The following is a 121,896-nucleotide window of genomic DNA, read 5'->3' on the forward strand; positions in this document are numbered from 1 at the left end:
CTCAAATGACCTCTATACACTCTATGACGGAGACCACAGCAGATCTTTCCCAAGGCCTTAAGATAATGCATGTGGCCTAGCTCTGGAAGCCCTCGTGGAAGCAGTGACATGTTCACTGGGTTGAGTTTTGATGTAGTTATTCCTCCTTGTGCACCAGGGATTGTACTATACCAGGAAACCTTTTCCAAATTGTACTGTGTTTTAATATGCTTACAATAAACATCCTGGCATCAGACTCCAGTTTGATCCAGCCTGGCTGAACTGAGTTCTCCTTATTGCCTCTCTGTGGATTGTTTCACTGCTGGCCCCAGGTGCTTGCAGGAACCCCCGACTGAGCAGAGCACAATTGTTTGACATTAGAAAGTCAGAAGCAATCACAGAGGCAGCTCTGGAGTTTCTGTGTGTTTGTTCTTTGTCTTGGGTTCTTCGCTCACACATCTGGTTACCTGGCTTTTCTTCCATAAGCAACAGAGTCATCCAAAGACACTGGAATCTGGGGGTTTGAGAGACTCCTTATTTGAGGCCCACCCCCTTAGGGGTGGCAGGAGAGAACTACTCTATTAGAGTCTTGCCAATGCCCTTTGAATTTCAGTAGCGTGCAGCTTTGATAAGTCTTCCGTTGGACTCAAGTGTTTTCAGCCTTCTTCCTGGGTTTCTAGGGCTGCAGTGGAGTAAGGTGTTAGTGCGCATCTAGTTTTCCTACTCTCTAGCATCTGGCACAGCGCTCAACCTTGTGCTAGGATTCAAGTCTTCAGAGACTGCTCTACGCCTGTATTTAATGTGGGTCGAGAAGGTCTGGGGATCTGACAGTTCACTCTCATGACCTTTAGCCGACTTTTAAGCTCTGCTGACTCCTGTATTTTCCTTGGCATCCCATTCCTGCTGCCTGTGAGCTCTCCGTGTAACCCGAGGATTCAGCCTCTTCAGATCTGCTAAGCCACACGCACCTGCTCATTCCCTGACCATCTCCCAAACACCTGCTGAGATCTCCCACGCATTTCTTTTTTTTCTTTTTCTTTTTTAAAGATTTATTTATTTGTTATTTATGAATACACTGTAGCTGTCTTCAGACACACCAGAAGATGGCATCGGATCCCACCCCAGATGATTGTGAACCACCATGTGGTTGGTGGGAACTGAACTCCCGGTCTCTGGAAGAACAGTCAGTGCTCTTAACCGCTGAGCCATCTCTTCAGCCCATTTCCCACGCAGTTCTGTCCCATCTTTTATTTGCACTGTCCTGTAGATTTGTATAGCATTATATACCCCCAGGCACTCAGGGGTAGGTAAAGGCGATCTGTTCAGTCTGCGTGCACAATGCAAACATCGTTCTCCCATATCAATATATTGAGACAACATCTCTGCTTATTTACTGGGGGAGGACATGCATGCCGTGGTGTTCTTCTGGAGGTCAGAGGACAACTCCCTCTCTCCTTCCACTGGGTGAGTTTTAGAGACTGGACTCAGATCATCAGGCTTGGCGACAAGTACCTTGCATGCTGAGCCATCTTGCTATCTCTCATTGCTTCTTCTTAATGGAAACTAGAATATCCTGTACAGAAACAAGCTTGAACATTGCAAGCTTCCTGTTATTATTGGTTTTTCGCGTGACCAGTCCCCATACAAGAAGCTACCAAGGGACATTTCATTAAAGCAAATGCTATTCCTGTCACTCAGGAAATCCCAAGTGACTAGGGACTGTGTCAGATGCCAACGACAAAAGACAAATATCAGAATTAAAACCGTACCTCAGACTGTGTTCCTTAGGCAATATCAAAGGGTTAGGTGCTTTGTGCTGGTAACTGGGGGCAGAGCCCAGGATCTGACAGTTCACTCTCATGACCTTTAGCCAACTCTGCTGACTCGTGTATTTTCCAGGTGCCTTGGCATCCCCGATCCTGCTCTCTGTGACTTTTCTGTGTAAACGTCTTGTTATATCACTATATCACAGTGGGCCACATTAATTTATTCTATAAATATGAGTTAAACACACACTGGGAAATACTCTAGGCACTAGAGACTGTGTAAACAAGAGAAAGCTTACATTCTGGTGGTAGGAAAGAATAAATGGATGGATGGGTGGATGGATGGATAGATAAATGTATGGATGAATGTATGGGTGGATGGATAGATGAATGTATGGATGGATAGATAGATGGATGGGTGGATGGGTGGATGGATGGGTGGATGCACGAGTGATTGGGAAGAGCTCAAATAGGGGGAAATGTGTGAAGATTGCAGGGAAGGATATTCCAGGCGATAGCAAGGGCAGGTAGGAAGGCCTCCTCAAGAAACGTATTTGGAACTTTCCAGAGATGAGGTCAGAGAGCCGGTGTTATTCTAAATTCCATGGACGCCACTAAGGGGGTCATGGAAAGAAGCTAAATCAGGCAGGGTTTGATTAAAGTGTTCAGAGGGCACCCTGGCTGCTCGGAACGTGCCTGGCAGAGGGCAGAGAGGAAAGAGGGAACCGGATAAGAGGCTGTTGGTGTGCAGGGTACCAGCTGACACTACCGTGGAGCTGGGGGAGATAGACAGGAGGAAGGTCAGCCAGTGACACGTGGCCATTGAGGGTGGAGAAAAGGGGGTGTTTCTAGGTGTGATGGTTTACATATATTTGGCCCAGGGAGCAGCACTATTAGAAGGTACAGACCTGTTGGAGTGGGCATGGCCTTGGAGTAGGTGTGTCACTGTGGGTGTATCACTGTGGGTGTGTCACTGTGGGTGTGGGCTTAAGACCCTCATCCTAGCTACCAGGAATTGAATATTCTGTTAGCAGCCTTCAGATGAGGATGTAGAACTCTCAGCTCCTTCTGCACCGTACCTGCCTGGATGCTACCATGTTCCCGCCTTGATGATAATGGACTGAACCTCTGAACATGTAAGCCAGCCCCAATTAAGTGCTGTCCTTATAAGAGTTGCCTTGGTCATGGTGTCTGTTCACAGCAGTAAAACCCTAACTAAGCCACTAGGTGACTGGGGAACTGGGTGCTCAGTGATGCTTCTCTCTGGTGTAGGGAAGAGATGACATTGTTGACACCCACTGAGAGCTCACCCCACTGCTGACCCCTGAGGACAGTAAACAGAGTCTAAGGACAAGCCCAGCCATGGGGGTGGCTAACTCAGCTACAGAGATGAGAAGCTTCAGCATAGCACGTGGGGGGTTGGGGGACATCACGTCACAGCTGCAGCATCTGAAAGAGACCTGACTGGGTCCTGGCCAGGAACAAAGCCTTTTCACACCTCATCCATTTGGTCTACAGCACAAGCAAAAAGACAGTTTTGCCTCCATTTTACAGAGGCAGAAACAGGCCAGGGGAGACTGTGATCTGCCAGCTCTGCCAGCTAAGATGGATGCTAACCACAGAGGAGGCTGTTCTGCAGTCAGGACTGGGGACTGGTCTGGAATCTTCCTTTTATTCCACATTAGATGTATTTGCATTTGTTTGAGGAAAGCTTAGGAGAGTAATGGGAAACCCAGTAGATTGGAAGGGAGGATTTCAAAGCCCCCAAAGTAATTTCTTAGGGATCCCCCTGGGACACCCCACGATGCCTGTCTAAACATTAGAGCTTTCTTTGCTGTTCTAGACAAACAGTTATTAAGAAGTTGGGGAAGGCTGTGTGAGGTACTGACTAGGGAGTCACAAGAGATGACCCAGAGGGTTCTCAGTGAGATTTAAGGGCACAACAAAGGCATGGAAATTGGAGCTGTCTGTCTTCTCCAGAAGGTGACCTGGTTTGGGGACTGAGATCTTTTTCTTAGATAGAATTTTGGGTTATCCCTGGGGACGCTGCCTCCGCTGCTTTGCTGGCTGTGGTCCCGCCTCCCACCTCCCGCACCCAGCCTCCACCAGGGACTGGTTATTCCCTGATGTCTGTTAGGAGCAGGCCTGGCCAGCAGATCACTCTAGAGTCTCCAAATCAAAGCCTGGACACAATCTCTAAGTCAGCTCAGCACCACTCTCCTGCCTCCTGTCTGCCTCCGTCTACCCAGAGTTCCCCAGGAGCTCCTCAGCATGTCCAGGGCTGAAGAGAGATGGGGGAGCAGAGAGAACGTGTCTTTTGATGGCTGTCTTGGCCTTGTTTGTGTGTTCCCTGTGACCTCCTGAGTGTGTTTATAGTTCTCTGTATAGATCTGAGAAAACACAAAGGCATCAAAGTGACAGGGACTGATACACATCTTTCAGCAATAATTCTGAATATTAATAAAGGTCTCAACTCCTCCACGAAAAGAGTAAACTCCTTCCTCACAGCAGAGGACACCAGCATTTGCATGAAGGCAGTCTACAAAACGTGGGGAGACTCTTTACCAACTACACACCTGAGGGCTAGTGTCTAGACTATGCAAAGAACTCAAAAAGTTAAACATTAAGAAAACAACCCAATTTCAGACGGGGCATAAAACTAAATAAAGAGTTCTCAGAAGCTGAAACACACGCGTGGCGCGAAATATTTTTTAAAATCCTTACCCCCCTTAGCCATCGGGGATATGCAAATTAAAACTAATTTGAGATTTCTTTTTACGTCAGTCAAAATGGCTGAGATTGTAAAGCAAAAAGAAAACCTGGTGACAAATGCTGGCATGGCTGTGGAGAAAAGGGAACTTATTCACTGCTGGTGGGAGTGAAAACTGGTGCAGCTACTCTGGAAGGCAGTGTGAGCTTCCTCCGAAAGCTAGAAATAGATTTACCACAGGATCCAGCTAGACCACTGTGGGGCACACCCCCAAAGGCCTCTCTATCCTCCTGCAGACATACCTGCTCAACCAGGCTCACTGCTGCTGTATCCATAGTAGCCAAGAAACAGAAATGGCTTCGCTGTCCATCACTGATGGATGGATCATGGAAATGTGGTACATTTACACAATGGGATATTACTCAGATGTTAAGAAAAATGAAATTATAATATTCTCCGGTAAATGGGCAAAGCTAAAAACAGGCATTCTGGGTAAGGTAACCCAGACCCAGAAAGGCAAACAGAACGTGTTTTCTCTCATTTGTGGGTAAATCTTGAGCTATGTGTGTGTTTCATTTGGAGCACCCATAGAGGCCAGGGAATTAGCAAGAGTCTGCGGTGGGTATTCAAGGAAGGAGAGATGGAACGTGGTGGCATAGAGCATTGAAGGGGTGAGAAGAACAGGAAGGGTTAGCTGGGGGAGGGGAGGGGAAATGGTAAAGTAGGGAACACAGGGAAAGAAAGCTAACACTAAAGACATTTTCTTAAAAAGTCATATGGAAATATTGCTGTAGAAGCTGCCGCATGTGCGTGTGCGTGATTTAAATGGAGTCACCCTATGAGAGGGTAACAATTCCCCTACTAGACACCACAAACAAGCAAATAAAAAGACCCTTGTCAGGAACAGGTTACCTCTTTTAGAGATGTTGGGTTCGCCTCTAGAAGTTGATGGTAAGGCCCTGTTGTTGAAGCCACCACATACCTGGGTCATAGAACATGGGAAAATCATTGTGATTTTTTTTTCTTTCTCGTGGGTGTAACAGTTAGTATCCCAAAGGGAGTAAAAAAATAACACTGTGAAAATAGCTTATCTTTGTGAGCTGATTGTCTTAAAGAGGGAGGAACTAAGTTCAAAAGAAGACTGTAAAAGAACGGGAGAGTTGATCTAGCCCACAACTGCCCCTGGCTCGGGAGTTGTATGTCTTCTCCTGGGCCCTGTGCATGTGAGCCCCATGCAGCTTGGGGCCCCCGCACATGGTCCGGTAAACCCACAAAGAGCAGAATCGTGCTTGCCTGTGGCAGGAAGACTGGGCCCTTCCCGCTTTCTTCACTCTGCCTCCTGGTTTGGTAATAGCAAAAGCCCACGTTTCACCCTGAAATCGTTCCAGAAAAGCAAGAGTTGCCAAAGACCACTGTGTCAGGTTTGCTCAAGCCGCAGCACTGGGCATCACTACCCGCAGCCCTCCTCTCTCTCTCTCTTCCTCCCTCAGGCATTGATTTCAACATTTCTGGTTGTACTGCTGCAGGCCCGACAGAGGAGGGCAGATCAGGACCGGTGGAGCCGGTACTCACAGAGCTGATATCCCCAGAGCCTTCATCATGGTGCAGTCCCTGGCCTGGGCAGGTGCGTAGGCTTGGGCAGGGAGAGTGGAATCCATGGGTGCACGAGCCTGTGGCTCCCTCATGCTATGCAAGGAAGCAAAGGGACTCCTGAGATCTTTGCTTCACCCCACATGGCCCTGACTCCTGGCTTGGCTGTTTTCAGCTCAAGGGCGCTTGTTCCAGAAACTATAGGCCCTGTTCTGAAAATACAGTCAGTGAGCCTCTTCACTGGGAGGTTTTTGGTGTTCATTTGTCTGTTTCCCTCCTGACTATTTAGTTCAAGAACCACCAGACAAGGGTCACCTTCCCTAACTTTATATAGCTTGTCCTCCAGGAAGGCAGCCTGGGGGGCAAAGAACTCTAGATGGTCTTACAAAAATATTATTTTATATATGTATATTATATATACATATATTTATCATTTACTTGATTATGTATGTGTGTGCCTGGGTGAGTTTTAGCATACCACATGCATCCAGGTGCCCACAGTGGCCAGAAGAGGACGTCAGATCCCTTTGAATGGAGTTATAGGTGTTTGGAAGCTACCTGATGTGGGTGCTGGGGTTGAACCCAGGTCCTCTGCAAGAGCAGTAAGTGCTCTTAACCGCCAAGCCATCTCCCAACCTGTCCTTGAAAACTTAATGCAGATTTATTATTATTATTATTATTATTATTATTATTATTATTATTAAAAAGAAAAACCGGGCTGAAGAGATGGCTCAGAGGTTAAGAGCACTTACTCCTCTTCCAGAGGTCCTGAGTTCAAGTCCCAGCAACCATCAGTAATGAGATATGATGCTCTCTTCTGGTGTGTCTGAAGACAGCTACAGTGTACTCATATACATAAAATAAGTAAATAAATCTTTTTTTAAAAAAAAAGAAAGGAAGAAGCAGAGAGAAAGAGAGGAGAGAGAGAGAGAAGCAAACAAGGTCACCAGAAAGGTGGAAACAAATTCTCTGAAGGACTCTGACAGCCCTGGGTCTCCAAGGCTGCTGGGAACAGTCTTAGCCTCTTGTGGCAAGTGGTAGGAATGTGAACCTTTGGGACCAGGGGGATCAGAAATGGGGTCTCCCATTTCTGGGGTCTGCCCAGTCCTTCCAGGTGGGCTCTTCATAGCCGTGGGGTGGATTTTCCTCCTCTTCCACAGAGATGCTTTTTCTCTGCATACATGTCTGCTGGTTTCCCATAATCTCCCCCAAACCCACACCACTCTCCACTGAGGCTCTAGAGCAGCCCCAGAGCCATGAAAACTCCCACCAGTTTCCAGGATAGAGTCTGGACAGAAATGGGCCCCTGGCTGCCAAGCCCGGGTGAAGAGAGGAACGGTCTCCTCTGAGTCTTCTCTGGAAGGAGAAAGCATGGCCTATGTGAAATCATCTTTCCTCGGCTACCTGTGGCTGCCTTGCTTCTGCCAGCACAAGAGGCCTGGGCCGGTGGCTCTGAGAATGACCTCGTGACATCTGTCTTCTTTTCTTGGATTACTTCAGGTGTGATGACTCTGCTGATGGTCCAGTGGGGTAAGTGGAATGTGTGGGAGGACAGTGCTTGCTCTCTCAACCCATCCCTGTTTCTCTTATACTCCTCCATTCCAGCCACTACACATACTTGTGTGCATATACACATATACATGTGCACATACACATGCATACATGCATACATGCTCACACACACACAGTTTCTGTTTTACTCCTCCATTCTAACCACTACATACACACACATGTGCACATATACACACACATACATGTGCACAGACACATGCATACATGCACATACACACACACACACACACACACACACACACACACACACACTGTTTGTTATACTCCTCCATTCCAGCCACTATACATACACACATGTGCACAGACACATGCATACACACACATACATGTGCACATACACATGCATATACACACATACATGTGCACACATACATGCAAACACACACATTCAGTTTCTGTTATACTCCCTCCTCCATTCTAGCCACTACACACACATGTGAACATACACATGCACACACACACATACACACTGTTTATGTTATATGCCTTCATTCCAACCATTACACATACATGTGCACATACACATGTATGTACATACACACATACACATACCTGGCTTATATTCCTCCATTTCACCCACTACATATACACACATGCACACATGTGCACACACATACACTGTTTCTGTTTTACCCCTCCATTCCAGCCACTACACACACACACACACACACACACACACACACACACACACACACAGAGAGAACTCTTGACAAACTAGGAAGACTATACTTCAAAGCTCAGCCCCCTGACCTTGTTTCCCTACGACACCACCGTTCCTTTTTCTAGAAGGTTTTTGCCTCTTCCCCAATAGCCCAGCTCCCTCCAGCCCACAGCACCAGCTGTGTCCTCTTCTCTCAAGTCTTCCTTGAGGTCCCTTGTCCCCACATCTGTGTCTCACAGCCTTGGCACACTTGCTAGTATGTTTAGCAGTTGCTATTGCTCTCCCCTTGAACTTTTTCTCCCACAGGTTCTGAGCCCAGAGGTAAGGGAACCCAAGACCAGACCTGTGGTCCAGTCCTGTAGCCTGGCAGAGATATTTGTGCTTGCAATTTACTCATGAGTGCAGAGCTGGAGAGAGTCAGAAGGGGGCTTGCATGGCAAACAAAAAAAAAAATCTAAGAGATCTCCATTGGCAACTCAGACTCCCAGGTCCCTTTCCCATCCCACCTGCTTGCTGGGCATCAGTGGTCCAGAGACGCTGGCCTCTCGGGCTCTTATTCTGAAGATGCTAGACATGCTAGGCTTAGCACTGGGTACCCATCTTCCCTCTTGGTCTCAGATGAGGAGTCAGGCAGGAGTGTGGGGTAACATGGATAGTGAGGTAGCAAGGCTGGGAATTTCTCCACATGCTGACTAAAGTCCCAGCCGCTTCCAGGCTCCATCAGTGTAGCATAATAAGAGGACTTTGTGTGCACCTGGGCTTAATGTCTGTAAGCACCTGGAACAGAGCTCACCCTATGTCAGCACTCATCAGAAGAGCAGCCATAGAGTTATCCTCTGGGTCACACTGTGTGGGCAAATACCCCCAGTTCAAGAGGAGAGAGCTAGGTTGCCTGGGCAGTAGGCTCACATACTGTAGAACCTGCTCTCACCTGCCCACTGGATCACCTCTACTGAGGAAAAGGTTTTTGTAGCATTTGATGAATGATGGCTGAGATATAGAGCCACATGAACATCCCGATTCCCTCCTGCGTGGCCCTGGGCATGTCTTCTCTGGCCTGGTCTCCTCTCTCTTTTGCTCCGAGGAGTTCACTGATCCTTGTACACACATCCCTTCTATTAAGCTCTGTTTCTAGATTACTTCTGTCAGAGCCACTGACCACCTGAAGGCTCTTCTTTCTCAGAGCTGACTATGTGCTCGGGACTGGGGCTTCATGAAAAGAGTCTCCACTTACACCCCGTCTCCTCCTCCACCTTCTCATTGACACTGGACAGAGAGGGACAGTTGGGAGGTAGTAAAGAGATCCTGTTGGAAGAAAAGGAAGTCCCAGAGCCTAGACGCCATGCTCACCACTCATCAAGCCCCTGTCATAAAATGAACGAGAGATGCCCCCAGAGTTTGTTCTGAGTGATGCAGGAATGAAGACAATTCTTGCTCTCCGATGCCCTGATCCTGGCTCAGGGATGCCCTCCAAGGGACCATCCATCAGCACTGCCCCCCTCCCCCTGACCCCCCTTGGGCAGGGGGCGTCCCTCACAGCCTTTCATGAGTTACAAGTACACCAGACACAAGCTAACTTTCCCTGCATAATATAGGCTCTTCACTAGAATCTTAGCTGTGGCATTGATAAATGTAGGCTCTCTACAAGGAATAACAAATAAATGCAAGCTACTTTAATGGAAGATTAAAGAAACATGAGCCCAGGCCTGTTGCCGGAATGCCTCTCTCTGCTACTGCACGCATTTGCATTTTAATTGGCATTGTGAAGTATTCCCAGCTGTGTTGTGACGGTTCCACCTCTCTTCCTTTGGCAAAAGAACATGTCATGTTAACTCCCTTTGGACCTTGTCTTGTGATGGGGCTGCCTAGGGCTGCCTGGGTGGGTTTCAGGGTCTGAAGCAAATAAGAAGCCTGCCTGTAGGCCCTGGCCCTAGGGACCTGGACTGTGGGCTCAGGATGTTAAGGGGTCAGGAGACCAAGATCCTAGCACCTGCTCTGCTCTCTCAGGGGTCATGCTGACTGAGAAGGGTCCCCAAATCAAGAACCTCAGGTTGTCCACGATGAAATGAACTTGATAATGAGGGTTCCAGCACTGACGGGCAGCCTGTGGCCCCCGTGACTACCCTATGTAAATGCTTTCCTTACCATGAGGTGTTTGTCTAAACAGAAGTAAGCTGTGTTTATTTCTACCTGTCAGCCCTTAGCCTCGGTACCTAAGACACTCAGGGGTGCTGTGTGCCTGGGGCAGAGGCTACCAATTCCCAGGGGCTCTTCTGACAAAAAAAAATGTTTCCCTCCTCCCTTACTGGCCAGGCTCTGCTGCAAAACTGGTCTGCTACCTCACCAACTGGTCCCAGTACCGGACGGAAGCGGCTCGGTTCTTTCCCAGGGATGTGGATCCCAACCTGTGTACCCACATCATCTTTGCTTTTGCTGGAATGAACAACCATCAGCTCAGCACTGTGGAGCACAATGACGAACTTCTCTACCAGGAGCTGAACAGCCTAAAGACTAAGTGAGCCGGAGGGGGAAAAGGGGTGATGGGTGGGCAGGTTACCCCACTCCCCACCCCAGCCCTGTCCAGAAAACCCTTCATCATGGCAGCCCTGCCGTTGAGCTGCTGTGTGGCACTGGACAGGTCACCTCATCCCTCTCTGGTAACCTATGCTTCTCTCGAAGAGATGGGGCTCTATGGGAGAACTGTAAAGGGTCCTTCTAGTTTAAATCTAAAGAAAATCGGGATTGCAAAACTCTTTCCTACTCTGGAATTTTCTTCCTCTTGGGCATGTTCTAAACATGATCCGTCTTCAGCTATCTTACAAAGCCCCTTTGAGGACTCTGGTTACTAAGTCCTCAGTCCCTTGTGTACATGCACCTGTATGAGGCTGCCCCAGTTAAGACACAGGGTCCTCAATGTCACCCACAAAGTCTTTCCTCTCCAGATCTGCTGCTGCTTGCACACTTAGGGCAAGCTAGGTACCCAGGGGCCCCGTGCAGGCTCAGGCAGGTTCCTACTGCCCCTCCCACTTATTGTTCTTGTCAGTCCTCAGAGCGGGTGAGACTCAGCCTTGCACATCTCTTGTCTTTTCAGGAACCCCAAGCTCAAGACCCTGTTAGCCGTTGGAGGCTGGACCTTTGGGACCCAGAAGTGAGTAGACACAGACACGTGGGCAGCAGAACTCGCAGATGGGAATGTGGCACACAGGCAGACAGAGTGGTCCTCAGGGAAATAGGTCAGGCCACAGCATGACAAGGGGTGTGGTCCCAGACCATGGGGCTTTTCCCTCTGGTTCTAGACCCTCAACAGGGCACAATGGCAGCTGCGCAAGCATGACTCCTGGTTGCCATAGAGATAGTCTCATCAGAATCTAAAACAACACAGAGAGTTCTGACCTCTCTAGCCCCAGTCTTCTCCTCCAGGAAGTGGGGGGAGAGAGACCAGGGATTCCATTCAGCATGCAGTGTGCTTTCTGAGTTCTCAATGGGATATCTTGTCAGTGAGATTGAGCTTGGCCGCTAAATTATTGTCCATTTCTGTAATTGTTTTTATTTACAGTGATAATGAAACTAGAAATCTAGAAAAAAAAATCTACAATATCTAGTTCCCAAAGCTTTAAACATTTAAGAAAATATTTTTGGACCATAAGACCTTTTGAGAATCTGATTAATGTCATGACACAATTTCCCAAAATAACACATATTTTTTTTATTAACATTGTTAGGATTTTTAGCTTGGCATTACAAGACATGGACCTAAGAATTGACACCATTCATTTAAGTTAGAAGTTAATAAAAGTAAATCAAAATAGAATCAATCTGTAAAAAGTTACAATTCTTAAGAAGCCTAAGCATTCTTTGGGGTCCACTGGGGAAGGAAGATGGGGGAGAGGGGTCCCCAGGCTAATGTGGAGATTGGGGAAGAGCTCTGTAGAGTACAAAGGTAACCTGCCAGGGAGCTCAAATGGGGGTCCCCAGCTCCCCGCTAGTCTCCTTATTTGTCCCCCTAACTACATGGGAGACAATCTGTGCGGGGAGGAGGAGAGGGTGGGGATAATTTTGATTGACAACGAAACAGTCAGGGACTGCAAGGGGATTGGAGCAGCGCCAGTGACAGTGACATTAGGGTTAGAAGGCACTTCTGTTGTTCCTTTTCTTAACCAGGCCCTTAACCTGTCAGCAAGTACCCCAGCTGCCCCCAGGTAGCTATCCTAGAACCCTTTCTTGTCTAAACACATGATTGGGACCCCAAGAACTCTCCTATTTGCCCTTGAGCAAGACAGTGACCTGTCTAGCCCCAGTCAGGCCACACCCCTTCCATCATTCCACAGGTTCACAGACATGGTGGCCACCGCCAGCAACCGGCAGACCTTTGTGAAGTCAGCCCTAAGTTTCCTGCGCACTCAAGGTTTTGATGGCCTTGACCTTGACTGGGAGTTCCCAGGTGGACGTGGGAGCCCCACAGTAGACAAAGAGAGATTCACAGCCCTGATACAGGTATGGCTGGGAGGGACTAGGGTCAATCAGTCTGCTGAGTGACTCAGGGTGGTGGTCCTATCATGTTTGAGGGCTGCTCTGCCCCCAGGGCCAGCAGCTTCAGACTGCAGAATGTGAACACCTATCAGGGAGTGGGTAATAGCATAGAGGGTCCTGCTAGCTCCTGCCTCTACCTTCACCCTGTTCTTCCCACAGGACTTGGCCAAAGCCTTCCAGGAGGAAGCCCAGTCCTCAGGGAAGGAACGCCTCCTTCTGACTGCAGCTGTACCGAGTGATCGAGGCCTGGTGGATGCCGGCTACGAGGTGGACAAGATTGCCCAGTGAGTCTCACAAACCCCCATGTTCTCCAAGGCTGGAGCAGCCCAGGATGGTTGAGCATTCCAGAAACAAAGCAGATCTCTGCTTGCAAGGCATGACTTCCAGTTGTTATCACGTGACTGAGAAGTCACTTCTTTCTGTGTTGGCTACACTGCACTATTTCAGATCCTTTCTGTGGGTGTGTGAGGATGGTTAGGTGGTCTTTGTTCTTCCCTTCCTCTGGTACTCACAGGGTTCAAGAAAGAACACACTTGGGGCAGGAGGAGGGAGATCACAACCCTTAAGCATCTCCAAGAATATGGGAGGTCACGGGTTAGCTCCTCGGTGGGGTGTGTGGAGCTGCAGCCCCTATGACGCTTGAGAGATGGTACACCGGTGCATACATTTATTCCCAGCATTCAGGAGGTAAGGGCAGGCAAGTCCCTATGAGTCTGAAACCAGCCTGCTCTTCACTGATTTCCAGGCCAGCTACATAGAGAGAGATGCTGTGAGTGTGTGTGTGTGTGTGTGTGTGTGAGTGTGTGTGTGTGTGCAAGCTTGTTAGAAATGCAGCCTGCTATAGAGAGAGATGCTGTGAGTGTGTGTGTGTGTGTGTGTGTGTATGTGTGTGTGTGAGTGTGTGTGTGTGTGCAAGCTTGTTAGAAATGCAGCCTGCTGAGTGAAAGCCTACATTTTAGTGAGATTCTCAGGGGACTTGTGAAATGTTAAAGCTCTGGAAGCACTGAGCTAGATTGCTTCCAAAATGGTAAAATCGAACCAGTTCTCTTGCATAGAACAGAAAACACCTGAGGGTGCTGATGTGGGCGGTGGGGGGCAGGACATCGAAGACAATGTCCAACACCACAGTGGGAATGGGAATGGTCTGAGGGTAAGAGATAGAGAAAGTCCTTATCTCTCCTTCTTGTTCCCACCCCTTCCCATGTCTCCTGCAGGAGCTTGGATTTCATGAACCTTATGGCCTACGACTTCCACAACTCCTTGGAAAAGACCACAGGGCATAACAGCCCCCTCTACAAAAGGCAAGGAGAAAGTGGGGCAGCTGCTGAGCAAAACGTGGTAAGTGGTTGGTGGGATGAGGCGGCGGCAGGGGAGGGGGGGGTCTTCTGTCCAGCAGGACCTGGGTAGTGGCCTTGTTTGAACCCAATTTCCTAATGGAAAACAAAACCAGGAAAACCAAGGACCAGGCTTTTCCTGTTGTCTCGTTTGCTGGCTTTATTCTGTCCCATGCCATTTCTGAGGGGAAGGTGTCACTTCTCTGCAGGATCTTAGCTGACAACAGAGAAAGTCACTTTAATGACATCAGACACACAAGGGACTGATGTGGAAGCTTCCTTGGAACTTGACTCTATAGCCAGTATGACCCCCACATGTTTCACATCCATCCCTTGCCCAAGGTTGATAACACTGCAAGGGACATCACTTGAGGAGGAACAACCAGGCCCTGGAAGGACAGACTGGTCTTAAACTGGAGCTGGGATTTCCTGCCCATCTCTTTTTCTCTGAGAAGTCTGGATAGCTTATATATGCCCAGACTATAGTCACAGGTCAAGAATAACAATACTATTTCTCTTTCTTAAGACAGCCACCACGGCGCTCCCTAAATTTGGAATGCCTTTTGCTTTTGGTGTCCTGTATCTGAGAGGGCAGGAGTAGGACATTTTTATCTCTCTGGCTCTTTCACAAAGTTGATACTGTGGGTTAGAGGGCCACATCAGACCAGACTGTGTACCTCATCTGGAAAACAGAATGGGTTTTGAAGGAAGTTAAACAGCTCAGTTCAGTGGAGGACACAAAGACACAAAGCCTATTGCTGTTTGGGGCTGACGTCCATCAGCCGGGTATTCTCTGGGCTGGAAAAGGAAGGGTTTTGCCTTTGACCACATGTCTTCTACTTGCCAATTGTGTGTCTGAGAACTGCTTCCGGCCAGTCTCCCCTGACTAAACATATGTAAGATGTGTCATTCAGGGACCCGAGTTTTTCTCTCAGAACCTTGGGGTTTGGTCATGGGTAATTTATTCAGACTAACAAAAAGAAATCAATGCAATGAAAACTGCCTTTACCGAAGAGGCCCAGACTCACCATGTGGACACTGAGCCACAGTATCGGCCAGAAGGACACATTTTCATTTTTCAATAGTGACTCAGCATCACTAGATCCAATGTCTCTTCCAGCCACAGGCCTAGAATTACACATCTGTTATCACACGATTGTGGGTAGACACCAGGGATGCCAACCCAAGCCCCCGACCTTGTTCCCAGGTGAAACGTCTCACCATACTAGTTAACAGAGAACATGCTCACAGTTTGCTGTGTCACTTCTGCTAGCCTCACGTATGCCCTTACATTGCCAAGTGAGGCAGGGATCTCTGCCTTCTTTCTACAGTGATGTATTCCAGGCCTCTGGGAAAGAGCCTGGTGCATAGGGGACTGTCGGTGACTACTTGTTGGGTACATGGTTGACTGGTTTCAAATCCCCAAATCTGGCTATTGAACCTCGCAGCTTCTCTCATAGGGTGTAGGAGTCTAAAGTGGAAATGAAAGAAGATGGATATAAACGGATGCCTATGAAGAGCCTTGGGTCTAGCAGGGGAGATCCAGCCCCCCTTGATCCCTCTAGAACCCCATTCTTAGGCAACCAAAACCAAGGTAAAGACAGATAAGCAGGCCCCCTTCTCTACCAGGATGCTGCTGTGACGCTCTGGCTGCAGAAGGGGACCCCTGCCAGCAAACTGATCCTTGGCATGCCTACCTATGGACGCTCTTTCACCTTGGCCTCCTCATCAGACAATGGAGTTGGGGCCCCAGCCACAGGGCCTGGTGCCCCAGGCCCCTATACGAAGGACAAAGGGGTCCTGGCTTACTATGAGGTAAGAGGACTTTTAGCTACCCTGAATATGCTAGAGGACTCCTGATCGTTAAGAGGGCTTCTCCTGTCATTTCTGAGGAAGGTGGCTTGCATGGAGAATTTCGGCCAAGGGAACTCTATCCCACCCTGAGCCCCTTGTGTATATCTTTAAGCTCGGAAGCCTGGAGTTTAAATCTGCAGTCCTAGGTGACCCCACAGGCCTACGATGTTCTCTAGGCTTCCTCAGATGGGAATTTCTAATCTCCAGTCTCCTCTTGGCATGAGGGGACAGGAACTGTTAATCCCAAAGATTCCAGAAAGACCACTGACCCAAACCATCCAAGCCAAATTAATTAAAGCAAGCAATTAATTAAAACAAGTTTTTTTTGGTTTTTGTTTTATTTGTGTACACAGCCGGCTTCCTCCTAAGGAAGGGTTCAAGAAGTCAGCAGTGGGCATGGGGAAGATAAGGGTTTGTATAGTTTAGGCATAGGGAGTTTCCAAATGGGAGATTTGGCAGGCAAACAGGTGGGGTCACGGAAGCAGAACATAATAAGCACTACAGACCAATCATGACACCTCCCAAAACAAAGGCGTAACTGCAAGGTGGTCTTACCAAGGTGGTCACAACAATGGGTGGTCATAACAACATTTTTGAAACAAAGTTATGGCTGCCATTTTCTGGAACAGGCAGTCCAGAACCATTTGTAGTTAAAGTTACAGGTGGGGCCTAGAAATAGAGATTTAATCACAAACAGGAATGAGCCTACTTTGTGTTTACTAGAAGGTGGTTTTTAAGCCTAAGATGGAGGCAGGCTTGTTTGTCAGTACCTAACTAGTGTTATTCTTTCCTAACACACCTCTGTTCCTGCAGGCCTGCTCCTGGAAGGAAGTACACAGAATTGAGGACCAGAAGGTGCCTTATGCCTTCCAGGACAACCAATGGGTGGGCTTTGACGATGTGGAAAGCTTCAAAGCCAAGGTGAGGCCCAGCCCTGCTGGGAGAAGGCGGCCCATCAATAACACCAGCACTTAATCTGTCTTCAAGGATGAGTGTTCTTGTAAATGCCCCAACATTTCACCCTCTTCATGTGACAGCATCCTGAACATTTATCATCTATTGATAAAGACACAGTGAAGGCTGGGGATGTAGCTCAGGGCTAAAGCATCTGCCTGGCACGTACAAGGCCCATGGTTTAAGCCTCAGTACAGAGAAACACACACACACACACACAGACACACACAGACACACACACACACACACAGAGAGAGAGAGAGAGAGAGAGAGAGAGAGAGAGAGAGAGAGAGAGAGAGATCTACACTGAGTAGTCCTCTCTTGGCAAGATTTGTATTTTACCAAAATACTAACTCTACAGACACATGGAAAGGAGAAATGTGCATGGTGGAACCTGTGACTTTTATCCAGTCTGTTGGCCACATTTGGAACATATGTGTGCCATTGATTTACTTATAGGACCCTTTCATCCTGTCTAATATGGGCTCCTTAATGTGTTTCCCGGCCTCTCTTCCTGAGTTGATGCTTAGCTCCTGAAGGAACAGCGACACTTGTCTGTGAACAGACCTCTTGGGGCAGACAGCAGCAGGCAGGGTCTCTCAGAAACGCAGATGACGCGCTCTGTGGGAATCTAGAAAAGAGTAGAAGCTGTTTAGGGAGGAAGGATTGTACGGGAAGTGTGCTTGGGGCAAGCCCTAAAGCTCAGAAGATAGGCAGGTGTCCAGGGAGGAGACTGTGGGCAGTCGGGAGGGAGCAGGAACGAGTGGACCACGAGAACAAGGTGACCCGTGAAGAAGAGGGGGGTCAGCTCCCAGCCCTCTCTGCAAACGTCATGGTGCTCTCTGAGGGAACGCCCAGCTCAGCGCATTCCCTCAGGGACCCTCAGGGTAACAAGGACCTGAAGCAGTGAAGGCCAAGCTTGCTTCAGAACTTTAGGGAAGCTGAGACCTGATCCCCTGTGGTAACTGAGCCTGTAGCAACCAGTAGACAAGATTTTAATCACCCACATCTGCTCACACCCACAGGCTGCCTACCTGAAACAGAAGGGGCTGGGAGGAGCCATGGTCTGGGTCCTGGACTTGGATGACTTCAAGGGTTCCTTCTGCAACCAGGGCCCGTACCCTCTCATCCGGACACTACAGCAGGAACTAAGTGAGTAAAGGGTTGAATTCAGAGAGTGGGGTGCACACTCTCCCCCCCTCATAAGCCTTTCTGAGGAAACACCATTACCCAAAATTGTGATTCCTCAAAGTTCATGCACACGAGTAGCTAGGGAAACTGTTGAAACCCCATGCTTCGCGCTGTTTCCCGTTTCCTGCTGACAATACCTTACGGGGGTGTAGTAACAGGGATTCCTCCCAAAGGTCTCTGCTCTTATCAAGAAGAAAGCCAACCCTCACCCTGTCGTATGCAGCCCGTAGGTGCCCCTCGTTGGTATATGGCTGGGTATGTGGTCACCAGCTGCCTACTACTGTGTGGCACAGGTTGTCTTCCAGACAGTGCCCGGCTGCAGGTTGTGGCTGCGGTCTGGATGTGGGGGCAGGGGTGCTGGGCTGCCTCCTCCAGTGGTTGCTGCTGTGTGCTCCACCTGTGGTTTGGAATCTTGTTGGGCCAACATTGCTTGAATCATCCTTGTCTTTCTAGATCTTCCATCCGAGACTCCAAGGAGCCCAGAACAGGAAATACCTGAGCCACGCCCATCTTCTAAGCCAGAGCAGGGACCCAGCCCAAGGCTAGATAACTTCTGCCAAGGCAAAGCTGATGGGGTCTACCCCAACCCTGGAGACGAGTCCACTTACTACAACTGTGGAGGGGGGCGGCTTTTTCAGCAGAGCTGTCCCCCAGGCCTGGTGTTTAGAGCCTCTTGCAAATGTTGTACCTGGAGCTAAGTTCCTGGAACCCCATCCAACTCCAGTCTGAGGCCAGGCTTGGGGTCCCCCACCAGTCTGCCTCTGCTTTGCCGGGGGCCTGCAGGCCTCTCTGTTCCTTCCATGCCCCTGCCTCTGGCCAGTTTCTTGGTTTCCTTTTTGTCTCTTCTGGGCTTCCTCTTTACCTGAAAAATAAATATATTTTTCACCCCTGGCATTGTGACTTAAAGAAGCTCTCTCAGGACAGTGTTTGTTGGGGGTTGGGGGTGGGGGTCGGGGGAGGGGGTATGGGGAAGGACCAAGAGGAAAGGGCTGCACACAGTAGGCAAAGGTCAGAGGAAAGGGCTGCACACAGTAGGCAAAGGTCAGAGGAAAGGATGGCACACAGTAGGCAAAGGTCAGAGCCAGAATTGCATTTCCGATGTGCCTGGCCCCATGAAAGTCTCCTCACTGAGTCCACCAGCCAGCAAGCATCCTCCAGGATACGGGTGGCTGCGTACAAGGCCTGGCCAGATCCACTTGTAGGAGCCTTTGGGGAAAGAGATGCTTAACCTCTGCTAAACTGTTATTTCCCAAATGGACACAAGGTGGCAGCAGAGAAGAGCTTTTCCCAGTTTACTGCTCTGCGTCCACCAGTGAAGCCATCAGTCCACGGAGTCACTCATGAGCCTGTCAGGGCTTGGGAGCTCCATAAAGAAGACCCTGAACTAAACGCTCACTTTGAAATGAACCCTGTTGGGGGCCTTTCACGTGCCTCACCTCAACCACCACTCCCAGTAGGTAGAGGACACAGAACGATCATTATCTGCATTTTACCAGCATCTCAGATGAAGTCTGATTCTAGCCAGTTCTGAGTCCAGAACAAAGGCTTAAAATGGGCCAAGGCAAGCGTGTGCCCCCAGGGTCATCTATTAAAGAGTGATCTAATAGGCCGTGGGGTGCCTACAACCCCAGTGCTGAGGGTGAAGCAGGAGGAACTTGAGCACTAGGCTAGCTTGGGCTATGTAGTGAGACATTGTTTCCAAAACAAAAAACAAAAACAAAACAAAAAAAAACAAAAAACAAAACAAAAAGAAAAGAATAAGCAAGTAACATGTATCCCTGCAGCACCTTGATTGTTGCGTTTAAAGAAAACCTTCATTCCCTAAAGTCTATCTTGTTACGCACTTGCTGGAAGCCTGGTTTGGGGTTGGGAATGAGTTAGGTGGGAGAGAGGTGAGTTGTAACCACAAGAGTGTCTAAGTGAGAGGTGACACATGGCCTGGGCTGAGGCAGGGACTGTGGGTCTGGGGAGGAAACAGGGGCGTGAAGACCAGGGAGAAGCCATGGAGCCTACGCTCCTATGGATAAAACCAGCACTTGCCCACTTGTGCCCACTGCCTGTCCTCTGGCCTTCTCTGTTTAGAGCAAGATCCAGGGGCAGCTTCCTATGGCACACGTGTGACAGCAGAGATAACTGTAGGCCCACTAATGGCTTCAGCTTGAGGTTCCCTCTCTGTGGGATGGATGGGGCCACTCCTGCTGTCTGCGTGACTGAAGCAGGTATCCACTGTCTTCCTGGGAGTCCGTATTCTTCCCTCTTTCTTTATCTTGCGTCTGCTGGTTAAATCATGAAACAAATAGTCTACTATCAGTAAAAGTGCTCTCCTGGGTGGGCAGATGGCCAAAGTCCTCCCAGATACCAAACCTTTTGTCTGTGCTGGTTTTATCTATAGGAGAGTAGGCTCTGTGGCTTCTCCCTGGTCTTCATGCCCCTGTTCCTCCCCAGATCCACAGTCCCTGCCTCAGCCAGGGCCACATGTCACCTCTCACTCAGATCAGGCTTTTTCCTGGTCTCTCTGCTCCCTGATCCTCCCTTCTCTAGTCTCTTCTGCACACCTAATCAGCTCAGTCTTTAGAAATGAAGGATCTAAGCCAACCACTTCCCTTGCTAAGAACTCCAAACAGCTTTCCCAACCCGAAGAATAAAGTCCGGATCGTCGACTGTGTCAAGACCCCTTGTCAGCCCCGCCTCCTGCTATCATGCACACTGATTGGGTCCCCTGGTACCCAGTTTTCAGCCTTAGTTAACCTTAGTCATCCAGATGCCAGCATGCAGCCTCCGGGCAGCCACCACTACCCTGTTTACTCTGGAAGGATCCTTCTGAGCCTGAAGCACTTAGCAAACCTAAAGCCAACTGTGCTTACCCTGATCCTTCCACCCCTACCGTGGGCCCTGGGCCCCTCTGGCTCTGTGTCCTTCCATTACAGTTGGGTCTCTCGGCACAAAGCAAGCATCCATAATATTTCAATCCATATGCTGGGTGGACATAGCAGGGTGGAGCAATGTGCAGCATTGGGTGGGGGTGCAGAGAGGGTAGTGTGAAGTGTTCAGGGCTGGGCTTTCCAAGGGCCAGGATTCAATATTCAGCAGACAAGGAGCAAATGAGACCCTTTCGGGTGATGGTGAGGGCTACAGTAGGAGGCCTGCGTGGCTCGATATTGAAACCCAGTGTGGGTGTGACCATTGTGCGGAGCAGTTTGAAAGATCCCTCAGTAGGGGGGTCCAGGAGGACCTGCCCATCTCATCCTCAGATGTTGGGTCATTGTGGGTGGCCAGCCCTTCCCTGGTTGCTTTGTTGACTGAACCCCAGAGCCCCAACCTTGGCCGCTCTTCTAAAATGCCACTTCATTTGATTTGCCCTGGCTGTGGTCCTTCCTCTAGCATGAAGGATCCCAGCTCAGTGCCCGTGACTGTGGCCTCATGCATGGGTCTCCAAGAACCATACCTACATCCCTGAATCTTAGTCCAATAGATGAGACCAATCAGGCCAGTTTTCACCTGAGTGGTGGCGTTGTGGGTAAGAACAGCCGTGGTTAGGGATCCTGGGCCACTGTTTTGTTTGCTGGCCTCAGTTCAGGCTAGCTCAGTCACTGCCCAGGCTCTGCACACTCCAGAGCTGAACCAGCTCTGCACCGCGTGGCTCAGTTCAACATCCCTCGTAGCCACTCCCTGCTGCACTGGCTCGCTTGTGTCTTTCTCTGGCTCCTCCCTCCACCCTGTGCTTTAACATCTGTCCTTGATAGTTCTAGTCACCCTCACAAGGTCAGCCTTGGTTTTTTCTCCTGAAGGCACCTGGGCCTGGGCACATCAAAGATGGTTCCTGCTACCCTGCAGCACGGGCTACATCATTCACATCTGCCACTGGGGTTCCCCGTGGACAGTGAACTCTGCTCCCAGAACATGGACACTGGTCCTCTCCTTCCATTACACATGTTTGAAGCTGAATAAGAATATGATCACTTATAGTGGGAAATAACCTTGAACTTTTGATCCCACCTCAACCTCTCAAGTGCTGGCATTGCAGGTGGGAACTGCCATTCCCATTTTATGCATTGCTGGGGATTGTACACCATGGTGTGTGTGTGTGTGTGTGTGTGTGTGTGTGTTATCTTCAGGTACAGAAACCACTTCTGCACCCTAGAGACACCCCCCCATACCGAATTACCCTTGCACGACAGGACACTGCCCTCCCAAGCTTATCTATTAAACATCATTTGTCCTTTTTTTCCTAAGATTTATTTATTTAATGTAGGTAAGTGCTCTAGCTGCATTTACACCTCTAGGCCAGAAGAGGGCACCAGATCTCATTATAGATGCTTATGAGATATCATGTGGTTGCTGGGAATTGAACTCAGGTCCTCTGGAAGAGCAGCCAGTGCTCTTAACGGCTGAGCCACCTCCAGCCCCCATCACTCGTCCTTTTAATAACTCTTCTTACCTGACTGACTGAGGACCACACAAAGCATGACTTAGTCACATGACAAATATTTACAGAGTGAACGGAAGTCCTCTAATACTCCCCATGTCCCTATAACGTATCATGCCATCATCCTCTGGTTGCCAGGTCAATGTGTGGCGAAGCTGTGGTTTAGATGCTGCTCTAGGTAAGACCCACAGCCTAGGTTTGTGCTCACCCACAGTGGACATTGTCTTCCTGGGTTAAAGCCTGCACAATGTGATTGTCTCCTTTATCTTCTGTCCTGGGCAGACCTGAGGCTTTGTGTGCTGGGCATCTATCTACTCATGCATCTGTGCTGGGTTATCCACACATCACTGTGTGCCTTAGTGTCTCACTGTCACTCCTATAGGACCTCCAATGCCGGCACAGGTTCTAGGGCCATATCCAAGACAAGACAGTGAGGGAGTCAGGGCCTGTCCCAGGCCTACCTGTTGCTCCCTATCCCTCTCCTGCCTTTAAACTGCAGCTCTTTTCTCTAAAACATCTGGTTATACAGTTTGCCTCGGTATATTAGATTTATAAAGCCAAAAGCTATAAGCCTCTCTTGAACATTTACCATGTGCCAGCAGACGGCTGGGGCTTGTGAGGTGGCAGTGGGGTTACAGGAATGGGGCCTGTCTAACAACATTTGCAGTTGGTGGGAGGGCCAGCAAGGTCAAAGAGTAAGATAGGTCAGTCCCAGAGGGAGGGGGAATGTGGGGCACTGTGTAGAGTGCAGGCCCATGGGGGTGATAAGGGGCAGGCCAAGTCTGGTCTTATTGTAACTATTATTTAGTTCTCTACATACAAGGTGCCCTGGGTGACTTCCTGCTCAGCCCTCCTCTCTTTCTGAAGTTTCGCAGGCATCACCCTAAGCCAGCCTTCTTCTCGGTACCCACCAGTCTGTTGTTGACTCAGCAAGCATTTAACGTATATAGTAGCTAATGAAGCCCAGTGTGACCTCTGTGCCCAGGCTTGAATCGTTAGTGCTGGACTTGAAGTGCAGAGTTTGAAGAGAATGCGTGGCTAAGGGCCTGAGAGATGCTCAGAGGTTAGAGAGCACTGGCTGCCCTTCCAGATGACAGGGCCTGGGTTCTATTCCAGCACCCACGTGTTGGCTCACAACAGCCTGTAATTCCAGTTCCAGGGGGTCTGACGCCCTCTTCTGCTCCTCCATGGGCAGTGCACGCAAGCGGTGCACAGACACACATGCAAGACAGAACACCCATACACACAAAATAAAAGTAAATTTTTTTTTTAAGAAAAAGAAGAATATGATTTTTTTTCGCTTTTATAGCTTACCCAGTGAACATCTAGCATTTTTCTGACAGTGAAGCCCTCTCATGACCTAAAGACGTCCCCGTAGCTCCATGTGACAGATTCACTACGACTCCAGGCAGAAGAAAACCCAACTCTCCCGGCTGAAGGAAACTTCCAGAAGGCCCCGCCTCCTAAAATGGATCATAACCTGCCCAGAGCGGAAACTCTTCACTGTTTTCATTTTGTTTGTTTCCATTATAAACTATATCACCATAAATAAGACAATTTGGGCTGGAGAGATGGCTCAGAGGTTAAGAGCACTGACTGTTCTTCCAGAGTTCGACTCCCAGCAACCACATGGTGGCTCACAACCATCTGTAATGGGATCTGATGCCCTCTTCTGGTGTGTCTGAAGACAGCTACAGTGTACTACATAAAATAAATAAATGAAACAAACAAAGCAAAAACAGAATGTTCAAAACACTTGTATTTATAAACTGTCATGAATCCATCACCCAGGTAAGCACACAGCATTACCCACACCTCAGAGCCAGCATCACTAAAACATACTAAGGGGGCAGCTGGTACCACATTATGTGTCTTGCATCAATATGCATCTTGTGCTTAGAGATGTATGGGTTTGTCCTCTTGTCCACAGGGTCTCCTGTCATTTTCTGTTGGGTGGCCTATCACATCTTATTGAAGCATCAGAACTCTTTACATATTCGAAACTTAAAGTCTTTGATAGTTATAGTTTGCGCTCTCTCTCTCTCTCTCTCTTTCTCTCTCTCTCTCTCTCCCTCCCTCCCTCCTTCCCTCCCTCTCTCCTCACTTTCTGATCCAGGCTGACTTGCAGCGTTTAGGATTCCGATGCTAGATTAGAGGTGAGCATCACACTTCTCTAAGCCAGAGATGGTGGCTCGCGCCTATGACCTTGGCATTTGGGAGGCAGAGACGGGAGACTCACAGATCTACACGGAAATTTACACCAGCCAGAGCAACATAGCAAGACCCTGGATCAAAAGACCAAAACAGAAAAAAAAGGAAAAGAAAAGAAACCTTCTCTAAAGTCAGAGACTTTTCTATATTCTGACAGTTTTGTGTGTTTGGTTGTTTTTCTTTTAAAGTTTAGTCTTTCTGAAATTAACATTTGCATTTGCTGTGAGGTAGAATCTATTTTATTGTATTTTATTTTTTTTTCCCCAGCGCAATCTGGTAGCCAATCTGTACCCTTTCTGTGCATCCTAGCACAGAAATCTTTCTGTTCTCTGAGTCTAGATCTTTCTCTGCCCCAGGAACTCAGTTATCAGTGAAACTTGACAGTAGATCTTAATGTCGGAGACAGGAAGTTCTTTCATGAAGCCTTCGTTTTAGTAATGCCTAAGCTCTCCTAAGCCTTGTTTTTCTGCATAGATATTAGAGTCATCTTGTTAAACTCCATAAAAAGGTCTTGTCAGGCTTTGATTAGAACTGTGATGAGCTATGGACCTGTTTGGATAAATCAGTGTCTTTGGGACATTGTATCTCCTTGGCTACAGTAACGATGTGTTTCTTTCTTTATGCTGTGTTTGTTTATGTTTCTTTGCTGTGCTATCTTTTCACAACATATTTTAATGGCATTTTATAATTACTGTCTTAAGTATCTCACACATCATTTCTAGGTTTAAGTTTTGATTATTACTATAAGTTTCACCTTTCTCTTTAGCTACTGCAGGAGCATGCAGCTAACTTTCCAATGACTTTTGTGTACTAACATTGTGTTCAGCAACCTCTCCAACTCTCTCAGTAATTTCCTGTTTTGTTTTGTTTTTAAGATCTATCTATCTATCTATCTATCTATCTATCTATCTATTTATATGTATATAAACACACTGTGGCTGTCTTCAGACACACCAGAAGAGGGCATCAGACCCTATTACAGATGGTTGTGAGCCACCATGTGGTTGCTGGGAATTGAACTCGGGACCTCTGGAAGAGCAGTAATTTCCTATTTTGTTTTGTTTTATTTTGAGGCAGGGTCTCTGACTGCCCTGGGTCCTATACCTTGCCCCCTCCCCACCTCAGCCTCCTAGCAATCACCATCACACCCAGCTTGCTCCCATTAATTTTGCTAATTACGCAGCAGATCCTGACGAGTGCTCTATGTGGTCACCCACATGCTCTTCACAAGTGACTTTTCTTTGGTGCGTTCCAAAGCCTTTTGTCCATTTTCTTACCCTCTGATCATAGACAGCTCTCCAGGAGGAGCTGAATATTAGCAGCAAAGTAGGCCCTGCAGTCCCGTTCTTAGTCTAAACAAGGATGTTTTCATAGTCTCTGCATTAAACACGTGACGTGTGGGACTTGCTGAGTCTATTTTTACTTTTGAGATGGAGCCTCAAGTAGCCCAGGCTAACCTCAAACGTACTGTACAGCTGAGGATGCCCATGAACTGGTGAGCTTCCTCGAGGCCCCAGGGCTAAGATCATAATTGTGCATCACTGTGCTTAGATTAATATGGAGTTTATCAGAGCAAGGGAGCCTCTTTCTGTCCCTACATTGCTAAGGGTGTTCATATGCCTGAACAAAAATTTTGGTCAAATATTTATTTAAAGATTTTTTTGTTTTATTTTACTCTAGTAGTAAGATAAATTGTTATCAACTATTTTCCCTATTAAATTCTTCTGATAGTCCTAGGATTATCCTAACTTGGTCATGATCTATTACAGGCATTTAGGTACACTGCAAGATTATGAGTATTTTCTTTTCCATTTTTGCACATGTAAATTACTACATAAAGTAGAACTGCAAGGGACTTGAGAGATGGCTCAGTGGTTAAAAGGTTAAGAACACCAGCTCTTCTGCCAGAGGTCCTGAGTTCAATTCCCAGCAACCACATGGTGGCTCACAAACATCTACAATGAGTTCTGATGCCCTCTTCTGACAAGAAGTGGAACTGCACATATCTCATGTTCTGGGATACCCCTGCTGCCCCAGCCATTGTCTCTGGCAATAATGAACTAATGTGAGTTTCAAGGCTGTCATTGCCTCTTTCAGCTTGGAAGCTGCCTCTTTCCCTTCTGAAGATTGTGTGAAAAGGACTGGTAGCAGCCACTAGTATGGGCCATCTTGGAGCAATGCTTTATTTTAATTTTATTTTTAATGAATTGCTTTTGATGGCTCCAAAGCCTTTGCATTTGTCCCTTGTAGGCTGAGGACTCTATCAGTCTGACGATCATCCCTTTCTAGCCCCAAGGGACCTGGGAGTGACAAAAGGCAGCACCAGAGCTCTAGTTTTACTGAGAACTCAGGGTCTCTGTGTCCCTAAATAAGATATAGTCAGGAAGGGCACTATCTCTTTCTTCCATCCATATGTCCCTCCCAAGGGTCTCCCCAGGAGCGTTGTCAGGTTCTGTAAATCTGCTGTTTTCCCAGAGGTCACTGGAGTAGCCCTAGACCATTCAATGTCCATAGACCAGAGAAGAGCCCTTCTAGGGCAGCTCCTCCTCGGATGCCCTGTCCTCACCCCAGACCAAAGGGATGCAGAGTCTTCAGGGATCCATTGAGGACCATGTGCAGTGGACCATCTCTGTTCCTCTCTCCTTCATCCTTTGCTGGGATCTCCAATACCACCTCATGATGTCACATCATTTTCCTATACTGTACGACTCTGGTGTGGGAGCGACCTGAATGTCCTTGGACTCTATGGCTTGTTGTCACTGAGTTTGGGGACCCAGAAAGGACTCTGGGGGAAGAGCTGCACCAACAGAGAGGCAGACTGGAAGCACAGTCTCTAAAAGACTTGTGCAGCTATGTGTCTCGGGTATAGGAGGAGCCCCTTGATTCCCCATCCCTTGACACTGTGCTTTTTCTGAGTCTTTTCCCATGTTGTGAAGGGTGGCTTTACCACTGAGAGGCACTCTTTCTGCTTCTTCGTCTTCTGGCTGGGAGGAAAGCCCACTCCTCTGTGTCCAGAGCTTGCCTCAGACAAAAAAAAAAAAAAAATAGACTCCTCTTAATTTGTTCAGCTATTTGGGCAACACATATTTTCCTGACATGCCGGAAAGAGAGAGACCCCACTCCAAAGACCTGCTCCCACATTTCTTCTCAGCCACTCCTCATCTTGCCCAGGGTGTGTATGGGGGGGGGGCACGGACAGACATTCCTGGCATGATAGCCCTTCTTGGCCCCCGCCAGATGGCATGGGGGATCTTGGGAGCTTAGAGTAGCCCCAAATCCATTCCACACCCTCCTCCTGCATGTTCTTGCCATTCCCAGCTGTCTTCCAGACCAATAATAACCTGAGGAGGTCAGGCAATCAAAGCCCAGGCTTAACCAGAGGCATCCTCCTGGGTCTCACACCCTATCCTCCCCTTCATTCCTTGGCAACCAAACTCCATTGTGGGGCACTGGGGAGGGGGGGGGAGCTGTCTGGGAAGGAGAGACATCTAAAGACAAAGAACTCAAGGACCCATTGTCCATCACTCTTGCCCCCCCCCACCCCCATCACTTGGTCCTCACTGTCCTCCCAATCAAAGCATCCAGGGGAAGGGTGAGCTAGCCCACCCTATCAAGTGCAGACTAGTTAGCTAGCAATCTTGTCTTTCCTGAACCTACTCTTTGATAGCTTATCACTTAATCCTCACAATCCGAGGTGAGGTCCAGCATCAGACCCTCACCCTGGCAACAGTTTTGTAGGTGCCCTCACCTTGGTATCCGTAGAGGCGGGATCTCCACCCTGCTCATGTTAGGAAGTGACTGTCAGTACATCACATCTGGCTTATCTACACCTATGCGTAAGTCCTGGGTTGCTTTCTGTGCACAGCCCAGAATTCATTCTCCCAACCTGCCATACTGAAGATCTCGAAAAAGAAAGGAGTTGGAACAGGGACCCTTAAAGTCAGCATAAAGAGAGAATGTCACCCTTCTGCAGTCCTCACATGTCACCCCTGGAGTAGAGGGAAGGTGACATTGCCTTTTCTTGCTCTGTTCTTCTGTGACCTAGAGCAAGACCTTTTCTCATTAGAGTCCTACTAAACAGTGGGCTGGTTACCACAGCCAGCCACTGCCGCCACTGGATGTCCACTCTCTAAAAAGAATACAGGGAAATCTCCGTACTCCACTTGATGTCAAATACAGACTCTGTGCCCTGCTCTCCCAGGCAGACATTCCCTTTAGCTATGAGCTGAGTTAGATGTGGGAAGCTGGGTCCACAGTTCCTCCCCTGGCATCCCGCACATTACACAGAGGAACATTTGTCTGTCTTGGGCAAGCACAGGGCTCACAACAATGGGTGGACAGGTGTCTAATGCCACCCTCTGCCTTGGGGCCGGCTTTACCAATTACTCAGGGCCTCTGTTTCCACCGGTGACCTCAGCTGGGCCATCTTGCCTGTCCAGCCTGAGCCACTTCAGCCAAAGGTAGCCAGCAGTGGAATATGACGTCCAGGCTGTATCCAGAACACCTCTGGGATGAGTCAGAGGTTACTGGCTTTAGAGAACATCCTGAGTGCTCCCCTCAGCCTGCTGATAGAGAGATGTCTGACACAGCACACAGAGGGCCCCAGATGCCTGGAGACAAAATCTTCCTAATCCTTTAATCCAGTGGTGGGAGCCATTTTCTATTAAGGGACTGTGACTTCAGTGGAAAAAGATAACCATTCCAGGCCATACCATTGTATATAATCACTTTTTTTGTTGTTCTGATGCTGGTCTTTTAATTAAGAGGGGTATGTAAAACATGAAAAAATTTGATTTTTAAAGCAAGACAAAAAAAGTATGAAATAAACAAGAGTAATGCCGTGTATAAATTATCTTCCAGATTTGGGGCAGTTGAGATGACACAGCTTGGAAGAATGTGAAGGGGAAAGTGAGATTGTGTCAGGAAAAGAGAGAGGGGAGAGAGAGAGAGAGAGAGAGAGAGAGAGAGAGAGAGAGAGAGAGGCAATGAGGGGAAAAGGGCAGGGGGCACAGAGGGGACTATGTGAGAGCAAGGGAGAATGGATGCTCAGGACTCTGTTCTCAACCTGTGGGTCGAGACCTTTGGGAGGGGGGGGATCACAGAGGTCACCTAAGATCATTACACATCATAGATATTTACATTCTGATTCATATCAGTGGCAAAAATTACAGTAATGAAGTAGCGATAAAAATAATTTTATGGTTAGGGGGGTCACTCCAACATGAGGGACTGTGTTAAAGGTCACAGCAGTAGGAAGGCTGGGAACCACTGCTCTAGAGGATCCTCGCACCCCAGCTTCTTCCACAGTGTCTGACTTTCAGACTGTCACCGGGAACCAAACAGAAGCCATTATGGCTAAGTGTTCACTGTTAAACCACTCAGTCCTCACACGAGCTCTAAAGGACAAGGGGTTTGGTTTGGTTTTGGTTTTGGTTTGTGGTTTTACGTTTTTGAAACAGGGAGTTTCCCTAGGTAGCCTCTTCCTGCTAAATACTGGAATGCTAGACCTGGGCCACCACACCTCCGAGATTAAGTATACAAATGAATAAAGTAAGACCCAGAAAATTTGCTCAAGTTCACACACAATTAACCACGGGGCGGGTGTTAAAGAGATGACTCAGCTGCTCTTCCAGAGGGTCAGAGTTCATTTCCTAGGACTTGAATCAAGTGGCTTATAGATGCTTGCAAGTCCAGCTCCTGTGGGCTTTGATGCCCTCTTCTGGCCTCTTCAGGGACCCACACTTACACGCACGCACACAGAAATGCTAAAAAAAAACAAGTCCTGACCTAAGGCAGACTTTCTGCTCTTCTCTGAACCACCTCCTGTTGACCCCCTTCCCATGAGCCATTCACACACACACACACACACACACACACACTCATACACACTCATACTCACATACACTCTCACACACACACTCACATATTCATATACACTCACATACCCACACACACTCACATACTCACACACACTCATATACTCTCTCCCACATACACACACACACTTACAAACACTCACACACACACACACACTCTCTCACACACACACTCTTATACATACACACATATTCACACACACACACACACACACACGCACGCACACACACTCTCACATACACATACAGTAAACTATAATACAGCCATTCTTCCCTTCCCCTCTTCTGGAACTCATTCAGTCGTCCATCTCTTCTCCCCACCTTTCCCAACCTCAAAGGTTTGCCTGATCTTTCCCTTCTGGAATATTCCTCACAGACCTTCTTTGGTCCAGCAGTTCATCCTGGGTCATTCACTAAACAGGCATCCCAGGGCTGACGCCCCACTTGGGTTTACTTTTCACCTGGGACTCTGTGCTCTGCAGCAATTCCCCCCTGTGGCTGACTCCCCATTGGCTGGAAGAAGGTTTCCACATAAGCAGAACTTCATCCGCCTTGTTAATTATCGATCCCAGTGTCTCACTTCACTTCTGGCACATGGTGGATGCTCAAAGTGTGTTTGTTGGGATCAAAGCACTTTGGTTGGCAGACGCTGGTGGACCGCAAGTTCCAAGCCAGCCTGTGCTATATAGTGAGACTCTGTCTTAAAAAAACAAAAACAAAACCAAAACTTGTTGAATGAATGAGTGGATTTCTCTGTAGCCTGGTATGGATGGCCCCAGCTCTTAGCTATCAAAAGGCATTTTCACAGAGAAGCGATCATCAGGCCATACGTCTGTGTGTTGCATTTCCCACGTAAGCTTTAGTCAGAACTCATCCCTTGCATAGAAAAGACCTCGGCTGAGGCTATAGATGGAGGTTAAGGAGATGTGACCAGGCTCAAGGCTTGATCTCCTGGAGTTTCTAGAACACACACCCACAAAGGATTGTAGTTTCTGACTAAATGAGCCATAAACAATAAGAAATGAACAAACCAAATATATTGAAAGGAAGGAGAGAGGTTGGCTGGCTGGCTGGGCAATCCCTGGGGCTTTCACATAGAGATTCGGTGTTGAGCTAGAGAGCCCTAAATGAGGGTCAGCTCACAGAAGTTTCAGTCAATAACCACCGCCTCAGGCCTGAGTCAGGACCCCCCCCCCCCCGTGTGTGCTCCAATTGGAGGGCTAAAACATAGGCAGGAGATGACAGGGAAAGTGTGGCAAGCCAACAGAAAAGAGCCAGCCAGAGCCCTGAGCTGACTGCAGACTGGAGCAGCTCAGAAGGGAGGGTTGCAAGCAAGATAGGGTTAACCTGTTTCTCTCTGTGAACAGTTCTGTGCAGGCAGATCCCTCTGTTTTCAAGTAGTGTGAAATCTAAGAGGGTCAACAAGCCTGATTTCCCAACCCCAGGAAATGAGGCAACTGTTTTTGAGAAAATATCCCGCCTTGGTGAGGGCAGGGCTCCAAGCTGTGTCTCTTTGCCTGACACAGTAATCCTGGTTTTAGACAGCAGTTCTGCTAAGGAGCCTTGCTTGTCCGGGAAGGGGTGGCGACCAGCACCTCGGGATGGAGATGGAAATGAAGATAGACAGGACCCCAGGGCTGCGGGTAGAGGGCAGGGGTGGTGAAGGGCTACAGTGTAGCAACTAGGCTTCCTCTGAGAACTCAAGGCTAACCACCTGCAGACAGGAGCTCAGCACCGGGAGGGGTAAGAGCTTTCCATGGGACCGGGGGAACCTCCAGGGAATCTCCAGGGAAGAGTCCCGGTCTGAAACTATTACCAACCTCTCCCTTCTTAATTTCCATCTTTCCTGGTTCCGTGACGCCTCCATTACACACATTACACCAGCCCCCAGCTTGGAGAACCAGGAACCACAGACACTTCATTTAGTTCCTTTTCCTGAACCCACATGTGTAACATCTTTACCTCATTGTATTATAATTGTGAGCTCATACAACTGTCACCTCGAGTCCAACGGAAAACATATTTCCAATAGTCTTGGGATCTGCCTGACACAGTAATCCATAAATTTATTTTCGTTGTTACTTCATAACTGTAAGTTTGCTACTGAACATTGTCTGATTTCCTAAGACCATCAGAAATATGGTTTTGGTTGTTTTGTTTTCTGGTGGTCACCACACACATTGAGGACTGCTGCTTTATAGAGTCCTTCTCGCTTCACATTACCTTCTCTGGCCCCACCCTCCCTCACCTCCAGCACCTGGAACATTTGGAATTGACCTATGGCTACATCAACACCTTGACCTGGTCTCTGAATGGCAGGGCTCCTCCGCCTTGGCTTGGGTGTCTTCCTCTCCTGAGGAGCGATTGTCCCTTGGCTGGATTTTTCAAGCATCTCCATGCTACTGACCCTCATGTGTGCCTACCTCGAGCTTAAGCCTCCTGCGTAACCTCAGATGTGCAGCTACTCTGGTCTGCTTGCTCTTTCTGCACAGAGGAAACACAGGACTGACTCTAAAGCCAGCTCTGGAGTCCTACTCTAGAACTTACCAAAGCCTGTCCACCTAGCTGCAGATAGGACCAACCCTGTGGGTCCTCCTGGATACTCTGTAGTTACTCCTTGAATCTAACTCACCACTAAATTTGTTGGGTTTTCTCTTCATCAAGTGTCTAGAGCCTACCAACTTCTTCCTGCCTCCATCTCTCCATCCCAGAATAGGTGTGGTGGTGGTCTAAATGAGAATGGCCCATAGCTTGTGTAGTTGAATGCTTAGTCACCAGAGAGTGTCACTGTTTGAAAAGATTAGAAGGATTGAGTGTTATGGCCTTGTTGGAGGAGATGTGTCACTGGGGGTGAGCTTTGAGGTTTCAGAAGTCTATGCTATACCCAGTCTCTCTCTCTCTCTCTCTCTCTCTCTCTCTCTCTCTCTCTCTCTCTCTCTCTCTCTCTCTCTCTCTCCCTCTCTCTCTGCCTGTGGGTCAAGATGTAGCTCTCAGCTATTGCTCCAGTGCCTGCATGCATGCTGCCATGTTCTCCACCATGAGGATAAGGGATTAAAGCTCTGAAACTGTAAGCAAGCCATGTGTGATGGTTTGTATATGCTTGGCCCAGAGAGTGGCACCATTAAGTGGCCCTGTTGGAGTAGTTGTGTCACTATGGATAAGGACTTTAAGACCCTCATCCTAGCTGTCTGGACGCCAGTATTCTGCTAGCAGCCTTCAGCTGAAGATGTAGAACTCTCATCTCTGCCTGAATCATGCCTGCCTGGACACAGCCATGCTCCTGCCTGAACCTCTGAACCTGTACACCAGCCTCAATTAAATGTTGTCCTTATAAGAGTTGCCTTGGTCATGGTGTCTGTTCACAGCAGTAAAATCCTAAGTCACCATGGGTTAGGTGAGTTCATGAAAACATGGCCCTAAGGGCTGGCCAATTGGAGTTAAGAGCAGCCAGATGAAACACAGTAAATGATGACTTGGGGTTATCGATAGGAAAGTAGATTCTGATAGCATAGAGGGTAGATCTCTGCCCAGCTCTTGTGCTATTTAGGGCTTATTGTAAAAAATAAAAGGGGTGTATGTGTATGTGTGTGTGTGTGTGTGTGTGTGTGTGTGTGTGTGTGTGTTTTATCTGGGAATGATCAAAGGTGGGGTAGAAAGTCAGGATTGGGATTAAAATTTTCTACAACAGGCCTTGCTAAAGTTCAAAGCCAATTTAGGCAATGTAGCAAGAACCCGGCTCAGAAACTTCGAATTACTTCTTCATACTCTGACCTCTTCTTTCTTGTGCCTCTTGCCTATTTTCCACAGGGCAGCAGGAGTGACTTTGCAGATGTGAATCCTATCCTAAACCCCCACTTTAATGTTCAAGGATGTCCAATTACAGGAAGGACAAGACCTCTCCCTGGTTTACGAGGGCACCATGACCCAGATTCTGCTTCTGTCTCCACTCTGCCCCTTGCCTCTCTGGGCTCCATCTGCTCTGGCCACAATGAGCTCTTTGCTTGTTAGTTCTTCTCCCTCTAGGACCTAGCCTGTGGTACTCTGTACCTCGACCACTTTCTCCCTTCTAGGCTAATCCCTAAATCCCCCAGATTTCACCTTAAGCCTGTCTTCTGGGAGAGTCTTTCCTGACTATCCTAGCCACACAAACCCCCAACCAGACTCATCCCTGACCCAGCTTAGCTAAGCACAGGGCGCCTAGTAGCAGCTCAGCAAACCTCTCCTGGACCGATGAATGTATATAGCCGCTGGTCCCAGGTGACTCCTGGGAGCCCTTTCCCTCTTCCTAAGCCAGCAGGGATGTGGCCACCTCTTCCCTTAGCTGTGGATTTTCCCTAAATCGCCTGGCCAATACCAGATTTCTCTGTCTTCCTAAACAAATTCACAAGTGGACAGACTGCTCACCAACGTCCTAGCTTTCTCTCTCAGTTTCTAGATTTAAACGCAGGACACAGCAGGGGAGGGCGGGAAGAATGGAAAATAACCAGTGGGAGATTTGAGAGTCCTGAGGCTGATGGGTTTGTCTACCTCATCTGCAGTCTATAGTTAGCCTCTGACTTCCTGTCTTGGCAGAGCTGTGCTGGTTATCTAGGCCAGTCCCAGCTTCGACTTTTGCATCCTATTGTCTGCCGTGCCTCCTGGACTCCCGTATTCCCGTTCTGACTTTCTTCTCCTGTTCATCAGTTTCCCCAAACAGGGAACACAGCAGCACCCGAGATCTGTGTGGAAAGAGTCAAATCTGGCTTGAGCCTTGTTCTTTCATATAAAACCTGCATGACTCTGGGAAAATTACTTATCTTTTCCAGGGTTCAGTTTGCATCCCTGTAAGAAAGAAAAGGGCAACAGGATCTGATAGGGGGCAGATCAGGCACAACGCACTGGTACCCACAAAAAGCCACTTCTCTGCCCCCTCAGGGTGTATAAACAGTGTAAAGTCGTTTTTCAGAAACAGGAGCACACACACACACACACACACACACACACGTGCACGTGCACGCGAGCGCGTGTACACCCTCCTGGGCTACAGTGAGCTGATGTTTAAATTAACAATATAATCATTTCATTGACACAAATGTCAGGTGATTGCTCTATCATTGCCTTGTTCCATGACATAGGAGGAGAACTGGGTCACATCTATAGGCAGGGCTCTCCAGCTCCATGAGGTGATACCAGGCTCTAAAGGCTGTCTTAGGCAGATAGGAGAGTGTCCCTTATCTCTTGGGCTGGGACTCAGGATCAGGGTGTGTCTCCTATCAAGGAGTCCTGGAAAGATGGCTCTTTGTGGGAAACTCAGCTCAGAGCCCTGGCCACTGACCACATGCGCTTTCCCACCATCTTTCTGGGCCACTCCCTTCAAGACTTTTGGAATGTCCTGACATAGGCTCATCATTGAAGCCCAAGCTCCCCCTTAGTAATTACCTCCTAAAGGACAGAGCAGAGTCACACCGTCCATCTACCTCTGAGAGAACTCTTAGTTCACAGACAACCTGGCCAGTCCTGCCAAGTTCATACATAAAGGCAGCGGACACTTTTCCCACACCATCAGGGCACTGTCCCCTTACAGGAGCTCTGTTCCCTAGGATGAGAGTCCCTTCCAGTCTTGCTCTTTCTCCCTGTACTATGGCTGTCTTCGTCTCCATCTTTACCTCAGACTGCTTTGACTAAACGAATCCCAGAGTCCAGGCTCAAAGGCCATCAGCAGCTGAGGCATAGAGCAATCACCTGTTCTCTGTCAGTGTTGAAAGCAGTCTATATTAGCTTCTCCTGACTGCTGTAACAAATTGTCACAAACTTTGAAGGTTTATGTTGCAGGATATTTGATCGCACTGTAGCACTGTAAACTCTAATATTGTGTCATTTACTGAAAAAACCTGTTTCCAGTTGTGGAGTGGTTCACCCTTAGCACACACCTTTAATCCCTCTGACTAGAGCACAGACACACACACACCCCTTAGTACACACCTTTAATACCAAACAATGAAGGTAAAGTTAGTTTGTAGAAGGAAGCACCCATTTTTGGAAGTGATGTCTAATTGAGTGGCAGACAAAGTGACGAATCAGAGAAAGATTTGACAGAATAGGATCTGCCCAACTCTCCTAGGAAGAGTGAAGAGAGGGAAGCCACTTCAGGGGCTGTGCAGAGAGAGAGAAGAGGAAAGAGAAGCCACTTCAGGGGCAGTGCAGAGAGAGAAGAGGCAGTTTTACCTGGAGACAGAGACAGGTTGAAGAGAAAACAAGCCAGACACAGGTAAAGACAAAATGAGCCAAAGAATAAGAAGGAGCCAAAAAAATTAGAACAAATTGCTAGAGTTAGTGTGAGGTCAAGCAGAGCAATTCAGGAGAGGAGGGGAGAGGAGAGGAGGGGAGGGGAGGGGAGGGGAGGGGAGGGGAGAGGGTGCAGATTGAGTCAGTCATCTTGGAGAGAAGTTTGACCCAGAACAGCTGAGTTGAATCAGCCAGCCAGAGATCAGAAAGAGCAAGGGTGAGCTTATTCAGCAGCAACTCAGAGGCTGATAACATTCTAGGCCTAGGTTAGGTTGTTCTGTGGCTAGAAGCTTCCAAGACTCAGCCTAGATTAGCTGATGGAGGAAGTAGGGCTCAGAGACAACAATTACATTAGGCAATAAAAGTTACTTTTGCAAGTTCAAAACAATAACGAATAATGGTATTCTAAGCTCTGGGCCTCAGAAGTCCAAACTAGGTCTTATGAGATCGCATCAAGGTATCAGCAGATCTCCACTCTCTCTGGAAGCTTCTGAGTAGAAACCACTTTTGTGTTCCACCCTCAAAGCAGCTGCATTCCTTGGCTTACGGCCTTTCCCTCCACCTTGAGACGTCCCTCTATCTCCATTTTTATTGTCACTTTTTCTTTTGTGTGTCTGTTCTTCCATAACTAATCCATCTAAAAGAACATTCCACTTATCTCAGTTCCTTTTCTACAGCTGTGACCAAGCACCATAGCTAAGGTAGCTTATAGAAGGAAGAGCTTATTGGGGGATTATAGTCTCAGAGGGGGAGTCCAGGGCCATTATTATGAAAAGCACGGCAGCAGACCAACAGGGAGGCAGGCATGGCACTGGAGCAATTGTTGAAAGCTTACATCCTTATCTGCAATTAGGAAGGAAGGAAAGAGAGAGAGAGAGAGAGAGAGAGAGTAACTGAGAATATCATGGGCTTTTGAAACCTCAAAGCCTGCTCTGAGTGACACACCTCCTACAACAAGGCCACACCTCCTAATCCTTCCCAAACAGTTCCACCAACTGGGGACCAAGTATTCAAACATACAAGCCTATGGGGACCATTCTCATTCAAACCAGCACACCATCTGAGAAGCTCAGCTTCTCCAAAGTCCTCCTCCAGGAAAGGCGACATTTGCAGATCCTGGGGGTTGGGATGCAGGCTTCCTGGGAGCACCATAATTACATCATCTTACATAAAGCTTCTCCCCTAAAGCTCATGCCCCCAAAAGCTCTGGAGAGCATTTCCTAGTCTCACCTCAGGCCAGAGAGCCTGGTTTAAGGATCCCAAGGACAGAGGTTATATAGACGCCGTTTGTGCCTGTTTTTGAATTGAAGGCCCTTGAAGGGAGTTCTTGCTGGTGTCTGGCTGGCTTCTTTGTTATGATGGAAGAATTTCACATATGGCCTTCTCCAATTCAGTTTAGTGGAAGAGCCACAGAACTTCTGAAGGTGGGAATAGACTAGAAAAGCAGGCATTAAGGTAGTGGTGGAAGGGGGAGGGGAACTGACTTCCAGAAGTATCTACAACACATAAACTCTTCTTGACAGTGTGTCTTATCCTTGCAGCAATCCTGTGAGCAGGTGAGGAAGCTCAAAGGGGCTCAGTTCTGGTCCCTAAGTCATCAAATGCAGAGCCGAGTAAGGATATATATATGGCATTCTCTCCTGGCTGAGCTATGTTGCCAGTCCATCCTTGGCTTTTTTGAGGCAGAGCCTCGAATTGGCTTTAGTCTCATCAAATCCTGCTAGGCTGAGCCCTAGGGATCTCCTGTCTCCACCTCTCCGGAGCTGGGTTACAAGCCTGAGCCATTGCATCCAACATTTTACATTGGTTCTAGGAACTAGACTCAGGTCCTCGTGCTCATGGAACAAACCCTTTACCACCCGAGCCATCTCAGCCCTGATGGAAATGTTAAAATTTGTTTATCATTAGGCATGGTCTTGAAGCATTTAGAATATACGTTCATATCTTGTTCTTATCTTCTGACAGTTTAGTTTGGTTTTTTTTTTTACCATGTCCTTATTAATTTTCCTTATCTAGAACAATAAAACCTTAAGATGCAGATTTCACTGTGGTGTGCTGGGGAAGGAACCTAGGCCAGGCTAGAGAAATAGGCCACCAAGAAGTCGTACTTCCAGCTGCTGCAGGTTTCCCAGATTGCCACAAGTAGCATAAAGGTATAATCTTTCACCTCACAAAAGAAAAAATGTTTTTTAAAGTAATTATTCTGGTCCTGGAAAGATGGCTCAGAGGCTAAAAGCACTTGACACTTTTATAGAAGACCCAGATTCTATTCCCAGTGTCCACATGGTAGGTCACATCTTGTTCTAGGGAACCTGATGCCCTCTCCGGCCTCAGTGGGCACCAGGCATTCGCACAGTATACACAATACATGCAAGGAAAAGTTATACTCATAAAATAAAAGATCAATAAAACCTTGAAGAAAATAGCTATACTTCATATTTTTCAAATGATGGCTTAGAGCAGCCTAATTATGAGATCAATCTTAGGTATGCCTGATTGCCAAGAAGAAACAGTGGTTTTATTAGGTTTTAATTTAATTAATTCAATGATTCTTACCAAAACCAGAAATTAAACATTCTGACATTCAGATATAAAGATTGACACACATACAAAAAAAAAAAAAAAAAAAAAAAACAACAATCTCAATACATCCATTGACTTTAAAATCTGGGGCCAGAGAGATGGCTCAGCAGGTAACGCTTGCAGGCGGCGACCTGAGCTTGATTTCCTGGAGCCACATGGGAAAAGCAAAACCTCTAGCAAGTCGTCCTCTGTCCCTACACGCGCTCTGCGGAATGCCTCATCCCCCCACTCACTAAATAAATATTTTTTTTCAAGTGCTATTTTAAAAAATCTGTCTTGAGGTTTAAGTAACACTGACAGGGAGTTCTTGACTCTCTGGCTGGGACGGTTGCTGCTGCTCGTACTCTGACACGAACTGGCTGCATAGTAAATCTTACCATGGGACAGACTCTCCTCTCCTCTCCTCTCCTCTCCTCTCCTCTCCTCTCCTCTCCTCTCCTCTCCCCTCCCCTCCCCTCCCCTCCCCTCCCCTCCCCTCCCCTCCCCTCCCCTCCCCTCCCCTCCCCCCCTCCCCTCCCCTCCCCTCCTCCCCTCCCCTCCCCTCCCCCCCTCCCCTCCCCTCCCCTCCCCTCCTCCCCTCCCCTCCCCTCCCCTCCCCTCCCCTCCCCTCCCCTCCCCTCCCCTCCCCTCCCCTCCCCTCCCCTCCCCTCCCCTCCCCTCCCCTCCTCCCCTCCCCTCTCCTCTCCTCTCCTCTCCTCTCCTCTCCTCCTCCTCTCCTCTCCTCCTCCTCCTCCTCCTCCTCTCCTCTCCTCTCCTCTCCTCTCCTCTCCTCTCCTCTCCTCTCCTCATGTTGCTCAACCGGAATGGTCTACCCTGCTATACCCAACAGTAGCTCCTTTTTCCTTATATCTATAAAGTTCTCAGCCACAAACTAGGGTAGGGAAGCAATAACAAAAGAACATCAACGAAGAACCTGCCTTGACTGGGCACAGTAGTGAGGGTTTGTAATCCCTCACTGGAGAGGTTGGGGCACAGAAATAGTGAGTTCAGGTTGGAGCAGAGCTGAATAAGAAACTCTTTGTCAGCAAAACGAAGTACAAAAACCAAATCAAACTGGGAGTCTCGCCTGTTGACCCTGCACAATCTGTCTCTCGGCTATGAAGAAAGGCTTTTCCGCAAACACTAGTGCCGAACCTGCCAGACTCATTCTAGAACGAAGGCGAGCAGATCGCAGCTCTCAGGACAACCCCTGACTAGCCATCCTGACTGGAACACATCCGCATTTCCAGAGTCGATGTTAGCTATGGCCGCTTTCCTGCTATAAGGACGGAATTGAGCAGAAAACAGATTAAAAGGTACCCAGCTTTGTAGCAGTTGACCCCAAGTCAGAGAAAAAAAGGAATTGCCCAGGACTAAATAAATGAACAAACTGGCTATATTATGATTTGGCTATGTCCATTCATCTGAGGCACTGTGTAGACTTGGCTGGCCCAGAATCATCTGATCTTCCTTTGCCAGGAAAAACCCGTATATATTGGCATGAGGCACTTATGTTTTTTTTAAAGTAATATATTTTACTTAATGTAATATATCCACAAGACTGACATTTCAATCTAAAAACTATTAATATTTTACCTTTCTATTCTCTCTTCAAAGCAGTATTTATTTTTTTTATACTTACAACACAGTGGAGCAGTCTTTAACTATCATTTTGTCCCATCTGAACTTTAAATTTTCAAAAGGAAACAATAATTCCACAGTAGATCTTTGGCATCCACTGCGCTCTTGGCGGATGGACCTTGAGCTCTCTGTGAACCTGTACTGAGGATGCTCCTGCCTCAGCTTCTGAAGTGCTCCTAATACAGCGTCTCAGATAACTCATCTTCAGGACAACTGGGAAAGAGCAGTTCTGTGAATGAAATGGTTCTGTCTGTGGAACACTAACAACGGCCAAAAAGCCAGCCTTCTGGAGCTCACTCACTCTTATAAGTTCAAGGGGGGCAATGTAACCAATTTAATTATTATAGACGTCTAAATGGAATTGCTGTTTACAGTTACATAGGTTATTTAAGCAGGTTCAATAAGAGTCTGTCATTATTTCTTACTAGAATGTAATTGGATATTGACTATGCCAAAAATTCCATTTAATTACATGTGTGTTAAGAGGGGGACATCTAATGACATTTGTTAAAGAATGATAAAGGAGACTTTTCTGGGGACCACTGTTAAAGGAACAGGGACCATGGCAACAAGATCTTGCAGTCAGAGACAGACTGGGCTCAAAGTCATATTATATGGGCAAGTGGGGACTGGCAGTTCTGACTTAATACCTGACAGAAAGCAACGTGAGGGAAGGAGGATTTATTGTGGTGCACAGATGAGGAGGACACTGCGCATCATGGTGTGGAAGACAAGGCAGAGTTGCTGTCGGCAGGAGCTTGCACTTGAGACCCTCCATCTTGGCTGACCAAGAAGCAGAGAAAGTGCTGGCACTCAATACACACACACACACACACACACACACACACACACACACACACACTTTTAAAAAGATTTTTTAAAAAAGGCTCTAAGCCAGGCAGTGGTGGCACACAACTTTAATCCCAAGCCCTTTGGAGGCAAAGGCAGGTAGATCTCTATGAGTTCAAAGCTAGCCTGGTCACAGGCAGGTCAGAGCTACACAGAGAAGCCCTGTTTCAGAAAAACAAACAAAACAAAACAGAAGTCAGTAGCACCCATTATTCCCAGGCCCAGGCCTAGCGCTGCTTTGCTTCTGAGACCAAAGGGGCCTGAGAAGGGTAGTGTGGCTATAGACTTTTCCTTTCTTGTTATGCAGTTTGGGTCCCACCCCCTGCCCCGCCCACGCTCCTGTCCACACAATGGTGCTACCCATGTTCAGAATGAATCTTCTCCCCTCAGTTAAGGTCCTCAGGAAACTCTGTCACATGCATAGCCAGAGGTGTATCTCCTAGATGATTTTGAAGCCAGTCAGATTGACAATGGAGAGGAAGCATCATTATTACCCAGGATGGGGCAGGATCAGGGATGGAAATTGCTAAGAAGAAAGATCAGGAAGAGGGGAAGGGGAACTCTAGACCAACAACAGGGTGATGCCAACTGTGTGATGCTGGAGGAGTCAGGAAGCAAGACAGCTATCAAGAGTGGGCAGATGTGGAGGCTCTTTACTTAGCAAACAACTGCATTCTACACTGAAACCACAAACACACAGACGGGTCCTCGGAAAAGGCTCAGACATCTGGCTAAAGTTTGGCCAGCCAAGCAGGCTGGCCTCAGAGCAAGCTCACCACAGGTTGGTGTAGAGTCAGTGGGCAGTTCCAGAGCACAGTGCTGGGTCAATCCCCAGCACCTCAAAAAGAGGAAGAGAAGAGGGGAGGAGAGAAGAGTGGAGAAATTTCTCCCATGGGGTTCTCTAGAAAATGCTCCTTTGCCTTTATGACTTAGAAATTCCCAGCTTTACAGTTTATAAATAATTACATTTCCCAGCAGGCCAAGAATATTAACAAATATGGGGATCTTAGAAAAAAAAAGTACCAACAAAGATGCCTAGTAATTACTTTGCCCACAAAAGCATTGTGAGGTTCCAGGGCTGTACAGAGCCTCGGTTCTTCAGCAAAAGTTCACTGAAAAGCTTCGGCAGCTCCAGGTCTAGTCTTTCCTGCACTTCAAAAAGAAAGTTTGTGTCTGCCCACAGCTCTCTCATGCCCGTGGAGATACGCTATAGCCAAATAAACAATATCATTTATTGATTCTGAATCAGAAAGCGGTGAAGTATTGTGTAGAGCCCAGTTCACATCTCAGTCAGAAGTGACCCCTAAGAAGGCACACTCTACACCTGGTTTCCTTCCGTGAGCACCACTGTGGGTGGGTGGGTGGGGAGAATCTCAGCTGAGGAAAACAGCTAACTAGCCCGCTAAGCTGACACTTCTAGACTCCAAAATACTAGGCTTTCCCCCACTTCCCATAAATGTGCCTCTCTGGCCAAACCAACTTTTTTTCTGGGCTGCCAAATGAAAGCATGCTTCATCGTGCAGAGCCTATGAGAACATTCCAGCCCACCACAGCCTGGCTTTGCTGTTAACCAGTTGGTCTTTCTGAAGTTTGGTCGCTTTTTTATTTTCATAAGTAATCGTTTCCTTGGTGTGGTGGGTGTTCCTGCCAGAGCCTTTGACCAGACCTGCGTGTGCTACTCCCAGCCAGGAATCAGTGTCCACTCCTGCAGACAGAGAGAGGCTCACCTGGAGGACAAAGTCAGCTTGTGAGAAAAGGCCATTCACAGTGACCGCCCCAGGCAAAGGGGGTCCAAGCAATTATGCCTGAGCGGCCACCCAGGGTTTCCAGGAACTTGTCCTTTGAGAAGTGGCCATATCCACCGCAAGTTTAGCGGTGCCTCCAGCCCTGTCCACGTTCTCTGTGTCTCAGGCTCTCTTGACAGCCTCTTCCTGCCTCTGCTTTGGCCATTTCACCTACCACATGTTCCCCTCCCCCTTCCCTCCTCCTCACTGGGCCTCCTGCATGCTGGACAAGAGCACCTACTGCTAAGGTTCCCCCGCTCCCCTGCTGCCTTTAACTTTTTATTTTGAGACAGGATCTCTCTAAGTTATTCAGGCTGGGCTTGAACTTGCATAGCCTAGGCTAGCCTTGTGCTCCTGAGAAGCTATGATCACAGGCCTACGCTGACTTGGCCATTCGTTCGTTTTTTCCTCTTGCCCACGCAATACATTTCTTCAGTCTCTTCCCTCTTCAGTGTAGAGACTCAGGACCCCCCCCCCCCATCACCGTACCCTCCACAAAACGTCTCCCACGCCCTGGAGAGGATCCCCTCTTTGGTCTTGTCAAAACAAGCAAGAAATCTGTTCTATCCCTTTGACACCCATCACTGCTGCCAGACTCTGTACTTCATAAGAATGGACCATGGCTGCTTCTACTCACTTTTCTGTCTCTGCCACCTACCGCAGTGCCAGGCATCGAGCATGCCTTAGTCAGCACTGATTGGACGAGCCCCTGGATAATGGGAGCCTAGAAAGGTCTAATGTGCGAAACCAAGTCAAGACTCTGGTTTTGTGGTTTTGCAATTTAATGGTTTTATGGTTTTGTGGTACCCCTTGAGTCAGCCATCCACAGGTGACAAGAACTGATGAGCACCACAAAAAAATTTGAGAACGCTGGGTTCCAAACTTAGAATAGCGTTTGGAGTGGTGCCTCCCTTCAGAGTCACGCATCTGCTTCTCTGGCTATTCCATACAAGCTTCGCTAAGCAAGTAAGGGGCATCGGGCACTGAAGTGGGTACACAGGAGGATGAGCGGCCAGGTCCTGGTGCATCATTAACATCACAGTCTAGCCAAGGATTTGGACATCCGTAAAATCTCACAGGTGCACACTGCAATTATAAACAGATCAGAAATTATTAGGGAGAGCGACGCGGAGTACTCAATCGGTCCCAGTGTGCTCCACCCTCCCTCCGGAGCCCGCCTTTCCTGGAAATGAGGAGCCTGCAGAAATGAAAAGGATGAGGTGGATAGATTGGCCAAAGATGGGCAGTGCTGGGCATTACTTCCGGTGCCATTCGCACCGTTCTGAGCGGCACAGCTAACGACTTCAGGCTTCCTCTCACTAACGCTGGCCACAACCTGTTTGCTGTGCATGTCACAAGGATAATGTCTCTCCCCAGGTTCAAGTGCCTACTGCTCTTTCTAAAAGACCTACGTTCTTCTAATGGCGTTTTCTTCTGCAGTGATGCAACCCATGGCGTAAGGCTTGGGAATCCCCGTGGAACTCACTCAGACATGTAGTTCACGCCACTTGCTGTTCCTGAGTGATAAAAAGCACTCTATCGTTGTCCTAATTAATTGTCAATTTGACACAGCCTAACAATACCTGAGAAGAGAGTCTCTGAGGCCTGTGGGTGTGACTGAACGGGATATCTCCATTGTTCATGGGCATAGGCGGGTCTGGCCATCCGTAAGCAGGAGTTCTGGGAAGGTGCCTCTGGGCTGTAGCAAGAGCTGCAGCAAGCACAGGCCAATTAGCCAACAACCAACATTCCTCAATGTCATTTCCATTTTGCTTCAAGTTCCTGGTGGAATTCCTTCCCTGACTTCCCTCAATGATGGAAGCTGAGATAAATCTAACCTTAAATTGCTTCTAGTCATGGTGTTTGTTAGAGCTTCAAAAAAAGAAACTGGAACAATTTCAAACATAGAGTCCAAGAGACTGTGGCTGCTGGCTATATCATAAACTCTCGAGCCTTTCGTGGGTTTTTTTTTTAACATGGTATATGCAAAGGCCCTGTGGTGGAAGAAATGTAAGCACAAAGTTCTGAAAGAAGATGCTGGGAGGAATATACCAAATGGAATGTGGTGTGAGATGAGGTAGGTGGTGGTAAGCCATGGGACCCCTAGCTAGTAAGTGCTGCCGAGGTGCCCTCCCCCTACCCCGGGAGGGACTGTGACAATGTTCCCTTCATATAAATTAAATGCTACTGAGGTGGCCTTCCCAGGGAGGGACTGTGACAATGTTACCTTCATACAGAGTTTGTGGAATTAATAAAGTGCACTTAAGGGCTCACAGGACCAAAAGGCTTATGGCAATTGGAACCCCTGAAAGACTTTCTAACAACGGAAAAGATGAAAGCAGGCAGCTTTTTCCTCATGTTTTGTGCCCTGTGGAGCTACTTCTGGTTGGCCTACTCCATACTATCTTCATCAGAAATGGGAGGAAGTCTTCCTCACCGAGCCTCAAACAGGAGACTCATCTCGATGGCTACTGTTGCCGTCAATCGTCTTTGGTTCAAAAAGGCCTGGCACCTTAAAGAACCCTGCAGAGAGCTTTGCCACCCACAGTCTAATTCAGGACTGGTTCGTGCTTGTCTGGTTATCTTACAGCGTAGGCTGAGAAGGTTTTGGGTGGGGGAGGGCAGTTGAGCGAACCCTCCAGGGAAGGCTGAGACTCTATCCTGGATAACATCTGACTAAGACAGATGGGGGGCCTACCTCTCCCTGGGGTGCTGGGCAAATGTTAAGTACTGCTAAAGCACCTTTAATAATCTTAAAATCATTTATTGTGTTAGTGATTAATCCTTATTGTAAGTACTCCTCCTAATGTTAATTCTCTTGTAAATAAGCACAGATATTAAGGGAAAGAGCATTTATGACTCCCTAATTAGCAGCTGTTGGGTTTCCCCTTGATACAAAAAGACTGTCAGTCTGAAAACCAGCCAGCCAGGAGGAGAGCGGTAATGTGTGTCTTTAGCCCCAGCTCTCCGGAAGCAAAGACAGGAGAGTCTCTGTGAGTTGAAAGCCAGCCTGGTCTACATGGTAAGTTCCAGGACAGCCAGGGCCACACAGTAAAAGCCTACCCAAACAAACAAATACATGAACAAACAAGAGAGCTAGTCGACCCTTACACCGTTCTGGATTCTTTCTAGGCGCCTTGAGAAAAGCGCACAGTTGATCAAAGTTGATTGTTTGGACTCTTGAAGGTCCCAGGGTCAGCCAGAGCTGTTTCAAACCTTGTTAACCTTGGTAAACTCGAGTTGACCCGTCAACCATCTTTACCTCATCCAGAAGGGAGCGCATCCTCTCCTGGCCTATCTGAAGAATTAAATGTTTTTAGTGAAACCACAAATCCCCATTGCATGTGAGGTGTGCTGTGATTGGTCCAAATGCTCCTTCTGTGCCTACATGTATGGCTGTTCAGGCTCTGTGACTTGGCTGAGAAACATCCTGCCATGTTAGCGCTGGTTGATGCAACTTTAGGCTCAATAAAAAGCTTCTCTTGGAGTTCTTTTTTAAAGATTTGTTTGTTTGTTTGTTTATTGTGAGTACACTGTAGCTGTACAGATAGATGGTTGTGGGACTTCATGTGGTTGTTGGGAATTGAGTTTTTTTAGGACCTCTGCTCACTCCGGTCAGCCCTGCTCACTCAGTCCCTGCTTGCTCCAGCCCAAAGATTTATTTATTATTATACATAAGTACACTGTAGCTGACTTCAAATGCACCAGAAGAGGGCATCAGAGCTCATTACTGCTGGTTGTGAGTCACCAGTGGTTGCTTGGGTTTGAACTCAGGACCTTCAGAAGAGCAGTCAGTGCTCTTACCCGTTGAGTCATCTCACCAGCCTGGAGTTCTTTTCTTATCTGCTTTTAGTAGTGTAGACTGAGCTGGTGGCACAAGAAAAAAAGCACCGAAGACAGCAGAACAGCAGAAATGGGGTGGCCAAGGGGCAGCGGCAGCCCTGAGAGCAGGCAGCAGGCAAGCTGAAGAAGAGGGAAATGAGCTACAGCTGAACAGAAGAGAAGGCAGAGCTGGACAGACAGAACAGCAGAAGCAGCACCGTAGCCAACCAACAGACCGCCTAACAGCAAAAGAAAAGACAGCAGAATAGTGTGAGAAAACAGCCAGGGAGGAAAAAGGGGGTATGCTGGACATAGGGGAGACACGAGCTGAGGTGGAAGGCTGTCGAGAGCCAGAGAACACACTACAGGCCCTGGTCACTGGAAGGGTTCCAAAGAGCTGCTAAGCTTGTAAGAGTCAAGGGTCTTAGATACCCAAGACCAGGGAGTGAAGCCCTAACCTCTGTCAGCAGCTGAGGAATCTTGATGCTTAGGCCTGTATGCAAGGCGTGATGCTGCCTGCTGCTGTCAAAGGCTAAGGGGCCCACGGTTGGCACAAGGGCTGTAATACCTGTACAGCTGAGGCCCTAGTCCTGGAGTCCTGAGGAGAGCTGGAGTTGGGAAGATTCCAACTTTTCTGTCTGCTGCCACCACTGCCAGTCTGCTGACCAATGCAGAGAGCCCCTGAAGCTGCTCAAAACCCACACTGGAAAAACTCCTTGCCTACCGAGGATTAATATTCAGGCAGAGCCAGAGGACCTCCAAGAGCTGACTGGTAGCACCATTACTACCAGGGGGGATTATGAAAACAAGAGACTTGACTAGGCAGCCCCCTCTCTCTAGTCCAGTCAGCAGTCAGGCCCCTGAGTTCTCAACTTTTCATTCACTGTCCTACTGCTTCTACTACTTGTGTGTTATAGATGGTCTGCAATGGATGGAATTACCCCTTCCCAAAACACACACACACACACACACACACACAGAGACAGAGACAGAGACAGAGACAGAGACAGAGACAGAGACAGAGACAGAGAGAATGAATAAGCAGGGACCAGAGGACACAGTTTCTAAGTCCAGTGGGTTTTTCGTTGTTGTAGTCATTAGGTCTTTGGAGGGCTTTTGTTTGTTTGTTGCTGTTGTTTAAGTGAACATGGTGGTGGACACCAGTAATCCCAGCACTCAGGAGAAGAAAGCAAGAGGGCTGGAAGTTTGAGGTCTGCCTGAGCTACTTCATGAGGCTTGTCTTAGAAAAACAATGGAAATGTTAGCTCAGAGGGCGGAAGCCAGGCCCCACAGGGCTGAGCACTTCTCACACCTGACTCCCCCTTACCCCACTAAGAGCCTGTGGAAGCTACTGGAGGGTTTCCAGTGGGATGCCTCACTGGGTTTGAGATCCCAAAGTATCACTAAGAGGAGAGGCAATTATTGATCTGAGAACTTGTTGCCGGCTTCCAGGAGAGTCCACCTCTGGCCATTACTGCCCCCGTTTTTATTCTGAGTCACATCACCACAGTCTCCAGCTTACCTCGGGGGGGGGGGGGGGGCTTTCTCAATCCTCCACACTGGCACGCAAATGAGGGGGAGACAGCCTCTGGGCTCCTGAATTTCTCTCTCCCGTCCCAATTTCCCAGATTCAATAATCAGCAACTGCTAAAAGGAGGGATTTGGGGCTCCCCTCGCCACTCCCCAAGGCCTCTGGCTAGGTATGGAAACAGCGAAGAGACAGAAAAAAATCTGAGGGGGAAGCCAAGCAGTATAATGGTGGCCTTGTTTGGGTGCCGTGGCTTACATAACTCAATTGTGCCTGCTCCAGCCTGGACAGAGAGCTGGAGCTGCCAGGAAAGCTGGGAGACTACTGGCAAGAAGCAAGACGTAGGAAGGGAAGAAATCACAGGAAGGGTTGGAGATGTGGCTGTCCCACCCAGGTCATCACCCCCATGACCCTTCAGCTGGCAGGTACTGCAAGACTTGGCCCATGGCTTTCAAAACTCCAGGGTTTCTCAATCCTCCTCCAGTGACTCCCCACCTCCACTGGCCAGCAATGGGGTTTACACACACACAGTTCCTGTAAGGAGGACAGTTTGGGGGGCGGGGGGAGTGAGTGAGATGGGATGGGTATAAGAAGGAGGTGTGGAGTCTAAGGAAGAGGCCCTGACTAGGAAGCTGGGTACTAGGAGAAGCCATCATGCACACCTCTACTGAAGCCAGGATGGGCATGAGGGTGGCACTGACAGGTCTCTGAGCTGCAGATTTTTCAGGCTAAAGGGGACTACCCAAAGAGCTACTTCACAGGGGGCCCAGCCTCTTACCTTCCTGGAGGAGGGGGAGGGGTGGGGGAGGAGAGAGCAGAGCCTGAAAGGGAGGAAGGAAAGGAGGCGAGACCTGGGGAGGGGGGCAGGAGGAAGAGCAGCCACCCCCCCCCAACCAGGTCTGACCCTGGATTTCTCCACAGGCTTTGCGGTCCTGATGCTGCTCCAGAGCTGTGAGTACCCACCTCCTCTCCCTCCTGCAGGAGGTCTTAGTGGGAAAGAGTACTCTTCCAGTTTCTTCTATGGCTCACAGGGCTTGGGAATACTTGTTCAGCCAAGGTGATGGGTATATGTATATTGCTTTGGTTTCCACTTCCGTTTACTTGAACTTTTTTGATTACAAACTTTAAAAGGCTCAGATTTAGTGAAGACTTCAACAAAGTGCCCTAGAGAGCAAGTATCAGTAGCCACAGGGTTGAGTGAGGCCTGCTGTTTCTTTCCACAACCAACTGACTCCATTTACAGTAGGGAGAATTAAAGTAGCGAGTAGAGTAGACTCAGCCACTGTGGTAATGAGCCCCAGCAATCAGGTAGGGTCACTCCCACCAAGAGACCCACAAAGCCATTCTTTAATTAAAGACTACCCCTCCCTTGTAGGGCAGGACCTACAGGCAGGGCATCTTTGACACTGGATGGCACAGCTGGGCCTCTGTCCTTTTTGGAAGCCACTGCCTCCAGGAAGTCCTCCGTCCTTGGACTGAGTCACACTTCACCCTCACTCATCAGCTTGTGCCAGGCAAAGGAGGCCGGCCGGCTCCTTTTCTTGAAGATTTTTAATTTTGCTCAACACTCTGTCCCCGCGCCCTGATGCCCCCCTCCCCCCACCACACTGGTACTCCGTCCCACCTCAGACTTCTCCTTCAGGCTCTGCGTACAAGCTGGTCTGCTACTTCACCAGCTGGTCCCAGTACCGGGAAGGCGTTGGGAGCTTCTTACCAGACGCCATTCAACCTTTCCTGTGCACCCACATCATCTACAGCTTTGCCAACATCAGCAGCGACAACATGATTAGCACATGGGAGTGGAATGACGAGTCGAACTATGACAAGCTGAATAAACTGAAGACCAGGTTGGGGCACAAGCTGACCAAGATAGGGGAGGAGGGACAGAAAGCTGGGCCGGTCCAGAGGTCCTTCGCTTCAGTGGGAGGGTATATCCTGGGTGGGTGGTGGGCTGTGTTGGGATGGTAACATGGAGACAAGGAGTATCACTGGGGCCCAGGGAAGGGGCCTCTCTTGTCCCCACAGTAGCTCCATGGAGCATGGCACCACTGTGGGCCCCTTTACCTCTCCTTCCTTGGCTTTCCCACTGTGGGGAACCTCCGAGTCACCACCGTGGAGCCTGTGCCTGTCTAGAACATCAATGTCAGGAACAGGCACTTAATCCGCCCCTCCCTTCAAGCAAGAGCTCTTCTATGGTGTGCAGACATGGGGTCCCCAACGTCATAGCCGCTTCACTCCAACCCTGCTCTCCCCGTTATTCTGCTCCACAGAAACACCAACTTGAAGACCCTTCTGTCTGTTGGAGGGTGGAAATTTGGTGCAAAAAGGTAGGACTCATGGCTGGGGCAGGATGGAGTAGAGAGGCAGAGGGAGGAGGCTTGGTGTCGAGGGTTCCTGTTGCTCCACACTTGCAGGGCACCGAGGCCCCAGTGTTAGTTGCCTTACACATATTTGAAAAACCAGGTCCAGAGAGGAAGAGGAACTTAGCAAAAAAAAAAATCGGCAAGTGGATATTAGAGAGAGAGAGAGATAACTTGCCAGGCTTGCCTCCTAGTTCAGGCTAGCCTCAAACTTGGGCAATTCTTCTGCCTTGAAACCCCACCCACCCACCCAGTGCTGGGATTATAGGCATGTACCAGTTTACCCATCTCTTGCAAAGCTCTTCTCACTACAACTCAGGCATGAGAGCAACTTCCCAGTTCCTGCCACAAAGGCTGGGAGTGGGCGTGTGGGAAGGAATCAACGGGAGATGGAGAGGGTTGAGACTCTTAGCTGCACCTTGGAGCAGTCAGAGACTAGGAGCAGCGAACAGGTTGGACTGGCTGTAATAACTCCTGCGGACTGAGTCCTCACTGGGCTGGAGCCCTTTCCCAGGGGATTGGGTGACCACCAGGACCCTCCCTTGTCTTTCTCCTCTCCACAGCAACAAGTCTTACAGTTATCCCATTTTACAGACAGGGTAGTGTGAGTCAGGGAACTGTTCAAAATAGCAGGCCGGCCTAGGACATTAGAAATGCTTGGCCCCTAAGAACATACCTCTCATCGCTTCTCGGCCTTTTGGCTAAGATCAAGTGTAGAACATACCTCTCTAAGTTCCCAGACTGGATGTTCTCCTATATCTGTCAGTTCAGGTCCCCTGTTCCCAAGCCCTGGGAGTCCTATTGTAGGGCCAGGGTCCCTGGCACATGGGTATCAAGCTCACTCTGCAGTGATTTTATTCTAGATTTTCCGAGATTGCCTCCAACACTGAGAGACGCACTGCTTTCGTCCGGTCGGTAGCCCCGTTCCTGCGTTCTTATGGCTTTGATGGGCTGGATCTCGCCTGGCTCTACCCTGGCTTAAGAGACAAGCAGTATTTCTCCACCCTGATCAAGGTGCTTGGCACTGGGCAGAGGTGGGAGGGGAACTAGCACATGGCTAGTGAAGTTCTCTTCCTCCAAGAACCTCCCAGAAATGAGCATGAGGGCTTCAGCACTCGTCATAACCACTGTAGGCGGTGGGGGCAGAGCCCTAAGAGGTCAGAGACAGTGGCTGGGCAGGGTGCCCATTCAGTGCAATGTCCATTGTCTGTTGTCTACTATCCAGCTCTCCAACTGATGCCCCCAGCTACCCAACATGTCCATAGCTCAATCTGGGGAAGGGGTCTAAGCACCTCCAGTGTTTAGAGGCAGAGAGATGGTGTAAACAGACTGTCTACAATACCATGGTGAATCTCTTTGACCTGTAATTTCACGTAAAAAAATGCAGACTGAGAGACATGTGTCCTCCAAGATTATTGCCCACCATATGATGTCCTCTCCAGGACAGGGAGTCCTTAAGTGCTTGCTAATGGGTGTACACTGGGTTTAAGAATGATGTTGGTTGTTGGGCATGGTGGCACACGCCTTTAATCCCAGCACTTGGGAGGCAGAGGCAGGCGGATTTCTGAATTCGAGGCCAGCCTGGTCTACAAAGTGAGTTCCAGGACAGCCAGGGCTATACAGAGAAACCCTGTCTCGAAAAACCAAAAAAAAAAAAAAAGAATGATGTTGGTCCAAACCATATTATGCATATATGTGCATGTTTGAGTGTGAGCGGGGGTTGAGTGTGCATGTGCACAGGGGCATGCATATATGTATAAAATATTTGTAAAGGCCAACCACAGTTGTCATTCTTCGGGGACTGCCCACCTTGTTTTGTTCTTTTGAGATAAGGGTTCTCATTGGCCTAGAACTTACCAAATAGACTAGGCTGGCTGGCTGGCTGGAAGCCCCAGGGACCTGCCTGTCTCTGCTTCCCCAGTACTGAGGCTACAAGCACACAGCACTGTACCTGGCATTTTATTCTTTTTGTGTGGGTTCTGGGGGCCAAACTTGGGTCCTTGTACTTTATAGACTATGCTATTTCCCCAGCTCTCCAATGATATTTTAGTAAAATCATGAGGTTAGCTGAGGAGGGGACTGTAGCAGATCATTCTCTATGCCTGAACTCCAAGCAGGACAGTGATCACAGCAGGTGGGGAAGGTCAGCAAGGTGCCCAGGACCTTGGTCTCCCCACATAAACCTCTCCTTTTTGCCTACCTGCCTCCCTCTCAACCAGGAACTGAATGCGGAATTCACAAAGGAGGTCCAGCCAGGCAGAGAGAAACTCCTGCTCAGCGCAGCTTTGTCAGCAGGAAAGGTGGCCATTGACACTGGCTATGACATCGCCCAGATAACCCAGTGAGTCCCCTGCCCTCAGAAGCTTGTCAGGCAATACCTTTCCCCACCCTGCCCTCTCATCCCATGAAGACTTAGGAGTTCCAAAACATTGATATATACACTTTGGCAACTCTCCCCTCTCTGTGACTCAGTTTCCCATCTGTTAAGTGGGCCACAATGAGACTTTACTTCCTTTTTCGCTTGGAATGATATTGGTTTGGACGGGGTAGTAGAAAGAATTATATGGTGCATCTGCCACTCCAAGGTACTCTCCCTGTGCTAAGCAGAGTGCTAGGCGTGGGAGAGGCAACCCACAGTGAGAAAACATCATGCATCAGAATGCAGAGGGAAGCAGTCCCCTTTCCCATCACCCAGTACCCTTCTCCTTGCACATGAGTTTGAACTTCCAACAGCTACACAGCATCTCTTCCAAGGGCTCAGGCAAGTCCATGGGAAACCCAGGAGCAAGGAGCAAGGATATGAAATCTCCTTTAGAATCTTAGGGGTATATAAGTCTGGTGCTTTAACTGGTGGGTAGAAAGGAGGTGTTATATCCATTTATTCTGAATCTCCAAAGCTCATACTACTGCCTTACGCCTAACAGCCCCTTCTCCATAGGGCTACTGAGCACTCGCTCCCCATGAGTGATGTAGGCTAAGTCAGCCTTTGGAACTTCTCCTTCCATGCTAGGCTGTCTATGGCATTTTTAACTGGCTTTTGCCACAACAAGCATGCCAGAAGTGAAGGCTTAGGTGAAGCAGAGAGTTCCTGTGTGTGTGTGTGTGTGTGTGTGTGTGTGTGTGTATGTATATGTGCACATGTGTGTGCATGTGTGTTTGCATGTGTTTGTGTATGTATGTACATGCATGTGTGTGTTTGTGCATCTGTGTGAATGTGCATGCATGTAAGTGTGCATGTACATGTGTGTGCATGTACGTTCATGGGTGTGCATGTGCATGTGTGTGTGCAGGTGTGCAGATGTGTGTATGTGTGTATGTGCATGTACATGCATGTGTGTGTTTGTGCATGTGTGTGAATGTACATGTATGTGTATGTGTGTGTGTGCACGTGTGTTTGTGTTTTGAGATCCTTGGAGATTAATGTCCATTCTCACTCTGAGGCACCACAACCCAGAGCCCACACCTGGGTATGCTCAAGAGAAGTGGACCAGTGCTTAGGACAGGTGTCTCTGAAGCTACTGGGCTTCTGGTGCCTGCGGCCCACATCCTACTGGGCCATGGCATGAAGTCAAGAACATCTTCAATATCCCACCTCATCTCCAACTCCTTTTTCTCAGACACCTGGATTTTATCAATCTCATGACCTACGATTTCCATGGAGTCTGGCGCCAAATCACAGGCCATCACAGCCCCCTCTTCCAAGGCCAGAAGGACACTAGGTTTGACAGATACAGCAATGTGGTAGGTTCCTGGAAGGAATGTGGGAGGAAGTTACAAAGCCCTATCACCTGCCAGAGCACACAAAGCCTCTCTTCTCTCTTCTCTTTCAATGCATTTTTTTTTTTGCAAGATAGGTTAGGAAAGACATTTCACAGATGGGGAAACTGAGGAAAGCCTGACAGTGTAGACCAAGTATAGGGTGGTACAGAATGGAGAGAGGCTGGGGACTTAAGAGGCAGGAGCTTAGCTTTAGCCTGTCCTTTACTCGCTGTGCAGCCTGAGCCAGCCAGCCAATTTCTGTCTGCCACACATTAATAATCTCTTCTTGTGCCTGCAAGGAGCTTTTCAAGAACAAACCTTTGCAAGTCATTTTTAACTGGCATGATCAGTTCCCTGAGGGATGGGGATTCCCAGTCGCACCACGTAACTGTCATCGCTGCATCTGTCTCAGCAGCAGGATTAGTGGTACAACCTATGTGCTTGCCACCCGGCCCAGCTAACTATCCCTGCTGTCTCTGCCCTACCCCAGAACTATGCCGTGCAGTACATGATACGTCTGGGAGCCCAGGCCAGCAAGCTACTGATGGGCATCCCCACCTTTGGGAAGAGCTTCACTCTGTCATCTTCTGAAAATCAGTTGGGAGCTCCAATCTCAGGGGAAGGATTACCAGGCCGGTTCACCAAGGAGGCAGGGACCCTCGCCTACTACGAGGTAATGATGTTGCTTCACAGGCTAACCCAGAAAAGACAGGCCTCCCTCAGTGCACACACTTTCTCCTTTGGGAATAAAAACATGCTCATTTGCTCCGGCATTCCCTGGGAGAAGGAAAGAGGGACCCTAAGCCTTTTATTCCTGAAAGCCTCCAGTGGGCACCAAGCCCCTAGAACATTCCTCTGACCTCAGACCTTGGGTCCTTCATTCCAGTCCAGGAAAAACAATGGTCAAGAATCTCTGGACATTTCATCTCTGCTTCTGCCGCTCCCAGTGGTCTGGGGCCAGCTCTGGGTGTCTGCTCGCCTTCTTCAAGTCCCTGTTTAAGATGGAGGAGGCTATCAGATCTCTAAAGCCCTTGGGCAATAGCAGCTGAACTCTGAGATATTTGCATCTGTTTTGCATAAATTTGCATGAAGCCAGCAGCCTGGAGCCTCAGGAGAGGGAGGCTACAGGCTGAAGGATGACTTCTACCGGCCTGACAAGCCTCCCACACCACCCTACTCTGTTTTTTCAGATATGCGACTTCCTCAAAGGAGCTGAAGTACAACGACTCTCCAACCAGAAGGTTCCCTTCGCTACCAAGGGCAACCAGTGGGTGGGGTATGAGGACAAGGAGAGTGTCAAAAACAAGGTAGGTTTCTCAGAAGCCACACCCCGGAACAAAGAAGGAGAGGTTGTTTTGTTCCAAGCTGCAGGAGTTGGTCTCCTGCTGGAGGGCTGAGCTTGGGTGTGTGGGACCTTCTGGGAAGGGCCCCAGAGCACAGTTTCCCTACCCCTCACCCCATCTCCTCCACCAGGTTGGGTACCTGAAGGAGAAGAAGCTGGCAGGAGCCATGGTGTGGGCACTGGATTTGGATGATTTCCAGGGCACCTGTCAGCCGAAGGAATTCTTCCCGCTCACCAACGCCATCAAGGATGCCCTGGCTTAGCTCCCCCTTTCCCATATGGTACCCCCCACCCTCTGGCCAGGAGTTTGATCTCTTGCAATGCTAAGTCCCCCAACTGGGCCTCAGTTTCCTTCTCATGGCACCTGTGTAAGGGGCCACAGCAGGCTCAGCTATGGAGAACAGGGAACTAGGGTAGGACGGTGGGGTTGTGAGAGTCACAGTGTGAGCAGATACACAGCCCTGTTAAGGAATGCAATTTCTCAGACTCTAACCTCCCTTTACCCAGCCTGACCAAAGGACGCCACTTGGATCAAGTAGGCAAATATCTTACAGGATTCAGGAACCATACTAATTATACCCTCTGCAAAGCCCAACTTGAATCCTTCCCTTAGGAACTTAATCGTCCCACTTCCCTTTCCCTAATTCCACAGCTGTTCAATAAAGCGCCAGAACCTAACCGTGTGCTATAATTGCGGCCGTCTCTATGGGTACGTGGGACCATGGCACTCACCTATCTTTTCTGGATTTCTTTCTCTGAGACTTGGGAATCAGAGCTGACAGAATTGAGGTCTTGATGCAAAATCCTGGGCCCTAAGGAGCCTTAATGAGAGGTGGGATCCTAGGGTTGGGGGAAAGTATAGGCTTTACCTAAGCACGGCTGACAGCAGACTTCCAAATTAAGTACCTTATAGAAAGAGACTGTTGCAGGGCCTGGAAAGAAGACGTTTAACCCTCTGACCATTTAGAACAGTGGTCTTCAGAATGTAGGTCTTGACCCCTTTGGGGGTGGCACATCAGATATTTACATTATGATTCATAACAGAAGTAAAATTACAGTTATAAAGGAGCAACGATATAATTTTCTGGTTGGGGGTCACCACAACATGAGGAGCTGTATTAAAGGGTCGCAGCATTAGGAAGGTTGAGAAGCACAACCTTAAAGGGTAGTGAGAGATGGCCACAGGACAGGTTAGGAAGCCCAGGAACCCAGAACATTAGGGACAGAAAGGAAGGCAGTGCCTTTTCATGCTATTCACAGCCGGGGTCTCCAGACCCTTGAGAGCTGGTCTTTAGCCCCATACTCCTGAGCGGTCCATAGCTCGTTATCTTAGAGGCAGTCCACCCAACTGCTGGCCTGAAAACTGTCTACAGTCCAGTGCTGTCCCTGTGCCCAGCTCTGTCCCTGTGCCCAGCTCTGTGCCCACTCCCCTTCACACTCTTCTCTCAGCTCATAAAGTTATCAAAGCTTCCCTGCCCAGGCTGGCCTGGGACAGTAAAGGGAGGAAGATGGAATCGTACTGGTCCAGAAGAGCAGCCATTTTCCAGTCTTTGTGTGGAGGAAACACTCCCACCAGGGTCCTGTGAATTTCCAGGAGCCGAAACTTGGCTTTATTAAGGGAGCCTGGATAAGATGTATTCTAAAGCAGTTGGGATCTTATCTGTGGTCCCCTGATGTTTGGTTATCTGACTTGGGGCAACCATTAGTTGGCTTGATGTCGGTGACTCTGCTTTTGAGGCCGAAAGAAGCCAATGCCAATCTGCTGCCCTGAAATCTGAACCAGCTGGAGCCAGGCACATGTAGCTGATTCCAAGGTTGCCACTCTGCTAAAGGCAAGGTGCATTCGCCAGGGTCTTAGGGGTAGAGGTTACCTGGCATTTCTTGCTGATTGGTGGGCCAAGCAGCTCTAGCTTCTGCCCACTGTTCACCCTACCACACAAGGTCTTTAAAACCCCGTGAGCTCTCCTAGGAAGTGTCCCTGTCCCTTGAGGCCCCCCTTCTCCCAGTTTGGGACAGGTTCTCCTGGCTGACTCAGGCTCCTGCCGAGTTAGTCACATTCGCTTATAGCTACAGAGTCAGAAGCCAGGGTGGAGATCGGTTCTCCCTGCCCAGCACAACTCTGAGTCACCTCACAGACAACATGGACACCCAAGCAGACTTGGACACAAGCTCCTTAGGACCTCCACTAACACCTCACAAAGACAGTTGAGGTTGAGAGGCACCTACACTGCTGTGTTCCTGTCCTCAGGAAAGGTGAGAGCCGGAATACTGTTGACAGCCCTTAAGTAAATTACATGCCCATATTCTGTGAGGCACACCATCTCTGCTTAAGAGCGTGTGAGGGATATTGGTCTAGTTTGAAGAGTTTCTGTGTATTGAAGGGGAAACCTCAATGGGACTTTGGGACCTCAATAGTAACAACCATACTGCCCCCTCACCCGGAGGCTGTCATTTTAGGCTACCCTTGGCCTCTCCATCCTTCTATTTGACTTGCCACCTCTGGATGCACTTCGAAGATGCGAATTCCGGTGGCTCTGCATTTGGACTTCAAGGACAGGATCCTCCTCGGGTTTCTGTGATTTGCCCCTTGCTCTGTGAGATCAGCCGTGGCTCCTCACTGTTATCTTGCTTCTGCTTCAGAACAACATGAATGCTCCAGTTGTTTATCCACCTGCTGTTCAGAGACAGCCATTTCCCTGACTCTGGTGCTGCTGTTACAAGTCAATAGTCTCATCCTGCCGTCCTGAGAGTCCAGAGGGTGGACGCTCAGAGCCACTGATCAGGCACATTGTTGATACCACCAACTCCCTGCCTCATTTTTTTTTCCCAAAGTCATTTCTCTGAGCCACACTCCCACCCACAGAGAAAAATTTGACTGCTCCTCCTCCTCCCTGACACATGGTATTTTCTGGATTTCAAATTATTACCAATCTTAACATCTTGACTAAATGAATCAGTGACTAGGAATTTGTCTGAACCTGCCCTGCTTCCCACACTAGCAGAGTCTGGGCCTAGGTCCCCTTTTTAAGAGGCCAGGAGATGCAGGTCTGCCTGTCCTATACTCTGACATGAGGGGTCTCAGTAGGTGGAGGGAAACTGAAGCCTGGGGATTAGTGTAAACAAGTTTCCCAGCCTTCCCACAGAAACAGAAACCTGAGGACTTTTTTGGTCCTGGCTTGAATGTTCCCTCTAAAACTCCTCTAATTGTCACCTACAGTATTAAGATTGGGGGGGGGGCTTTTAAAAAGTTTTTAGGCCATAGGACACGTCCCTTGTGAACTGGTTAATATAATTATGGGAGTGGGTTAGCTATCTCCAGAGTGGGAACTGGATAGAAAGCGTGTGTTTCATCCATTTTCCTCTGTCTGGCTTGCCCATTCTCTGTATCCCACATCCCAATCACCACAAAGCTCTTCAGGGGGTGCAGCGGGCGTGATCTTTGACTTCTCAACCTCTAGAGCCTTGAGAAAGATCACCTCTTTTGTTTATAATTCACAGAACCTATGGTGCGATGTCACAACAGCTGAAGACTGATCACCACAGCCCCCTTTCCCAGGACTCATGCTGGAGCACCTGCCTCAGGCCAGCCTCACCTCCAGCATCTCAATTCTCACCTCTGTGGGGTCCTTAGCCTCACACAGCACAAGTGGGAATCCCCAGAGACTGTGAGGACCAAGAGAGACAGCGAAGGCCGAGGGGGCAGTGATCACAGGGAAGACTGCTTCAAGCATTCTTAATTCCAGGCTCTGTTCCGAGGAGACTCAGGCCCAAGGGGGCCCTGAGAAGACCAGATTTATGGACCTGATTTGATCTTCCTTTCCAGGTGGCAGGTCTCACTACCCAGCCCCTGCAGCCCCAGCGATGTGCCAGCTCATCTCTCTATGCCCTCCCTGATCTGGGCACTGGCACCCTGGCTGTGAGGTCTAGCTGGGGTGATGGCAAGGTAGTGTGCTTCTCAAGGGGCCCTGTGGTTCCTCCCCCAGAGCTATTCCTGGCCTGGGTGCTCCCTGCCCCCCTGTCCCCCTGCCTGACCTGACCCCACAGCTGGGAATGGTTTGCTGGGGGTGGGGCAGCCCCTGCCTTTATAAGCGTGGACCTAGCCTGGAGGCCCAGACCTACTGCTGACCCTTAAACACTCCAGCTTGACCCACACACACACACCAGCTAAAAAAATGACAGGAAAAGCCACCTCTGAGGCTTCTGTCTCTACTCCAGAGGAGACAGCACCTGAGCCTGCCAAGGTGCCCACTACAGAGCCTTCTGGAGAGGTGGCAGCATCAGAGTCCACCGGGCAAGAGCAGGCTCCAGAGCCACAGAAGCCTCAGGCACAGGATCCTGCAGCTCCTGCAGCTTCTGCCATGCCCGCAACCACTAAACCTGAACCTCCAAGTGAAGGTGAGGAGAAGTGGGGAAAGGTGGAGAAGGGAGGCAGGTATGCAGGGAGGGGCTCTTCCACTCACCTTGGCTTCCCCCCTCCTCCAGATGTCCCCAGTGCCCCACTGCGGCTGACCTTGGAGGATGTGAGCCACAGCTCCTTGACTGTGAGCTGGGAGCCCCCCGAGAAGCTGGGCAAGCTGGGGCTTCAAGGCTATGTGTTGGAGTTCTGTCGAGAGGGAGGTGAGCCCAGGGCTGAGCTCTGTTTCCACCCAGCTGAGTGGGGGTGGGGTGGGGCAGCAGGGAGGAGCACAGTCCCTGCAATGAGTCACTCCAGGACCTCCAGGATGTACAAAGGGAGAAGGTCTGAGCAGTGGTCTTAGCTGCTACCACCTGACTCCATAGGGACCTCTAAAGGCACAGAGATGTCCAATGACCTCAGGGGACCTCCTGACCTCCAGGTCCAGGTAGCCTCTGAGGACCCTTTTCAGGGGGAGTTAACTCAGGAGGCAGAAAGTGGGGAAGATCCAGAGGAAGAGACTGTAAAGTAGGAGACAGTCAAGACAGCTTGGAACAGCCACATTCAGCCTGGCCTCTGTCTCTGCCCCTACCTTGCTGTGTGTGCCTTGGTGAATGTGCCCATCCTTCTCTGGCCCTTCTGCATCCCTGTCTCTAAAAAACTCTAGCACCAGCTGTCAGAGATGTAGCCCAAGAGCGAGGTCAGCTAATGTACATCACCCTTGAAAAGGAAATTCCCCTGGGGGGGGTGCCCCTGCCACATCACTAACAGCGAGACATTCTCCACTGCCCTCAGCCTCAGAATGGGTGCCTGTGAATCCCCGGCCCGTGATGGTGACCCAGCAGACGGTTCGAAACCTGGCCCTGGGAGACAAGTTCTTCCTGCGTGTGACTGCAGTAAGCTCTGCAGGGGCAGGCCCCCCTGCTGTTCTGGACCAGCCTGTCCACATCCAAGAGATCACTGGTAAAGCTACTCCTCGCCTCTTGCTCACAGACTAGATGTAATGGGGAAACTGAGGCCATGGTCAGTAGGACCCAGGCAGCCGTTTCCACCCCCATCTCACCCTAGCATGCACAAGCCGCATGCCAACGTGTCTTGCCTAGTGACAGGTTCAGGCTCCTCAGCAGCAAGAAGGAGGTCAAAGACGCCACCTCCCTGAATGGTCCAGCCCCACCCCCTACCATCAGGGAGCAGCTTCTTGTTGTCCAGAGACAAAGCCAAGCTCCCAGTGCTAGAAGCCATCTATCCTTACTTCTTCCTAATCTTAATCTCCGAAGCTATGAAAGAGCATTGGCTCTTTCCTCAAACCTGAGTTCCAGGCTCTCTAGAGGTTCTGGAACACAGGGAAGGTCTGCTTGCCCCGTGTTGTATCCTGACTCTAATGAAAAGAAAAAAAGAGGCTGTAGAAAGGGCCCCTGAAAGCTTCTTCATCCCCCAGAGGGCAGTGCCCCTGTGAAGACCCAGAGGCCAGCTTCTGTCCCTGTTGCTAATATTTCTATTTGCAGGGTACATTAACCTTAGTGCCTCCCTCCCAAAGCAGATCAAGTTTCAGGCTGTTAATGACACTGAGTCATTTGGTCTGTCTTAGCTATCTGGGGACAGTGCTGGGCCCCAGAGTGAAGAGAGACACGAGCAAGCAGGTGTCTGAGACCTTCTCCATCTTCCTTCTTGTTCCTTGAGGGATGGATGGAGGCTGGAGATAGAGCCCTACATTTCTAGTCAAGACCTCTAGGAGGAGAAGACATCTCAGCCACAGAAGGAGTCAAATTCGGATTCAAGGAAATAGACTGCTTTAAGATCTAAAGGCATAGGAGACCAGAACCACACACTATTGTAGATTATCCAGACCAGGCAGATCCCAGGGGGCCCAGAGACTCCCACAGAGTCACCCAATCTTTCTGTAGTCTCAGCTTCTGATGCCCACACTGTTCACAGCCACCAAGCTGCAGGACATCTGCTCTGGTGGTTTTCAAGAGCATTATCTGCGTGAGATAGCACCCCCCCCACACACACACATACACACACATACACACATACACACACACACACACATACACACACACACACACACATACACACACACACACACACACACACATACACACACACACACACACATACACACACACACACACACACACACATACACACATACACACACACACACACACACACACATACACACACACACACACATACACATACACACACACACACACACACATACACACACACACACACACACATACACACACACACACACACACACACACACACACACACACACACACACACGTAAACAGCAGGATGTCTGTGCTGCCTGCAGCCTGGTTGGCAGAGTCCCAGACCCTCCCCCCAGGTCCCCAAGAAGCTCAGACTCTGAGATGTCTCTGAGGCCTGGTGTTGAAGAAGCAAGCCAGACTCAGCACCTTCTTCTCCATTAAAATTCCTCTGGCAGGAGAGAAGGGGATTTCCTGGAGAGAAAGTGGGGAGGAGGCTACGAACAAGGGGGGGGAACAGCCAGACCTCTCATGGGCTGGGCAGGGGAGAGTGGAGGCCCTGTCCAGGATCCTGGGCTGCTCAGCTGTCCCCTTCTTGGCCACCTGGAGCTGCCAGGCATTCCTGGCCTCCCAGAGCTGTCCCTGGAGCATTCCAAACCATGGCGTTCCGGAGCCAAGTGCCTGCTCAGCTAATCCTTGGAGACACAGTGTTCCTTCTTACTCTGTCCCCTACATGCCAGTGACCAACTGCTGCCACCTGTTTGCTGCTTAGGAGGCTCAGGCTCAGTCCCCACACCATCCCCCAGGGACAGGAATGGCAGCTGCTGCAGCTTCCACGTCCAGTGGCACCTGATTAGGCTGTAGTCAGGAATGGCTCCCCTACCAGAATAGGGGGCTGACATAAGACTTACAGAAGGACTTGGCCACCATGACACTGTGTGGACTGAAAGGCCTAAGAGCAGACGTTTGTGTGTCTGCTTTTGCTTCTGTACAAAGAACTAGAGCTCCCTAGCAGGCCTGGAGGTTGAGGCTTGAGTCAGTGAGGTTTCACTTCCTCAGAAAGTCCTGGGCTCCTGGGATGCTGAATCAGCAGTTGCACACACTGCTTCCCTCTCTAGACACACTGGCTGTCAGGTGCAGAACCTGCCTCCCTCCAGGGGGAGACAGAGAGCCACCCAGGCCCATCTGGAGCCTGAGAATGCCTGGACCTCAAGGCAAATCCCAGCCTGGCAAGGTTGAGGTGCCAAGGGAGTGCCAGAGATACCAACCAGTTCACACCGTACAGTCTCTGACCTCCCTGAAGCCTCTCAGTTCTCAGCTCCCCAAGGGCCTTAAGGGATTTGGGTCCCTGGGTCTCAGAATCGAAGGATTTGTCCTCCCGGTGAAGAGGCAGCTCAAGCTGTAGGAACGTCGTAGGTAGGAGCTGTGATGTCTAGCCCGGAACCCACACTTGCTTTCTCCTTCTCCTGCTTCAGAAGCCCCCAAGATTCGTGTTCCCCGACACCTTCGTCAGACCTACATCCGCCAGGTGGGAGAGTCAGTCAACCTGCAAATCCCCTTCCAGGTAGGCCTAGCTCACTGGTAAGAGCCTGGTGTGTCAGGGGAGCCCTGGGGATGTCAGGATTCTCGCAGGAGTTGGCCAGTGACCTAGAAGTAAATGGCTTCTACTTCCCAGTTTTGCATATAACTCAGCTGTGAGTAGAGAGCTAGGCAGCCCCCAGGGCAGGTCACACACTAAAGGACATGGCTCTGGTCAACAATGGTGGAGCCAGTAGGGCGGGTTTCTTGGGCACAGATAGAATGGGGTGAGTGGGGTGCTTATACCAATCTGTACTCAACCCAAGCCCATCTTTCAGGGGAAGCCCAAGCCACAGGTCTCTTGGACCCACAATGGCCACACCTTGGACAACCAGAGAGTTAATGTGCGCAGCGGGGACCAGGACTCCATCCTCTTCATTCGCTCTGCTCAGCGCTCAGACTCAGGCCGCTATGAGCTCACCGTGCATCTGGAAGGCCTGGAAGCCAAGGCCAGCATTGACATCCTGGTGATTGGTACATGAGCAGAGGGGAAAGGGCTGTCTGGAAACTATAGCCCTCAACCTCCCACCCTCAAAGCTGATGTGGGGTGGGGTGGGGGTGGGGGTGAGGGGAAGCTAGGGTACCATGCAGGTACCAAATCTTGGGTGTGGAGACTTTGCCGCAGACTTACTTCTCCTCACTGGCCTTTATAATCTGGTTCTGCAGAGAAGCCTGGGCCCCCGAGCAGCATCAAGCTCCTGGATGTCTGGGGTTGCAATGCTGCCCTCGAGTGGACACCACCCCAGGACACAGGCAACACGGAGCTCCTGGGCTACACAGTACAGAAGGCAGACAAAAAGACAGGGGTGAGGCTGGCTGGGGCCTAACGGGGGTGGGGAGAGAAGTAGTCCAGGCTCAAAGGGTTCATCCTGCTAAGAGGCTCTGGATGAAAGGCCAGGCCAACTACTGCTGACTGACTCCCTATGTGGCCCTGGGCAAGCCTCTATCCTCTCTGTACCTCAGTCTGTGTGGTACACTGCACCAGACTGCTATAGAACTATCTTAGCATGCATATAAATCATCTGGGAATATGCTAAATGTAGATTCTGATGCAGGTGGTTGGGGCTGGGTGTGGGGAAGCCACGTTATCTAAAAGGTGCCTAGGTAATGAGGCTGCGTGTCTGGCAGCCATACTTTGATGAGTAGTGAGGCTTGCAAGCTCATGTGAGCGACCCGGGAGGTCCTCCTTCCACTTCCTAGTCCCCCAAGCCCACTGCTGGACGACTTTAGCCTTCCCAAAGCTGGGATATGGAATGACCCCCTCTGAGGAGGGTTAGGGTAAGCAGGAAAGACAAGAACCAGGTAAGCGCTGAGGGTAACCGAGGCAAGCTCCCCACAGCAATGGTTCACAGTGTTGGAGCGCTATCACCCCACCACCTGCACCATCTCAGACCTCATCATCGGCAACTCGTACTCTTTTCGGGTCTTCTCAGAAAACCTGTGTGGCCTCAGTGACTTAGCCACCACCACCAAGGAGCTGGCTCACATCCACAAGGCAGGTAAGTGGCTTTGAGCCTAGGCAGAAAACCGAATCAGGGTTGGTGAACCAACATCTGTCCACTTCTTCCCTGTCCCATATCCCTCTCAGCTTCTCCTCAGCCACTGCTTCCTAGAACATTTGCTGCCTTCCACTCCACCCCCACCCCCACCCCCATCCCACCCCACCCTACCCTACCCCACTCGGCAGCTCTGTGTGAGCGTATGTGCAAGTGCATACACACACTGACGTGGAGTGACTGCAAATAACCGCTATGACTGACTGGTTTTTAGCAAACATCAGAGCAAAGCCACGCAAATGAGCAGTGCCCCTCAGGAGGCTGTGTACTTAGACAGTGGCTGCTAACACAGCAGTCACTGGGTCTCCCACACAGTGTCCCCAGGCACACACTCTGCAGGATAATGTGTATATGATAGGTAAACTGGCAATTGTTAAAAACAATCGCCCACACAAGACTGGCTGTGGTATTTACCATCCTATTGAGCATCTGTCAGTGGAGCCAAATGTGAAACTCCAGGACCCCTATCCATCCCAGATCTTCTCCTACACATACCACACACACACACACACACACACACACACACACACACACAAACACACAGACACAGAGAGAGAGAAAGAGATACACATGCACGCATGCACACACGCCGACCCTGGAAGCCACACTTCATTACTACTCATTTTAATTACATTTATTGGTGTGTGAGTGTGTGTTCACATGCACACGTGCATGTGTAAGTCTAAGGACAACATGTCAGTTCTCTCCTTCTACCCTGTGGGTTCCAGGGACTGAACTCAGGGTGGTAAGCTTGGTGGCAAACACCCTCACCCGTTGAGCCATCTTACTCACCCTAGAAGCCATACTCTTTAAACATCAGCCAGAGTGTCATAGCCGTGAGCATTTTGTGTTTAAAAAGGAAAGCCACTCAGGTCTCAGAGGCAGACAGAAATGGAATGTGATGTTTGCCTCTTGCCGCAATCCTCCGTTGCTCAAGTTTTCCCGCCCACTCCTCTCTGTTCACCTCCTGATCAGCCTCAGCCCTGCTCAGTGAGGCTTTTCTCTGATGTCTTCATGTGTTGACCAGGTTGAATGTCCCAAAGTTTAGGGTTGAGGCCAGTCTTCCGAAGCCTCCTGCATCCCTATAATCTCAAATTCTCCCCTGAACCTAGATATTACTGCCAAACCTAGAGAGTTTATTGAGCGAGACTTCTCAGAAGCGCCCTCATTCACCCAGCCCCTGGCTGACCATACCTCCACTCCTGGCTATAGCACGCAGCTTTTCTGCAGCGTCCGAGCATCACCTAAGGTCAGGGGCCCTGGGCTGGTGGAGTGGGTGGAGACAGAGGGATGAAAGTTTCTCTTGAGAGCTGCTCTTACTTCATTACCCTCCTCTGACCTTGCTTCCAGCCCAAGATCATCTGGATGAAAAACAAGATGGACATCCAGGGTGACCCCAAGTACCGTGCCGTCTCCGAGCAAGGGGTCTGCACCCTGGAGATCCGGAAGCCCAGCCCCTTTGATTCTGGGGTCTACACTTGTAAGGCCATCAACGTGCTAGGGGAGGCCTCTGTGGATTGTCGGCTGGAGGTTAAAGGTGGGTGTCGGAAGGGTGCCCTCAGCACCCTGCTGTAGTGGACAGACTGAGTCCCTCTTTGGAGCTGGACTAGATGTAGCTCAGAGTGAAACTGGAGCAGGAAAAGGGTAGGGAGGGGTCAAGAACTGTTTGTGTGACTTTCTAAGTGGCAAGATGTTCTTTCTATTTGGGGACTGGGGTGCTGGGAATTCTTGACCTCAAACTTCTCCGTTCCCTCCTGTCTTCCCCCAAAGCTCTAACTTGTAGTATCTCTTTCAGCTTCTGCCACCCACTGAAAGCAACAGAGGCAGAGACTGGGACAAGGAGACAGGTGAGTGGCTGGACCCACTCCTTCAGTTACCTCTACTGAGAGTGTGGTGTCAAAGAGAAGACTGGGAGAGAAGAATCCACCTCCCAGGCATAAAATGTCACTGGAGACAGGGAGGGGAGGGCAGGAGGGCAGTAGGCAGATCTGGGTACCATTTTTGTAGTAAAAGACAGAGAGCATGCATGTTCGGTTTGGTGAAGACAGTGCAGCGCTGGGTCATGCTGGGGAGGTCCAGAAGGGATGGGTACTCTGGGTGGTGGTCACAGGTCAGCATCTGGGCTTGGCTCTGAGTGACTGTAAACATCAGCATTCTTTTCCCTCATTAGGAAAGTAGGGACCCAGCCCTTGCTCTCCCTTCCTCGTTTGGTGGTTCTGAGGCTCTGGGTGAACTATCAAGTCTCCAGAGCTACACTGGGCAGAGCTCAGCGTTGGAAATCGAGCCTGAGGAAGGACTGAGAAGGGTGGAGGTGATTCTCTACCCGACTCCCCACTATCTCTTCTAGCAGCTTGGTCACATACCAGGACGCAGAAGGACATTATCCACCACGTCCTGCAGACCCGAGGATCAGGACTCCAGGAATCCCCAAGACCATAGGAACAGCTAATGGGGGTGGGTCTCTAGTACCTGCAGGCTCCCTCCACCAGAGGCTGGGTCCAGACCCAGGATCAGGCCTGGCAGGCCCCAGGCCATACCTTCTGGGTACAAGAGGGCCCAGAAGGGGCAGAGACTGGCACCCTCTTCAGAGTTGTACACTGTGTGAGAAGCATTCAAATAAAGGTGTGTGGTGTTATAGCATGGGGTTTCTGTGGCAATGAGTGTCATGACAGATGGAACAATACTATGTTACTATGAAGGGGAGACACTATCAAGATTAGAAAAGTGCCAGCAGGAAGGGTCTCACATGACACAGGGCATTTTTTTTCTTTTCTTTCTTTCTTTCTTTCTTTCTTTCTTTTCTTTTCTTTCTTTCTTTTTTTTTTTTTAGACATGTGAGTGTTCTGGATCTTGCTTTCTGATTCACACTGTGCTACCCTAAATGTGTAACTATAGCAACAGACACACCATCTCTGGGACTTTCCATCTGCCTCCACAGCCCTCTCCCAGCTTCCCCTCCACCCCCACCATTACATCTTCTCTGCTGAGGTGGTCTGGTTGCCCTCTGGCAGTGCTGGGGTGCCAGCACCCCACTTCCCACAGGGCTTCACAATCTTTTATTAGACATAGGGGCCTCCTTGAGAGCCAGGGACACCTTACCTCCAACTGAAGGAAGAGCCTGGAATCAAGACTTGGAGTCAATATTCACACCCAAGGAAGGGAGAACCTGACACCCTCCCCTGCCTGCTGTCCATACAAGGAAGACATCCAGGCTCAGCAGAACATGGATTGGTCCCACCTGAAACCTCCCCAAAAGCCTACACTCTATCTGCAACACAGCTCCTGAGCTAAAGCCACCTCCAGGAGCCTTTTGGATATTTAAATGCCAGCAAGGCACTTTCTCATACTGAAGACAGCAGTGTCCTTTGGTCTGGTCTGGTCTGGTCTGGTCTGGTCTGGTCTGGTCTGGTCTGGTCTGTCACACTTCTGGGCACACCAGAGGTGCCCAGGGGCACCTGGGATCTTCTTAGATGCTTTCCTCTCCCTCCTCACCCCCCTCAGGCAGCATGCTCCCAAGGGTTGTACTTCCTGGGGAAGCTCTTCTCCTGGGGCTTGGAAGCAGAGATGGTGTCCCTCAGGAGAGTCCAGGCCTGCTCTGAGAGTTGGTGAAGCTTGGTGGCCCAGACAGAAAATTACATTGGAGACTCCCAGGAAGTTCAGGGCAAGAAGGGCTCAGTGCTGCTCCCTGCTGGCTATGTGAGGCCAGCACCTTCTGCACTATTTTTATTCCCAAGGACTTTGTGGCCCACTGGGAGTCCCAGGCTGTGAATAGAGCAAATGTGAGAGACAATCCCTGGACCCATTCTTTCCGTGTCTCCCAAGTATAATCCCGGGCTTCTCGGGGTCAGGAGAGCACCCGCGTGGCCAAGAACACAATCCTTGGAGGAGAGGCCGAGGCCTCCTTCCCTGTGGTTTACTATCTTCTCCTAGAGAACAGGAGAGACAGCGAAGCGGCAGCATATCCATTTCTCTCTATTCATCCACCTCTAAGGGACTGTCTTCCTCACTTTGAAGTTGGTCCCTTGGGCCACCAACACCTAATAGTAGGCTCCCCTGTCTGACTGTAGGAGCCAGAATATTCTAACCCCAGCTCTCTGAACTGTTCAGAGAACAGCCAGGAATGATGCACACAAGACTCTCCTCTCACCTGAGGGCACCCAATTCCCTGCTATGGCCTGCCCCACCTCCAAACCTCCTCCAGGTCCCCAAGGTACAGGGCAGCCAGCTCCTTACAGAAGGGACCCTGTTCCATGGCATCTCTTCAGAGCCTCCCTGGTATCCACAGCCCACAGCCCAGCTGGGAAGGCTGAGGAGGAACAGTGGGACAGGGGGGAACAGGGAGGACATGGGGGTTGAACAGAGAGCCACTGGGTGTGGGCTAGACGGAGCAAGGCAGAGCCTAGTCATCAGCTTTCTCCTCTGGGATGTCTTCCTCAATGGGGGGCTTGGGCTGGCATCGGAAGTGGTCGTTCCAAATCTTCAGAAAGGTGACCCGGAACTTGTGGATTCGGAAGGCATAGACGATGGGGTTCATGGCCGAGTTGCCATGTGTGAGGAAGATGGCAATGTAGATGAGGATGCTGGGTTTCTGGCAGGTGGGGCAGAAGAGGGTGATGCAGTTCAAGATGTGCAGCGGTAGCCAGCTGAGGGCAAAGAGGAAGAGGATGAGGGCCAGCGACTTGGCGATCTTGAGCTCCTTCCCGTAGTACTTCTGGGGGTCACCAGAGGAGGCTGACACCTTTTTGTTGAGCTGCTTGCGGATCAGGTAGAAGACCTCCAGGTAGATAAGAACCATGAGGAGCAATGGCGGCAGCACCCAGACGAAGAAGTTGAAGTAGACCATGTACTCCATGCTGATAACCTTCTCGAACTCACACTTGATCACGGGCTCCCCAACACTGCCATTGGCTATCCAGGCTTGTTCCACCTCACTCAGGTTGTTCCAGCCAAACATGGGTGTCAGTCCTACCACAAGGGAGAGAATCCAGCAGCCGGCTATGGCCACTGCTGCCCGCCGCTGAGTCACCACTGTCTTGTACCTGCAGGGAAAAAGGACAAGGTATGAGAAGTGACCCCCATGATTGTATGTGGGCTCCTCCTCTGGGGCTCACCTGCCACTAGGGGTGAGGCTTCTATGCGTCTAAGGTCTAGAGTGAGTGTGTCTTTAGCCCAGGGACCTAGTCTTTAGGATCTAAGATTAGTCCAGAGTTTGTACAATTTAGCCTCGTTTCTCCTCCAGCAGAGAGAGGAATTCCAATAAATATAATGGGAGTCAGATAATGGTGGCACACACATTTGATCTTTGTGAAACAGAAGCAGGCACATCTCTGTGAGTTCGAGGCCAGCCCAGTCTACAGAGTGAGTTCCAAGACAGCCAGAGCTACACAGAGAAACATGTCTTAGAAAACAAAACAAAACAAAAAATAAAAAGTAGAAACAAGGAAAGAAAGTAAAAACAATAAAATAACAGAAAGTAGTAGCAAGAGTCTTAAGCAAATGGCCCAAGTACAGCTCACTGACTGTGCTCACATTGACCTTCCTGGTTTCTCACCGTTGGACTATAACAGTGCTAGGGTGGCAATATAAGGACAGCCAACTAGACAGAGGTTGAAAACAGTTCTGAAGCCTTCCCAAGGCCCCACAGAAGCTAACAGCACTGTCCCGTGCTTCCTAACGTGTCCCCATTCTCCCAAAGAGCCAGGTGGCGAAAAAGCAAGAGTCCCCAGAAGCCTTTAGACACCAGGCCCTGTTCTGTTTCCGCTATGAGCATCTCATCTCCTGCTTCCTGGCTTCCCATCACCCTCAAGCAGTCGCACAGGTTGGTGTCAAGGACCAGCTCAGCAATGCTCGCCTAATTGGGATGATTCTCAGGGAAGAAAGCCTGGTGTTCGCCGAGCATCTGCTAGCACTTCATACTTCCTCCCATCCACGCACTGGCATACTTGTGTGGATGCTATTCTCAACAGACATTCTGCATGTGCGGGGCACTGTTCTCAGTGCTGGGAACAAGATAAAAATCCCTGCCTCTACACAGCTCATACTTGTCTATCTTTTTTAAAGTGTGATTTATTTATGTTTGTTTTATATACATTGGTTTTTGCTTGCATGTATGTCTGTGTGAGGGTGTTAGATCCCCTGGGACAGCAGCTACAGACAATCATGAGCTGCTATGTGGGTGCTGAGAATTGAACCTGGGTCCTCTGGAAGAGCAGCCAGTGTTCTTAACCACTGAGCCACCTCTCTAGTCCCTATTTATCATTTTTTTTATTTGTAAAGGTTTACTATTTTATTTTTATGATTTTGAATGTTTCCTCTGCATGTATGTGAACTCTGTGTGTGCCTGGTAATCATGGAGCAGGAAGGGAAGAGGACATCTGACTCTCTGGAAATAGAGTTATAGATGTTGTCAGCTGAGGTGTATAGGTGATGGGAGCTGAACCTAGGACTAATAGCTGAGCCATCTCTTCAGCCCCTGCTCAAAAAAATTTTTTTAATTTTTAAAATTACATTCAGTGTGTGTGTGGGAGGGGCTAGACCCTACGTAGCTCATATTTGGGGTGAATCGATGACAGCACAAGAACAAGGAGTCAGGTAGAGTTCTTACCCTTCTCCAGGCCTGCAGGCACAGAAGACACACACATTTGAAATGACTCATGTGAGACAAGGCTGCCTATCAGCCAGAGGTGACAGCCTCTCTTGTCACTGAGGGTTGAGGGTTTTAATAAAATCCCCGGGGGCTTCCCACTTCCCCTAAAATCACACTACCCAGCCAGCCACAGTGTCCTCTGCCGGCACTCTGGCACTGGAGAGAGTGCCAAAGGCTGAGGCCTGCCCAGCTCTGTGCCAAGGAGCTGCAGAGTGGCTGCGGCTTGCCCAATTGTTATTTTCCAATGCAGCTCCTGAGAGGGCTGGGGTGGCCTCCAGAGCACTGGGCTGTGAAGGGAGGGCTCCAACTATTTTCTTCTGTCCTGTGCCATTAGGATCTGCAGCTTTCTGTTTCTGGACCCATAGGGACCCACTGGTATCCACTTGTCCCTGCAGGCTACAGAGACGAGGGCATCACTGGGGGAAGCAGACGGTCCTCTGAAAGGCCAGCAAGCAATGGCCTTTGGAACCTCTTATCTAATCCCTCCATTCCAACCAAGAAAGTGAGGACTGACTGCAGCTGACTCTAACACCTTTAAAGTCCTGACCGCCCCCACCTCTGTGGTAGATAACAGGATTCTTGTGTTCCCAGTCTATCTAGAAGCCATAGAGCTAGCTCAGTCTCTGGTGCCTCACTCTGCCAACACAGTGGAAACTATTCTCCTCCCTCATATCTGCAGCAGAACATCCAGGTCGCTGTTATCTTTTTTTTTTTTTTTCAGTCAGAAGACCTGAATGTAGGCACTGAGTCTGCTGCTTGCTAACTCAATTCCTTCCTGCTTCAGAGAGTAGCGATGATATAAGAATAAGATAACATGTGTTCAAATACTCTGAAAACACCCTCTTAATACTCCCTAGCCTGGGCTTTTACCCCACCAAGCTCCTAGGCAAACGTACCTGCAACATCCCAGCACTCCCGGGAGCTCAGCAAACACAGCCCTAGTGCTATCTAAACAGCTCACACAGATCTGGCTCATGCGGATCTTCAAGTGCCTCCCCCACCCCCCATAGCCTTCTAGACACAAGGAAGCAAGTTCAGGGCAAGAATGTATAGGGAAAGAACACAGGAAGGCAGACCGCCTTGTGGGGTACAATTCTGACCCTCATCTGGTGAAAGGTGGTTAGACAAGGTAGGCCTCTCCCAAAGCGCAGAGGGGCTGCAGACACAGGGAGGGTGGGGTCACGGGTTCTGCTTCCCATTACTGCATCCAAATCTTTCCCTTAGATCTTTTTTATAGTCTGAAAAGCCCTTCTGCAGCCATGTCTCCAGGGAACTCTATAACCACACTGTGTGGGCGTGTAACATGTAGAGAACAACAGTAATATGGACCGGCATGTCTACTTGCCCAGGTCTTCTACTTTCAAGCCAAGACCCCCTTCAGGACGCAGGTTAACTGGGTCATTTAGACGCAGATGGTAGCAGATTCAGAATAACCTCTGCTTTAACACGGGAAAAACTGGCTCAGGAAGGGCACCACCTAAAACTGGAGGGAGAACCAGGTGACCTCAAGTTCTGAGAGCGGGGTCCATCCCAAGACTTACACATGGACACAGATGACAGGAGAAAAGGACACTAACAGCATCCCATATGGAAGAGAGGACCGCCCAGAAGGGGCCCCTCCCCCTCCACCCCTTACCCTTCTTGCCTGCCCAAAGCCCCTGGGGTTAAAGCTTTCCTGGGGCTCCTCCAGCACCGGGTCCCAGCCGACCCTACAGCACAGGGTATCAGCTCCCATCTGTTTTTCTTGCTATTTTCTCCATGGTGGGAAAAACTAGACCCAGGGGCAGGCTCTCTGGGGCCAAGGGAGACACTCACCTCTCCTTCTGCCTGGGAACAGGAAGCTGATGCATGGGGTTGGGTGGGGGAGGCAGGGAAGGTGCCTACCATGCTTGGGGAAGTCTCTCGTAAGTCCAGACATAAGTTCTCACCACCCCCAGGGGCTGTGTGTGGGGTACTCAGTCTCAGACAGCAGGGATGTGGAAAAAAGTAGGAAAACGGCCCCTTAAAGGTTTAAGCGTGGCATGGTGGCAGTGTGACATTTACCTATGACCCCAGCACTTGTAGGAGAAGCAGAGGGATCAGAGGCTCAGGGTCGTTCTCAGCTGCATAGGAAGCATGAGCGAGCCTGGGCTACATGAGACCCTGTCTCAAAAAGAAAATTTTAAAATAAGATTTAACGAAAGGCTTTGAGCTGGGCGTGGTAACGCGCACCTGTGTCTGACCCTTGGAAGTAGAAGCAGAAAGATCATGAGTTCATGGCCAGCCTGGGCTAGGCAGTGAGATCCTGCTTTACTGCCACGCCCAAACATAACTCACATGATGGATTCCTCCTCCCACCATGTGGTTTTCTGGGAATCAAATTCATATCAGTGGGCTTGGCAGCAAGAGCCATCTCTCCTTACTGAGCCATCTCACGAGTACTCAGCATGGCATCTTTAAACGTCAAGATGTTGCTAACACCAGAGCATGTGTTAGTGGTCTTTTCCTCATCAACGGCTGTCATGTGAAAGTACTGGATACTGGGAGCAATAGGGTGTCAGCACCCCTGAGATGGAGAGAGTGGACACAGGAGAGAAGTGGAAGGCTGACCTACCATTTCGAGGCAGAGAGGTTCATACATCTATGTCTGTTTTAGTTAGGGTTTTACTGCTGTCAACAGACACCATGACCAAGGCAACTCTTATCAGGACAACATTCAGTTGGGGCTGGCTTACAGGTTCAGAGGTTCAGTCCATTATCATTATGGCAGGAAGCATGGCTGCGTCCAGGCAGGCATGGCGCTGGAGAAGCTGAAAGTCCCACCTCTTGTTCTAAAGGCAGCCAGGAAAAGACTGACTTCCAGGAAGCTACGAGGAAAGACCACCCCCACAGTGACACACTTTCTCCAACAAGGCCACACCTATTCTAACAAGGCCACACCTCCTACCAGTGCCACGCCCCGGGCCAAGCATCTTCAAACCACCACAATGTCCAAATAGGACAGAGAAGAGGAAGCCATGCTCCTTGCCTGGACATTCCTCAGAGCTGCCACATGAGAGGAAGCTAAGGGGACATTCCTCAGAGCTGCCACATGAGAGGAAGCTAAGGGGACATTCCTCAGAGCTGCCACATGAGAGGAAGCTAAGGGAGGAGTACCCAGAAATAACAGGTAGCTGGTGGGTAATTACTGACCATTGCTCCTGGGAGCTAACCTCCCTGCTGTAATCTAAGCGCTGGACAGCTTTGCTGACAGGATTCCACCGCTCTCTGCTGGGCCCTAAGTACGACTATTATCCCCGAGTACTGTTATTGATAACTGTAGTGACAGACTCACTGACATCAGGGCACATGCCGGAGGCACGGAATCGGCAGAGATGAAATGTATAAGTCTGAGATGTGTCTACATCTAAACCCTGTACTACATCAACTGGGACACTCAGGGAGACAAGGGCTGAATAGGGTTTGTAGCAGGGAGCCCAGGAGACCAGAAAGGAACCCTGAGAGTTGAGGCTGGGCAGACAAAGCCCTTGACAAAAACGGAGACCTGAGCTAAGAGCTAAATGACCACCAGCAAGTTATCCAGGCAAAGTTCCAGGCCAGTGCCTCCCAGGCAGAAGGTACTGTGAGCAGGAAAGCCTAAGGAATAGAAAGAGTGTTGCATGGGTGAGCCGCAAGAGAGGAGGAGCTGGCTAGCTCAGCAGAGATCTGGCCAGGGACTGTCACCTAAGGTCATAATAACGGTTTATTCTAAGTGCAGGGGAGCCTCTTTCTGCAAAGGAGTGACATAACCCATTCTGGTTTTAAAAGATGACACACAGAGCCGGGTGAAGTGTGCAGTGGCAGGGACCATGGACCAGCAAGGAGACAGACACGGCTAGCTCAGCCACACAGGCAGCTGATAAGTACAGGGCGCCTCTGTAGACACAGTGGAACTGGGGTGAAGGGTGTAGCCTTGGACTGAACTTAGGGAAAAGGTGATCAAGACCTGCAGCTAAGTGTGAATGTCTGGGCCAGGGAAGAAGCAAGACAAAGACGACTCTGAACTTCATCCTGACCCACGTGGGTCACGGGACCACTGTCTTTCAAGTGTCCCTGACCCTCTCACCTTACGGCTCAAGCCCACCATCAGGAGCACTCACTGTCTGCATAGCTGGACTACCCTATCACTGCAGGGCCTTCGCACTTCCTGCTCATCTGTGAGGTCCCCCTTCCCATCAGCTCTCAGTTCAGATGTTACCTCCTCAGAAAAGAGTCCAGATGTATTCCGAAAAATAAATAAATAAATGAAATAAATAAAAAATAACCCTGGAGGCTCGTAGCATATTTCATTTTCTTGACAGAGGTATCACCCTCTGGCGTTATCTGGGCACTGGTGGTATATTTGTACTATGCAAAAGGTCCTTTAGGACAGAGCCTTACCCGGCATGCTCACGCTGCACCCCTGGCTCCTAGGACAGTGCTCAGTAACCATGCATTGAGTGAACAAATAAGTCCAGGAGAAAAGGCATCAGTGAACCCAGGCCTCATTTAATCCGGAATGACTAACTGAGAAGCCACCACGGGACACATCCTAGGGAGCCAGAAACGGGGTAAGAGGGATCAGCAAATGTTATCCATCAGTCAGGTGCTAGATTAGAAAATCAGTGGGAAGCTGGGTATGGTGGTGCATACCTTTAATCCCAGAACTCGGGAGGCAGAAGCAGGCAGATCTCTGTGAATGGAGGCTAGCCTGGTCTACATAGGGAGTTCCAGAATAGCCAGAGCTATACCCTTTCTAGAAAAAGCAAACAAACAAATAAAAAGTGAGAAAGTCAATTGGAAAAGCAGTCCAGGGCAGAACCACAGAGGAACGTGTCCTGGTTTGGTCCCTGCTGCACTGAGAGTCCTGGGATCTGGGGCCAATCAGACAGTCACAGATCTCCTACCTAGGCCCTATGACATAAGGTTAGAGTTACAAGGCTCTCTGCTAAGAGAGATAGCAAGTGTTACCAGCGAGCCACCAGCACATACTGACAACTTGGAGTCCAGCATTGCCCTTACACTCTTCGAGCAGAAGAGCAAATGCCTAGGTCCTCCAGTCTGCAGTTCAGTGCGCAGTGGCCCTCTAAGACCCAGCAGGAGCCCTACTGTGGCCAGCTCCTCCTGGGTTCTTTGCCTGTGAATGTTCTCTTTCATGGATGAGATCACTTCCCCTTGGAGGCTGTGTGAGCAGCAGGTGGCCTCTCCCAGCCTCAGCATCAGAGACGACTCTGCCCGGATGCCTTTAGGGATACATTTTAGGTTGACTCTGAGAACACGAACAATAAGGACAAGAAAAGCTCACAAGGCCTCCAGATAAAGAACCCAGCCAGCAGAAGATCAAGACCTCGACCTAGACAAAGACGTTGATAGAGACGACAATGGGGAAAGAATAGAGACGACAATGGGGAAAGAAGAGAGCCCGGGGCTGTAAAGAATCCTCTTTGAATGGCTGAGAATGGCCAGTCAGGAAGGTGAAAGGCAGTCTGCAAGAAGACTGGAACACACTGGTCCTGAAGCTGTCCTGGGCTTTCCCTCCTGGCTTTGCCCTGTTCTATGGTACGGAGTGGCTGACCCCTGGTCCTGAGCAAGCTGGGTCTCAGAAATACTGACATGCCAGAGAGCCCAAGAGGGAGCAGGAAGCCAGGCTCCTCATTGCCCTAACCTGTGGCCCTCAGGCAACTGTTCACTTGGATCTACCTCCCTCCATACAGGCCCCCATTACAGTCCAGCTCCCTCCCCCACAGCCTTCAGCCTAGGGGGCTCTTCCTGTTGTTGCATTAGCAACAACAATTCCTGGGTTACTGCACCATCTGATTGGTGTCTCGGCTGCTGCATTACCTTGTAAGCTATCCCAGGTGTCAGAAGCCCCTGAGAGAGTGTCTGGTTCACCTGGGCAGTTAAGGAGGGGAGATGCAGCAGAACTGAGCGGTTGTTATCTCAGAGAATGGCTGCACGAGGTGGGAGCTCAACAGCTGTTGAGAGTCAGGCAGTGTCCTCAGGCCAGTACACCAGTTTCCTATCTCCTGCTCTTCACTCTGGCTCTGGGCACTGGGACAGGGAAAGGAGGGTTGGATGGGCAGAGTGTGTGCCTTTCTGCACTCATGCAGTACCCACAGTCAGGGATGCCCTCCCTGGGATGGCCAACGCCTCTCCTTCCACAGCCTTGGCAGAGATGGAGCCCTATTTCACAGCTCTGGTCCCCTCCTTCCTGCCTCCCTTCTTAAGGACAATCTCAGCCCCTTGTAACTGGAAACTTGGATTTCAAAACCAGGGAAGTAAGGCTTTCAGACATATTAAAATACTTCCTGCAGAGAAATTCTTCCTCCCAAGGGAGAACAGGAAACCAGATACAATCAAAGGCTCTCGACACACTCCGGGGGCCAAATATTTAATAGTAACATTTCCCAGTGGAGTCTGGCTCAGGAGCCCAGGGAGAGGACCAGATCTTGGGGGGCTTAAGAATCCTGCTTGCTTGATCCCTGTGATGTCACCCCAAACATCAGTATCAACTGGAAACACACACACCCCAAAGAGAGGTGAGCTAGAACCCCGGGGGCCAGGCTTAAGAGAGCTGAGAGGCAGGAGGGGTCTTGAAACTTCCTGAAAGAAAAGAGCTGGATAAACGGATTAGGTCGTTAGCCTAATGGACCTTGCAAATAGCTCCTGGTCACTTGCTGAGGACAAACAACTCCACAGCCTGGTGGAGAAGACAATTAAGTCCCCATGTGTGATTCAGAAACAGCCTCTATTCTGAGCTGTTTTCCCCTCCCTCCTTCAGGTTCAGAGCCCCTTTCTGGATGCAGAGGGTGAAGGAAGAAACAGTCACTGTGCAAAAGGAACCCTGAGTTTCAAAGGGGGTGGGGGTGGGGCGCAGTCCTTAGCAGCCTGAGAAGAGCTGTTGTATGTGTTGCAAAGCTCAACACCAAAGTCACTGTGCAGTGACTTCCCGATTCCGAGGTCACACAGATATCTGGCTCCCCAGTCTGCACCTTGAGATGAAGTGAACATCTTTCTGGATGTGTTCCATCATCCCTACAAAGGGATTTGGGTGTGACCAGTGGCTTTGATCCACAGGCTGCAGGCAGGAGCTATGGGGTGGGGTGGGGTGTCTCAAATCTGGGCAAGGTATAATTTCCAAATGCGGTTGCCTATGGCTCCCATTCTCTCCCCACCTCCCTGGTCTGAGGCCTATCAAACCGATCCCTTGAAAATAGGAGGTCCAAGCTGATGGCTCTGAAAAACGCCAGGGGAACCTTGAGATGCAGCCAACTCCTCCTCTCTCTGAAGGTCAGATGGAGTGCCCACATGAGAGGTGAGCCTTGAAAGGGGAATAACCTCAGGGAACTGGATGCAGAAATCAGTGCTACCCGCCATGTGCTGTTCTCGGGTTGGTCTCTCCAACCTTCCAAGTAAAGCCAGGCTGAAGAAAAGGCCAAGGACAGTGGCCTCACCTGAGGTGGGGTGGGCTGAATCATCTATGGGGTGGGATGCACATGTGGACGGGATGATCTGTGTGTAGCTTCCTGGCAGGACTGCCCTTTCTGGCAGGACTGAGCTGGTGAGAGGCACAATTCCTTTTCCAACAGATATGGAGATGCCTGTAGCCAAAGCATCTTTGGGGATGGGGAGTGTGGTCCTGGGGGGCACTTCAACTTCTCACAGTCCTCTCCAGCAGGCTTAAAGGGGCAGCAGGGGAATTTCCCACCCAGCTAACACACCTGTGGATCAGGATGGGGCTAGCAAGATGTAGGTTTCTCAGGCTAGGAAAGTAGAGGTGTCCACACTCCTGAAGTCAGGAACCCCCCAAAGGCACGCTGTCCTCCTTGGAACAGCTAATTGTAGCAAGTCTCCCAAGACCCCCTTCGGTGGTCCAGGCTCTGCCATGAGTGAACAAGGCTTTGGTGATATCTTCCCTTTGGGGACAGCTGTGTGCTCATCTGGAGCACAGAGAATGGAGACATGCTATAAGTACTGGTAGATCATGGTTCCCTCTACAGCCCCTCAACCTCTCCCCTCAGGAGAGCAGACACAGCCTGGCAGTCCCTCCTCCCAGGTTTCCCTGCTTCAAACTGTCCCGCAGAGAGGAAGATGGAGGGCGGAAATGGAAAGGAAAGAGAATGGCCGTCTGCTGAGGAAAGAAACAGAGGAACGGATACATTGAATCCAAGCACGTGGCCTTGAGAAGTAACAGTTCTCCAGACTCGGGAAGATGAGGCAGTGGAGCCTGTTGAGTTTATCAGTCAGCAGCTCTGGGTGACTGTTATCATGCCCAGCATGTTGAAGAAGCACCCCCCACACCCCCCAGTCTGTGGGAAACTCGGCTTCTAAAGAGATATAGAACAGAGTGCAGGCACACGGATGAACAAAAAGACACTGTTCAGCTTTGGAAGGACAAGGTCGGGGCTTCCGGTTCTGTTTTACAGCCAGATCTCTCAATCATTCCCCCAGTGTGTTCCTGCTCTATCTGAGAAGCGATGAGAGTGGGAGGGGCTTGGGAGTTTGCTTAGCCCAGCATTAGACGCTCTGGGGAATCCTGGAGCTGTGTCCCCGGACAGTTAGTTCTCTTAGGCAGTACTCAGTGTGCAGGCTGAAGATGAGGGGGCCAATGCAGGAGAGCCAGGCCCCGTTCCCTGCCTCCCATCAGACAAGTATTTGGCCTGCCTGCAACCAAGGCCTGTCTCCACCATAAGGACCATGACTTGCCTCTGCTGGAGATAGCTTTGAAGATTCTAGATCGGCCCGAAGGTCAAGGTTAAGACCAGGGAGGCAGCACCAATGAACGTCATGAGAGTTGAGGCCCTCAGACATCCCGTGGCCGGGGAGTTAGGGATGATACTTCGCTCGAAGGAGGCAGCTTTCCCTAAAGCTCCCGGCATCTAGTTGAGTGCTTTGGGAAAGATCTGACGTGTAGCAGACTGGAGGATTGAGACAGAACAAGCACTCCACCCTGGAAGACATCCCGAAGAAAGAATCCACCTGCACGCGCACCCTCAGATCTTCAGAGTTAAACTCAGTTCCTCTTGCTGCTTCAGAAAACATGGCTCAGGGCCTGGAAGAAAAGTTATAATCTTCTCCAGCTTCTAGATTGCCCCTACCTTGGCCCCTACTCTAGAGGTCAGAACCCAGAGTACCAGGAGTTGGCATCCCAGCACCTACACATTCCCTACTGTCTCTACCAGGGCTTTTCCTGATGCTTTCTTTGGGGGCACACTGCCCCATTGTGCAGGCCTTTAGAAACCAGCCTTTCCTAGCCAGCAGCCACCAGAGAGAGCTGATGCCCAGAGCTCTGGCCCTTAGACCCCGCCTGTGCTCCAGGTAAAGGGAGGTCCAGGTACACAGATGTCACAGAAGGTGGAGCCAGCCAGGCAAAAGCCTCCTTCCCAAGCAGCACACAGAAGGATGGGGCAGGCAGATCCTTGGGTCCAGCCGAAGCTAATGCTCTACTCCTCCCTATGGGACAATCAGAAAGACCAAGTGCCCAATGATGAAGACAAAGTCAATTCAGGGCACACACCCTAGAGCAACCTTGGAACTCACACATAGTAGGCACCCAATAATACTCAGAAAAGGAAAAGAACGGTAATAAATAAATAAATAAATAAACAGCTTTAAAAGCTCAGTTAAAACAAAATAGGTGGTATTGTTAACCTGAGCAAAAGTCCGAAACTCAGGCGGTCCATGGGCCCTCTGGAGGACCCTACTAATTGTTATTTTGATAAATGGAGACATGTTGTCAAACTACCTTCTAAATATTTACATCTATATCCATAGGTTAGTTAGCGTCGCTGTCAGCCCTGACCAGAGAAGCTGTTCTCTGCAGTAGACAGCAGTTAACCAGAGACTCACAACTAGTCGAAGTGCTAAGTGTAAGTGTCTGTCTTTGAATGCTTAGCTCGAAATGAGCCGTGGAAACCCCAAAGCTCGGGGAACATTGTGGAAGATGGGGCAGAACGAATGTAAGAGCCAGGGTATGGGAATCAGGCTGTGAATACTGTCTTCTGGGCACAGCACAGCCGCTGCCCTCCTGAACTCCCTGCAGCTATGGTTGGCTGCACAAGGTCAAGCCAGCAGGCCGGTCAGCATGCCAGCAGGCAGGTCAGCATGCCAGCAGGCAGCTCTAACTGAACTCAGTGGGTTACACAGTCAAGAGCAGGAGACGTGAAGGTGAGGGGACTTGTTGGGCAGTGTTGGGGGTGGGGGGAATCGGAGTGGATATATCAGGATACACTTATTCCTGTGTGAAATGTCAATAAATAAAAGATGTTCTTTTTTTTTAAAGGCTTTTTTAAAGGCAGAAAGAGGAGAAAAGGAGACAAAATAGCTTTAAAAAAAAACAGCTACAAATACGGCATATATTGAGCCAACAAAATCAATCATTACTTTAAGTGTGACTAAAGTGGAGGGGGCAGTAAGAAGCCAGCCTGAAACCGATTCCCCTTTCTCAAGACCAACACCCTTCTTGGCAGGCAGAGGACACCTGTGCCTAGCTCCTATTCAGAGGAGAGTCCCTCTCTATATTTCTCCCAATTTCCATTTGAAGGTCCGGCCTCACGCACTCCACTACATCAGCTGGTTCCACGAAGCACCTAACCACAGCTCCATCTCCTGCAAGACCAGACCCTCTCTTCACTACCAGGCCTGTGTGGAACCGGGAAGCAGCCCTTTGTCCTGCCCTTCAGAATGCCCTATCATTTGCATCCAGGGGATAGAGCTCCACATAGCTGCTGGCAGGGACCCAGAGCAGGGGCCTGGCCAGGCAGCTTCTCTGGGGGTTGATCAATAAATCCGCTTTCAGTTATTTCTTCCACTTCTGTGCAGCCTCATGAATCAGAGGAGTCTGCATGACCCTGGGTGAGGGAATCTTGATTATGAGGGGTTGGGGGAGGGGCTGATTAGATCACAGCCTTTCTTTTCCATCCACCATTCAGGAAAACTTCCGAGGTGCCTCGCTCAGAGCTGGAAAAAGCAAGCACTGAACCATCAGTAAGAAGCCTTGGGAGCTCAGCAGGCGCAAGTCAGGCAGGACAGCCCCGCAGCCTGGGGGTGGGGAGGACTGGTATTCAAGCAGCAGCAGCAGGCACATGTGTGTGTGTGCTGGGGTGTGTGTGTGAGTGTGTGTTGGGGGGGGGGGTGTCTTCACTTCCCAGCCCATGTCCGTTCCAAAGGCCCCAGATCCCAAGTTCCACAGAAGATTGGCTACCTCCCCACACTCTCCCAACCTCACCTGCCAGACTTCTGCTGCCGTCTCTAACAGGCCACAGCAACAGGATTCTGCCATGGGCTTTTCATAGGAACAGAGGGCCTGGTTATATCACACCTGCTGTGCCAGCATCTCAATGGATGACATCACTACTCAGAACCTTTGTCCCCTCATCTGCAAAGCGGAGCTGCTACCTGTCCCCCAGTGGGCTGTACACATGAACATGACAATCTCCCTCCCCCTCCCCCTCCCCTCCCTTTCTCCCTCCCCTCCCCTATTTTCCTCTCCTCTCCAAAGCTGTAAGCAGGAACCCATCTCTGTAGAAGAGCCAGGTCCCCAAGGTCATGTGCCTATTGACTGGACCTGGAACTGCAGCTAACCAGGCACTTCTAAAGCTTAAATTTGTTTTGTTTTGTTTTTTAACTTTGTTTTGGGATGATTCTAAATATTATTTCTTTTTGTCAACAGATAATAATTGTCTCTGTTTATGGGGTACAATTATCTCTGTTTAGGGGGTACACATGCTTCAGTGTGCGAATCCCTTCTGTGGCAAGCCAATCCCCGCTTTCCAATTGCCCGGGTGGATTCTGTTTTGTGTTTCACACCCTGACATTCCCAAGAGGCTACGAGGAAGATGAGGGCAAGACTTTGCTCTTTCATTCTCCAGGGTTCAGATCATCTGAGCTTTCCAAGCTGGACAATGGATATGAGTCACCTGGGGCCCTTTTAAAATCAGATTATGAATCCAACAGCCTGGGGTGGGGCTGGGTCCTGCATTTCCAACAAGCTCCCCGGAAATGCCAAGACCACTGGTCCCTGACCTGGCTTAGCTTCATGAGGCCCAATGGCAGTCAGCCCAATATCTGACGCAGAAGTAGCTCTCCCAACCCTGGTCTGGGAAGGAGGTGAGGGAGGAAGCTCAGGAAAAGAAAGGCACTGTTGTGGATCTCTCAGGAAGTAGGTACTCAGTGCAGCCCTGCTGAACTTGGGGAGCCAGGTGTGCTGGTGCACGCCCACACCCCCAACACCAGGAAGGGTCGCGAGGAGTTCAAGGTCATCTGCTACACAACGTGTCTGAAGCTAGCTGGCCTACCTGAGGCTCTGTTTAAAACAAAACAAAGCAACCACTGTAGGACTGTTTCTCCCAATAGAAAAATACGGCTGCACATGAGGAGGAAAGGATCGGAGGCCAGGACAGCAGAAGAAAGGAACAAGAGCTACCTCAGTACCACTCAGTACCCTCAGTGCATGGGTGCCAGTGTCAACTTGCAATACAGGCAGGACAGTTCTGTTACTATCTTTTTTACCCCCACTAGAGACTAAATTTGGGGCTTTGCGTGCTACACAAGAACCCGACCACTGAGATATTTCATTAACTTCGGTGGGGGGAGGCAGGGACAGAATCGCACTAAGTTGCCCAAACTGGCTTTGAACTTAACTCAGTAGCCCAGGCAGGCTTTGAGTTTGCCACCCACCTGCTTCAATCTCCTATGTATCTAGGGTTACAGGAGTGCTACCATCTTACAGGCATAAGTGAGGCTTGGGAAGATGTGAGAAGCCCAAGGCTGACTTAGCTGCTTCTTATCTGAGCTGAGGCTGAGCCCTGCTTCTCCCCAGGGACTGATGGAAAGAAGGTACCCCTGGGTCCTCTCAGCACCCAAGCTTAGAACCCAGGCAGATCCTGCTAGGCTCCTGTTCCAGCCCACTTCTACCCACCCCCACCCCCCAGGGACCTCATGGGACTGTTTCAGCTGCATAGTGCTAGCAACACCTCCTGATTTAGCATCCCTGCACTTGTGACTGAAGTCGCCATGCAAGTGAGCCCATTCAGGCTCTGGGGCTGGAGAGAGAGCACCCAGAGCCTAAGGAAACCAGGCAGCTGGTTAGACCTTAGACCATGCCCGTGCACACCCATGCCCATCAGCGGTCTCCAGCTCAGAAATGTCAGCTTTTCCTGCAAGGCTGGTTCCTCTTACTATCTGCCAGATCCTGTATTCTAACTCCTTCTCAGCCTAGAAGCCCTCAAGGATGGAGCTATGGTTCCCAGAGTCTGTAAACCCCTGAGGACAGTGGCCTATCACAAATATGACCAAATCTCAGTTTTGCTACTTAAAAGAGGGATAACAATTTTCAAGTTGCCTTATATCCCTGGTTCCCCATTTTCTCTATTAGCAAAGGAATGACAATATTGATTTTGAAGGACTGAGTGGAATCAAACATGCTAGTAAACAAAACACAGAGCTGAATCCCCAACATCAAGGAGATCAATCAACACATGGCTGCCCCTTCCCTACTAGACTCTAAGTCTTCCTTCCTGGGCCAGGCAGACCTGGGACTCCTCAGTGTCTTGAAGCAGCAATCAGTTTGATGGAAACAGTTGCTTAAAGGGAGGTAGGTGCCTGCTGGTGCTCAGGGACAAGTGCCTCTGGCACTGTTCTCAGAACAGTGGCCGGATACTTGCTGTGCCTCCTGGCCCTGCCACAGTCACTTCCCCAAGATCAGCATGTATATTTCAGGGTTTGGCATGCTTGTGAAGGAACTCCTCCAGCCACACTGTCCACTCCAATCACACACAAGACACATGCACGCACCCATGTGTGCACATTTGCTCGTGCGTGCGCAACCCCCCACCCCCATCCATATGGCCTCCTCTCTGCCACCAAGCAGCAGGAAGTAGAATGGTCTCAGATATACTCTGAGTATTGTTCCCTCTATCAGAGCCTCTAACCCTGGTCCTTGCAGCAGCAGCCCTGAAGAATCAGGCAGGATTCAGGCTCAGTGAGTCCCATTTAGTGCAGAAGATGCAGGTCTGAAGGAGCAAGGTTGATGTGGGCAAATGACAGCCTAGGCCCAGAGTTCATGCCTCCAGGTATCCGGACCCTTGGCTCTCTCTATGCCAGGAATATTGAAGAATCACCTTTTCCTTGTCTCTCCTCAGTTCACAGGGCATCCCCACCCTCGATTGTCACTGGAGTTTCCCTTGAACTTTGCATCTTTCCCTTGTCTTATGACTGTGGATCAGGGTCAGACCCTAGCCACACTAGAGTCTGCTCCCTGAGTGTGTGGATTCACACTCACACCCTGTACAGAGGCCTAGAGTTATAAAGTCGTGCAGGTGTACGGCTCAGAGCCAGCTTGCTCATGCGGCCTCTGTGGGTCTTCCATCCAAGTGAGCCGCTGTCTCCTGTGGTTTGGTTTTAGTCGGTGGAGTTTAGTGGGCTTGCCCAGCCCGTTCGCTGGCTGAGAAGGAGCCAGAGCCTGGAGCTGTCCCAGCAGGTAGCAGACAGCAAGGCCCAGCACCCTAAGGGAAGAGCCTTTTGTCCAGCAGCAGTTCCTCTGCCAAGCATTTCCTGGCCACCCCTCCCCTCAAGTCCAGCTTCTTTTGTCCTGCAGATCTCTGCTCAACTCACATGTCCCCAGCCCGGCAGCCAGGCATCTTCTAGTCCCTCAACACTAGACCTTCAAGCCAAGCAGGTCAGGGATCAGCCGGGAGAAGGGAAATGCCACCCACCCCCTATGCACCAGATCCAGCTCACCACTGAACAGCAGAACCATTCTCCCTACCGGTTCCTAGGCTCTTTGCCAAGGGGTTGGGATGATGCCCGTTCTGTAAACGTGGGCACTGGCACTCAAAGAAGGGGTGGGGGTGATTTATCCAAGATCTCCCACCAGTGAGTGTTGAAGTCAAGGCTCAATGCAAGGCTTTTCAGTTATCCATCCAGTCATCCAGTAGCTACTGTGTGCCTCAGCTTCCGTGTGTGAAGATAGGCATGTGTGATACTACTATCTGGATAAATTGCTCTACACACGCTCTTAAATGAAACAATCCAGGAAGTGTTTGACCCAAGACCCCAAGATCCTAAGTCTCAAGAATCACGCTGTTGTAGCCGGGCGTGGTGGCGCATGCCTTTAATCCCAGCACTTGGGAGGCAGAGACAGGTGAATTTCTGAGTTCAAGGCCAGCTTGGTCTACAGAGTGAGTTGCAGGACAGCCAGGGCTACACAGAGAAACCCCATCTCAAAGTAAGTAAGTAAGTAAGTAAATAAATAAATAAAATCACCCTGTTGCATTCAACAGGCTCAGAGTCAGTACATTCAAAGAACAGGCAGGCGCTAAGCTGTGCACTGTGCATATCGATGAACAGGCTTGCCAACCCTCACACACCATCAGTGGTCCCTAGGCCAGGGCGTCTCAGAGGGCCTGTGTTAAGTAAGGGAGAGCAAAGGGAGCTTGGGAACATGGAGACAGGAGAAGGGGACCTTCCTGGGAAGGTGCCATCTGAGCTGCCCAGAGAGGTGGGAAGGAACCAGAGAGATCACACAGTGGGCATTAGATGCTGGCCGCCAAGCTTGGTAACCTGAGTTCAATCCTGGAACCCACGTGGTGGAAGGAGAGAACCAAACCTCTCAAATTCTCCTCTGACTTTCACAGGTATGCCATGGCATGCCCCACTTTACCCCCCACACACACATGTAAAAAGGAGGCTTAATGAATGGACAGGTGTGAGGTGTTTATACACACATATCCACAAGTCACAGGTGTTCATGCACACATATCCACAAGTTACAGGTGTTCATGCACACATATCCACAAGTTACAGGTGTTCATGCACACATATCTACAAGTTACAGGTGTCCATACACACATATCCACAAGTTACAGGTGTTCATACACACATATCCACAAGTTATAGGTGTTCATGCACACATATCCACAAGTTATAGGTGTTCATGCACACATATCCACAAGTTACAGGTGTTCATGCACACATATCCACAAGTCACAGGTGTTTATGCACGCATATCCACAAGTTACAGGTATTCATGCACTCATATACATAAGTTATAGGTTTTGTTCAAGACAAATCCCCTTTTACGCCTTCTGCTCCACAGCCTGGATAAGAAGAGACTGGCTGTTGTGAACTGTTCTGCAATAAGCATGGGTATGCAAATATCCCTGCAATACTTGACTGAACTCTTTTGGGTAAATAACCGGGAGTGGTATTGCTGGGTCATTCTCTAGTCCTATTTTTAGTTTTTAAAGGCCCTCCACACAGATTCGCATAGTGACTGGATGAGTTTATATTTCCAGGAAGGGTAAGGGCTCCTGTTTGTTGCTATTTGTCTTCCTCCTGCTAGTGCCATGCAGGCTGAGATGGTGTTAATGTCTGATGTTTCTATAATGGCCAGGAATCTTCCAGAGTTTTCCTCCTATTGTTCACAACTGCTAAGTTATGGAACCAACACGGGAGTTAACAGAAGAATCGATAGAGGAGAGGCAACACATATGTGCACACACACACACACATGATTCTTTTTTCAGCCACAAAAAATGAAGTTACACCATTTTCAGGAAAATGGGCACAACCAGAGATACTTATAATACGTAATTTAAGTCAGCCTCAGAAAAACAAACCACACATTTTTCTCTCATTAGTGGGTGACATGAAAGTAGCAACAAAATATGTAGGAGCCTTCAGGGAACTAAGGGGAGACAGGGAGGGGAGGAAGGGGTGGGATGGCAGTGGGGAAGGGGAGAAGATGCTCAAACTACATTTCAGACTTGCATGGAAATAGCGTTATACTACTCAGCTTGATAAATAATTTCTAAAACGTTATACCAATGTAAGAATAGTAAGCAATACAAAATGAAGGGATGGACAGAGGGTTCAGTGGTTAAGGCCCTCTGACAAAGAACCCAGATTCCATTCTCAGTCTGTGTGTGTGTGTGTGTGTGTGTGTGTGTGTGTGTGTGTAATAAATCTTTAAGCAGTAAAATAAAAAAAAATTTACTTGTTGAGGGGCAAAGGACGTCAGCCTGGGGCACAGGTGAGAGGCTGGCTGGGGACCGCCTAGCCTGTATTGGTGTGACCCAGGCTACTCAGGCCTCCTGGCAGTATGCCAGCTGGCCCTTGTCAACATCCTCACTAGACCACTGGTCTGTGTCCTTGAGGACTGATGATGTCAGAGAACACTGGGTAGCTTGATAAGGAAACAATGTCCCCACAACAGGGAGAAGTGTGCTGAGCAGGAAGGCTCAAGTGGAATCCCTTGGCTGGGCTCTCATCTGGACCCTGCTGGACCCTGGAGAACAAGGGTCTGAGGTGCAGAGAAATGAGCGTGTGGACATAAGAGAAAGACCCAGATGCTTCAATCAGTGTTCTCTGGTTTGCAGAGCCGGTGAAGACAATGCAGGGGCTGCGTGACTTCACACCCCTCAGTCCTATAGGGTCATCAGTCCTTGGGGCCACAGTTGCTCTGTAAGCATGATGTCACCAGGGAGCTCTCTATCACAGCCCATCACGAGGGGTGGCTGTTTGTGTCCTCTACGGAAGACAGGGCACTGCTGCCAGTGCCTGTTGAACACGGTGAGTTCCTAAACACAGTGAATGGTTTCCGGTCCAGACACAATTCAAGGAGCTGCCAACCCCCAAGGGAACCTTTGCTCCACTCCCTGGGAAGCTAGCTCCCGACAGGAGGACAACACTCTGGGAGGATGGTGCAGGAAGGGCGGTTCACATTCTAGAAGCAGAAAGTGTCACCACACTTGGCTTCATAAACAGAGAGGATTCAGCTGAGAGCCCAGGGGCCAGGAGCTTCCTGCTCCTGTTTGCAAGGGGAGCCTGGAGACTTCACTTCTCTGGCTCTGAACTCTTAAGAGCAGTTTCCTTATGTAAATCTGCCCTATTGAGGTAAGCATGGACTGTCTGTCTGTCCAGCTTCCTCCTGCCTTGGCTGCTCAATCCCCAATAAACTACTGGTCTCTTACAGATATGCTTTCTCTCACTCCCATACTCACAGACAAGAATTAAATTACCTACTAAGTGCCAGCCAGATATGTTCCAGGCAATCATGAACAGGACAGTGGGAGGACCCACACCCTGCCTCTGACACTCACCAGAGCCCAGGGTGGGTCACAGTAGCAACATAAAGTGCCCTATGAAAAGCAAACTCTGGGGGGCTGGAGAGATGGCTCAGTAGTTAAGAGCACAGGCTGCTCTTCCAGAGGTCCTGAGTTCAATTCCCAGCAATCACATGGTGGCTCACAACCATCTATAATATGATCTGATGCTCTCTTCTGGCATGCAGGTGACCATGCAGATAAAGGAAGCGCTGGGAGACTGTTTCAGAGAAGAGGAAATGGGAAGCAGAAATGTTAACCACCTTCACACAGGTCTATCTGCCCAAGGAGACCGCACTCTATCCTTGGTGCCACTAAGGCATCCCTGTAAAGCAGTGGGAGGAAGATGCCTCTGAAAGGGTTATTGAAAACGTGGCTGTCAGCGGTTGGAAAGTGGGGACAGGAGGATCAAAGTGCTCAAGGTCATTCTTAGTTACACAGTGAGTTTCAGATCAGCCTGGAACACACGAGACCCACGATCTTCAAAGAGGGGTGAGGGGAGAAAGGGGATGGGGAGAAGGAGGGAAGGAGTAAAGAGCTGTCTTGAACTTTCCTTCTCTTGTACCCAAGTCCCAAAAGAATGGCTGGTGATCTGTGACCCCTGCCTGCCCAGGGGAAAAACGTGCATCATAGCCCTTGGCTCTGTGGGAGTAGAAAGGAGGAAAGGGGCTTGACAGCTCCTACCTTGCTGTGGTCCCTATGCCTGCTCCCCAAGAACAGAAGGCTGAGATGGGAAACCAGCTGTCTTTGAGAGCAGGCAGGACCCACACCAATCCTGCCAGTCACTCTGCAAAGCCCACTCAGATCCAGGGGGCTAAAGAGGTTGTTTCTGTGAGGAAGGACCACCACAGCCAGGGTGGCTGGAACCCAGAGATTCCCTGTGCCAGTCTTAGGACGACATCATGCTACCTTCTCTGCCACTGGGGAAGGGTTTTCTGCTTGCTGACTTAGCCACTCAGTGCCCCACAGCAGCTTCGAGAGGACTGTGGTCATTTGGGTGACAACCATTGTGCAAATGGCTAACACATCCCTAAACACATGCCAGCAATACAGGAGAGAAATGGGTCTCTGGTGACACCCTGCCCAGGAAAGAATCCTTCAAGATGGGGATACATTTGGGGCAGAAAGTAGAACCCCAGAAGCCACTGAGCCCATTCTGAGTGGAACTGGCCAAAAGTCAGAGTCCCCTGATGTGCAATGTCTTGGAAAGACTTTGGGAAGACCAAAGCCATATTTCCCTATTGTCCTTCCTCTGCTCTCAGCCTGAGGAAGCCAGTGGCCTCCTGAGAAGGAGGTAGGAAGAGGGCAGATGAGGACACTGCAGGTGCCCAGGAAGCTAGTTGTGAGCGTAAGGATTCTATTGCTAAGGCAAGATGGGGAATGTGAAGGGAGAACCCTTGAGCTCCCTCCTCATCCTTAACAACAGCACTGCCACCTTCCAGGGGTTTGGCACCAATACCCACAAACGAAAGGGTGGGTTTGGTTCCTTTAAATGTTTTCCAGTTGGTCCTAACCCTACTGAGCCATAGCCATCCAATTCTGTCCATCCTCGTGGCCTCCTCCCCTTTTAAAATGTAATTTGAATTAGGTCACTCCCTGCTTCAATCACTCAGAGGCTTAAGCATGTAGAATAAAATCCAAGCTCTTGACCATGAACCAGCCTCTAACCATGATAAGATCCCTATCTTATCGTGGATCCGGTACTTCTGAACTGCTGAAGGACAGACTGCCTCCTCCATGCCTGTGCCTGTGCAGACGATCATGGCTAGCGTTAAACTCATAACCGCAAAGCTGAGAAGACTTCAAACTCATCCCTGAGAGCTTCAGGGAGTCATTCCTGCCGCCCCCAGCGAGGATAGAGTTCTGGATTCTAGTCATCACCAGTTTCCTAGAAAATTGAGGGTTTCGAATCTGCTGCTCTCCTTAACATCCCTCTCCTTTCCCCAGTTCATGAGAAGACTCCTACCAGTGTCTATCCCTGGTCTGCCAGAGGCCCTCGAATGGCCCTGCAGCCTGCCCACAGCTGGTCTCTTCAAAACTGCCCTAGCTCCAGCCCTTCGTGTTACACTAGGACATGGCTTCACCACTGCAGCCAGCACACAGACATGCTGGCCTTCCCCTACTTTCAGAAACAACACAAAGCAAAGAGCCCTATTCGCTTCTGATGGTTGCTGCTCCCAGGACTTTGCTTCTTTTGCAACCTGAGATGGTAACGTTGCCAGCAATCCTCTGCTCCTTTTCTCTATGGAGCCTTCTGCACTCCAGCTGTCTGCCCACTCCCTCCACTGCTCTTGTCCCTGTTACCCATGCTGAGCCACCCAGGTCCAGTGGTGATTCTCAGGCCTCCTGTCACAATCTGCAGCATTTGGAATAACCAATCGCCTGCTTCTCTTTGATGTACTTTCTACATCTGGCTTCCAGGACCCTCCCGCCTTGAGATCTGTGTTTTCTTCTTCCATCTAGGTTCTCCTTGGGTCTCCTTATTGATATTATTCTTCTCCCTAACTGCCCAATGCATGCTCAGACACTCCACCTTCAATTTGCTCAAAACTGAAATCCTATTGGTTCAAAGATCTGACTCGCCTGAAGCTTTGTCCATGTTGGATGATGGCAACCCCATTCTCCAGATGAAAACTGGTTGTGTTGAGTCTTCCTCATATTAAATCTATATTGAGATCCACAAACATGAGGCTTAATTCATGTAGAGTGTCAAAAGGTAAAATGGCTAGGCTGGGGCTGGGGAGAAAGGGTTACAAGGTAGACAATGGCTTCCTTGAGAAGGTATCTTTGAGCAAAGCTCTAGAGGTAAGGGTGCCACACAGACATTGGGAAGGCACACCACGCAAGGGAAACAACCAGAACAAAGGCCTGGAGGTAGGAAAGTACTTTACAACCACAGGGAAGCCTGTGTATTGAGATGCAGTGATAAGAAGGACAGGGAGGAAGATAAGGAGTCGTCAAATCGGTATGCAAATCCATTGGCTCTTGATAAAGTAGAATTCTAACAGCAGTAAGGGAGGAACAGAGATGAAGCTCAGCCATCATGCCTGGATTCAGAAGCCCAGGGCAGAAGGGTGGGCACTGCTTGTTTCTGTTTATAGAAGCTTAGGAGCAAGCAATACAAGCCCGAGGGACATCAGTCAGAGTGGTTGTGTTGGGGAGAGAGAGTACTGACTAGTAGAGGTACAGAGACCCTTCTAGGGTGCAGAGAATGTTCTCAATTTCTATCGGAGTGGTGACTAAGAACATACAGTACATGTTACAAAGGTTAGCTGCGCCATATGTATGAAACGTAAGCACTTATGCTTGCAACGTAAGCACTCATTGTATGAAATCCCTACTTAATACATCTAAGAATACACTCTCAGAGTCAACTGCTTGGCCTCACCTCCTCTGCTCCTGTCCTGAATCAAGCCTCTTTCGTCCCTCACACCTGAGCCACCGCGATAGCTCCTGGCCAGTCTCTAGTTTGCACCCTGGCCCTGAAGCACATGTTCAGTACAAGAGCCTTGAGGGACCAGATGATGTCCCTTCTCTGTTCCTAGTCGTAAAGTGACTGCAATCTCCTTCAGAACAAAAGACTTCCAGAGGCGGGCAAGCCATGTGTGTCAGCCTGTACTCCTTATCTTCCTCCCTCTACCTCTTATCACCCCATCTCAATACACAGGCCTCCCTATGGTGTGTAAATGCCTCAAGTACATTCCTACCCCTGGGCCTTTGTTCTGGTTTCTTCCTGGGCATGGTGTCTCTCTGATATCTGTGTGGCACGTAGTCTCCTCATCTCTAGACCTCATCCTGTAGAAACAATCGTGCTCATCCTGGTTGTTCCTACTTTTTACCGTTTGATGCTCTGCAGGATTTAAGCCTCAAGTTTGTGCTTTGACACCTCTCCTCCAGTCTATAAGAAAGCAGACCCTGCAAAGGGCCCATTTTGTTAATGATTGAGTCCTGAGTATCCATAGCATCTCCTGGAACACATGCGGCTCCGATGAGTGTTGAATGAATGACTGAGTGATTAGATCGGCTGTTCTCAACCTAGGAGTCTCGACCCCTTTGGGGGTTGAATGATCCTATCGCAGGGGTCACTTAAGGCCATCAGAAATATCAGATATTTACATTAGATTCATAACAGGAGCAAAATTACAGTTCTAAAGTAGCAACAAAAATAGTTTTTGGTTGTGGGTCACCCCAACATGAGGAACCATATCACAGTATTAGGAAGGTTGAAGGTTGAGAACCCCTGGACTAGGCCTATCTGCATTAGGGTCCTGGATAGAGACAAGTGAGAATGATTGGCCACCGTTCTTTCTCAAAAGTCAGACAAGTTCTGAGAGCAAGCGACAACAGGAAGACAGTTCCAAAGGGTATCTTCCCACATGACCTGGGCTGAAGAGAGAGACTGTGGGGTAGGGACCAGCTTCCAGCTCAAGCACAGACCCTCGCTGGGCTTCAGTCTCCTGCCATCCCTACTCCCAACACAGGAGGCCAGGAATCTCTCCATGGCAAGCTTGATCTATCGAAGGCCATAATCACAACAGCTGCTGAGTTCCCAGGCAGAGTGGACCAGGATGAACATCTCTCTGTGCCTGCAGTGCAGCCGGGTGCCTGGCACTGCCCCCCAACCCCACACCTCTGCGACCCTGCCAGGTAAGAGAAGTTACCCCAATCTATTCTTTGGGGTTATGGGGGTTCTTCTCTAGCTGTCTCATCTTGTCCATCTTCAAGCCAGTGTTTCCAAGGGGAGACAAGTGAAAAGACCACACACACACACACACACACACACACACACACACACTGCCTTCTCTTCCTCTCCCCCTCCCCACCACCTTTGCTCTATAACAACTGGCAACATCTTCTGGGTTCTAGTAGAGGAGTGATTCCCCACCCAAGGAGCTATGAGTGACAGCTTCTTTCACCTCTGTTCTGTCCCTTGCGTCTATGCCCTCCTGTCCAACTGGGCCAACCAAGAAATAGCACACACACACACACACACACACACACACACACACCCCAAGCCCTTCATTCTGGAGACTGTGTTCCTCAATAAAAGACAAAGAAACGAAATGGCCGGGGCTCAGAATATAGAGAATGGATACTAGGGACTAGCTCCCGAACCCTTAAGGTCCTGCCCTCCAGCTCGGAAGAGCAAATGGGATGAGAAACACCAGATGCCTCCTGGGAAGTCGCAGAGTAGGTGAAATGCGAAAAGGGAGGAAGGATGAAGGAGTTGGGAAATATTTAGCCTCATATGAAAATACTTGCAGACAGAGGCGAGCCTATTACTCGGAGGTTCAATCCAGGGTTCTAGACCTTGGCTCTGACCCTTGAAACCATGTGAATCACTGAAGTGCTTTGTTTTTTTTGTTTTTTGGTTTTTTGATTGTTTGATATTTTCATTTCTTTACATTTATTATTCATACATTATTGTGTGTGTGTGTGTGTTGTGTGTGTGTGTGTGTGTGTGTGTGTGTGTGTGTGTGTTGGGTACTCTGGGTACCTGTGTGAAGGTCAGAGTACAAGCCAACTTTCAGGAGTTCAATCTTTCCTTTCACTATGTACACCCCAGGGATTGAATTTAGGTCATCAGGCTTGGCAGCAACTACCTTTGCCAGCTAAACCATCTCTCCAGCCTCTGGAGTGGTTTTTGTGATAATAACAATAACAATGTTTTCAAAGTAGCCACCTATTTAAGAATATTTTTTAAATGTGCTACACAAGTGTTAATTTGTAACAAATGTGACACATGTTAATATGTAACGCGTCACAGCACGACAGATATGGAAGATAGCTGAGGATATAAGCCGAGAGTCCTGGACACTCTTAAGTCTCTTGGTGCTTATCCAGATGCCAGAGAGAAGTTTTAAAGAGAAAACTCCCTGGGCCTGAAGCAATAGGGAAGGAGGCACACATCCGCTCTGAGCACCTAACAGACAAAGTGAACCAGGCTGGCAGGAGCAGGACGTGGATTCCCTGAGGTTGGCTATTTTCGATGAAACTTAAAAGATGAATAATGATACAATCTTATACTGTCATAAAAGCCCTCAGAAAATAATTTTAGTTGACATGTGGAAATGTTTGTAATGTAATGTTAAGTGAAAAAAATGGGACTTAAAACCATATATAGATATCTATATGCCATATGCAAAAATAATGTAGCTAAATATATACACGTGTGTGGAAATTTTTTCTGGAACACCAAAATGTTAACAGTCGTCCTCTGTAGGTGGAAGAAGTACTGGGGAATTCGTCTGTCTTTATTCTTCTCTGCATTCCTTGCAATCAGCATGGTGTTTTGATGCTCTCAGATAATAGGATGCAGCCCCTAAGGTTCCATTCCAGGGGCCCTGGGTGGACAGGCATCTCCATGAGGCACCTTAGTACAAGTAGCCCCTCAAGCACACAAAGGCGTTTTGGAAGTCATCGCACTGTAGGGAAAGGGGGTGCTTTCACCCTTCCAATGAACTCAGACACCCCTGCAAGGAAAGCCACCTATCTTGGTTCTGATGCATGTAGCAAAAGCACCTGCAAGCTGCCCCAGCACAAACGCAAAGCCACCTCCCTCACATCCCACTGCCTTTTTTTCCACACTAGAGTCTGATTTGGGAAGTGCCCAGAGTTCCCAGCCTGGTGACCCCAAACAAATGCAGTCCTCCTTGTCTCTTGGTTTCCTCTCCTTGGCTTCCTTTGCCTGCTTTTTGGCCTCATCCACTCTAGTCTATGACTAATGCATCCTTAGACAGAGCAGCTGGAGACAACCTGCTTCTTCTAGAAGCAGATGGAGACCCAAAGGAACTGTTCTGGGACACAGAGGTCACAGAGATGGCTACTGGGGTGTTGGTAGTACATGAACCATTTTTAATTATCAAATAAATAAGTATATAAACGGGGCCCAGCCCAGATCTGGGACTGGTAGATCAGTGGCCCAAAGCAAACACATCATAATCTCCCAGATTTCTTCTCCTCTCCATGCTCAACCCCACAAACCTCACCTCCCAGACACGCCTCTAGCTGTGGGCAGCAGCAGGGCTTACGGAGACTCAACTGCCCACTAGACTGAAGAGGAACGGGAGGTGCTGAGTGTGAGCCAAGACAGTGCACAAACACTCCCTGGCCAAAGTAAGAGGGAACAAAGCACCTGGTGACAGCTTTGAGGAAATCGGGAACTATGTCCTGCAAGACAGCTGCTTGGGTTCAAGCATGAGCACTGGGCTTCCAGGTTAGAAGCATCCGTGAGTGGGCCTGGACGCTGATCTTGACAAGTGGTTTGTCTGGGAGAATTACAGAATCTTTCAGGCCTCTGACCTCAGTTGATCTGAAGAACTGTAGAATGAGGCCCTCTGTAACCTCCACTACTGAGAGGCTACAAACAATCAATGAGATAAAATAGACACAAAACCGAAACATGGCTACCACGTGGTCAATCACTAGGAGTGGAAAATCCCAACATAAAACCTGCCTGGGCTTCCCAAGACAGCATTGGCAGGAACCAGGAGGAGGAAGAACCACAGAGAGTAAGAGCCAAAAGGCACCTCCGTGACCTTGAATGCAGACATGGTTAAGGCAGAGAAATGTCCAGGAGGGTGGGAAGGCGTTTAAGGCTACACAGTTATCTGGTAACACGGCAGGGTTCAAACTCAGGTCTAACCCACAAACCCCTGTCACCGTTCACTGCCACCCATCTAGCCAAGGATAGCCTTCTCACAGAATCAGGGAGCACGCTGGAGCAGACACCAAATTATGACAGAGTACCAAGACAGCCCTGGCTGAAGAGGTAGGGAGATGAACGGTGAAAAGTTCCTGGCACTAGGAGGGAAGGGAATCACTGCTCAGTTACCCAGCGGGGGTGGGTAGTGCACAACATGTAAAGGGCCACACATTATTGACAATCAACTATTTCAACTTCAAAAATAACGTAACTGGGCCACGCTGTGTGAGGTGACTCTCTCTACTCTCGGCTTTCTGCTAAGTGGAAAGAAAGAAAACCTGCGGTTGACTGACCAGCCTAATCCTTGCTCTGCAAAGGTGTACCTGACTCCTACATCCAGACACAGCTCACCAACACTCAGTGGCATTATTCTCACAACCCAGGGCCACAGCAACCTTTGTTTAGCATATCAGGGCAGGGAGCCAGGTGCCTGAGGGCTCAAAAGCCTGGCATCCCATAGACTCCAGTTGCCCAAAAGATACAGAGCATTCTGTACCTCCTGAAGGGTACCTGAGTGGTGACAGGCCTGGCTCTAGAGTGATCAGCATTTTGGCCAATGAACCTTGTTTTGGAAGCTAGGCTTTAACTTGAGAGAAAGCTCTTTTTCACTAGGGGGAGGGAGGTAAGGGAAGTGCTCGCAGGGACACTGCTGAACAAGGGGGGACAGTTATGGGCAGAGCCATGAAGTTGAATGGAGGACAGATCTAGGCTGCAGCAAGAAGACAGAGACACTCCCCAAAAGCCTGCTTGAGACTCACCCACGTGACTTGGAAACCCAGAGTATCAAAGACTATATGTTTGTTGCTGCTGCAGGGCATTGTGGGTAATTCACAGAGACAGACAAGATGTTGTCGCTGCCCCGGTTACTGCCTTTGAGGAACTGGCAGTCCACCGAGAGAGGGAAATCCTGTACGTATATAACTTAGCAGTTCTTTACACCTTTTTGGGCTGGGTTGTGTGTGTGTCCATTTAAGAGCACATGTGTTTGGGTTGGGGAAAACATTGTACCTTTCCAGTCTCAATTCAAGGCATTTATTAATAATGAAGCTAAACTTCTCAGTTACAGCCTGCATACAATAAATGTCAGGAATAATAGTCACTGCTATATATTTTTCCAGGAACTCTAAGCAGCCATATTACTATGTCTGTCCCCTTTTATAGATGAAGAAATTAAAGTTTCAAGAGGTTAAGTTAGGCGACTCTCCCAAGGTGACACAGCTAGGCATTCATAAAAGCACTCACTCCCAGGCCTGCACTAAATTCAACTTGTGTTTCACCCTCAACTCTTAGAGCCTTGACCCCACCACCACTCGCTTCAAAGCAGCCTCAGCTGTCTCTGGGACGAATGAGCCTGCAATTCCCAACAGCACGGCCACTTCAATGTCCCAGGCCCACGGGGTAGGAATGCACATTCTGAAATCTGTGACCTCTGTGTCATCAGGACAGGGCCTTTAACTTGCCTTGGCACCCACCCAGCAGGAAGACTTTCTTGAGCAGCCTTCCTCTGTCTGCCCATCTGCGTGCATTTCTAATGTGGCCACACTGTTGTAATGGTCGAACACTGAGGCCCAGCCCATCTAATGGACTGAGACTAGCTTGACTGGTACAGGCCAGCAGCCCGGGGCTAATGGCAGCGTGAAAGGCCCTGGGAACAGAGCTTGCCAGGCTTCTGGGCTGTTTCCTTTCCCCTGGAATAGCAGCAGCCTGTACCCCCACCTTCCTTGGGAAACCTTGGTGGCTGTGAGGGAGGTAGGCTGGGAGCGATAGGGAAGAGGCTGACAGCAGGGTTCCAGGCCCAGGAATCAGAGAGAGGACACGGATCACGCTCTCCACACCTGGCTCCTGGGAGATCCCGTGAGCCTGCTTCCTCTCTTCCAGTTCCTGCCCCGCCTCCCTCACTGGACACAGGGATCAAGGGAGCGTGTGACACGAAAAGAGGCTGGGAAAAGTGAAACATGCTTAAACGTGACCAAAGGGAGGACTACCGGTGCCCAGGCCTGCCCAGGCACACTGCCAAGTGAGGCTAGAGGCCCCAGGTCCCAGATACGAGAAGAAAGAAGCTGCATAAAACAGCAGGTGCTAAAGGATGGCTAAAGCTCACCCTTAGAGAACCTACTGGTGACAAGAATTCAAAGAAGGGGGAAGCACACTCAAAAGAGTGTCCCAGCAGAGCCAGTTCCTGGCAGGGTGCCCAGGCACTTGCTGGCATTTGGTGACCCAGGCAGTGCCTGGTGCCAAGATTATGGCTTGGTAGGCCTGGGCAGGGATCCTCAAGGGAGATGGACCCCCCACTACGAGGGCTGTCACCATTAGGCTTCCCACCCTGAGCTGCCTAGAAACAGCAAAAGCATCTCTGCAGGCAACAGCCAGAACAGGAAGGGCAACACCAGCCTGCTCCTTGCCTCAGGGGAGGGCGGGCAGAGGCAACTAGCCCTCTGGGCTCAGCAGGACAGCATGGAGGGTGGAGTTGGCTGGTACAGAAACATTTGCTGAACAAGTGAGCTAAACAGTGCCTTCCGGAAGCCAGCTCGGTCTGGTCCAAGAAGCAGCAGCACCCTGAGTCCTGGTGTGCCACCCTCCGCATGTCCTCATCTCTCTCCTGAAGCTTTTCTCTCCTATCCCAGTCTGGAGGAACCCAGATCATTCACAAGCCTATACTGGTTGTCCCTTGTCTTGCTGACCCTTCCAAATGTTCCAGTCCCACTCCAGGCCCGACCTCACCTGCTCCCTCAGACTCTCTGGTTGCAGAGGCTCCAGCACTGAGGTCATGGGCACTGTCAGGATGGTAATTCTCTGACACCTAGCCCCTCCTGTTTCTCTCACTGCAGCTCTGCTGAGCATCCCTATACAGAGCCCAGGAAGGCACTTTGGGCTAGGATCCAAATGCCCGGAGAATACCTGGCTGACTAGGAGGCTTATGTATTTTCATCTTCTCTCGCTCATCCCCAAGCCCCACACATGGTTGCACAGAGTACCTTGGGCTGCTGTGAACTCACCGGAGAGGGATCTTGACTCGGAGGTACCGATCCACAGCGATAGCAAGCAGAGCCAGGATGGAGCTCTGGGTGAGGATGAGGACAGGACAGGCCACCATGAGGCAGGTGTGGAAGTAGGTCTGTGGCCCAATGTTGATAAGGATAGCCAGTGGGATGACCAGGGCGCCAACAGCCACATCAGCTACCGCCAGGGATACGATGAAGCAGAAGGTAGCATCGCGAAGTGCCTGGTTCACCTTCACAGCCCAAATCACCAGTACATTTCCGGGCACAGAGACCAAGGCAATGAGCACCTCGATGCCAATGTAGGCAGCCTGGAAGGCCGAGATGTACGGTGGCATGGTGGGCAGGAGCTGGGCACATCAGCAGACAGGCGCCCTGGGGCGCGAGGCCAGCACCTGTGGTCAGGAAGCCTGCGGTGGGGATGCCAGCCTGGGAAGGAGGGGACATAGGCAGCCCTGCGAAGATGTGCCCCAGTAAAGTGATGCAGTGCCTGCCCAAGCTGGCCAGACACTCAGGCTCACTATCTGCTTAACCTCTGTCCCCTCCCCTTGTCCTTAGAGGTTCCATTCAGCAACTTAAAATAGCAGCACTCACTCCACCACTGGTTTTTGTATCAGGTGTGAGGTGGCTCCCTGTACACTTACTCCACAAGAATCCCCTGTGCATCCACAGTGCCCACAGGTGTCCGCCGACCCAGAGGCAAGGAGCTCACCATCCTGCCTGCCAACCAGTAGGGGGTCCCAAAGGCGTTGCCCTAAGTTCCCCGGGCGGCTTTCCGGAGCCGCGCCGGGCAGGGCTGGGCTCTGGGCACCGCGCGCGCATCGGCTCATCGTTCTCCTGGCTCCCGCCGCTGCGCTCCCAGCCCGGCCTTTCAAGCAATCACATGGTGTGGCAGAGGCTCAGCCCCGGACGCCTTTAAAGAGGTAGTGCCCCTGTTTCGTACCTGGGACTGGATGGCAGGCGTGATTCTGAGGGACTAAGCCCAGGACCTGGCGGGTCCACGGGCTCCCATTCCCCGCGTGCGCGCACGCCTACCCTGTGCCCACCCACCTGGGACGCCGCTGGTGCCCGATTCTTAATAGTAGCCTGGTCCAGCTCCAGCTCTGCCCAGAATCCTTACCCATCGACTGCCCCAAGGGGGACATCCCAGTCATTTCATCCACCCCTTTCCTGCACACTCATGATGCACGAACTGAGCCACAGACTTACCCAAGGTCACACCAAAGCTGGCAGAGCTCCTGGCTACCTGAACTGTCTAGCCAAGTATCCCCAGACCTCAAAACCTTGGGCAGTCGCTCCCTCCGAGGATGCCAGGGGATCCCAGGGCTAGCCAGTTAGGTCCAAGGGGTGGTAGCCAGCCGAGACTCCACTCTGGCGCCGGCGCCTTCGTCGCCCCCGGCGCGGGAGCTGAGTGACAATCGGGCTCCGCACACCGGGAGCGGGAGGGGGCGGGGGCGGCGGCGGCACCCGCGGGCCCCTCCCTCGTCGCCCTCCGTCTCCTCCCCTACCCCCTCCTCTAAACAAAGGAAGTGATTCAGTGTGAGAAAAGCTGGGAAAACGTGAGCGTCTCGAATGGTGTGATGTATGGATCCGGCCTCGGGACAGGGACAGTACCGAGGTGCCGACTCCCGTGTTCCCTCTTTCCCTTACTCCCTCCCTCCCTTCTCAATGCGGCAGGCGGACAGCCCAAGCCCTAATCACCTGCGGGACTCAAGAGGGCCCCTCTCTGGTCTCCCACCGCCACCAACCGTTGGCATCTGGGCGCCTCCCCTAATCTTAAAACCTACTCTCTTCAGGAAAGCAGTCCCCAGCACTGTCAGGAGCGCACAGGCTTCCCGCACACACGTTACTTTGCAGGCAGTCTCCTGAGTCATAGCCCTTTCTCATCCATCGCTCAGAGTGCTTTTCAGGCTCTTCGTAATTTCCATTTTGCAGATGAGGATGCTGAGGCTCAGACAAATGACCCCCACTGTCAGTGTTACACTACTATGCTCCTTCCCCTCCCCCTCCTCCTCCTTCTCCTTCTCCTTTCTGCCCCAGCACCTAAGACCACACAGTATCTAGTTCAATCCCTTGTGCTCCAGAAAAAGATTCAGGCTGGGAAATGAAAGGAACTTGCCAAAGACTAACACACTGAAGCACCAGCACAGTGCCCTTCCCACAGTGCCCTCCCCACCTCACCCTCCCCACAGTGTCCCTGGCCCTCACTTCATCACTTGCTTCCAGTTTCTATCTGTACTGGCTCACGCACAGCCCCAAGTCTTCCCTCTCAGTGCCTTATAGAGAGATCCCACCCTGAGAAATCCTGTTTGTGTGTTGGTCAAGGGTCTGCACTGCACAGTAGCTGGGTGAGTCAGGCTAGGGGAAACCCTATAACCTGCTGCCCCCTTGCTGGATTCCAGCTGAGGAGAAGGGCTCTGCCCACAGGAGGGAGAGCTACTTCTGCTGAGGTGTGCTGTAGGAGTACAGTAAGGAGCAGTTTCCTCTGGAACCTGGGTGGCTGGGAGGAAGGGTGGGAGCTAGTCGGTTTTCTTCAGAGAAAGAAGCCCAATGAGAGGAAGACACTTCCAGGAGACCCAGGGCTTCACTTCCACTTCCACCTTCAGACAACAGGGGACTGTGAGTCTGATGACAAAACATCAGGCGTCCTTCCTGCCTACCTCCCATTCCTCCCTACTCCTAAGAGCAAGCTGCCATCCTGCCCCTGCCCATACCATGCCACATGAGGCTGAGATCTGCATGGCATCTCTGCCTCTTGGCTCTTTCTTTCCTTGACTCGGGGCCTTTAAGGCATAAAGCCTTTCACGTAATTAATTTTAATTTTTTAAGACAAAGACTTGCTATGTAGCTCAGGCTGGCCTCAAACTCAGTCATTTTAGCTGTCTCATTCCAATACCGGAATGATAGATACAATCCAGCACCATGTTAGGCAAAGTGAGTTTTTCGTTGGATGGTTGGTTGGTTGGTTGGTTGGTTGGTTGGTTTGGTGCTGAGGAATGGAACTCAGGACTCTTGTGTGCTAGCCTTGCATTCTGCAGCTGAATTATATCTGTGATCCTCTTTTAAGTCTTGATTTGCTTCTTGTCAGCCCTATGGCAAGCCCACCTTGGGGCCAGCCAGTGGCCTCAGGGAGAGGAGGACACTGTGGGAGGACCAAGGCTGAGCAGGAAGACCCAAGGGACTGGATGGACCCTGTGCCAAATGTGATTGCTGTTTTTCACACATGCCCCAGACCCCTGACTAGATGAACCTTCTACCATGGCCATTTGACTCCCTACACACACACACACACACACACACACACACACACACACACGAATTTCGCTGCCTCCAGCAGAGTCCTGGTCTGTGTGGCAGCTCCATCAGGAATGATACCTAGAAGGTATGGGAACTGCACAGGCTGGTTGAAGGAGAGTTTGATACAGAATGCTTATAAAAGGACCAGCAAGAGGCCAACAAGGTGGGGGTTGGGTGAATGAGTTCATTGCTGAGCCGGACAACCTGAGATCAATCCTCAAGATCTACAATATGGAAGAGGAGAACTGTCTGTCAAGGGCTGTCTGTCTCCTGACCTCCATATGAGCACTGTGGCACTCCCACACACATAGACACATGCACTAAATAAATAAAATGTAATAGACTCTTAAAAAAAAAAAAAGAAGCAGGCAGTGCCAGGCCAATGGGGAAAAGGGGAGGAAAGGAGAGTCCAAAGTTCAAAATGCTGAAATCTGCCCCGTGCTGATAGTGGTGCTATGTTGGGACCAAATCCCACAGGTACCGGGCTTGAGCACTCTTAAAGGTACCCAAGAGAAAAGCTTTTTACTAAGCATGTGACTCTGAGGCAAGATGATGTCACAGGAAACGAAAAGACCCCAAGGCCTGCTCTCTGCACAATTTCCTCTCAGCCTTGTCTTTTGCCTTCCAAGACCCCTGTCTCTGATTTCTCTGCTGGTACCCTTAGTTCTCCACAGTGGGCCTGAGAAGTGTGAAAGAGAGGGCAGAGATGGAAACACACTGGGGTAGCCCTGTTCAGCAGTCCTGAACCTTCACCTTTCCAGAGGTCTCCACATTGTCCCCAAACTCCCCAGGAGCCTACCCACCCCTTTGAGCACCAATGAGGAGAGAATGGCTGGGTGTCAAAGTTTGGGTCTACTCTTAGAGAACAGAAGAGGTCTTAAGATTCTCCTCTGAAGCTAGGCATGACAGTACATGCCTGTTTTCTCAGCTCTAAGAAGGTGTAGGCAGGAGGTTCAGAAGTTCAAGACCAGCCTGGGTTATACCTTGAGTTTTGGGCCAGCCTGAGCTACATAATGAGACCCTGCCTCAACCAAACTAAAAACCTCTTCTGAGCCTGGGGGTTTAGTCCAATAGTAAAGTGCTGGCTTAGAACGAAGGCGGTCCTCTGTGTTCCATTCCTTGTGCCAGAAAGGAAGGAAGGAAGGAAGGGAGGGAGAGAGGGAGGGAGAGAGAGAGAGAGAGAGAGAGAGAGAGAGAGAGAGAGAGAGAGAGAGAGAAAGCAAGAAAGCAAGAAAGCAAGAAAGAAGGAAGGAAGAAAACAAGCCCTTTTTCTTCCAGCAGGCAGTTTATTCTGGTTCCTATGTCATGGTTATTCTGGGCACTGCAAGCACAAGGAGACCTGGATAAGAACCGGAAGTCAGGACAGAAAGGCTGCAGGTTAGCAGGGGAATGTACTGCCCCCTCTAGTACTGTCCATCCCAGTGTGACTTCCTGGAAGCTCCGTTCTTTTCCTATCCCACACTGCTCTGCCTTTGAAGACCAGAAATGTAGGTCTCTTCCTTTTTCTCTCCCCTTTCCAGCTCCTTCTCCCAGGTCTGAAAGTCTGCAAAGGGGACACCTCAAGTCTATGGGAGCCTGAGTCTGTGTGGGATGGGAACATGGGCACAGGATATGTGGGCCATTTAGTTCTGCTCACTCTGGATGGCACCAACTGTTTCTAAATCCTGGAGGAAGGAACTGAGGTTTCTTTTCAACCACATTGTCAACTTCCATTCACCTCATTCTACTCAGCGACAATTAAGAAGCAAAGCCCCTTCTGGGTATCCGAGGGCAAGCCGAGATAAGAAGGCAGGGAGCCCCAGGGAAAGCTCACAGTCACAGACATGAGCACAAATGACCCCATATGCAGTGCTCTCTGGGAGGACGAGGGTGTGCTGCTGACCTCTGACCTCCATGTTTCCCACATCCAGCTGAGCTTCTGCAAGGCTGGAACAGCCAAGGCTGTGGAGGGAAAGGAGGCCACACCCTCTCGTGTGGGGATCTAGAAACACTAAGGACACCTAAGGACTTGGCAGAAGAGCCTCAGGTTGAGGGAGGAGAATCGGGGTTTGTGGGGGCGGTGTATGTCTTGGAGAGCCATTTCTGCTTTAAGCAGAATTCTCTACTTTACATATGGGTTGGTTGGTTGGTTGTATGACTTTGTTTGAACATAGATTGTATTGGCCATGTGAAAAAAATGGATATCTGAGCTCTAACCTAAATAAACCAGAGACATGAAACCCAGAAAGGGAGTAAACTTACCCAGTCTTCCCTGTTAGGGCACAACTGAGGCCTGGGCAGGAGCTGGGAGGTGAACTGAGCTCCGGACTCTATCTCCCAGGCTCTGGGCTCTATCTGCCAAGGTCCCAGGGGTCAAAGAGAGTCCTTGGCTTCCAAGTCCCTCTGTCTCACCGGGAAGGGAGATAGGATGCTAACACACCCGTGGGAGCCAGGGACCCACGCTGATAGCACAATAAAGGCACTGCAGTTTGGTGCTCAAGAAGATTTCCCTGCAGACAGCATCCCTGGAATGCTCACTACATACCTGGGAGGTGGCAAAGCCGGAGCTTTAGGCCCTCAGCACAGACAGTGCAAGACTGAGAAAGGCTGAAGTGGAGCCATGTGCTTGGCTCAGAGTGGAAGCTGGGCCACACGGAGGCATCCTGGGCTCAGGAGGAGCTGAGGTTTCCCTGAAGGTGAACTTCTCAGCAGACCACCTATCCGTTCATTTACTCCGCCGTATTTCCCGAAGCCCACTATGAAAATGGTGTGTGTGGTACTATACCTGCTCAGAGTCTGCAAGAGCTCAAAGGTCGTATGTTCTAGGTGCCACAGGCTAAGCAAGGAGCTTGCTGAGGAGACGCTGGCTGCAAAGTTTCCAAAGGAAGCTGAGCCAGTGTTTGAGGTTGGCCAGGATGCTCTGTGTTTGTGGAGAAGGACAGGCAGCCTGCGAAAGACTGTTATGGATCCAAGTGGGGTGTGTGGGGGGGTGTACAAAGTGTTTGCTGCATCTTGGGCAAGATGAGGGGCTCTATGGGGCCCCAACCTTGCATCTGGACAGAATAGTGACAGTAAGCAAGCCTCCAGGGCAGGTCACTGATAGTACCAGAGGTATCAGCTCCATCTTTAGCATGGGGAACGCAACATTTGCACATGTTTCCTGAGCCTAATCCTCTTATCCAGGAGACAAAACCAGGAGCTCCATCTCTCTTGTTATATGAGAATGCATCACAGAGTATAGAACAATCCGTCATGGCCTTCTTTGTTAGTACTTGAAAGCTCTTGAGGATTTTGACCAGGGACTGAAGGATCTAGGAGATGCTACTTTATTTCTTGTGGTGCTGGGTACTGAACGGGGGCCTGGAAATGCTAGGGCGAACACTGGGTTACCGAGCTTCAATCTAACCCAAGACAACGGAACTTCGAAAGACAACCCCAAAGGGCCTGGAGGAGAGGAAGTGAAGGCTGCAGGTCTGTCAGCAGCAGTAAATGCCTTTGCTCAAAGATGTCGAGAAGCTGAACCGAAAAGGAAGCAGAGGGAACAGAGAAGAGCAGATGTTGCATGGGAGGTGTGCTGGGCTCAGCGGCTGGCCACGTGCAGCAACCAAGGAAAAAGGAAGAGAGAAAGATGGGTCCAGGGGAGACACTGATGGCTGATGAAGGAGACACTGGCAGTGGAGACTGAGGGTAGAACAAGTGTGGTGTGGCCCTGACAGGGTTTCTGTGGGCCTCTGGAAAAAACCCAGAACATGAATGTGGACATGTTCATCTCTGTCCCGGTAAGAGTGGAGACCTCGCTGAACAAGATTTCCCCTGGGGGAAGCAAGATTACTTGAGGAAGGGAGCAAGGAGGCTGGCCCGTATATCCCGCCCACCCACAGGAGGAAATCAGGAGGGAAAGCAGCCAAAAGAGAAGAGACACTTCAGGAAGAGTCGTTCTGAGTGGCCTCAGGAAGGGAAGCCATCATCTTGTGTGACAGGAAGGGAACGGAGGTCTGGAAGAATCCTGGTAGGAGGGGGTGGGTGTATGAGGGTCTCTCCCAGGTTAAAGCTGCCGCAGGTAGCTAAGGGTGGAAGCCGTGGGTGCAAACTCGTCTCTGAAGGAGCTTGGCAGGCGAAAGAACAAAAGATGGATGGTTAGCTGCAGGAGAAGGAGGTCACAAAGAGGTTGGTTTTAGCTGGGGGAAGATCTGAGCATGCTCACAGCTTCAGTGAAGAAGGCAGCGGCAAGAAGAGATGAATCAGAGGGAGAGATGCTGAGCACAGGGCAGGCTCTCCACACTACCCTCTGCAAGCCCATGGGGACCTAAGCAGATACTGACAGCTCCACCGGACTCAGCACTGTGCCTGACGCTCTACCTGCTCACAGACCTGGAAATCCCTGGCTTTCCCCCATCCCCTAGGCGCCCAGTCCTTTGTTGAGTGTTTCCAGAATGCTCCCAGGCCTTTGCCTGAAGCGCACCTCTATTGATACATAGCCGATAGTTTGTCAACAACATTTCACGTCAATAAAAACTTGGTCTTGCCCTGCTCTTGCTCCTCCTCCTCTGGTGGCCAAAGCCCAGCCCTGCACCACAGTCCTGTACACCAGGTGCCAGTCATGGATTTCTTGGCTTCCCTGACTCTCTGTGTACCCAGAGGGGTCCTTCTGGAAGACCCACTGACCCTCCACCAGTCAAAAGAAAACAAACTGGCCCCACCGCTGACAGACAAATGCCACCCTGGATAGTCCACTGTATCCTGAACAGCATAGCTTCCTGGACTCAACACCACCTGCAAGAAGTCAGGAAAAGTGACATCTGCTTCCCCTCCCCTTCACTGGGCAGAAGGGGAAATCGAGGCAGGGAGGAATTTATATGACTTCTGTTAGATGCTAGGTAGGCTGGCTTCCCAATTCTCTCCGTGCCCCCCTCCTTTCCCACCCATCCGTCGCTGCCCTTTGATAAGAAGAGGCCCTCCAGCACATCATGGAGAGCGGGCCCTCAGAATGTGGAAGGAGGAAGACAGGCTAAGGTTTTCACAGCAGTGTTACTCAAAATAGCTTCAGAGCAGAAACAAGCCAAATGTTCACCAACTAGAGTTACCAGAATACATTCAGGACATCCAGTTTAAAAACTGTTAACAGCTTTATTGGGAAACGGTTTATGTAGTAGAAAGTTCACTCATTTAAAGTGTACAGGCCTCAGTTCTGAGACTGTATTTACAGAATTGTGCAACCATCAGCAAGCACCGTTTCTGTCTAGAACATTTTTATCATCTCCCTCCAAAAACCCTTGTGCCCGTTAGCAACTACTCCCCCTCCCCAGCCCCAGGCAACACAAATCTTTTGGGGGTGGTAGGATTGAGACAGATTCTCACTGTATAACCCAGGCTAGCCTCAAGCTTGTGGTTCAACTCTTATGACTAGTTAGGATTAAAGGGCTGGGCAGTTCAGTGACAAACTGTTCCTTCTATAGATTTGCCTGTTGTGGATGCTCCTCAGTGGTCCTTTGTGACAGCTTCCTTCAAATACCTTAATGTTTCAAGGTCCATCTGAGTTGTAGCATGTATCAGTTCTCTCCTCCTCCTCCATCCTCTTCCTCCACTTCCCCTTCTTCCTCCCCTTCCCCTCCTCTCCATCCTCTTCCTCCACTTCCCCTTCTTCCTCCTCTTCCTCACCCTCCTCTTCTTCCTCCTCTTCCTCCTCCTCCTTTCCCCCTACTCCTCCTCCTTCTCCTCCTCCTCTTCCTCAACCTCCCCTTCTTCCTCCTCTTCCTCTACCTCCCCTTCCTCCTCCTCTTCCTCAACCTACTCTTCTTCCTCCTCTTCCTCCTCCTCTTCTTCTTCCTCCTTTTTCTCCTCTTCTTCCTCCTCCTCTTCCTCTTCTTCCTCCTCCCCCTCCCCCCTCCTCCTCTTATTCCTCATGCTCCTCCTCCCCTTCTTCCTCCTCTTCCTCCACCTCCCCTTCCTCCTCCTCTTCCTCAACCTACTCTTCTTCTTCCTCTTCCTCCTCCTCTTCTTATTCCTCCTTTTCCTCCTCTTCTTCCTCCTCCTCTTCCTCTTCCTCCTCCTCTTCCTCTTCCTCCTCCTCCCCCTCCCCCCTCCTCCTTTTATTCCTCATGCTCCTCCTCCTCCTTCAGTTATTTGGAAGTCAGAGGGATAACTTCTGGGAATCAGTTCTCTCCTTCCACCATGGTTTCTGAGGCTATAACTCAAAGTCATCGGGCTTGCACGTGAAACTCCTTTACCCACCAGGCCATCTCATTAGCTCAATGCTTAGTTTCAATGGCTGGAGAAGATTTCATTTCATGGACAGTTCACATTTTGATTTCCCAGTCTTCAGTATACACACACACACACACACACACACACACACACACACACACACACACACACATCAGAGCTCAGGGGACAGAAAAGCAATAGTAGCGATGAGCATAGTCACCTCACAGTGGTGCCTTAGTGTGGTGCCACGTGTACCAGTCTGAGGCACGAGGGCTGAAGACACTGAAGCCAGCAAAGTTTTTGTCCTGCAAAGCTGAGCACCAACTGGGGTGGGGTTTGCTCAGCTGGGGCCCTGGGGCTGTGAGCCTGTCAGAAGGCCTACCACACACATTTTCATAGGCTATGTTCCTCTCCAGTGGGCATGGAAGTCAGGCGTGCAGACACTGAGCCTCCTTCCTCACTCTGTGGAGTCCAAACCGGTCACATAGGCTCATTCCCTTTGCCTAGCCTGGCACCCATTCCCTGATCTTAAGCACAACTCTAAATGCCATTCTACAGACACTCCCTTCAAATCCATCTCACCTCAGCCCTGAACCTGGAAGAAATTCACACCCTGAGCAGGGCCACTTGCCTAAGGCCGGGGGAGAGAGATGACCTAAGAGAGATGGCCTGTGGCTGGGCAGACCATCAGTCCCCTCTATGGACCCACAGACCAGAAATTAACTCCTATTCCTAAAAGCCAGTCACTCGACCTGGTCGCTCGTGCTAGGGACAGAGGGGTCTTTCGATGTCTAGACGTCTTCATTTTCCCCTCCCCAGTACCCAGGGTGTCACTTGCAAGGCAAGCCCTCTACCACTGAGCTGTTTCGATCACCCCAAAGTTGCACAACCTCATCACACAGGGCCGGCGCGGCGCCCGGAGCAGACGGTCCAGAATGAGATTCAAGACAGCAGAACCACGTTATCTTTGTGGGTTCTTTTGCCCCTCGTGGCATCGCGGGTGACATGACAATAATTCTCCCTTTATGCAGCCTACAGAGGCTGAGGGAGGGCAGAGAGGCTACAGATCAACGTTCAGTGCCCTTGTCTGGAGCTCGGGGTCCCCCTGCTGGCGCACTGGAGCCTGGGCGGGGCTTTGAGCCGAAGGGCGGACACAATCAGGTGACACCTCTGGGGAACGTGGCGAATGAGGCGGAGCTGCTGGAACTCAGCTGGAAGGCCCAGGGGACCAGCCCTAGGAATGTCCAACAAATATGCCACCCCGATGGCGACTTTGGCCTCCTGGTGCCCAATCCAAATCCTTTGTTACCAGCCCCGCTGCTTCTTATGTTTTCAGGCAAAATCTCCTGAACATGCCCGAAGAGCATGTGTTGGGAGCCCTCCCTGCTCTGGGGAAATCTTCAAAGACGGGGTTCCCAGCACCCTCTGCTTCCGGCCAGCCTGCCTCGGGAGTGGTTCAGCGCAGACCTTCCACCTCCAGTACTTCTGGGAACACCACGCGTCTGGGCACAGAACCCCAGGTCACCCAATTCTCCTCAAAGGCCTCCAGGGCCTAGTAAATTTGGCTCAAATGTCCCTAACTGGGAATGTGACCAAGAAACCTCAGTTTTGCCGTCTATAAAATGCAAACTGTCGACTTTTCTATGTGAGCGGCTGGGAGGATTTGGTGGTATTGTGAAGTTGGTCGCACTTGAGCATTTGACACACATCCCTAAGCACTGATGTTTGCATAGCTCTTTGGCCCTTCCCACCCTAACATGTAACTACCCGCAGGTAGGAGTTATCCGCAGAGGAGTAGGGCACCGCCCTGCCACGTGTTTGAGATTTCCCCCACCTAGCAAACTCCTTGCTCTTCCACCCAGTCTACAGCAGGAGGGGTGGCAGCTGTTTCCCTCGACTGCCCAGTCTCTGACCCAGCCAAAGGCTGGCACAGCTGCTGGGGTGGCCCAAATGCTACACAAAGGACAGCTGGGGCTGAAGGAGGACAAAGATGGGCACCCTGCCTGTTCAGTGTGTTCCCTCACCCCGCAGCCCCCTAGACCTTTAGTAGCAGCCTGGGACCTCTGACCTCACTCTTGCCACAGCTGTGGGGAGGGGGCTGTCCTCTTGCACCCCTCTCCTTGTCCTCTGCTCTCTGGGCCTCCACCCCTCCCCTTTCCCCTGTTCCCTCTGTCGCCCACATGCTGCCCAGCTGTCCCTGTCCCTGTGCTGGGCACTCCGCCCACCTGCAGCCCTCATGAATCGCCAGTGTTCACACTCTGACCCCTCAGCCTCCACCTGTTCCCCTCGGTCTGGGCATCAGGGCTGTGTGGCCCCATCTGTTGTCCTCCGTCTAGAACTTAGGGCAAAGACTCCACTGCAAAGCTCCTAGCTCCCTCCTGCCTAGGGTGGGTAGGAAGGCTCGGCTGAGAGGATCTAATCCGGTGACTTCATCTTCTTTCTTCTCTGCCCAGGCCACCAACAATGTTCCAAACAACCCAGAACCTTCCCACCTGAAGAAAGTGGACAGCCCGCTCACTGCAGAAGGACCTTTGCATCTTTAAACACATTCTAATCTCATTTCTGTGGCAAGGTGCTTTAACAATGTACAATGGCAGACAGAAAAACAAGGCGTTGGGAAATTGCATGTATATGCGTGTGTGTGTGTGTGTGTGTGTGTGTGTGCACACACACACACTCGTGACTAAGTCATCTCCCAGCCAAGAACATGTTAAAACAAATTCTTTCTGTATCTTCTTTCTTTCTTCCTTTTTTTTTTTTTTTGGACAGGTACTCATGTTGCCCAGGCTGGCCTTGAACTCCTGATTATCGCTCAGCCTCCCAAGTGCTGGGATTGCAGCTGTGTACCAGCAGTCTTGGACTGACTATACTTTTCTTAAGACAGTGAAGCCACTACAGTTCAGCTCAAATTCCCTTACCAATTCCCTACCCAGACCTCTCTGAGCACAGAGGGACCACCATGAACACTTTGGGGTATTTCCAAGCATTTGCCATATTTTGTACCACTTGCATTCATATGTTATATACACATATACATTATGGCACTCACAGGCTTGTGCAGGCATTGGCTTTTATTGTTCTTGAGGAAGTTGTAACCTACAAGTATTCTGCAAATGAGTTTGTTGTAAAAACAAACAAACAAACAAACAAAAACAACAACAATCACCCTACCTGGGCCAGTAAAATGACTCAGTGGATAAAATCACCTGCTGCCAAGCTGGACAGCCAAGATGGACAGTTCAGTCCTCATGCCCAGTATGGTGGAAAGGGAATTCACTCCTGAAAGTGATCCTCTGACCTCCACAAGAGCACGTGTGAGTACACTTGCACGCGCGCGCGCACGCACACACACACACACACACACACACACACACACACACACACACACACACACGTAACTGTAACCTTTATTTGCCCGATGTCATTGTCATCTCTGAGGCTTACTGCTTCACTCTGCTAACCAAGGCCCAGTTTCTAGCTTCTGCATAATCTTATCTAGGCCTAAAACATTTTCAGCCTCTGAGACTCACTGCTGAATAAGCTCACCCCTTCCTAATTCTTTCTGAGCTCTAACTGGCTGATTCAACACAGCTATTCTGGCTCAAACTCCTCTCCCAGCTGACTTTTTCAATCTGGCTCTCAGCCTCTGAATTGCTCTTCTTGGCCTCAAGCTAACTCTAGCAATCTGTTCTAAGTTCCCATTCTCTGGCTTGTTCTGTCTTCACCTTCTTCTAGCTTGTTCTATCTTCAACCTGTCTCTGTTAAGCTCTCCCAGTAAACCTGCCTCCATCTCCCTTTGGGCTGCTCTGCTCTCCCTCTCAACTCCACTGCACTGCTCTCCACAAACTCTCCTGGATTCCTGTGCTGCACTCTCATCCTCCTGTCCTGTCTGTCTCTCCCTTAAGTAGCTTCCCTTTCCCCTCTCTTCTCATGAGAATTGGACACATCCTATTCTGTCGAATTTTTCATCACTTTGTCTGCCACTTGATTAGACATCACTTTCAAACATAGGTGCTTCCTTCTACAAACTAACTTTACCTTCATTGTTTTGGATTAACAGTCAGTACTAAGGGTATATCTGTATTCCAGCCAGAGGGACTAAAGGTGTATGCTAAGGGCTGAGCCACACCCTAAAGAGAATCAGGTACAAATATCATTTAACTTACACACACATGCATGCATACACAATCAAACATGCACATACATACACACCAAACAAATAAATGAATATAAAAACAGATTTTATTTGTTTTTTCTTCTTCTTTTTTTTTTTTTCCCCCGAGACGGGGTTTCTCTGTATAGCCGTGGCTGTACTTTGTAGACTAGGCTGGCCTCGAACTCAGAAATCCGCCCTGCCTCTGCCTCCCGAGTGCTGGGATTAAAGGCGTGCGCCACCATCCCTGGCTCAAAAACAGATTTCAAAAGTCTGCCTGCCTACATCAGTGCACGCAGCTCTGCAGTCTCTTCAGATTCCACGTCCTCTCCCAGCACCGACAATGGCATTGGGCAGCATTTTGTTAGCCTCTCCTATTGACAGCCATTTACCCTATCGCTTGTGTCTCTATATCAAGTCTGAGCCATCTACAATCTAGTCCTTCCGGGTCCTACCTGGCCCTGTGTTTCTACTCCCTGAAAAGAAAAGGGGCTGCCATTTACACTGTTTCACGATCATAAACATCCTCAGAGCATTTTAAAAATAAAATTTTAGTCACTCTCTTCCAAAATCTTGCAGCCTGGCGGGATGCTTCATAAACTGGGCATGGTGGTGCAGGCCTTTAATCCAGTACTTAGGAGGCAGAGGCAGGCAGATCTCTGTGAGTTTGCTCGAGGCCAGCCTGGTCTACATAGTGAGACCCTAACTCAAAAACAAAACAAAACAACAACCAACCAGACAAACAAGAACAAAAGAAGAATAGAAGGAGGAGGAGAAAGAGGAGGAAGCGAAGGAGAAAGAGGAGGAGAAAGGGGAGAAGGAGAAGGAGGAGCAGAAGAAGTTTCATTATACCAGCACTGTCTGCCAGAAAGGAAACAGTTAAGTGAAACTTGGTGTGTCCACTCAGTGAAATATTATGGGATCATTAATTAAACTGATCATTATGAAGACTGTAGGAGCATGGAAAATGTCTCTATATTAAATTTTAAGACAGACTACAAAATTAAAATTCTGTTATGGTTACAAGTATGCAATAGGATGTATGCATACAAAGATAGGAGGGACAAAAATGGAATAGGTAAATGCAACTAGACTGGTTGGGCTCCTTGGTAGAATCCCTGGTGCATGGATACTGTTGTTTACTACAGATAGTCAACTGCTACAATCTGCCCATGTAACAGATGGCGAATATCTAAGTGAAATAGTAGTGGAAAGAAGAGAAGGGAAGGAAAGTGAGTAGAGGGTAGGGCAGGCTAGTGCTATGTCAACTTGATACAAGGTATAGTCATCATAGAGGAAAGAGCATCAGTTGAGAAAATGCTACCTTAAAACTTAGCTATGTGCAAACCTGTAGGGCATTTTCTTAGTGATTGATGGTGCAGTGCTGCCCACTATGGTCTCTATTAGAAACCATAACTCCCAGTCTCTATAAGAGGCCAGTGTCTTGGGTTCTATAAGAAAGCAGGCTGATCAAGCCATGGGGAACAAGCCAGTAAGCAGCACCCCTCTATAGCCTCTGCATCAGCTCCTGCCTCCAGGTTCCTGCCTTGTGTGACTTTTGGCCCTGACTTCCTTTAATGATGAACAGTGATGTGGAAGTGTAAGCCAAATAAACCCTTTCCTCCCCAAATAACTTTGACCATGGTGTTTTGCCACAGCAATAGCAACCCTAACTAGGACAGGGGGAGAAAAGGAAGAAGAGTGGAGGGGGAGAAAAATGAGAAGGGGAGACTGCAGTAGAAGCTGAGTGTGAAATTTGGACTAGAACTGTGACAGCCAATGTCATTTAGATTCTTCTTTCCTTCAGAATGATAAAGTCTTCACTGTGCACAGAAGCATGCGACCATCTCTGGCCCTCCCCCTCCCTGACTATCCCTTCTAGTTCTATCTGAAGTCCACCAGGGAGCCAAGAATACTACACACAGCAGAGTCTAGTGGAGTGGGGAGGGGCAGAGGCATAAACATGGATGAATTATTACAGTTACTGGAAAATAGTAAAATAATATAGAAGCTGTAGAAAAAGGTTCTCGCCGGGAGGTGGTGGCACACACCTTTAATCCCAGAGGCAGGCGGATTTCTGAGTTCGAGGGCAGCCTGGTCTATAAAGTGAGTTCCAGGACAGTCAGAGCTATACAGAGAAACCCTGTCTCGAAAAACAAAACAAAAGAAAGAAAGAAAGAAAGAAAGAAAGAAAGAAAGAAAGAAAGAAAGAAAGAATGAAAGAGAAGGGAGGAAGGAAGGAAGGAAGGAAGGAAGGAAGGAAGGAAGGAAGGAAGGAAGGAAAGAAAAAGGTTCTCAGAGTAAGGACATCTAATGTGACACTAAAAGGATGGGCAGATTTCCAGGCAAGGCATTCTAGGTAAAATGCACATGTGCAGATGCACTGGGGTCTAAACATGCCAGCACCACATACGTTACCATTGAATACAGCTAGACACAGGAGAAACAGGGGCAGGAAAAAGAAGCTTTGAATGTATCCATAGGGCAAAGAAAAGCATCACAGAACTGAATCAGAATAAGAGCACACTTGATTTGTCACAGAGAGGAGGCAGAGAGAGCATCCCTGGATTGGTGAGAGGGCTCAGAAAGATGCTAAGACTGGTGACCTGAATCTAATCCCCAGGGCCTAATGGTAGGAGAGAGGTGACTTCTGTAAGTCCTCTGACCACACATACACACATAACATAAACACATGTATGCATATAACACACCTATGCATGCAGATAGATGCATATAAAACATACATGTATGTAACACACATACACACATGCATGCATATAATACATACATGCATGCAACACACACAATGTAATTTTAGAAATATACAGAGTGTTTTTAGTGAGGACGTTCCCCATAGGATTGTGTATTTGAGGCAATGAAGAGAGTAGGCAGGAGCGGAGGAGAAACATCCCTTAGAAAGTGAGAAAGACCCACTGCCTCAACCTGGAGCAGTCAACAAAGGAAATTCCTGAAATCCTTGTGTAGAAATGATAACTCTTTTCCATGTATTCAGCGAACACCTTTGGAGGGGCTGAAGTCAAGGGACAGCCTATGAAAGGAAGACAAACAGAGAGACAGACCCTCACACATCAGCATGGAAGTCACACAGCAGAGTCAGTTGATGTGTCCACCACAGACAGATGATAGCTGTGTGAGATATTGAGACGAGCCTAGTATGGCCTCATGCTTTGAGGTGACTGGGCAGGGGCACAGGGACAGAGGAGCTGTCAACAGAGTGGAACCAAGAAGCAAGGAGCTGTCTGGAGGCAACGATCATTTTTACTTAGACTTCTGTCTCTGACCTGTTCTATAGCAAGGTGTGAATTAAGAAGCCTGTCAGCTGGGCTTGGTGGTGCACGCCTTTAATCCCAGCACTTGGGAGGCAGAGGCAGGCAGATTTCCGAGTTCAAGGCCAGCCTGGTCTACAGAGTGAGTTCCAGGACAGCCAGGGCTACACAGAGAAGCCCTGTCTCAAAAAAAAAAAAAAAAAAAACCAAGTCAGACACAGCTTTAAAAAAAAAAGAAAAAGAAAAGAAAAGAAAAAAGAAAAAGAAAAAAAAGAAGCCTGTGGCTCTCCCCATGAGTGACTTACATGGGAAGTCCCCAGTACACTACCTACCACGGAGTGTCCAATGAATAAAAAACAAAAACAAACAGCACAGAAATTTAAAGCAGGACTCATGTTCATCAGTACCTTTCCCCACCTCTCCATGACCACCCACCCACCCCCCGCCCTTGAAAGGCCTTCCCAAGGAGGCTTTTGACAAAGTTAGAACTCGGTTTACCTTAAAACTACTAGCATAGCTATAAATATACAAAGGCCAATAAGATGAAGGCCTGCAGTGAACAGGCGCGATAGAAGCTGAGGGGTCTCAGCAGTCCAGCCCCAAGGAAAGATGTCTGTGTGGCGATTGAAGAGCGTGTTCTACAGTCTGGCAAGTCATAGCCCTTCCACAATGCTCCTGAGGGAGTTGCCAAAGTTGTGAGAGATTTTGTTCTTGAGTGTGGTGCTTTGAAGGAGAATGTCCCACACATCCTGGGGGATTTGAACATTTGGTCTCCAGTTGGCGGCACTGTTGGGGAAGGTTTAGGGGGTGTGGCCTTGCTGGAGGAAGTTCCTGGGAGAGAAAACTACTTGGAGCTCTCTCTGTCTCTCTCTCTCTCTCTCTCTCTCTCTCTCTCTCTCTCTCTCTCTCTCTCTCTCTCCCTCCCTCCCTGCTCCAGCTGCCATGCCTTCTGCCTGTCCCCATGCTGTCACCACCATGGTGGACTCATAACCCTGTGGAACAAGAAACCAAAAAATAAACTTTTTTTTTTTTCTGCAACTTGCCTTGCTCAGGGTGTTTTGCCACAGTAACAGAAAAGAAAACACTAAAGCTTTGTGCTTCAATTCTGAGTTAACTGGTTCTTGGGGTCAGAATAAGGCTGGGGATGGAGACATTGTTTATGTTGCTGGTATTGGGTGGTGAACTCATGGAAACTTACTTGGAAGATTTACTGAACTCTACCCCAGAAGGGCGCAGGGGATTAAAAGGCTTTCAGGCACCCAGCTCAGCAGGCTACAGGTTTTAGGGCTATCGGAGATGTGTAAACACTCAAATCCTGTTTGACACATTGCCATTGCTGATGTCCACATTTAATTTGTGGCTGGCCCCCTGGAACCAGTCTTGTTTGTCACTGCAGGACTATCCCCAGCTGTAAGGAAATGTCACACTATTTAATGAGCACAAAGTCACACAAACGGGAAAGGGCCTCTGATTTGACAAGTGTGAATTTGCTTCAGGCCTTTTTTTTTTAATATAAAAAATATTCTTTGTCAACTTCATACACAGCAAAATGTAACTTGAGCACACCCCCCTATACCACCCCTCCCTCCCCCAGATTCTCCCCCAACACATCTCTTCCTATCTCCAAGCCTTCTTCCTTTTTAAAAAAAAAATAACCTACTAAATTCAACTAGTACTGCCTGCATGCACATTGTAACAACAGCCACATCCCTATCTCCCAGCAGCCATCAATTGCAAATAGCTCCTCAGCTAGGTGTGAGGCTTCTCCACCATCCATCCTGGGATGAGGGATGCTCATCACTTAGTCTTGTGCTGATGACCACAACTACTAAGTCTGTGATTGTAACAACCGCCTCATATCCAGAGGACTGTTTCAGCTTGTCTTGGATCCTCTGCCCTTAGAGGGCTTGATACAAACACCCCACTTGACACTTAATAATCACCTGTCTTCAGCTCTCTGGCAAGTTCTGAGTCTTCTCATTCACTGCAGCCCACTGCACGGAGGAGCTTCTCTGACCATGGTTTAAAGTAGCCTTCATTTATGGCTGGAACATAAATTTTTGCAGGCACTTGGATCGCATGTTCATTTAACAAAATAACAGACACAGATTCCCCCACCCCCCCGAGGGCATATGACCTTCCTAGCCTTTGTTTGTTTGTCTGTTCGTTTGTTTTTAGGAAAGAGTCTGGTAGCCCAGGTTGGTCTCAGAATCACAAAGATTTTTCTGGCCTCTGCTTCCCAAGTGCTGAGATTAAAGGTGTATGCTAACATGTCTGGCTTTCCTCTTCCTTCCTTCCTTCCTTCCTTCCTTCCTTCCTTCCTTCCTTCCTTCCTCCCTCCCTCCCTCCCTCCCTCCCTTCCTCCCTCCCTCCCTCCCTCCCTCTCTCTCTCTCTCTCTCTTTCTTTATTTCTTTCTTTCTTCTTTCTTTCAAAAGATATTTTGTAGACGAGCTTGCTTGTATGTATTATGAACATCACATGTATGTCTGGTGTTTTCAAAGTCCAGAAGAAGCCATTGGATCTCCTGTAACTAGAATTATAGATGGTTATAAATCGTTATGTATATGCTGGTAACCAAAACCAGGTCCTTTTCTAGAGCAGCATGTGCTCTTAGACACTCAGTCATCTCTCCAGTGCCTAGTCATGTGCTTCAGATCAGGTTTACAGAACCAAATGTGAATTGCTTTCTGGGTAGTTTTCAATCAGAAAGCAAGCCAGGTGTGGTGGCATACACCTTTAATCCTAGCAGTCGCAGAAGCAGGCAGCTCTCTGTGAGTTCAAGGCTAGCCTAGTCTATATAGTGAATTCCAGAACAGCCTGGAACTACACAGTGATACCTTTCCTCAAAAAGTCCAAAAAAGGGGGCGGGGCTCAGTGGTTAAGAGCACTTCTGAAGGTCCTGAGTTCAAATCCCAGCAACCACATGGTGGCTCATAACCATCCATAATGAGATCTGACACCCTCTTCTGGAGTGTCTGAAGACAGCTACAGTGTACTTACATATAATAAATAAACAAATCTTTAGAAAGAAAGAAAGAAAGAAAGAAAGAAAGAAAGAAAGAAAGAAAGAAAGAGAGAGAGGGGGAAGAAAGAAAGAAAGAAAGAAAGAAAGAAAGAAAGAAAGAAAGAAAGAAAGAAAGAAAGAAAGAAAGAAAGGAGTTGATTACCCCTAACAGCGATACCACTATTGCACCAGAAGGTATATCTTACCTAGCATTTTTTTATATTTTGAAATTAGCCTCTTGAGTGTCCTTATGAATGGCACAATTCTGGGTGTGACACAAGTGCTATTTGTTTATTTGGACCTGTTGAAGTCATGTCTTGTTAATTAATCATCGTACAAATACTAAACCAGAAAGTTCAGAGAGAAAGACTTTAAAATGCCAACCATGTTTGCTGCTCCTGGCTGCGTTGCAGACAACTTGAGGATAT

The 121,896-nt window shown here is 49.7% G+C and overlaps 4 protein-coding genes across 10 annotated transcripts; 3 read left to right on the forward strand and 1 right to left on the reverse strand.

The window, feature by feature from the left end:
• Positions 1–7,523: 7,523 nt before the first annotated feature.
• Chit1 (chitinase 1) lies at positions 7,524–18,887 on the forward strand. Its single transcript, XM_021169447.2, has 10 exons — positions 7,524–7,575; positions 10,592–10,793; positions 11,370–11,426; positions 12,607–12,772; positions 12,968–13,092; positions 14,023–14,146; positions 15,772–15,957; positions 16,810–16,917; positions 17,976–18,102; positions 18,595–18,887. The coding sequence occupies exons 1-10, from the start codon at positions 7,551–7,553 to the stop codon at positions 18,837–18,839; spliced, it is 1,365 nt and encodes a 454-aa protein (XP_021025106.2). The 5' UTR covers positions 7,524–7,550; the 3' UTR covers positions 18,840–18,887.
• A 30,528-nt stretch (positions 18,888–49,415) lies between these two features.
• On the forward strand, positions 49,416–57,243 carry Chi3l1 (chitinase 3 like 1). Of its 2 annotated transcripts, none has more exons than XM_029477768.2 (10): positions 49,416–49,529; positions 50,026–50,055; positions 50,747–50,951; positions 51,375–51,431; positions 52,328–52,478; positions 53,684–53,805; positions 55,082–55,205; positions 55,714–55,896; positions 56,414–56,530; positions 56,697–57,243. In XM_029477768.2, the coding sequence occupies exons 1-10, from the start codon at positions 49,511–49,513 to the stop codon at positions 56,826–56,828; spliced, it is 1,140 nt and encodes a 379-aa protein (XP_029333628.1). In that variant the 5' UTR covers positions 49,416–49,510; the 3' UTR covers positions 56,829–57,243. The 2 variants fall into 2 exon arrangements, with proteins under 2 accessions (XP_029333628.1, XP_021025771.1); XM_021170112.2 differs by lacking the exon at positions 49,416–49,529 and adding an exon at positions 49,666–49,807.
• Positions 57,244–60,737: 3,494 nt separating this feature from the next.
• Mybph (myosin binding protein H) lies at positions 60,738–67,679 on the forward strand. Its single transcript, XM_021156508.3, is given in 9 exon segments — positions 60,738–60,960; positions 61,048–61,182; positions 61,754–61,921; positions 64,434–64,522; positions 64,815–65,010; positions 65,203–65,342; positions 65,876–66,035; positions 67,205–67,341; positions 67,443–67,679. Coding segments are annotated over 9 exon segments (1,485 nt in total).
• On the reverse strand, positions 66,705–102,984 carry Adora1 (adenosine A1 receptor). Of its 6 annotated transcripts, none has more exons than XM_021156557.3 (3): positions 102,753–102,984; positions 101,541–101,938; positions 66,705–71,131 (listed from the first exon to the last, which is right to left on the reverse strand). In XM_021156557.3, exons 2-3 carry the CDS (start codon positions 101,879–101,881, stop codon positions 70,492–70,494), a joined length of 981 nt encoding a protein of 326 aa, XP_021012216.1. In that variant the 5' UTR covers positions 101,882–101,938; positions 102,753–102,984; the 3' UTR covers positions 66,705–70,491. The 6 variants fall into 6 exon arrangements, with proteins under 6 accessions (XP_021012216.1, XP_021012209.1, XP_021012194.1 ...); XM_021156550.3 differs by having other exon boundaries at positions 101,541–101,972; XM_021156535.3 differs by having other exon boundaries at positions 101,541–101,998.
• Between the last annotated feature and the right edge of the window lie 18,912 nt (positions 102,985–121,896).

The sequence above is a fragment of the Mus caroli genome, unplaced genomic scaffold (assembly GCF_978045245.1).
Source record: "Mus caroli unplaced genomic scaffold, Mus_caroli_1 scaffold_1, whole genome shotgun sequence".
Classification (NCBI taxonomy): Eukaryota; Metazoa; Chordata; class Mammalia; order Rodentia; family Muridae; genus Mus; species Mus caroli.

What these genes read in the sequence shown, in the direction of transcription:
- Chit1 (XM_021169447.2), top strand. Translation starts at nt 7,551, where the DNA reads ATGACTCTGCTGATGGTCCAGTGGG. An exon ending in CAGCTGCTGAGCAAAACGTG is followed by an intron (nt 14,147 to 15,771) that starts GTAAGTGGTTGG and finishes CTTCTCTACCAG; the next exon opens with GATGCTGCTGTGACGCTCTG. An exon ending in TGGAAAGCTTCAAAGCCAAG is followed by an intron (nt 16,918 to 17,975) that starts GTGAGGCCCAGC and finishes TCACACCCACAG; the next exon opens with GCTGCCTACCTGAAACAGAA.
- Chi3l1 (XM_021170112.2), top strand. Translation starts at nt 49,759, where the DNA reads ATGCACACCTCTACTGAAGCCAGGATGGGCATGAGGGTGGCACTGACA. An exon ending in CATGAGGGTGGCACTGACAG is followed by an intron (nt 49,808 to 50,025) that starts GTCTCTGAGCTG and finishes ATTTCTCCACAG; the next exon opens with GCTTTGCGGTCCTGATGCTG. An exon ending in TGGAAATTTGGTGCAAAAAG is followed by an intron (nt 51,432 to 52,327) that starts GTAGGACTCATG and finishes ATTTTATTCTAG; the next exon opens with ATTTTCCGAGATTGCCTCCA.
- Adora1 (XM_021156557.3), bottom strand. Translation starts at nt 101,881, where the DNA reads ATGCCACCGTACATCTCGGCCTTCCAGGCTGCCTACATTGGCATCGAG. An exon ending in CGAGTCAAGATCCCTCTCCG is followed by an intron (nt 71,132 to 101,540) that starts GTGAGTTCACAG and finishes TTTTCCCTGCAG; the next exon opens with GTACAAGACAGTGGTGACTC.